Raw genomic sequence first — 143,777 nt, 5'->3', positions numbered from 1 at the left:
AAGGTGAAGTGGCCTGCTAACACCCTGTAAATAGGACAAGAAGGGGCTTATTGGGTTACAGATGGTTGTAATAAGCCATAAATCCAGTGTCTTTATTCAGACAACGATTTAGCAAAGTTATGAATTTAAACTCACAGGCTCATCTTTTGAAAGTGCACAAGATGCTCCAAAAACTCCTCTGTGGGTGAAACCAGACAGTCACTAGGCTCTTAAATGAATTCACACAAGAAAGAAATAAAAGGCAAACACCACATCGTCCGTGGGCAGGGCTGGATTAACTTTTTGTGGGCTCAGCGCCAAAGATATTTGTGGGCCCCCATTGGGGAAATAGGGTGTGTGATGGGGGGCAGTCTGCAGAGCGCGGGGCCGGTTGGGGGCAATGAGGCACAGCGCAGCGGGAGTGGCCCCACTCAGCCGAGCACAATGGCACTGTTTACAAACCTAAAACTGCTAGACGCACACTGGCCCGCCCAGCCCTGCGCTGCCAGTGTGCCCCTTCCACACGGTCCCCCTACCCAGTGCCCTGCCCTTATTCCCAGCACCCCCTCACTCAGAGACTTCCTCCACAGATCCCTATGCCCAATGCCCCCGGACCTGCTATGCCCAGCACCCCCTGCCCAGAGACCCCTCCCGCTGATCTGCGCACCATACCACCTGCCAAGCTCCCCCAGCCATAGATCCCCTACTGTCCAGCACCCCCTTCACAGTCCCATAGAATCATAGAATATCAGGGTTGGAAGGGACCTCAAGAGGTCATCTAGTCCAACCCCCTGCTCAAAGCAGGACCAATTCCCAGCAAAATCATCCCAGCCAGGGCTTTGTCAAGCCGGGCCTTAAAGACCTCCAAGGAAGGAGACTCCACCACCTCCCTAGGTAACGCATTCCAGTGTTTCACCACCCTCCTAGTGAAATAGTTTTTCCTGATATCCAACCTGGACCTCCCCCACTGCAACTTGAGACCATTGCTCCTTGTTCTGTCATCTGCCACCACTGAGAACAGCCGAGCTCCATCCTCTTTGGAACCCCCCTTCAGGAAGTTGAAGGCTGCTATCAAATCCCCCCTCATTCTTCTCTTCTGGAGACTAAACAATCCCAGTTCCCTCAGTCTCTCTTCATAAGTCATGTGCTCCAGACTCCTAATCATTTTTGTTGCCCTCCGCTGGATTCTTTCCAATTTTTCCACATCCTTCTTGTAGTGTGGGGACCAAAACTGGACACAGTATTCCAGATGAGGCCTCACCAATGTCGAATAAAGGGGGACGATCACGTTCCTCGATCTGCTGGCAATGCCCCTACTTATACAGCCCAAAATGCCGTTAGCCTTCTTGGCAACAAGAGCACACTGTTGACTCATATCCAGCTTCTCGTCCACTGTGACCCCTAGGTCCTTTTCTGTAGAACTGCTACCTAGCCATTCGGTCCCTAGTCTGTAGCAGTGCATGGGATTCTTCCGTCCTAAGTGCAGGACTCTGCACTTGTCCTTGTTGAACCTCATCAGCTTTCTTTTGGCCCAATCCTCTAATTTGTCTAGGTCCCTCTGTATCCAATCCCTACCCTCTAGTGTATCTACCACGCCTCCTAGTTTAGTGTCATCTGCAAACTTGCTGAGAGTGCAGTCCACACCATCCTCCAGATCATTAATAAAGATATTAAACAAAACCGGCCCCAGGACCGACCCTTGGGGCACTCCGCTTGAAACCGGCTGCCAACTAGACATGGAGCCATTGATCACTACCCGTTGATCCCGACGATCTAGCCAGCTTTCTATCCACCTTACAGTCCATTCATCCAGCCCATACTTCTTTAACTTGGCGGCAAGAATACTATGGGAGACCGTATCAAAAGCTTTGCTAAAGTCAAGGAATAACATTCACTGCTTTCCCCTCATCCACAGAGCCAGTTATCTCATCATAGAAGGCAATTAGGTTAGTCAGGCACGACTTCCCCTTGGTGAATCCATGCTGACTGTTCCTGATCACTTTCCTCTCCACTAAGTGTTTCATAATTGATTCCTTGAGGACCTGCTCCATGATTTTTCCAGGGACTGAGGTGAGGCTGACTGGCCTGTAGTTCCCCGGATCCTCCTCCTTCCCTTTTTTAAAGATGGGCACTACATTAGCCTTTTTCCAGTCATCTGGGACCTCCCCCAATCGCCATGAGTTTTCAAAAATAATGGCTAATGGCTCTGCAATCTTACCCGCCAACTCCTTTAGCACCCTCGGATGCAGCGCATCCGGCCCCATGGACTTGTGCACGTCCAGTTTTTCTAAATAGTCCCGAACCACTTCTTTCTCCACAGAGGGCTGGTCACCTTCTCCCCATGCTGTACTGCCCAGTGCAGCAGTCTGGGAGCTGACCTTGTGCGTGAAGACAGAGGCAAAAACATCATTGAGTACATTAGCTTTTTCCACATCCTCGGTCACTAGGTTGCCTCCCTCATTCAGTAAGGGGCCCACACTTTCCTTGGTTTTCTTCTTGTTGCTAACATACCTGAAGAAACCCTTCTTGCTACTCTTAACATCTCTTGCTAACTGCAACTCCAAGTGTGATTTGGCCTTCCTGATTTCACTCCTGCATGCCTGAGCAATATTTTTATACTCCTCCCTGGTCATTTGTCCAATCTTCCACTTCTTGTAAGCTTCTTTTTTGCGTTTAAGATCAGCAAGGATTTCACTGTTTAGCCAAGCTGGTCGCCTGCCCTATTTACTATTCTTTCTACACATCGGGATGGCTTGTTCCTGCAACCTCAATAAGGATTCTTTAAAATACAGCCAGCTCTCCTGGACCCCTTTGCCATCATCACAGCTGTACAGTGCCCCATATTCCTGAAGGAATCTGCATCAAATTCTGCGCATATTTTAAAATTCTGCAATTTTATTTTTTAAATAAATAAATGTGGAAGCTCCACCATGGCAGTGGGGAGCACTGGCCACATGGAGGTGGGAGAATACCCTGCAGACTCCCCTGTCCCCTTGAGACAGGGATTTGGCAGTGAGGCTGAACCTGACTACCACAGCACAAGGGGCATGCCTGCCACAGAAACACCCTGGGGCCCTGCCCCTTTTGCGCCAGGCACACCAGCTGTGGGCAGGGAGGCTCAGCATGGCAGCAGGACCCAAGTGCAGAGGGACTTAGTGTGGAGGGATCCATACGGGGGTAAGAGAGTTCTGTGTGGGGCAGTCTGGGTGCAGGCAGCTCAGTGGGGGATCTGGATGCACAGGGAGGTTCCAGGTGCAGGTGCAGGGCCAATGGGAGTCTGCAGGGGACACCACGTGAAAGTGGTTGGAGCTCAGCAGGGGGGGGGGGTGTGCAGGAGAGGTGGGGTTCATTTGGGTGGGGATCCAGGTATAGGTGGCTGGCGCTCAGTGGGGAGGGTGTCTGGGGCGCAGGGGCTCATCAGGGTGGTACAGATGCAGGGGAGGTAGGGCTTCTCAGGGTGAGGGTTTGATGAGCCTGCTTAAACAGGGGAGCCCTAGCTGCTGCCAAGGGGATCCGCATGCTTGGCCCCCACTTCCCCATCCCCTTCTCTTCCCCATCACACCCCCTTCCTTCCCCACTCCCTCTTTCCCCCTGCCCTGCCCTACCACAGGTAAAGTGAAATGAAGGATGGCTCCCAGCACACAGAAGGGATCTGAACCAGCACTAGGACCCAGAAGGTGGTGTCAGCTTCAAAGTCCAGGGAGCTGAGCAGCACCTTCTTTTTTCAGCCAGGCTGCGCAGCTCTGCGTTCACAGAAATGGCATGGAGTGCAGTGGCATGTGACCTTGCACCCTATGTGGCCCCCACCCCCTCACCTCTTTTGGGGGGCAGTGCCCCCAAACTATGCCATGAACATTTCCAATCACACTCCCCTGTTCCTCCTTCACTTTCTGCAGGGAAGCAAAGAATGCTGCAGGAGGGGGACCTGGGCTGTTTTCATTCCCCCTGGGGCCCAGGCGTACCCCACACAGACCCCCACTGCCCAGCGCCATCTCCAGAGACCCACTTCCCCCACCCTGCCTGCCCCCCAGCCACACTCATCAGCCCACTAGGCAGGGGCTATTTGCCTTGCCTGGGCTGAGCCAGCATCACATCTAGGCTGGTTGGGTCCAGGAGGTGGCGGGCAGAGCAAGACTGCCCGGAGCCAGAGCTGCACTGGGGACCAGAGCAGGCAGACCCCTGTGGGACGTGACCATCAAGAGCCCTCCAGCCCAGCCAGTGGAGGAGCGAGTGGGCGGAGGGGACAGGACTGGGATACCTGGGCTGCCAGACCGTCGAGAGGAGCATGGGGGAGAGGCTGGAGAGGAGAGGAGCCAGCCTGCAGTGGCCCCTTGGCTGACACCGCAAGTGAAGTGCAGCGCCTGGCCGGCTGACGGGCCCCTGTTGAGCATGGACCTGGCGCCATTGTAAACCCAGTACTGTCCGTGTGGGTGAATTCTTTTCACGAAGTGATCTCTTTATATCTGAAGTCTCAGTCCTCATCTGCAAAGGAAACCCGCACAACACTTTAAGAAAATGAGCCTGGAACCTTAAATTCATAACTTTGCTAGACACTAACAATCATGGACTGAACAGATACACTGGACTTGTGGCTTATTACAACAATCTGTAACCCGCAACCTCCACTTTTTGTCCTATGACTACAGGGGTGTTGATGGGCCACTTCACCTTGAATGGTCTCTTAGTTAGTTTAGAATAAGTAGCTAGCACATATTCTATCTGTTTGAGCTTGTATTTAGCTGGGACCGGAGCCAGCCCACAACATTTTGGCAGCTGAGGCGGGGAGCTCAAATGACGCCCCCATGGCCCCTTGCTTGGGCCAAAACTTTGAAAGGTCTCAATTCTGCCTACTTCCTGTTCTATTCCTCTCATGGTACTGCTCTGCTACCAACCCCAATAAAGGAGAACTAACTTAAAATGCCTTGTTCAAAACTTAAGTAACACTTAACTTTCAAACGCCTGAATAGCAAATGTAACTTTTCTTGTCTTCATAGTAAACACTGGCATTTTTATCTGTTTGAATAATCAAAGTGGTGCTTTCCGTGCCTCTTGGTTGCAAAGATTTTAACTGCTTCCTGAAGGTCCACAGTCTGGGCCAGCTCATGCTCTATTGAGACGGTTGCAAGGCCGACCAGCCTCTCCTGTGTCATTGTGGAGCGTAGATGTGTTTTTATTAACTTCAGCTTGGAGAAGCTGCGTTCTCCACTGGCAACTGTTACAGGAAGTGTTAGTAGTATGCACAGAGCCACAAAAGCATTTGGAAAGAGGGTGGTCATCTTATTTGTGCACATATATTCCAGAACAGCCTTTGGAGTTGATCCTGCTGAAACGTATCTTGAAAGGGCTTTCAGTTCATCACCTAAATCACTCGCACCAATATCATGCATATCATCATGTGTCACTGTCTCTAGTGCCCTGGATTACTGATGTAGAACTTCTTCAGGTATAGTGAGGAGTTTTGGAATATCATACAACATTCCAAATATACTGCTGTGTTCCTTGAGCTGCATGAAACGTTCAACTAACTGTATTGCACAACCTAGCACCTGGTTAAAGAATTCAACTTTGAATTGTTGGTTGGGGTCTCTTATGGGATTATCCCGTGCCTCGTAATCAAAATGTCTTCTTCTTCGGTGACTCTTATATTCTTGAATGGGTGGGAAAATAGTTTCAGTGTGAAGTTCCTCTGCCAACTTCTGTGCACTCTTTAGAATGTTTTGAAATCCCTCTTCTGACCGGTAAGACTGTAGGTATGATTTTGCTTTGTCCAGTTGTTCCATTGCTCCAGATATATCAAGATCAACACCTTGGAATTTCTTGCTTACAACATTTATTTCAAACAGTATGTCATGCCACAACACTAAACCACACCGAAATTTGAAGTTATGTATGTTTCTGGTGATTCCATTTCCCTCTGCCACTGTTCTCCCACGAACAGTTCCTGTCATAGCATTAGCCTCCATAATGGCAATTATGACATCATCTATCTTCCCAATTTGGTGTTTGATAGGCTTTATCGCCTCCAGTCAACTTTCCCATTGTATGGCACTCAGTGGTTTCAGTGTCAGAGAGGATGTTCCCAGATGTTGCTTCAAAACTTGCCATCGATGAGTTGATGCAGAGAAAAATACATAGATGCTTTGAATTACATTAAAAAAATTCAGCAGCCTCACTAGAAGCTGATGCTACATCACTGACCACCAAGTTCAATGAATGAGAACTGCATGGGACAAAAAAGCTTGAGGTTTTAACTCTCAGATCAGTGTCTGCACTCCTCTTTTCTTTCCTCTCATGTTGGCACCATTATTGTAGCCCTGACCTCTCATGTCGGCTAGCGCAATTCCCGTATCTTCCAGCTTTTTAAAAAGCACATTTGTCATACCAGCTCCTGTAGTATCAATGTCAATAAATTCTAGAAAATGCTCTCGAAAATGTCCCTGCAATGGTGACTGTCAACTAGGTTCTGTTGTTACAAAATGCACCATTAAAGACATTTGTTCCGTATGGCTGATGTCAGGTGTGCAGTCCAGAATAACAGAGTAATATCTTGCTGACTTCAGATCTGCCACAATCTTCTGTTTGACTTTTGTTGCCAGTAACTGTGTTTTTGAATAGTTTTTCCAAGGTAGTGGTGTGTGTACATTTCTTGGGTGGTGACTCTTCTTAGATGCTCCTGGAGTACAGCATCAAACTCCACAATGGAACTCCACAGCCATCAGCTCCACAATTTTAAGGAAGTTTCCATTGTTTGGCACATATAGCTGATCTGATGTGCCACGCAGTGCTAGATTTTGGGTAGTAAGCATTCTCACAATGGCAACGAGCCTTTTCAGAACATTTTGCCAGTAAAGAGACTCTGATGCAATCTTCTCTTGATGCTGATCATCTATGGTGGCCTTTAACCTTAATCTCATCTCAAGCTCTATGGAATGCTCTCTGGTGATTTGCTGCCTTCTCATGGTATGCCAGATTTCTAGCCAGATTTTTCCAGTCCTTTGTTCCTGTAGAACCCAATGTGACTGGAACATTAGACGGAAGAGTTTGCAACAAAAACAGTACACAGCATTCTGGGTTTTTGAGTACATAAGTCATGGCCTCTCCACTTTGTCACCATTGGGGATTTCACACCAGTAATGTGTGGGATGTAAACTTCTATTTTCATTGTCTTTGGGGAACATGAAGTTTTTCACCTGCTGTGGCCCATGCAGTACAAGGAAGTCCCTCGGGCTACTGCTCAAGTGGGTCCACAGTCCTGGATTATCTAGATTTAAAGAAACTAAACTCAGCAGCAGCTGTTTCTTGCGCCTCAACCACACTCTTCTCTGATCTACACTTTTCTTCAGGAATGTGCATGGTTACATCCATTTGAGATGGAAATATGGATGCTGCAGTAGCTGCCAGGTCACCTGCACTCTGACTAACTGGAAGATTAGGCATCTCCCCACCACTCACATCCTCACTGGGGCTGGAAGGCTCACCATGAACATTTGTGTCTGTATCTCAGGAGAGCTCCTTCCTGCTTAGATAGAAAGCAAAAGAAGCTTTTGTTTCTTTTTCTGAATGCTGCCCCACAAGGGCATTTTCTTCTTTCACTAGGACTGCTGTTCTGTGCCAGCTATAGTGGCTCTCAACACTCAATTGAAGGGGACAAATAAGCAGGCTGGTAGCAGGGCCTGAGTGAGGGAAGATATCAGCATCTTAAGGGCCTAACTGGCTCCTACTACTTCAGTTGACTCAAGTGGGTTCAGGGAAGCAGCAGGAAACAGGAAGCTCTCTGAGAAGCTGGTGTTAATCAATCCAGTCTCCTGGGGGTGCTAGAGAGGTACATAAGAGGCTCCTCTTCTTTTCTCCCTGCAGCTCCTGCTGCTTTCTGTTATTCCCTCTCACCTTTTCCTCCTGCCTGCCATGTCTCTTGTGCCCTCCTTCCTCCAGCACAGCACAGCACCGTCTCTGTGCATCTAGAGCAGAGAGATTACATATGCACTAGCAGCAGACACAATTTTCAACACTCTGGGTCCTAGTGGCGCACCCCCACAGTCTGGAACCTGAGGCCGCTGCCTCAGTTCACCTCATGGTAAGGCCAGCCCTCGCTGGGACACTCGGAGTACCTTTCCCAGACCTGAGGAAGAGCTCCAAGTAGCTCGAAAGCTTGTTTCTCTCACTAACAGAAATTGGTCCAATAGAAGATATTACCTCACCCAACTTCTCTCTCTAGTGAGTATAGACAGTTGTGGCCTTTCATGAAAATACAGTACATATTCAACTCATTTTTAGATGTGTAATAAAAACTTTCCTTCCCAAAATTTAGCACTAACAGGCAGTCATATAGACCTGGGCTCATCCAGTCTGGGCCACCCCTCAGTGAGCTGGGATATCAAATGGTTTTTCAGTGTGGTAGCGGTCTGTAACAAAATGGCCAATGTTGGTACAGTGGGTCCTGCACATTTCTTGGCAGCACAGGGAGGGGGGGGGGGGCTAGGCCACAACCCCTTGCCCCTGCTTTTGGGGCACAGAGGGCCCTGCTAGTGGCCCAGGAAGATGATAGAAGAGGGCTAGGTCTAAGCCACAGCCCCTTTCAACCAGGGCCGGCGCAACCCATTAGGCGACCTAGGCGGTCGCCTAGGGCACTGCAATTTGGGGGTTGGCAACCATGGCAGTATTTCAGCGGCAGTACCTTCCACCGCCTCTGTGGGGGGCGGCATTTCGGGGCAGAACCTTCCACTGCCTAGGGCAGCAGAAAAGCTGGCGGCGCTCCTGCTCTCAACCCCTGCAGGTTTCCTACCCTCTGTCCTTGACACTAGGAGAGGGTCTTCCTTCCTCCAGTTCTCTGGTCTTTCAATTCTCAGCAACACATCTCCAAACTCCACTCCACTTCTCTCTCTTTCTACACTCTACCCTGTCTGCGTGAAGCAGGGGGTTTTCATTAGGTTCCTGACAGGGCCTTAATTGGCTACAGGTGCTCCAATTCACCTGTAGTAACCATCCCTAGTCTACAGGGAACCATGCCTTAATTAGCCTAGGGTTTATATATTTCCCCTCTTGGACTACTCCTGGGCCTTACTGCATCACATATTCCCCAACTGCTGCAGGGCTGGCTTGCCTGCCTTCTTGGGCAGGTGTGGAGTTGCTGTGAGCAGGATGCCAGCTTGGTGCTGCTAAGATGGATCCAGCTTCCCTCTGGGCCAGACCCCCCTCTTGCTGGCCGGTTGTACTCCTCCCCCCCCACTTGCTGCTGTTGGTGCCCCTTGGGGGGCCCTGCTGGCCTGCTCCTCGGAGGGGGAGTGAGAGACCTCACCTCTGCTGCTGTAACTACCACCTGTGGAGTCCCTCCTGCCTGCTGGTTCTGCTGTTACAACTACCTGGAAGCCTGCTGCTGCCTCCAGGAGGAAGAGGCAGACCTTTGTTGTTGCTAGAAACAGGGCCGGCTCCCGGCACCAGATGAGAAAGCACGTGCCTGGGGAGGCACATTGTAAGGGGCGGCATTCCGGCCATTCTTGGGACGACACATTCCCGCCGCCCTGCTGTGGTTCTTTTTTTTTTTTTTTCTGCACTTTGGCAGCCCCCCGCCCCCGGCCGGCTCCCCGCACTCCGCCAGTCCCAGCCAAGCCCTGCAGGGGCACGGACCCTGGCCGGGGGGGCAGGAACTAGTGATCCCCGCTGCTCACCGTGCCGCCGGGCTCCCCGGACGTGCCACTCCCCGCCACCTGCACTGGCCTCCGCTCCCCCGCCGCTCTGAGCCCAGCCCGGCCCAGCCGCCTTTAAAGGAGCGGCTGACCCAGCACCTCCTGCAGCCCCCGGGGGCTCCGCCTGCCCGCCAGAGAGAGGCACCTCAAGGCCGGAGGGGGGAGCCCCTCTCGCCCGGCTGCAAGTGGGCTGCAGCGCCTGGCTGCCCACGGGCAGAGCAGGCAGGCGCTGCCCTTCACCCCCCTGCGAGCCGCCTCGACCGCTCTCCACGCGCTCCCTGTGGCTGCCATTTTGTTTGTTTGTTTGTTTTGCTTCGGCAGTCTGGTGGCCCCCCCCCCCATGTCCATCTGTCCCCCTCTCACCCCCATCAGTGATGCCCCCTCCACCCTCCAACCTACCATCTGCCTCTGCTCCTGGACTCAGCTGCTTGCTGTGCCATCACCTGGGACTATTACAGCAGCCAGCATAAAGTTGAGTGTGCAAGCACATGTGGGTGCACATGCCTTCCCCTTGGACTGCCCCCTCCCCCTGCTGTTTTTTGGCTAGTTGATTTCCCCACTCTCTGTTTTACCCACCAGGCTTCCTGCAGCAGTTTTGTGCCCTCTCCCCTTACCCTTTTTGCCTGTCCCACCCTGGCTTCTGGGTGTTTGCTGGTCTTCCTACCCTGCCCCGACCCTTGTAGTTAGTCTCCCTAGCTTTCCTGCCTGAGCCCTGGCCCATTTTTCCAGCCTGCCTTCCACTGATCCCCACCTTTTGTCCAGCCCCCTTGTTCCATGTGCCCATGTCCCCCTCCACCGTATGCTTGAGCTCTTTCCCCCTTTGTTAATCTCCCTTTATTCACTGCACCCCTTATGATATTGTAGCCCTCCCCTTCCCAATGCAGCTGGAGGAGCTGGTTTTCCCAACCTGTCAGGTGTTGCACCCCCTGATTAAAGCATCTTGGTGCCTGCTCCTCTCCTGCCTGCAGCCTAGCAGGGAGAAGAGGCTGGCCTCTCCCCTTCCCCCCCCCCCCCTTTTGCTGCTTGTCTCTGTCCCCTCTGAGTATGGTGGGGAAAATGGGGGGTGAGCCCCTCTGGGTCGACCCTGCCCCCCCGCCTGCTCGCCCCCCCATTCTGCAGCTATCCTCTCGACCACTGCTGCTGATCTGCCTGCCATCATGCCCACTGGGGCACCGGCAGCGCGCATAGGTGCAGACCCTGTTGCTGCCATGCCATCTGCTTCATCCGGTTCAGGTTATCCCCCCCGGCTGGTAGGAAAGGCTAGGGGTATAAGAAGGACAAAGTCCCTGCCAAGAAGGCTAAGCCCTCTGTGGTAGGGGCTGTCACTTCTGCTGTGGCCCCGCCATTGGCCGTGCCTCCCCACCCCTTCCCTTCCACCAGCTCGGGGGAATCCCTCCCTCAACCTCCAGAGCGTACACCCAGGTGGCTGCAGCCCCTCCACCTGCCATCTTGTCATCTCTCCTGGCCGCCGCTGCCTCCGGTTCCATCATGGTGGCTGGGGCCCCTTTCCCACTCTATCCAGGAAGCCTGGAGTCCTCTGTCTCCTGGTGCCTGCCTCACCCCATGCGGAGACCTAGGTGCGGGCGTTGGTGAGGGGTGTGTGGCCCACGACCGTGGTGGTGGCCTCTCCGATGTACCAGAAGGTGGTCTTCTTCCTGGAATCACAGGCTGCTGCCCAGGAGGTGGTGGAGAAGGGCCTGGTGGTGGTGGTGGTGGTGGTGGTGGGGGGCATGTATGTCGCCCTCATGTCCCTGGAGGACCTGCATGTATGGGTGGTTTTCACCTCCGTCCCACCTTTCCTTCACAATGCTGCCCTCCTGCCTTTCCTTCCCACCCTGGGGAAACCCCTGTTGGTGATAAGCCCTCTCCCATTAGGCACGGCTGGAGGGACTGCCCGCTGGCCTGGCAAGGAGGGATGCCTGGGACCTCCGAGACCTGGAAAGGTGCTGGCCCTGTTGCTGGTGACCCTGGTTGCCCGGCCCCTGCGGTCACAGGTCCTCCTCCCCAGTCTGCCATCGCCTCCGCTTGGGCCCCGGGGGCAGCCCCCTCGTGTGCCTAGGTGAGCAAGCAGGCCCCGCAACCATAGTGTGTGGTTTGGCAAAGCCCATGGAGGAGAGGGCGGTGGAGTCTTTGCTGAGTGAGGGAGAAGGCCTGTCCCAGGGGGATTTTTCCCTTCCCCTCGCTGCCCCTCCACTGCCTCCCTGACCCTCAATACCATTGCCTTTGTGTTCATGTGTCCCTTGAGGACTCTGTGTTTCAAAAACAGATCGCTAGATCCTACGCTAAGGACACTCCAGTGAAGCAGTATAATGGTTTTAGGAGACAGAGACACTTCCCTAGAGAGAGAGATGGCTCTAGGATACCGGGATAAAGCGGGAAAGTGGGGGTTGAGCTGATGCCAGAGAGGAACAGCTTTACCGGGCTAAGTGGCCTTTTCCTGTCTAGCAATTTCTCTCCCTTATATTATTTGCAGTTCTTCCTTTCTAGGTTTTGGGCTCTATGGACAAGTATTGAACATGTTCTATACCTCTCGGCTGCCAGGTGAAATTGATACATATTGCTTTTATTAAGCCCCAAACACACAAGGTCTAGGCTATATAGTTTTTCAATGTAACCATTCTTTTGTTGGACACACACTGGGCATACAACATTCTGCACTGAACTGACCACTGGGGAGAAGAGGAGGTGGGAAGGATTAGGAAGCAATTGTGCTTCCACTTATACCCCAGTCCATAGAACTAAAAATCCTTTGCATATTTGCCACTGTGAATCCTATGGTGCCTGCCAGTTTTTCAGGGATTCTGTCTCTGAAACACTCTCAACAGGCTCCAGAGGGATGCAGTCCAGCAGTGACCTATGACTGGAGTTCAGGGAGATCTGGGACTGGGCACAAGGCTATTCCCTGGGGAGCACCTCAAGCCCTCCCCCGCCCCCTCAGGTCATCAACCCCTCCAGTTTTTGGTTTTAATCTTTTTATATTGCATGTTTATGAAGTAATAAGAAATTCCAAGATAGCACAGATAACTATGGCTGGAGAATACATGTGAGAAACATACCAGCAGTGCAGCATAAACAGGAAGGCCAGAGGCCATCTAACATCATAGCCTGAACCAGTTTATATTCTGTATCGCAATCAAGGATTTGTACGTATTGAGTCTCTTCCTTTATTTTGATGTATCGTTCTTCTCAAACCCTGGGAACTTGCAATATGACTTAAAGTTTGCTCCATCTTGTTTTTTATTTGTTTTTCCAAATGACCCCTCAGGCTTCATACCATCACATGTCCCGTCTTTTACAGGACCAGGCTGGTCGTTCCTTTCTGTTTGTATAGAGAGAAAGCACCTACGTGCAAAAAACAGGTGCAACCTCAGTGTGTTATTTTTCAGTGGGTAGATCTGTTGCATGCATAATAAAAACATTCATCCCTTGTGTGTAAACGCAAACAGAATCTTTATTCGAAGCAAGAAATCTTGCCAGGGCCCTGGCAGAGACTAGCAGCTTCCTGATTATAGCCTGAACACTCACCTCTGAAAACTCCCATGACCAACCTCTCCCCTCCTCCTACTTAAAAGGGAGAAAGCATCATTAATCGCACATAAACTGTCAGACACAGCCTCTAGTGAAACAACGGATGGACCTCCCGATAGCTCTATGCCAGTGATTTTCTCATACATGGCAACATAGAATAGCAATAATTAATCATCAGTAATGAATTAATAGCCTTTCCTCTGACAGAGTGGGGCTTCATGTTGCTTCTGCTCCATCCATCAGAGGATATATATTTATATTATATTATATATTTATTTTATATGTATATATTGTATATGATTTATATATTTATATTATATTACAGGTTTCAAAATGACTATCTGTTAAAAAAAAAAAAAGCAGCAGACCTTTTTTTCAGTGAGAAGAGTGTATTTTTTGTTAGCCTGACATAATTCAAAAACAGTTGGAGGGATTTTGCTTAAACTTCCAGCAAAAAAACATCCCCTTTGGCTGAAACAAAAACATGAAGAATTTCAAACCCAAAGGAGATTTTTTGCAGAAAGTTAGGAACTAGTGAAAACAGGGGATTATAATTTAAATTGTTTTGCAATCTTTGGCCCTACTCCTCCAAACACTTTCACACATACTGAATTGAATGGGATTATCCACACATGTAAAATTAAGTACAGGCCTAAGTGCTTACAGGAATGGTGCTTTCACCATAGCATTTGCTACCAAGATCTCTATAACTGGAACATTAATTCTGAGATTCTTTAAGTCCAGAACAAACCAAGAAATTAAGGAATAAAGATTCCTAAAACAACCTTAATTTGCCCTCATGTGTGAATAGGATCTTTTGTTACGTGATCCCAGGCTTTGTGCAAGAGAACATACTTATTCAGCCGATATTAAAAACCACCTTAAAATAGCTTGAAACTATTTTATTAGAAGACGCTTTCAGGGTTTCTTTCCATTCTGAAGTATGGTGTCCAGCATGAGCCTTTAATACAAACAGACTGATTCAAGCTGAGAAATTTTGTTCGCTGGTAGAAAGCAACTGTTCCTGACCATTATGTCACAGGAAAACATTCTAACTGCCATGAAACAACACGCAGGGAGATTTTGAAACTGTAATAAATCAGCTCTCATTTTAACAAACATTTATCAGCTTGTTTTTATGTACTAGCTACACTGCCATTAAGATGATTCATATCTTGGCATTTCATGTTTATATACAAAGTGAGGTTTGCTAGCAATGGGGGGAGGGAGGGAAAGCTCAGCTCTCTTTAGATTCTTCATTACTTTTGGGTGAAACTAGTGACTGTCTCCTGCAGCACAGGCTTATTGTACCGGCCTGCAAATCTGCAGCTATCTGTGGCCCATGTTTGCAGATCACGGATCGGATTCGGGTACAAATGTTGTATCTGCACAGGGCTCTATATATTGGCTAGAATCCAGGCATAATGCAGGCAGAAACGATTGTGATATACCTAGGCTGACCTACTGCCCTCTTGTAATTCTGTGTGTTTGCACTCACACAGCTCTGCCCATGCCCCTCAATCCTGACCTGCAGCCTCCCCCCTCCCCCCCCCCCCCGCTACTGGAGTTCTGAGACATACACCCCTCCCAACTCAGTGCACTTGTCAGAGGACCTGCATCACCACAGGGCCAGTGTTTTAAGCGCAGAAATCTTGGAACCAGAATCTTATTTGCTCTAATGTTAATTTTATTTTTTTCCCTCCCCTTCCCTCCTGTCTCTTCCTCCTAAGTCCTTTTTCTCCCTGTATTGCTTTTCCCACTGTCATGTGACAATGGTAACAAATCAGAGAGAGTTACTATCTTCTAAAACTGAACCAGGAACTCTATTAAAATAAGGTAACTGGTATAATTCTAAGTCACTCTCTCTGCCAAGAACCTACCCTAGCCCCCATCCTGCTGGGCTGCCGGCTGCTAATTTAAAGAGCGGTGTACACTTCCTCACACTTATCCTGCTGTTTTTCTATGTGACATACATATCCTGGGTGAATCACTCATGAGACCTTGTATCTTGTACAGGCTCTTCTTTCAGATAGTGCACTCATGAAAGCGTCTCTGCTAGATTCTGCATCACTATATCACATCACGTGTGACATCAGCCAGCAGAGTTGAAGGATACTGACCCCTGCCATGTCAAAGGGGTGTAAACTTTTGTAACCCTGATTTATGTCATGTGACCGGGGCTAGGCAAGAAGACCAATCACATACCAGCATTCCGATGTGTCGCATCGTTATCACAACAGGCAGAGTTTTGAAAGGACTTTAATGGGTGCAGCTCAGCAGAGTCCCTAATGAAGGTAATGGGAGTTGGAGTGTGGGAATGAAAATTATTTGTGGGACCTTTCATCCTCCTCCATTTGGCATTCATGTTCCTGTCCTTCCTTTGCCTCTCCTCTCCTGTCTTTTATTGTCTCCTTGCCCTCTCTACCCTTTCCTCGCTCCCTGTTCTCCTTATCCTTCACACTGTTCTACTCTGCCCTATCAGAAGCAGCAAGGAGAGCCCAAATTAAAACCAGTCCATAGAGAAAGGACTGTCCAACCTAGGATCACCATCAATCCAGGATTTTGTAGCTAAGTCTTGATTTCCTTGGGGCAACCTTGTGTCTTACCACTTGCTGGAAATTCAAATGAATTAATCTTTGACATGTTGTGTTGCCTTATGATGCTGTTTTGACATACCATGATGATGTTGATGCAAGGCCATTATGTTATGTCATTGTGGGATGTTTTGGTGGGATGTGGTATTGTGCCAAATTGTTACCATCTGGTATCCCCCCTACAGTTCCTCATATCTCCTCGTCAATTGCCGGAAATGGGCCATTTTCATTACCACTACAAATAGTTCTTTTTCTCTCTTGCTGATAAAAGCTCACCTTAACTGATTACTCTCCTTATAGTGTGTATGGTAACACCCATTGTTTCATGTTCTCTGTGTGTATATATATATCCTCCTACTGTATTTTCCACTATATGCATCTGATGAAGTGGGCCGTAGCCCACGAAAGCTTATACTCAAATAAATTTGTTAGTCTCTAAGGTGCCACAAGTACTCCTGTTCTTTATACCGGAAGGTGACAATGGTAATTCAACTTCCTCTTCTTTTCTTTATAGATTACACCAACATAGGGCAAACCTGGTCTCCTAGGCCTGGGTTTATAAACTGGATAATGTCTCCCTTGATGCACCACGGTCTCTGCACTGGTTGAACTGCTGCAGTGCATCCTGGGAGATGTAGTACAGCCAGGGAGCCTGGCCCATAGAGGAGAATGGGGGCATGATGCACCCAAATTACAACTCCCATAAAGCACTACAGCAGCTCAAGCGGATGCAGAGATTAAAGGTGAGCCAACCCAAAAGCAACTATATTGACATTTCGGAATCATAATGTTTCAGAATTTATATTAAAAAAATTTACATATCTTCCCAATTGGGGACAAAAATATCAAAATATCAGAATTTCCCATAGGATGTAATGTCCAATTTTTGACCAGCTATGCAGGGACATCATATAGAAAACGGCAGGTGTGGTCTTTTTAACTCAACCATATTAGGATATTAGAACCTGGGTTTTCGTTCTGTCTTGTAAGAAGCAAATCCAGGCATACAGATGTGTGAAAAGGCAGAACACTGTTTTATTGGCAGAGCTGAAATAACAGCTTGTACAGTGTGTGATTCTACTAGCAGGTTACAACTGTACAGTGGTTTTAAAGATCATGCCAGTTTAGTCTCTAGAGGATAGAGGACAGTACAGTATATTAACTCAGCATCACCAAGCTCCTGCAAAAACAACAAGGAGTCTGGTGGCACCTTAAAGACTAACAGATTTATTTGGGCATAAGCTTTCGTGGAAGAAGTGAGGTTTTAACTCACGAAAGCTTATGCCCAAATAAATCTGTTAGTCTTTAAGGTGCCACCAGACTCCTTGTTGTTTTTGTAGATACAGACTAACACGGCTACCCCCTGATACTTGACACCATGCAAGCTCCTGCAAAATATCATGTATCTTATCCTGTGTGGAGTACCCTAAATAGAACTGTAATTGGGTTGCTGCCTCCTGAGCACCCCCTCATGGTCTGGGATGGCTCTAAGGCTCCCTGCCTCAGTTTCCCTTTCTCAGGGCTTCTACAGCCTGGTTTGGCTGCTTCAGTGACTTGGTCCTCCAGCTAAGTCATTTAACAAAAGTCCACCCCTTCCAGGGTATACCAATCCCAACCAGACAAATTAAAACCCAAAGTCTTCATACCTGGCTCAAACTGGGCCCAGCCCTTCCATCCAAAGGTTTGTCTGTTTCACGCAGTCTTCATAAAGTCTAGCCCTTCCCACGTTCTTTTCAGTCTCTCCCCTACTGGGATCCTTTGAAACGCTCCCTGCTTTTTTGCTGAGCAGCGACTCCCAGCAAGCAAGAGAGAGAGAGAACACTTGTAGGATCTCTTATCTTTCCCTAAGAGTCCTAGGACCTTGCTACTTCTCACCACCTAGAAAGATAAGCTAATTGTGTCCCAGGTGAGGCTGGGCCTGTCTCCCATAAAGAAGATAGCTACCCTGTGACAGTAACTACACCTCTACCTCGATATAACGCTGTCCTCAGGAGCCAAAAAATCTTACCGTGTTATAGGTGAAATTGCATTATATCAAACTTGCTTTGATTCACCGAGTGCGCAGCCCTGCCCCCACAGAGCACTGATTTACTGCGTTATATCCGAATTTGTGTTATATTGGGTCACGTTATATCAGGGTAGAAGCGTATCTAAATCTGCAGTCAATAGGCTGCAGGCAGCTTCTTCAGTGCCTGAAAGTGAAATGAGCACAATGTGACGGTGTGACCTCTTCTTGGCCAAACTAAGGGTTTCTTCTCCAGCCCCCTGCTTTCCACTGTGTGGGCAGGGCGGCCAGCAGTGTCCCCTCAATTCTCTTTTCTTCCTGGCCTCCATGGCTCAACGCCAGCTCTGCCTCCTACTGCGAACACCTCTTCTCTCTTGCTGCTCTCTCCACCCAGAACGCGACTCCATTCCCTGCTTTAAATACCTCCTGAAATCCTCCCACAATCCCTCACTGGTCTTCTCATTTAACAACCTTTACATATATTTTAAAGTAATTGTAAACAAACCCAAACCACAAACTAGGAACAGAAGTGATTGGTGCTGTACCTCCCACTCCAAGCAACCTCACAACCTTATTCTGTGTGGTCTTGCCTTTTGCCTGTCCCTTTTGTCATCTCCCACAAAGTCTGTGTTGTGGTCAGCATAGGCGCCGACTCTGTGGGTGCTCCAGGGCTGGAGCACCCAAGGGGAAAAAGGACATGGCGCGCTTGGGGGAGAGGGTGGAGCAGGGGCAGGAAGAGGTGGGCCAAGGATGGAGTGGGGGCAGGGCTAGGGCCTTGGGGGAAGCGGTGGAGTGAGGGTCGGGCCTGCGGCAGAGTCAGGTGTCGAGCCCCCCCCCCAGCACTTTGGAAAGTCTGCGCCTGTGGTGGTCGGTGTATATTATAAGCTCTTTGGGGAAGGGATCGTGTCTTTACTTATTATGTACAGTGTCACGCACACTGTGCTTTAGCCAAAAACAAGTTATTGGGCTCACTACAGGAGTAACTGGATGAAATTCTCTGGTCTGTGCTGCACAGGTCAGTCTAAATCTACTGGTCCCTTCTGGCCTTAATATCTAGGGCCCTGCAAGCCCTGCTTACTTGGCGAGGTATGCTGTCCTCTCATGGCGGCTAGGCCACCTAGAGAATGATGAGCCTGCTACAGTCTTGGCTAATAGACATGTCTTTTAGCACATGCATTTAGCTCCAGAGGTCCCAGATTTAATCCCCGTTACTGACGTCTGTGTGTGGGTCGGCGTTACAAATGGTGGCCACATGGAGATTACAAGCAATTCAACTGGGAAGTCTCTGAAGTTCAGGATGCACTTCCCTGCCCCGGGGGGGGAGTATGTGACCCCCTGCTTGCTGGGAGCGGCGCTCTGTTCCACACTGCCGCCAGTTAGCCCACCCCAGAAAGGGGGCTAACTCCTCTGGATTTCAGAGTTCTAAACACTTGCTTGCATGGGTGTGTTAGAAGCTGGGGACAGCACTCTGTTGGTCCAGTAAATTCATCCAGCTATGGAAAAAGGAGGCAGAACAATTCTAATTTGGGACCATCCCAAGCTGCACAACCCATCTGAAAACTGGAGTTGTTTTAACCAGATGTCAGCAGCCCTGGGCTCTGGTTCATTGAGAAGACCACTCTGCCTCTTCTCAGACAACCCCTTAAAGTCTCTTTGCTGCCCCCCTTCTCTTGCAAGCACTTTCCCAAACAAGGGGGTTAGCTACTCACACTGCCTTCCCTGCAGGCCCACCCCCATCAGCTCTTGGCACAGCAACAGCCTCTGCCGTGGCTCCAGGGAAGCCACCAAGCACCTCTGAGGCTCCCTGGTCAAAGCCCCAGCAGCCTAGCAGCAGCTTCTAGTATGGACAAAGCTCCACACAAGCAATCTCAGCTCCTCTCCAAAATGGAGTCCACAGCATACTCTCCCCAGGAGAGGAAGTCTCTCTCTCTCTTTCTCTCTCTCTCTATTCCCCAAGGCATTCTGGGAGTTGTAGTCTCCAAGGCTGGATTGCAATGCTCAGGATCTACCCAACTGGAACACTTCCAATTAAGTTCAGAGGCCCCAGCACAGTAAAGGGAGCCTACAGCACTGTACACAAATATAGACTAATAATAACCATGGACGCTGAAACTGGGTGGATTGTGTGGTTCACTGTCTCTTAGACAAGTGACAGTCCCAGGACAGGGAGTGGCTTCCCAGCACACCTGCCAGTAGCCTTCAGGGCAGTGGAAGCCTAGATAGCCCAATTCAGAACATAAGGTCTTGCACTTTGTTCACTTTGGCACACGTAAACCTAATCTGCATAAGCAACACAAATAAGCCGTGGGACCTCAGCAAAGACTAACCATTTTCTTGGCACCCCGCTATGATTGTTGACTCCTGTAATGCAAACACAGTCCATTCTGTTCAGAGAAGCAGGTCTGAATCACCTTTGCTGTCTAAACAGTAACAAGCAAGTGCACCTAACCAGTGCTGAGACATCTCCAGCCACACCCACATGTGTTTGAGAGCAGGTGTGTTTGTAATAGGGAGGGCAATGGGTGTCAGTCAGCCTTCTCTTAACAAGCAGCCGAAAACCAATCCCAAGCCCTCAGCAGTCCCAAGATCCCAATGTGCTTTGCAGAGAAGCTGGCCAAGATCAAAGTCTTCCTGCAGCTTTCGCCAGGAGGATGGATGCTGACTCTGCTGAGATCAAGGTGGAGGTTGTGAAATTCTAGGTGTGCTGTAGCAGGTGTGTGTGCAGAGCTGCCTGCCGAGGCAGGAGAGGAGCTGGAGTAAGGGAGAGCATGCTCAGAGAGTTGTCAGCAGTCTGTGCCTTCAGGCCTCTGCTGCAAAAGGGCTCGCCTCAGCCACATGTGCACGGAATGTTCCAAATTGCTCATAATTAGAAGAGAATCTGAACAGCAGCTTGCTGCTAAATCCCAGGCTCTATCTGTGGTAAACTTAACTTCCTGTCTATGGAGCCTTGTAAGCACATTTATGGCACATCATTGATCACATCCCCTTATGCACATTAATGGTCCTATTTCAATAGGTGAGATTACTCAGTGTGGATAACTGTTTGCAGGATTGGGGCCTAAACATGCAGCTAAAACAGACAGGGTTGACTATGCAAAAATGTCTGCAACATGTCCTAATAGCTACAAAAGAAAATAAGTAAAACAAGGCGATTATTTCATCTAATTTTCTCATTGTGGCTTATCCTCAGGTTGGAATTTTCTCAAAGACATTTATCTAAACTATTAGCTGCCTAAATTCTGCAGATCATTCTTACTCCCAAGTGTGTTCCTGAGCTGTTTGAGGAATTAATATTTTGCTTGGACACATCGGTTACATGCATGGTTCTGTCCCAATCAGAAGAGTGTACCTCTTCGGAGTCAGGTTCACAATGTGCACACGTGATTATAATCTAAAAATTCACTTTCTGAGAATATTTGGCAATATTTGCCACTGCTGCTGAGAACACTCCTGCTACTAAACTGGTGGCCAATTCAGTCACTGGTATATTCCTGGAAAGCAAACAGTCCTAGCAAAGGTGTTTAGAAACCTCTAATATTTGTGGGAATGTTTTAATTCATATGCCCACTAATAAATAACCAAATCTGAAGGATGCCCTAGGGTAAAACAAAGCCATAAAGGAGTTTGTGTGGTGTGGGTTTTCTGACAGCTCCTCTGATTCTAGTCAATAGACAGTTGTAATTTTCATGTAACTTCAGCGAGCTCTGAAGAAGACAGCCAGAGTTCTTGCTGCTTTTGAACATTCTCCCTTACTCTATGGCATGTATACACTAAGGAAACTAATATCTGAGATCACCCCGGTGCAGGCCCCACGGGATGGTGAAAGCGATGGTATAGACAGAGCTCAGGGGTAGAATCCCAGCTCCACAGAAGTCAATGACAAGGGCAAAACCCCACGGGGCCGGGATGTCACTTCAAGAATTTAACCCTGTCGTTGGGGCTTGATGGCTTAGTTGAAAAAATATTAAGGCCGCCCATGTTGGAGCAGCCCCAAGAGATTAATTGTGGCCTAGAACTGCCAGAACCAGTGTGTTTCATTCCTGCAATTTCCTTCTGTCCTTGATGTCAAGGCAACGGCTTGTTGTGGGGGTGTGCATGGAGGTGGATTTTGCTGGGTGTTTCAAGGAATCATTTACAGGCATCCTTCCTCAGGCAGTCTCCCAGCAGCAATCCCTTTCTTCTCCTGCCCCATGGGAGGCCAGCTGGCAAGACTACTCAGAAAGGTGATTTCCCCTCCCCCCCCCCCCTTGCGACAAGTCTATTGCCCAGCCGCCTGCTGCATTCGGGTCTTCCTCTTCAGCTAGTTTGGGTGAACAAAAAAGAGTCACAGGCCTCAGTCACCCCTTCTGCCCCTGACCAAAGCACTCTGCCTGCAGTGCTGTGTCTTACTTGCCCTTTACTCTGCGGCCCTGCAGAGGTCAAAGACAGCAGAAGGACATCCGAACCTACAGTCCTAAGCTTTCTGCCTTCCATGCCCACCTCCACAGGAGACTGAGGAGGTACACACTGGTAGGTCCATTGGCTACATCCTCACTCTACTCCCACCCTTCTTGTAGGCTCCCCAAATTCTGCCTGCCACCATGTGCACTCATGCTGTGAGCAGTGCAGCTGTCCTGATCTGTCGAATATGAGACAATGGCTGTGAAAATCTATTGCCCCAGATTTAGAAAGTGATTCTGGATGAGAGGTGCTTCCTGTCCACAGCTGGGGAACAGGAAGCACCGTCACTGAGGGCAAGTCTACACTACAAAATTAAGTTGACTTAAGTTACGTCACCATACAAGCCACGTCCTTGCGTCAGCGGTGCACGTCCTCACCAGGAGTGCTTGCACCGATTTAACAGCCAGTGTGGAGCATTGTGGGACAGTGTCTGAAAAGCAGCAATGGTCGAGGTGAGCAGCGCAGTGTCTACACTGACAGTGGGTTGACTTCACTACATCGACCTAAGTACTACGCCTCTCACGGAGGTGGAGTTATTAAGTAGTGAGTTACAGGGGTGGGAGCTACATTTTAGTGTAGATACTTCCAGAGTTAGGTAAAGGTAAACTGCCTTATGTCGATCCAACTCTGTAGTGTAAACCGGGTCTGAGACAAAGAAGTCACATGGGTGGAACATGCACAAATGCACTTTGACTTCTAATAAAAATTGTGTGTGTGTCTGTGATCTGAAACCCAATAGCTGAGGGTATCATACGGTGAGTGTCAGCAACTCAGTGTGGAAGCCTGCATGGGTCTAACTCCCATACATTAGTCACGATGACCCTTGCAGTCTGTGGTCATTTTCACATCATTGGCTTTCCTCTTGGAGTGCAGGATCTACCGGTAACACTGCAGAATGCTGCTGTGCAGCAGAGACTTTTGGGACAGAGGTGTGCTTCCCCCATCAGAGAGAGAGTGGATTATCCCTGGCTGCATGGGGAGAGCTGGTATGATCCAGTAGTCAATGTGCATAGAGGGTATTATCCTGGAAGAAGTTGAACACTTACTTTTGTGTGGTGCTGAGCACCTCAACTCCCACTGACTGACTTCAGTGGGAAGTAAGGGCACTTAGCACGAGAGAGTTCACAGTTAAGAGCTGATGTAAAGAGCAGCCAGAGGAAGTCATTTGCAGTGCACAGCATTGAGTCATCAGGAGCAGGGATTGAACCTCTAGATCCTAAAGCATGAACCTCTACAGTCTTGAGCAGAAAGGCTGTAACAGGCTCATCCAGCACTGTGTCTTAGAGGGGGACAGAGCACTGAGTGGGTGCCATTTACATCAACATCTATTGGTCCTGAAAACCCCCAGGAACTCTGCTGCATGTTCTTGACTGCTCCTACTGGCACCTCATTTATTAACTAACAAGGTGCATAGATGCGCAGAGCAAGCACTCTAATATTCAGCACATTGCAGGATTGAACCTAGACTGGTAAGTGTACAGTGCCAGGTATCATTGTTAAGTGTTTTTATTTATTATCTACTGGGTTATTGAATACGGCACTAACAAATAATAAACCAAATGACATTACAATCAGAAACAGTGAGGCTATAATGTTTGCGTCCAGAGTATGTTATAAAAAAGCCTCCATGAGGGGAGCCCTGCCTGCCCCTGCCATTCCAGGTTTCAGGCCTCCTCTGCCTCCCACTTCCTCTCCTTTGCTAGCTCCACTCTGCTCAAGGCTTTCCATCCTTCCCAACCAGGTTTCCCTCTGCCTCCATCCACCTCCATATTTAAGGAGTGCCACTCCGTAACTGGGCAACACGATGCCTTCTCTCCCCTACTGCACCAACACATGCTCGGCCCAGGCTGCGAACAAGTGACCAGCCAACAGTAGGAACCAACCTAACTCTAGGAACCAAACCCAGGTTTTCCTGCTTGGCAGCAAAGTGTGCTACAACTCGGTCTCATGTAGGTTGATTGGGAGGTAAAATCAAAGAGTCACAGCAAGGGCTGCAACTCATGTGACACAATTCTGTCACTTTCCCTTTTCGACTCACATTTGGGATTATGTGAAAACAATACGCCTTGGAGAGTGTTATGTAAGGGATAACGCACAACAGGGTGTGTGGTGGCTGTGAGATGTAACTACATGTCCCTCGTCTATAGTGATGGCACATGGCCAAAGCCTCCAGTGCCTGAAACCTGCTGTTATCCTGTGGCAATTGCTCTACCTCCTGTGAGTTATTCCACAAAGGAATATAGCTTTATTGTTTTAAACTAGAGTAAAGTAATATGGGCAACTGAAAACGATTTTAAAATACCCAATGGCCCAAATCAAGCCCTGGTGTAAGTGGGGTAACTCTGCAGCCCTCCCTGGAGATAAATTAAAAAAATATTTTTTTTTAAGTTAATGGAGATATCCTGTCTCCTAGAATGGACCTTGAAAGGTAATTGAGTCCAGCCCCCTCCCTTCACTAGCAGGACCAAGTACTGATTTTGCCCCAGATCCCTAAGTGGCCCCCTCAAGGAGGGAGCTCACAACCTTGGGTTTAGCAGGCCAGTGCTCAAACCACTGAGCTATCCCCACCCAGGACTGGAGCTAGGCTTATATGTTTTGGATTTTTATTTTGTATACCCAGTTGTGTACAGCACGTAAGTGAAAGGCCAATGGATTGCATTACATTGCAGCATCGGCTCCATGCATGAAATAAAGGCAGCAAGACCTGATTGGTCCAGAATGGAATGAAGAGCATGCGGGGTGTTAGCATGGTTAGTTCTCCCTGCGGGTACTTAGTTGGGGGGGGTCTCATTCTGACCTCTCTGGAACTTCCCTATGTCCCTCCCACTTTCTCCATATCTCTCCCTCTTGCTTGCCCTGCAAAATAGTTCTAGGAAGTGCCGGAGACTCTAGGGTGTAGCCTGGAAAATGAATGGCAAATTTATGTTTCAGGCTCATTTCTTTGCTAATCTGCTTCTCTACATTTCCCCTGTTTCAACTGGCTCTGGGATTCTCCCTCGCTGCCTGTCCTGACTTGGGGCTTGCTGCTGTCAGTCATTGCTCATGTAAATGAATCCTTTAACAAGCAGTCCTCATTAGCACAGTTCCACTGACTTCCCTAGGATCTATTGCTTGGGGAAGAGCTTGCAAGATCAGGTCTCTGTTGTTTAGTGTGGCTGCGCATTGACATTGGCTTCTGTGGCTGACCCCCCAAAAAGCTGTGATTTTGCTGTGAATGAAGTGACTCTAGTGTTCAGTTTATTGTAGGCACTTTTGCAATGGAAGACATGAATACGTTATTCACCTGCTAATGAAAGCACATGGTTTTTATACGGTATAACTTGAGGTGGAGCATGTATCTTTCATCAGGAAGCATTGACCTGATGTTTCCAGTGAGAAAAAAAATCAAGAATCCACTCCCACATTTTCCCTCCTCGTCCTGCTCCCTGCAGCACCTTCCTCGGCAGCCCTTAGCAGATTTGGAATTCTATCTACAGCTTCAAAACGAGCTGCTGGAGTATTTGTGCCCCTAGAAATTAGAGACATTGACAAGAACTGTAAGGCTACATACGTGACCTATTTTAACAGGTGTAATAAAAACAGCTTGTCTTTAACTGGGTGAAACCCTAACTCCTAATTATCCCAGTTTCACAAGAGAATCTAACCTCATTGCATATTGGAATCAGGGCTCAGCAGAGCTGTTCAACACAAGGCCCATAGCACAGGATGTATTCCATAAAGGGGCATTTCCTGCAATCCACAGACTTCTCCCCACTTAGGACTGCAAACTCTTTGGGGCAAGGACCCTGGCTGCTATTATGCTTGAAAGTGCCTGCTGCAGTGAAGGTGCTGCTAGAAACAAAGTGCTAACCACCAGCCAGAACTGTCTGTTCCGTGCCCAGCAGGATTACTAGCATTTGTAACCCCTTTGCTCTGGGTGGAAGAAAGCTGAGACTTTCCAGTGTCGAACAACATAAGGATAAAACCTAATGTGGAATTATTCCTCTGCTCTAGTCCTCAGCCATATAATACTTCAGGGTGAGATCTCACTCCATTTCAAGGTTGTAACCAGTTAGAACCTGGCCAAGACGCAAGCATTATTAACCTCCAATGAAAAGTGCCAGGGCATCTTTACTGACCACAAGGGGTCAGTCCATCAGTGTCACGTCTCTTCTGAAATATGGCACTCTCAGCTGCACAGCACCATTGTCACCAGGTGGGGGCACTCGTTCAGTAATGACTCAGAGGAACTAATGCCACCTATTGAATTACCAGCTTCATTGCTTGTACCACCCAGGTCTTCCTTGGCGTTTTCCCATCTAAGGAATGACCAGGTCTGCTGCTGCTGAGCTTGGGGTATGATGAGCTCTCAGCATAGATGGGGGGGAGGCTGCCAGGACCGTTATCACACAAACAGAGCTGAGCAGTCAACACTTCTGCCCTGAACAGTTCACGGTTTTCTTGAATTTATTTCATATTTGAAATCATTCACCCAGTGAGGTCAGTACTAACTCTTGGCCTGTGGGTTGCTCACCAGAAGTTCTAGCGAAGGCCCAAACTGTAGCTTTCCCGCTCAGTTATATCCCCAGAGGCCCAGCCCTGCCTTGGAGGTAGTGTGGAGCTGCACAAACCTTCCAGAGCTTTCAGACGCTCAGGACAATGGCACCCAGAGTGACCAAATATCCTGATTTTATAGAGACAGTCCCGATTTTTGGGTCTTTTTCTTATATAGGCTCCTATTACCCCCCACCCCCACCCCCATCCCGATTTTTCACATTTGCTGTCTGGTCACCCTAATGGCACCTGTTGGCCTCTCCCTTAGAGTAGTGCTGCACTAAGGTTGCCATCTTTCTAATGACTGGTAACCAGACCCCTGAGGCCCCGCCACCTGCCCTACCTCTTCTCCCTAAGGCCCTGCCCCCTGCTCCGCCTCTTCCCCCAAGATCTCATCTCTGCTCCACCTCTTCCCACTCAGATTAAAAAAAAACAGACATCAGGGCTTGTCAAATGGCATCTGAGCACATAAGCTGAAACCTGGACTGGCTGGATGAAAACCGGCCAGGTGGCACCCTAGTGGTGCTACATGTCCTCTCTCTGTGCAAAGCCAATGCACAGGGGAGGGGCTGTTGGCCTACCCTGCGCACGTTCCCTCTGGTGTGTCTTGCGCTCTCAGAGGCACTAATGGTCTTGTTTTTCAGAGGCACTCATCTTCATCAGGCTGTCTGAACACACTGTCGCTGCACTCGGGAGATGTCCGAGACCATGCCCAGCTGCTATGGGAGGCATGCACGGGCTAGAATGCTCACATCCACTGCCCTCTGAGGCACCAATGCAGGGTCAGGTACAATCTGGTTCAAAGCCACTTGCACGAGGTCACATAGCAGAGTGCATGGCATGGGGTAAACTGGCTGAATGGCCACTGAGGCCACCAGGTCTGATTAGGAGGTGGGAAAAACTGAGATTTAAAAAGAGGGGGGAGGGAAGGAGCAAATCTCTCAGCCCCACTGTGAGTAACCAAAGCGAAATCCCATTCAGCACACGGGCGAGCTGCTGTTGATTGATCTAACCAGCCCCACAACTCTCTGCAGGGACTCTGAGTCATGAGGGGCTGTCGTGCTTCCTGCAGAAGAATCTGTGGGCCTCTAGCGATGACTCAGCTTGAGTGAGATCACTGGGGTTACCAACCACCTGTGCTTTTCCCTGGAGTCTATTATCAGACCCTCAGTGGGGGGATCTGAACCGTCCGTGGTAGGGCCCTGGCTCGTGCTGGAACCCCAGGGGGACAGTGAGAGAGTCTTCATCTTTCTTTCTCCATAGTCAGTGTCTTGGGAAGATCTGTCCAATGGGATAGAGAAGGGGAATCATCTCTGTATCCTAACTAATGCACCAGATGGGCTTAAAGTAAATAGTGAAAACAGCGACTCACTGCCCTAGAGACTTGGGTACACCTGAGAGGGAAGTCGCTGGGCAGCTCCTGGAGGATTTTTCTTCCCAAGCATTTTTTCCTAATAGTAAGTACTGTACATAGAAGTGCTGCCCTCTGCTGGGGGAAGGCCTGAATTGCGTAACTCTGCAGAATGGATTCCCATTTTTAATTTTATTCTTATTTTTATTTCATTGTGTTATGGTAGTGCTTTGGAGCCCTTGTTATGGGCCCGGACCTCATTGCTCCAGGTGCGGTACAAACACAGGCCAGAAAGGCAGGTCTTGCCCCAAAGAGCTAACACACCCTCTGGGTAGAGGTAGAGGCTGCGGAAGGAAAGGAGCCCAGAGGCCACTTGATTAGAAATGAATCCAAGAAACCTTGCACTCCTTGTTTGCCATTAAGGAAGCCCCCAGCTTTATTTCCTATGGCCTGTCTTTAGCATCTGGACCGGCTTTGTGATCAACAGCCCCAACTGAGGCTGTGATTCTCAGGGAACTAGCTAATATTGGTCACTATTACCACATATTGTGGTTCTGCTGGGCTTCCAGGGAATTACTGAGGCGTGTGTGTTCATACAGCTACCTGTGCTAAGTGGGCAGCCGATGTAGCAGTGAGCGAGTCCCAGTCTGCCTGGGCTATCCTATCCTGCACCAGAAGGAGGGCTTTGGGCAGTCCGTACCACTCCTCTCTCCACGGGTAAGGGTGAGACTGCGCCCTAAGCAAGGTCTTGCCCAGTCCGTATTGGATAGGAGAAAACCCAGCTGGTGAAGGAAATGGTGCTAGCATCTCTGTAGGTGGTGCTTTTCCTGCTGAGTCAGTACTGAAGTAATGAAGGGGAGGTCTTTCAGAAGAGATGTAAAACTGAGGTACTGGTGGCTAGGGGCACTTTAGGTCTCAGGGTACTTTTAGCAGGAGTCAGAAGTTAACCCGCATGTCCTGGCCAAACTCCAGCATTGGTAATTACATTCTGCCTCCTTAAAATTTCCCCTGTAGCTTCTATTGGTTTCTGTATCCTTCATTTCCTGTCCTAAACGGTTCTGTACTGTTCCCATGCACTGTTAAAGAGTTGTTGCCTTCCATCCCAGAGCTGGCTGCATTTTGGTGGGAGGGGCATGTGAAGTGGTCTATTCCTGTCACAACGTGCTGGCATGCTGCTGGATAACTGAATTCTAATGTGCGTGCATTGTTCCTTGTGTTACTGAACTAATGATGCCGTTGTTCTAAGGATCCAGGCACAACTGCAGGGCTGACCTGCTTCCACCAGGCCAGCAAAAAGCCCAAGGAAAATTTGCATTACATTTATATAAGCAAATTTCATACAAAATTTACAGTGAACTCCACACCATGCAACCATCATTGCTCCCCAGATCCATTAATTATTCCTACACAAACACATCAGTTCCCTCACCTCTACCCTCCCTCAATTCTCCCCCTCTCCTCCCCTCCCCTTGCCTCCCCTCCATTTTCCACCTCCCCTGCTGGTTGTCTCTTTGGCGGAGAGGGAAGGAATTGGGGGCAGGGAGGCAGCATGATTGGCTAGCAGAGAAGGAGGTGGGGGTAATAATGTGAGCAACCTGCCTCGCTCCCTTTGGCAGCTGGCCAAACATCAAAGTCTCTGCAGGGATGGCTGGGAAGCTAGAGAAGGGGCCTGGAAGCTGGTGGCACCGGACAAAAGCCAGGCAGGGCTGCAGAAGTGTGGATAGCTGGCTGCTTTCCTCAGACATCTACTGTATTGAATGACGTAGACAGCACCTGGGCGTGTGTAGCGTTTCTGTCAAGAAAAATTGCTTCTGAGCTCGGAGAGAAAAGTTCCCCATGACGCTGGACTTAAGTGCTACCGTAGGGACCTACATCAAGGTTGTCCTTCGGGCTGAAAGGTGCTACGGGAACCTACATTCCCATTGTGACTTCTGACAGCAGTGGTGGGGGTGGCACTTGCAGAAGCCGTGTGCCACGGCAGCAGTGAGCCAGCCTTGCCATCCGCAGAATGGCTCTGCCATCCATGAACAGAATAGTGCAAATCCACTCACACGTGGAAATGGAGACGATGAAGGAACAACGTACAGAAAGCCCTGGGCTCTGGGCAGTTGTGGGGCATTTGTCTTTGAGATTCCCCACCCTCATCATGATAGGGATTCCTGCTCTAAGGGAGGGGAAAATCCCCAGGAGCCTTGACAATCTGCCCCAGGGGGGAGGGGGAATCCTTCCTGCTCCTAATCTGGTGACCAGTTTAATCCTGTGCATGTGACTAAGAGTCACAGCCGTGATGCATCTAATCCTGCGTAGATCCAGAGATACTACTAGGCTCACAGCAATTGCTCACCGCCTTATGTCAGGTCTTTGGTTGCAACTCTGGGCCCCGTGTCCCTACACCCTCTGGTCTCAGGGCTTTCAGTCACCTTTATCCCTTTCTCAGGGCCTCACGCCCTCTTCCCCCATGGCTGGTAAGGACCTCAGGCCCTCCCTCTCCACCAGGCTCCAGGCCAGGGACTCTACAGCCAGCAGCCACGGTCTGCTCTGTGAGACACCTTGCTGCTACCTGCCTGGACTGCTTCCTACCACAGCCTTTTTTTCAGGCCTTCCCCCCCACAGTTTTTCTACGTTCACCCTTCCTTCAGGGCCAAGACATGACACCCTCCCGGTGTTCCCCAACACAATCCCAAATCGAAAGTACAAACTGTCCCCCTCTGCTGTCCTCCTTAGACCTGAACTTCCATCCTCTGAGGTGGGCCTCACTCGGTTCCTCAGTGGAGCCCCCTCCCCCCCCAGGCTCTCTCTCATTGGAAGTCTAGATCCTGCCCTTTTATCAAGGCTCCTCACCACCTGAGCTTGCTCCAGCCCAGGAGCAGCTCCTTGTCTCTCCTGGCCTCCTCCCAGACTCATCTACCCAGGTGAGGATCCCAGGGCCAACTCTGGCTTCCTCCCTCACACTTCACCCTCTAGTACCAAGAGCAGAGTCCTTCCCTCTCCCTGCCACTTCCTTCTGCGCCAGACTCCTATAGAACCACCTCTCTCCTCCTCCACCAGGCCTGGGTGTAACCAGGGGGTTTAATTGGCCTCTGAGGCCTCCCTTAATTTTTCCCCACCTGTGTGACCATCGCAGCCCCTTTCTAGGATTACCGCCTGACATTTCTCACGAGGCAGACTGTAGTAACGAGACTCACGCTCCAGCCGAAGGGCCATTCACCTACACGTCAGCTGGATGTCAAAGGGGGCGGGGGCCAGTCTCACCCTGTCAGGCAGAACTGGTGCCTCTGATAGACGCACCCTGTGTCACATTTAGTCCTCGTGACAAAGGGGCTTGCTGGGTCGCCACAGTGTGCCTGTGATTACCTTAGTGTGCTCTTTTGGGACCAGATGGATGGGGGACCAGCCCTTTTGTTTTGCAAAGGCAGATTTCTGTGTCTGCAGCAGCTCATACTCTGCCTGTGATGAGCACCTGAACCTGCTCAGTATCATGGTGATGGGTGGAGAACAACTTCAGTGTGGCCTGCTTTTTGTGTGCTAACCACAGCCTCAAGAATAGTCAGACCTCTTCCCGCCCCCGCCCCCCGACTCCCAAGAGAGCTCAGAGGCACCGGTGAGTCTTATTCGAGGCACAGATGTGTTCACAGACTAAGTGCCTCTGTTTTTCATGCAGGGTGTGATCCTCCTCTTACACAGTGGGTATGTCTGCGCTTGCAGATGGGGCGGGGGCGAGTCCCAGCTCATGAAGACATACTCACGCTAGTTCTCATGGAGCTAACGTGCTAAAAATGCTAGTGTAGCCACAGTGCACAGGCAGCAGTGGTATGGGCTAGCAGCTGCTTCGAGTACAAACCTATCTGAACCCTGTGTGTTGAGGCATCAGGCAACAGTCAGGTAGCGGTCTATCCCTCTGGCGGGCAGAGCAGGGAGCAGACTTTTAGCCTAAGCCTCCTGGCTAAGGCAGCCCACAAACACACAGTCTGGGCCCACAGTCTCCTGGCTGGCGCAAGCCACAAACAAAGCACAGACCTTTTGGCTTAGGGGTGATAGGCTGCCACCCCAGGGGTGGGATTGGTGGCAGTGGGTAGGGTCCCAGCCCAGGGCCCTAACAGTGGCAGATGATTTCACCACTGGGTCAGTGGAGATCCCTCCAAAACATGCTGACTTGGGCTCTAGTAACAAAACCGGACTAAAGTCTGGTTTGCCTAGGGTTACCATACGTCCGGATTTTCCCGGACATGTCCGGCTTTTTGGTCCTCAAATCCCCGTCCAGGAGAAAATCCCAAAAAGCTGGACATGTCCGGGAAAATAGGGAGGGAGGGGTCATGGGGCTTGGGTCCGGGCTGGGGCCGGCGGTGCTCGGCCGGTGCCGGTGCCGGGCTGGAGCCACTCGGCTGGAGCCGGGGCCCGAGCTGAGCTGGGCTGGAGCCGCTGGGACCAGGGCCGGGGGTGCCCGAGCCGCTAGGGCCAGCAGTGCTCGGCCAGAGTTGCTTGGCCAGAACCGGAACCGGAGCCAACAGTGCCCGGGCCGTTGGGGCCAGCGGTGCTCGGCCAGGGCCGGTGCTGGAGTTGGGGCAGGGGCGGGGCCCCATGAAGTATCCTCCTTTTTTTAAATTAAAATATGGTAACCCTAGGTTTGCCTGGGCTACTTCCTACCACAGTCCAGGTTGAGGGTTCCGTAGTCCAAGAGTCCTCCATCTTCTTGGGGTACACTGTGGATGGCAGTCCCAGCAGCTCCTCTCCTGGGTTGCTCTCCTCTGGGGGCAGGGCGCTGCAGAGTTCTGCAGCAGTGGAAACATCTGTCTCCTTCCCTGGCTCCCGCTCAACTGAGTTGCAGGGCCCTCCTTTTTTACTTCCTGCCCTGCCCCATATTCCTGGCATGGGGGGCAGGGCTTGCCCAGCTCCACCCACCAGGAGAGTGTAATGGTCCCTTGAGCTCAGGCTCAGAGGGAGGCACTGTGCCTCACTACAGTACATACCCGGACAGCTAGCCTGTACCGCCACTCACTACTGCCTATGCAACTGCAACTACACCTACTATTTTTAGCACCCTAGTTTGATGTGAGCTAGCGTGAGTATGTCTACACAAGCTGGGAATCACACCCCTTGCTCCTTGTAGATGTAGCCGGATGTAGTAGATTAGGAAGAATCCACGTAAAATTGGGATAAGCGAGAGGACAACTAGGCCCCCAGTTTGGCGGCTAAATCTTTAGAACAATGTAGGACCAGCCAGGCTGGATCAGACCCGAGGGTCATCCACACCAGGAGCCTCTCTCCTACCACGGCCAGCATCAGAAGGTGCAAGAGCCCCGCAGTAGCAGATGTGAGATAATCTGTGACCCACCCCAGCTGTGTCTCAACATGGTCTCTGCTAGTTAGCGATTGACGTAAACCCTGCAGTGTGAGGCTTAATACCCCTTCCAGTATTTGTCATCGTTAATTACAATAACTGGATATTCATGGCCTGCATATAAATATCCAGTCCCCTTTACAATCTTGTTAAATTCTTGGTCTGAGTGACTTCCTGCGGCAGTGAGTACTACAGTGTAATCACATGTTGTGTGGGAAAAGTATTTCCTTTTCTGGAGTTTGAATTTCTCACCTTTTAATCTCCTGACTGTCCCCTTGCTCTTGCGTTAGAGGACAGGGAGAACAGAAGTTCCTCATCTCCCTTGTCTAGCCCATTCATTATTTCACAGATTTTTATGATGATTTGTCCCTTTTCTAAGGTAACAATCCCAGCCTTTCCAATCTCTCTTCATGAGAGGTTTTCCAGGCCCCTGGTCATTCTCATCGCCCTGCTCTGAACCCCTCTAGTTCTGCCCTGTCATGTGAGAGATGGGGTGACCAGTGCTGCACGAAGCCACGGCACTGATTGAAGGCATTTTCCATCCCATTCCTTATGCATCCTGATACCGTTAGCTGCTTTGATCGCAGCTGCACCACTGAGCAGAAGTTTCATTGAACTGCCTCCAGTGATGCCCATGGCCCTTCCTCTGCAGACTCTACAGCTCCCAGCAGTGTCCAGAGCAAACCTTAACGGGAAAAGTGTGGGTTGAATTTGTCCTTAAAGAATGCCTCTTATTCCTAACCGATAGGCCTGTACTGGAGTGGTACCAGGTGAGCCATGTCCTGCATGAGCCATTTTTTCTGTGAGGCCCCAAAAGGGAGAGGAGGCCTGGCAGTGGGTTATTGGGTGAGGGAGAGTGAGAAGATGACGGGGGAGCTCTCCCCTGGTGAGCGTGGGGCACTGTGCAGGCTGGATTGTGTTTAGGTGATATGCCCTTTTTAGCACATCCTGAGACGGTTGCAGGAGAGGTGATGCAGTAGAAGCTGAGTTTGGAGGAGTGCCTCACCCCTAATGCCAAGATGCTCCACTATGCCATGTGTGGGGAACTATGAAGAGTGCTCTCCCCTTCTCTATGGCTCGCTGGGAGGGCGTGGGTCCCCAAACGTTCTTCTTTTGTAACATGGGATCATGGTATGGGAAAGGCTGAAAGCTGGGCATTGTGATGCTTCACTATTCCACCATCATTTCCCCATCCAGCTTGGGCGCTGCTCCATGCTTTCTGCTAGCAGCATGCACATCAACCAGAGCCACCTGTGTGCATCTGAGGGCAACGTTTCACTTCCCTTTGGAACTCAGGGGCGCAATCTGGGATTTTCTCCTTCCCTCCCCAGGTTTTGTATAAGCACTGCTCTCCTGCATGGGGCTCAATCCTGCTCCCTTTGAAGCCAATTACAAAACTCCCATTGACTTCAATAGAAGCAAGCCCATGGTTTCAGCATCTCTGTGGAAAGGCAAACAAAGCAAATGTAGCCGTGGAATGTGTTTGAAAAATACTGATTTTATTAGACGGGTTGATGTACAGGACCAACAATTTTATCCAAATGCACATTATCATGAACACCTAATTGGGAATATATTACAGCATGTAATTCTTTATAATCTGTCTGTCCAGATTCCTGTTAAAAAAGAAGCACACAACAGTGGGTTTAGGGATGTTGGGTTTTTTAGCAAAATTAAAAGATCTTCAGGCTCCCTGTTTTCATTCCTGATGCATTTCCTGTAACTCAGAGACACATCGCTCATGTCACACTTTATATTTTGTTTCTAATCAAGTTCATTTTGTTTCATAAAACAGAGACAGTCAGATTGATGGTAGGAGCCTGCTGTGTCATCAGACTGTGCCAGATGAGATGGGCTTTGAACTACAGTCCTTCTTAGACTAACAATCATTTGCTGTGGCCATGCAAGTCATTTCAAGTGACAAGGGGTTTGGGAAGAAAGGCCATCAGAAATGTGTCCGATTCCCAACAAGGGCTGTGGTAGCCAACCAGAGCTAAGAGTGGGCCCAGCTTGATGTGCAGTTAACAAACAAATGCACTTCTTAGGTCCACTGTTTCTTAAGGGTCACCTGATGTCAGGACACGGGGGGGGTTAAACTTGGAGCGCCAGGAGTGCTTTTAAGAAGAGAATCCTAGTGTAAATTTTCAGATGGGAAGATGGTTATGATCAATGCATGAGCCTCTATGCTGGGCTTTTGAGCCAGTACTATGCTTTTGTCAGTCACATGTTAAAAGGTGAACTCATCTGATTACAGGAGATTTTCTTGAGTATATGCAGAGAACTTCGTTGTCAATGGATGCTTACCCAACAGGACGTCAACCAACAGGCCCAGTACTTGTAGACAACCGTGCTTTACAACCTCCATCCTCCTTAATGCTGCCAACGTTCCTTGGTCTATATTGTGTTGGTAACACCAGCCACACCACAATCATAACCTACACCAACACCCAAAAGGAGAGCAGTAGCTTTATGACCAGCAGGATGCTAGTGAGCTAGAGGGAACTAGGAAGGAAGGACCTGGGTATAGTGAAAAGAGGATGACAAGAAACGGAGGAAAGAAAAGGTAGGAGAAAGATTGAAGAAAAGGGGAAGAGAACATGAACAGGAGAAAGACAAAAAGAAGATGGCAGCACAGCGAAGAGAAATAAAAAGGCAAAGAACGAGCAGGAAGAATAAGGCACAGAGAATTAGAAAAGTTTAACAGACTTATTTGTTTATGGTGACAATAAAACATAATGTGATGGCAGAAGCAGTGGCAAAATTAGCACAGTTCTGACAGTGTTTCTTTTCCATTCGCTCCTAAGAAAACCATGCAAACTAGGCCAAGTGACAGGAGCAGCAGGTAAGCTTAATGGAGGACAATGAGAAGTGAGAAAGAGTGGATGACCAAGACAAAGAAGGATGAGGAGGAGGAATGGGGCAATGTAAAAGAAAGAGAGGAGAAGAAGAACAGAAGTGAATGGAGGAAGCAGCTCCAAAGCAGTCTGAGACCTCACTCAGTATTGACTCACCAGCATGTCACTTCTCTTTGTGCTATTTCAGATGCCAGTTTCTCTGACACCTCTTCTTGCCTTAATTAGCTGCCCCTGTTCCTTTCAGTGCTGTGCACAAAATCCCTCGGCATGTAACCTGCCCTCTTGCAGTACTCATCGATGTACTTGTTTCTTCTCCGGCACCCAGCCTTTGGGGTCTCATTACCCATCGGATGTGTCCTCCAGGGTGACACATTTGGATCAAGTCAAGCACCCATGAAAATGCCCACTAGAACTCACCTGGATTGCTTTAAAAGATCGTTTCTTTTAAACTCAAGGTTTCGGCACCAAGGAAGCTGAATCCCAGACCAATGCTAGATATGTTTGGTTCTCCTGTAGCCACAGCTCCATCTCTATTCACACATGTGGATCAGAGATGTGCTGCCTTTCAGACCCCATGCCATGCTCCCAACAGGCTCTGGTCAGCACCTTCCACTTTCTCATCTGCTCAAGTTTCTTCTTTAAAAAGCCAACATATGGCTTTCTTATTTCCTTTTGTCTTTCTATCTTTGCCTTGCTTTGCTTGGCATTTCATTGAATTCTTGACCCCGGGCAGATAAGGCCCACAGGTATGTTACAGTGAGTACTTCTACTCAGAAGGTTCTCTGAAGACCAGCCACAGCTCTGGTCCATTTGACAGGGAGAATAATGAAGAAAGGCTATTTAGCAGGTCTCGTACACCATTCAGGGCAACATCCACCTTCTTCTTCAGTTAGTGCTTAGCTCAACCACCAGCCATGCTGGGTCATTGCAACCAAACAATGCCTGCTTAGTGAAGAGGGCTCCCATACTTCCCCCATGCTTTAGTTGCCATCTACAATGAACTATGTCCACTGAGAGGCTGGCACTGGTTCCAATGGCATCATTTCCTGCAACTCACAATTTTGGGTGTTGGTGTGTTGGGGCAGGTGAACAACATGGCAATGCCAACAAAAAATATGACTGCTTGGCTCAGCCCAAATAAGATAGGGCCCAGACACCTTCGACTTCCTAACCTACAGCTAAAAGATTGGAAGAGAAAACAGGCAACAGCTGTGAAATGGAGGGTGTTCCTGTCTTCCTCCAAACCGCACAACAACGCAGGGATCTGACTCGGAGAAAACATGCAACACTGGCATAAACAAGGTCAAAATGCAAATTGATTAATCCTCTGAGCCTACCAAGGTTTGTGCTTGACTTGCCAACAACTGCATGACGCTAACAGCAAATGCATACACTAAGCTCCCTGCCTCTTCTCAGGCACAGGGACAGACCGATGCTTTTAAAGGCTTTCTTCTGAACTTCCTTGAGTTACAGCCACTGTCTCTCAAATGTAACTTAAGTGCCATTGCTCTTTCAGCTCCAGTCCATTTCTCCTTATGAGCCAGACTTCCAAATCCCACCTGGGACATGCATTTGGTGCTAACAATGCCATATGTTCCCAGAGATTGGACTGAATCCAGTCTAAACACAGACATGGGGTCTTTCTTTCCCTACCCCTGGGGACAGGAGAGGGCTAATACCTGGGTGAATGCTAAAGATTCTGAGTTACAGCTTCAACTGTCATCCAAATGGAGTTCACAAAGAACTGAACCTGATGGCCCACGAGTCTTGGAAAGAAAAAAAACAGATTATTATTTATTTATAGGCATTTCTGTGGTCCTCGTGCCTATATACAGCCACCAAAAGCTGACATTTACTCTGCTGGATCTCTCTCTCCCCAGGGGTGACCCTCTCCGGTTCTCCAGGTCAAGGCGTCGGAGCCTTCCTCCAGGCTATCTTTCCAGAGTCTGCGTTTCCTACTCCCTGTCTGCTTAGTGTATGCAAAGGTTGAACTTCTTGTTCCACACTCATGAACTTCAGTACCTGTGAAAAAGCAGCTAAAGCTTTAGTTCACCATTTGTTGCTTTTACTTACAGTTTAAACATTGCTTTCTATTTGAAATAACAAAGATAAAATGTCAGGAATTCACAGTTCTTTATTCTCTTTTCTATGCCCACCCCGCTTCCCCTGCCATTAATGTCAATGACTCAAAGTCCTTGTTGTACCGTAGCTCTTGCCAGTGTGGCACTCAAAGGGTTAATAAACCATGGCTTCTTGGACAGATAAGACATAAGCTCATTCACCAATAGGAACACATGAATGGTTATGTTAGTACATAGCATGTTATGGTTTCCTATAGCGGTTCCTTGGGGTTTCACCACAGCCAGTTGTGTCACAGGAGAGAACACTGGGCTTCTTCCCCAAGCCAATACTCCCCAAGAGATCAGGAAGCTCATGAGTAATGGCCCTTTCGATCTTCTCCAGGTAACATCCTCCCATGTAGGAGCACTGCTGAGCTAGCAGCTTGAAGCTGCTGATGGGATTGATGCCGAAGAAGTCCTTATAAGCCTCGCGGTTGGGGAGATCAAACTTGCTGACATTGGTCTTTGCCAGGATGGACTTGAAGATGTAGAACTTGTCAGGGTCTTCCACAATGTCCTTGAATACCAGCTCCCCGTCACTGAAGAAGGTCATTTTGTCCTTGTAGGTTTGCAGATAGCGGTCGACCAGGAGAGCGTGGATGCGAACCCGGATGGCATGTTGGCGGATGAAGGCAATCTTATTCTCCAGCCTGTTTTCAATCACCTGGTTAAGGTCTTCCAGGAGCGAGATCTCTTCTTTAAGGAATAGATCCTTGTGGGTTTCAGGGTGATATTCTGGGGGCCAGAAGGAACTGACATAGACCCTGGGAGGTTCAGTGACATTGATCAGAGGAGCCAAGCTCCAGAACAAGGCGCCATAGACTCTCATAAGCTCCTGGGTGGCGAGACTGTCCGCTTTGTTCAAGATTATTCTTATCTGAGACTCCCGGCCCTTCAGCTGGCGAAACAGCATCTCCAGCTCCAGCCCCACATCCAGCTTTGTAGGGTCAAAGACGACAAAGATGAGGTCAGCTCTGTCGATGAACCACTGGCACACGTCATTGAATGGGTAACCTTTGGGAGAGGAGAGAGAAAAATCAAACAGAAATGTCCAGCTCCCCACATCTAACACAGGACTGATCCATTCAATCACCAGCATAGATACGACACAAGCCCACCATGTCTCAGACCCCTTCAGACTTAGACTCATGCAGTGGGAAATCTCGTTTCTCAGCTACTAAAGCCATCGCAGAACATCTTGGCACCAATATCCACAATCGGTCTATATTCAGTTGGCACTAGTGCCTTAGCTGGCGTTCTCTGATAAAATCCTGGCCCCAGTAAAGTCAACGGGGGTTTTGCCATTGGGCCAGGATTTCCCCCTGGATTGAAGGTAGATATTGGGAGAGCGGAGGTGGGGATGCTGTGTAATTAATGCACTGATGAGCATATAGGTAAATAACAGATTTTAGTAGACAATTCAAACATTTTATTAATATGATGGTACTGCCTTCTGCCTCTAGGCCCACTCTGACGTACATTCTGCTGCCTCCTAGTGGTTGGGGGTGTGTTTTGCTTCTTCTGGAATTAAATTCCTTCCAAGTCACTTCCAAATTTTCCTTTTCTCTGTAGCCTGCTGTTGATTATCTGTGCTCTGATTGTTTTCTAAGGCCATGTTTTGGTCACTCCAATGCTGTCTAATGTATCTAGTATATGGGTTGACAAACCCCAGCAGTGCTACCCCAGTTGTGAGATACGTTATCCTGGAAATGCTGGTGTTCCAGCATTCCATCGTGTCCTGGTCTAGCACAGAGACTTGGGCAGGGGCCTGCATCAAAGAACATGATAGAAACATGATAGAAAATGATGGGCAAAGTGCAGCCCATAGGCTAAATACAGCCCAAAGGCCACAAACACCCCCATCTTGCTTAAGTCTCTGAACATTGCCCCTCCATATGAAAGAAGAAGTGTGCTGTATCTGCTCTATTTTATGAATATTGTGTGTGTCCCCGAGGTCCCTGCCAGGTGGCCATTACAAACACAGGTGGGCAAAATTTTGGTGCTTCTGCAATATAAAAATAAACACCCTGCAACACCTCCTCGCTGGCCCTTTGTTGTGTGTGACCTAATGAATACAGCACTCAACTGGGCCTCAGGAGATCTTGGTTCTCTTCCTGGATCAGCCACTGTCGCTTTTTTTTCCCATCTGTAAACAGGGCCGGCTCCAGCATTTCTGCCGCCCCAAGCGCAAAAAAAAAAAAAAAAAGCCACGATCAGCGGCGGCAGTTCAGCGGCAGGTCCTTTGCTCCTAGAGGGAGTGAGGGACCTGCTGCCCCCGAATTGCCGCAGGTGCTGCCCCTCTCCCTTGGCCGCCCCAAGTACCTGCTTGTTAAGCTGGTGCCTGGAGCTGGCCCTGTCTGTAAAACAGGGAAAATGCTACAGTGCTTTGAGATCTACTGATGAACAGCTTTGTAGAAGAGTAAGGGACTGTTATTATCTCACATTTATAATGCTCCTTCTTTTCTGGTCTCTCTTAAAATGAACAAAGCCGGTTACTACCTCGTTCCTGTTGCTTGCGGTTTTCAATGATGCCCGGTGTGTCTACAAAGGTGACCCGCTCTAAAAGCTTATGAGGCACCTCTATCCCGATCAGCTTCTCCAGGAAGTTCTGCCCAAACTTTTCGAGGGGTGAAAAGGAGCGTGCGCTGTCAGCAGCCATCACGATGCCCTCAATGGTCTTCAGCTTTGGGCCGTGCATGATGACCGTGAACTCAGAGGTGGTGGGTTCAGCCCCTGTCCAGTAACAAGAGAAGCAGAGCAGGTGAGCTGTAAAGTCTAAGCTGTCCTGCTGGAAATGAGTCAGACTCTGTGTCTGAGACTATCTGCAGAGGATACTGCTTACTCATGAATATACAGAGGGTGATCCAAAGCAACAGGTATGGTCAGAGAGCATCTTGCAATATCATGTACCTTATGCCTTGTAGAATGTCTTGAGGAAACGTAGGGCAAGTCTACATTACAAAATTAAGTCAACCTAAGTTAGTTCGATGTACAGCCACCATAGTAATTAAATTGCTTTGCATGTCCACACTACACTCCTTGTGTCAGCGGAGCGCATCTTCACCAGGACTGTCAGTGTGGAGCATTGTGGGACGGCATCTGAAAGGCAGCAAGTGTTGATGTAAGTGACGTAGTGTCTACAGTGACACTGCATCGACCTAACTACATCAACCTACGGGCTATGCCTCTCACGGAGGTGGAGTTATTAAGTTGGTGTAGTGGGCAGATTACACGGGTGGCAGCTACATTTTAGTGTAGACACTTACAGAGTTAGGTTGATATAGGCTGCCTTATGTCGACCTAACTCTGTAGTGTAGACCAGGTTGTAGCTATTCCATGGATGCACGAGTGCAGTTTTTCCTGCAGTGGTTAATCTACACTGAGATATCACGAATATGCAAAGCACTATAAAGGCCCAACTCCTGCTCTGCTTTCTAGTGCCTTGATTCTCCCTATGCCAGAGCTCAGTACAGTTTTTAATTCAGCAGTGCTACGCTCAGCTGTGTTCAGGGATAAAAGAGAGTGGGAGCTGAGAAGAGGAGATGGGAAATGTCACGCCTGTTGTTAAAGTAAATTAATTGGCTCCATGCATGGTGGGGAAGGATAGAAGAAAAGGGCAAGTTCCCCTTGTTAGAGGATTGTTACTCTGCTGGCCTGGAAGGTGACCTACAGTGCGATGCCCTATCGGGTTGGAAGATCTCAATCCTGAGTCTCTGGACTGCAGGAAGTGGGAATGCTGCGGAGGCAGATGCACAGCTTGATCCTGGGGGGTGAAGAGGGGAAGAGGAATCTCATCTGTCTCTCTCTGCACCAACTCCTCTGACTCTTACAGGTGCAGGGTTGCAAGGATTCAAGCCCTCCCTAACCAGAGAGATGGCTGTCACCTAACAGCCTGGGGGGTTGCAATGAATAAAAAGAGAGGTTCAAAGAGCAGCTGGGGACAATGTTTACCAGCCAAGCTCTGGCTGGAATTGACTCGAGAAGTGAATGTACGAGTGACAATGCCTGCTTGTACCCTTTGCACAGCACATTAAGCGGAAACAATGGGCAAGCCGGAGCGCACGTTACCTGTGTACAGCTGGTAGGGCGTGTCGTCCAGCCCTAGGAGGTAGTTTATCATGGTGGATTTGCCAACGCTCCATGGTCCCAAGAACAGCACCATTGGCTTGGACGTAATCTCCCCGTCTGCAGAGAGGAAATAACAAAAGGAAGTGAACAAGCACTAGAATTTGAGCTCCCCGCCGTAACGAATGTCCCAGCTGAAGAGTGAGCAAGAGCTGCCCTGTCCCACACCATTAGCTAAATGTTCCGAGTTCAGGGAAATGTTCTAAAGTTCCTTCAGCCGTTTGCAAGAGCAGGGCATAGCGACCGACTTGCGCGGGGCCAGGGTCATGGATACGTGGGTGCACACATGCTACTTATGCTGCTAGGGTTGTGCTTAGCCTTCAGAACCCCTGGTACTGGGACTGAATATGTGGAACAAAACAGTCGGGTCTGTGACTGACCCAGGTGCCCAATGTTAGCTAAGGCTGTGCTGGTGCTAGATAGTCAGGAGACTCCCTCAGTCTGATCATTCGTCTGTGAGATGGAAGAAATGATATGAACTTGATTGCTGCCCTCCTGACTATATCCAGAGTGGAACAAGCCTCACCCTTTGGCTGCCTGATGATGTACAGCCTTACGGCTGGACCTCTGTCCACATGGTGCAGTGGGCAACCCCACCAAATGTGCACTGCTTGTGGCGCACAATAGGGTTAAAGTCCTGATCCAACTTCCACCGAAGTCAATGGAAAGACGCCCATTGACTACAATAGGAGCTGGGGCAGACCTCACTCAACAGTGGTTCTGTAGGAGCTTCACACCCGGATGACCACACATGTCCCAGTGGTTACTGTGCTTTAGAATTCTATTAATTGGAGATGGACAAATTTGAGGTAATTCTAGGATCTCCTAGTACCTCAAATTCAAAGCACCACCCAGCCGTAGGTATTTAACCAATTCCACCCCTCCTGGCCATCTTGGATTATTGCATAAAAGTCCCCTCAGGCTGACCCTACCCAAATTATGAAAGGTCTTGAAAGGAATGTTTTTCTACTCTGTTTTGAAGACGTATTTGCTTAGTGAATTTTGAGTTAGTTTTTGCAGGCGTCCCAAAAATGTGCATGCCCCCCGCAAAAACCTGCCCTCGTGCATGCCAAGCAGGCCATTGTGACTGCAATTATTTCTTTTATGGAAGCAAATTGGCAATTTGTGTGGACATGGGCAAGTTTTTGCACATGGAACAGATGTGCATGCATTTTTGCAGGTGCCCCTTTTACAGCTTCTTTTAGAACACAAATCAATTGGAGATTTTGCCATGGGCAAGCCGAGAGGTGCAAGGCCAGGCTCAGGGGCTGGCAGCCGGGGAACATTACATGCCCCAGCTGGTAGGGGCCAGTAGGAAACTCATCAAGGGCCTGATCGTGCACCATTACAATCAATGGGAGTTTTGCTGTGGACTTTCATGGGATCAGGGCATAAGGGCCTGATCCTGCAGTCCTTACTCAAGTGAGGAGTACTTCAAGTGAGGCTACTCATGTAACTAGCCCTACTGAAGTCAATGGCAAGGATTACTGAGGTGAGGTTCTGCAGGATCAAACCTGGAGCCATCTGCTGAGAACCATGGACAACTAACATCCCCAAGGGGCCACAGGGAGTTGCTGTGTTCAGCACATCCCAGGATTCAGACCTGATCCACCTTGCACTTAGAAAGAGACAAGCAAAGGAGGACTGCAGAGTATGCTGCAGAGGACGCTGCGCAAAGAGCCCATGAAGAGACCCCTGGAGAGTGACAACCACAGGACAACCACAGTGAGCGAAAGAGATGTGTGGGAGACATCTCCGCACCAGCGATCAGGCACACGGCCAGCGTAACCCACTCAGTGCACTACTCTGTCACCCTCCAGTGGTGGTTGGGCCACAGACACACAAAGGTTGATGAGCCTACCACAGTTTGGTCCCTCATTGCTGTGTCTCGACTGCCAGAAGCTGGGACTCAACAACAGGAGATGGATCACCTGATGATTGCCCTGTTCTGTTCATTCCCTCTCAGGCATCTGGCACCGCCACTGTCAGAAAACGGGAGACTGGGCTAGATGGACCATTGGCCTGACCCAATATGGCTGTTCTTATGTTAGCTCGGGCATGTTTTGAGAGCTACCCGTCCCAAGTTCAGTCGTGGCTCCTGATGAGCTGCTCAGGGGCGCAGTGTAACACTAACATTTAAAGAATTGTTTCCATGTTCTAAAACTGAAACCATTGCATAGGACGGGAAAGGGAGGGAATAGGCTGAAAACAACCATGTATTTTATCGCATTTACTCTGCATAATAATTTATTATACCTATCACTTTACACTGAGTAACTTAAATCCTATATTATACACTGTATAATAAATTATAGAAACAAAGTAAAACGTATAATTGATACAAACATTTAATACAGGCAGTACGTTCATATGGAAATAATATATTATTGTATCTACAAATAATGTATTATCCATATATAAAGCAAAACATATCGCCAGCAATATGGGTTATACTTTTGCACTAGGGTTACAAATAAGAATGAATTAATCCCTGCAATCTCTCTGGCTCCGATTTAGGGCAACACTTACACGTCTGCTTAAAATCAGTGGGGCTTAGAGCTGGGTAGGAAGATATCTGAGTTTTTCTCATTCTAGGAAGATATCTGAGATTTTTTAAAAAATGGTTTGGATCAACTGAAACATTTTGCTTCAATTTCAACTATTTTTTAATTTTAAAAGTTGGGGGTTTGTTTTTTTACTATAATGAGCTCAAATTTTGAAATTAACATTTGTTTCAAACTGGGAAACCAGAATTTTTGGTTTCAAAAATGTCAAAATGGGACATTTTGACAATTTCAAAACTTGTTTTTCAACATTTCTTCGAGTCGAGAATTTTGGCCAAACTGACCCTTTCCTGTTTTGATTTTGATTAATCAACATTTTCAACAAGAAAACAGTTACCAAGAAATTCCTGACCAGCTCGAGTGGGATTTAAGCAGGTGCTTCAGTACTTTCCTGGGTAGGACCCTTGTGAGGTAGGGAAATATTCTTATAGATGGGGAAACTGAGGCACAGGGAAGGTACGAGAATGGCACAAGGTTACGTAGAGACTCTGAAGCAGATTCAGGAAGGCAATCCAGATCAACCAGCTCCCAACCCATGGCCTTACCCCCACTATGAGCTGAGAATTCCTATGGCTTCAGTCTGTACAAGACAGCTGAATATTGTATAAAATGGTGCCAACTGGATAATATTTCAAACATACTTTGCATGAGGAAATGGTGTTTGACAGAAATGGGGGGGGGGGTCTGGGTGGGCTTTGTGTGTGCTGCCAAGAGCCGCAGGGATTTCTGCCATGGTGGGAGAGGCAACTTTACATCACAGCCCCGTCAGGAATCACGTTTTCTCTTTGGCACCACCCCTGAATTGCCTCAGAGGTCCTTTCCCCTGATATTTCCTCTTTTGGCCCCATCCCCCTTTCCAGCTGCTCACCCCTTTCTGAACTCTAGAGGTGAAATCATGCCCCATTGAACTCAATGGGAGCTTTGCCCTTGACTTCAGTGGGGCCATGATTTCACTTAGGTGGCCTTCACCCCCTTTTGCACAACCTGTGAACTCAATATTGGTGCAATTTCAGGCCCTTAGCCATGGAGCTCTGATTCCTAGCATCCCATGTGCAGCATTCACCGAGGCCTGTGATGTTGAGTCTACGGTGTTCCTTGAAGTCAGTTGGAAGGGATGCTGGTGAGCAAAATGAGGAGCTTCTTTCTCTCCCTCCAGCCCTGATGCTGAGCTCTCTGCCTGCACAGTGGTCCCAGCTCAGGGAGTGAGAGGTCAGAAATGGCATATGGTCACCAATCACCAGGGGAAAGTTGTCAGTCCTCAGCATTGTCCCTGTGCTTCCCTCTCCCCCTCTCTGCCCTCAAACCCTCACCTCTCCCTGCATGGGAGCTCAAACAAGAGCTTTAATCTGGAGTGGAGCTTTTCTCTCCTGGGGTTGTCAAAGAGGAAAGAAAACAGCTCTGGTGACAGTGAACATAAGAACAGCCATAATGAGTCAGACAGTATCATCAAACAGCCATCGAGTCCAGTATCCTGTCTTCCGACAGTGGTCAATGCCAAGTGCCCCAGAGGAATGAACAGAACAGGTAATCACCCATTTATCCATCCCCTGTCTCCCATTCCCAGCTTCTGGCAAACAGACGCTAGGGCAGTGGTCACCAACCCGTCAATCATGATTGACTGGTTGATCCTGGAGCCTCTGCCAGTCGATTGCGATCTCCGGGCCACTAAAAGTCCGGTGGTACAGCGGGGCTCAGGCAGGTTGCCTGCATACCCTGGCCCCACGCTGCTCCCGGAAACGGCTGGCTGCTGGCACGTCTCTGCGGCCCCGGGGGTGGGTGGGTGAGGTGTCTCCGCATGCTGCCCCCATCCCCAGCACCGTCCCCACAGCTCCCATTGGCCAGTTTCCGGCCAATGGGAGCTGCGGGGGCAGTGTTTGTGGGCAGCACATGGAGACCAGCTGCCCCCCTTCTCCGCAAGGGCTGCAGAAACATGCCAGCAGATAGCCGCTTCCGGGAATGGCATGGGGCCAGGACAGGCAGGCAGCCTACCTGAGCCCTGCTGTGCCGCCGACCGGGAGCTGCCTGTGGTAAGCGCCTCCGGTCGGAGCCTGCGCCTTGCCCTCCCTCCCGCACGTCAACCCCCTACCCCAGTCCAGAGCCACCTCCTGCATCCAAACTTCCTCCCAGACCGTTCACCTCCACCTGCACCCCAATCCGCTGCACCAGCCTGGAGCCACCTCCTGCACCAAACTCCCTCCCAGAGCCCGCACACCTCACCCCCTCCTCCAGTACCAGGTTTACAATGGCACCAATGGCACCATGGAGCCAGGCCCATGCTCAGAAGGGGCCACGGCCTGCTCTGCTTGCACTGCGCCCCAAGATTTTGCCAGCCCACTGGCTCCTCCCTCCCATCACTTGCTCCTCTCGGCCCCTGGGCCCCACCTGCCGTCTCCTCTCTGCCCCCTGGCCGGACCCCAGTGCACCTCCAGCTCCAGACAGTCTCTGCTTCCCACCACCTGTGGGGCCCCACCTGTCTCCCTGGAGTTGAGCTGCCTGGGACTGGTGCAGAAGCCTGGCCAGTCTTGGCCAGCTGGGGCAGGGGACAGTATGGGGGGCTAGGCTGGGTCCCTCCAGGCAAGTGGGTTTTGAGGGAGCCCGAGGGGGCAGGGTGTGGCCTGGCTGATCACGCCACTCCCAAGGGGCCCTGCTGGCTCAGCCCGGCAGACACAGTCACCTCCCAGCAGGGCCGGTGAGTGCGGCCGGGAGACAGGGCATGGGGGAGTGGGTCTCTGGGAGGTCGGAGGGGGGGTGCTGGGCTGTGAGGGGGCAGGGAAGATCTGTGTGTTTTGGGGCACTAGGGAGTGGGGGTTCTGTGTGGGGTGCTGGGCAGTTGTTGTGGGGCTGTGGGCAGGGGATACTGGGCAGGGGTGGTGTTGTGCAGGACACTGTGCATTTGTGGGAGTTCTGGGGGGGCGATAGGCATAGCAGGTCTGTGGGGGGGGCACTGGGCATCGGGATTCGGGGTGGTATTGCAGAGATGCTGACTTTCTGATTTCCCGGGGGTGCTTGACCCTGCTCTGCCCCATGCCCCACCCCCACTCCCACTCCACCCTTTCTCCCAAGGCCCCATCCCCACGTCACCTCTTCCTGCCCCCGCTCCACCCCTGCCCCACCTCTTCCTGCCCCATTCCACACTCTCCTCCGAGTGCCCCCAGGCCTCCCTCTAGGGACTGACCTCCCTGCGCCATGCTCCATTGCCTCCATGGGGGCCCACAAATATGTTTGGCCCCAGACCCACAAAAGATTACTCTGGCCCTGCCTCCTGTACCCCAATCCCCTGCCAGAGCCCGCACCTGCACCCAAACTTCCTCCCAAAGCCCACACCCCCTCCTGCACCCCAACCCCCTGTCCCAGCTGGGAGCCCCCTCCTGCACCAAACTCTCTCCCAGAGCTTGCACCCCTCACTCCTGGACCCCAACCCCCTGCCCCAGGCTCAGCCAATGCACACCCCACAGTTGAGAATGTTACACTCATTTGTGACAATCCCTGAAGGATTTTGGATCTATAAACCACAAATGACACTAATAAAAAGTAAAACTCATGAACTGTCCAGTGGATTCTATGAGGTTAGGTGCAGTGTGACCATATGACCCCTGCACCCAAACTCCCTCCCAGAGCTTGCATCCCTGACTCCTGCCCCTCAACCCCCTGCCCCAGGCTCAGCCCAGAGCCCCCTCCTACACTCCAAACCCTGCAGCCCCAGCCCAAAGCCTGCACCCCCTCCTGTACCCCAACTGCCTGCCCCAGCCCGGTGAAAGTGAGTGAGAGTGGAGGAGAGCAAGCGATGGAGAGAGGGGGGATGGAGTGAGTGGGGAGGGGCCTCAGGGAAGGGGCAAGGTAGATCTTGGATTGATCTTAAATTCAAAAAGCGATCTTGTGCATAAAAAAGTTGGAGACCACTGGGCTAGGGACACCATCCCTGCCCATCCTGGCTAATAGCCATTGATGGACCTATCCTCCATGAACTTACCTAGTTCTTTTTGAACCCTGTTATAGTCTTGGCCTTCACAACATCTTCTGGCAAGGAGTTCCACAGGTTGACTGTGCGTTGTGTGAAAAAATACTTCCTTTTGCTTGTTTTAAACTTGCTGCCTATTAATTTCATTTGGTGACTGCTAGTTCTTGTGTTATGAGAAAGAATAAATAAAACTTCCTTATTTACTTTCTTCACACCAGTCATGATTTTGTAGACCTATCATATCTCCCCTTAGTCATCTCTTTTCCAAGCTGAAAAGTCCCAGTTTTATTAATCTCTCCTCATATGGCAGCCATTCCCTACATCTAATCATTTTTGTTGCCCATTTCTGAATCTGTTCCAATTCCAATATTTCTTTTTTGAGATGGGGCAACCACATCTGCACACAGTATTCAAGATGTGGGTGTACCATGGATTTATATAGAGGCAATGTGATATTTTCTGTTTTTATTTTCTATCCCTTTCTTAATAATTCCCAACATTCTGTTCGCTTTTTTGACTGCTGCTGCACATGGAGTGGATGTTTTCAGAGAACTATCCACAATGACGCCAAGATTTCTTTCTTGAGTGGAAACAGCTAATTTAGACTCCATCACTTTGTATGTATAGTTTGGATTATGTTTTCCCAATGTGCATTACTTTGCATTTATCAACATTGAATTTCATCTGCCATTTTGTTGTCCAGTCACCCAGTTCTGAGAGATCCTTTTATAGCTCTTCGCAGTCTGCCTGGGACTTAACTATCTTGAGCAATTTTGTATCATCTGCAAATTTTGCCACCTCACTGTTTGCCCCTTTTTCCAGATCATTTATGAATATATTGAATAGGACTGGGTCCAGTACAGACCCCTAAGGGACACCACTATTTACCTCTCTCCTTCTGAAAACTGACCATTTATTCCTATCATTTGTTTCTTATTTTTAACCAGTTACCAATCCATGAGAGGACCTGCCCTCTTATCCCATGACAGCTTACTTTGCTTAAGAACCTTTGGTGAGGGACCTTGTCAAAGGCTTTCTGAACACTATATCCACTGGATTCCCCTTGTCCACATGCTTGTTGACCCCCTCAAAGAATTCTCGTAGATTGGTGAGGCATGATTTCCCTTTACAAAAACCATGTTGACTCTTCCCCAACAAATCGTGTTCATCTAGGCTTCTGACAATTTTGTTTCAACCAGTTTACCCGGTCCTGAAGTCAGGCTTACTGGCCTGTAATAGCTAGGATCACCTCTGGAACCCTTTTTAAAAATTGGCATCACATTAGCTATCCTCCAGTCATTTGGTGACTGGTGTGCGGACAATGCACACGTGACAACGAGGAACCTTTAAACAGCAGATCTGCGGCTCCAGCACCAAGGGAGGGATCTTGTCCTTAACCCATTGCCACTAGGTTACAGGGAAACAACATTTCTCATGTCAAGGTGCCCAGCCAGGACATCTGTGAGAGTGCTCAGCTGGCGCTCCAGACCTGCTACTGCCCACCTGCAATTAGCACAGCAGGTGCACCCTGGGCCATCCGTGGCACCATGGGATTGCAGCTGGACAGACATTTTAGGCTTGGTTTTCAGAAGTGCGAGTACCTGCAGCTCCATCTGAAGGCACGGGCGCCTCAGAACATCGGGCATTAAAACTCTCCTGCTTCCCAGTCTTACCTTTCTGCACTCCCTTCTCCATCTCCTAGCACAGCACCTTCCCCCCCGCCTCTCTCTCACTGATCTCTTTCCCTTTCCCCTTCCTTAGGGGATGTCTACACTGCCTCCCGGGGTGCGATTTGCAGTTTGTATAGTATCAGAGGGGTAGCCGTGTTAGTCTGAATCTGTAAAAAGCAACAGAGGGTCCTGTGGCACTTTATATCGAAAACCCACCGACCGCTACACCTACCTTCATGCCTCCAGCTTCCACCCCGGACACACCACATGATCCATCATCTACAGCCAAGCGCTGAGGTACAACCGCATCTGCTCCAACCCCTCAGACAGAGACCAACACCTACAAGATCTTCACCAAGCATTCTCAAAACTACGATACCCACACAAGGAAATAAAGAAACAAATCAACAGAGCCAGACGTGTACCCAGAAGCCTCCTGCTACAAGACAGGCTCCAAAAAGAAACCAACAGAACTCCACTGGCCATCACCTACAGTCCTCAGCTTAAACCTCTCCAACGCATCATCAGTGATCTACACCCCATCCTGGACAATGATCCCTCACTTTCAAAGACCTTGGGAGGCAGGCCAGTCCTTGCCCACAGACAACCCGCCAATCTTAAGCATATTCTCACCAGCAACCACGCACCACACCATAACAACTCTAACTCAGGAACCAACCCAAGCAACAAACCTCGATGCCAACTCTGCCCACATATCTACACCAGCAACACCATCACAGGACCTAACCAGATCAGCTACAACATCACCGGCTCATTCACCTGCACGTCCACCAATGTTATATATGCCATCGTGTGCCAGCAATGCCTCTCTGCTATGTACATTGGCCAAACTGGACAGTCACTACGCAAGAGGATAAATGGACACAAGTCAGATATCAGGAATGGCAATATACAAAAACCTGTAGGAGAACACTTCAACCTCCCTGGCCACACAATAGCAGATGTAAAGGTAGCCATCTTACAGCAAAAAAACTTCAGGACCAGAATCCAAAGAGAAACTGCTGAGCTCCAGTTCATTTGCAAATTTGACACCATCAGATCAGGATTAAACAAAGACTGTGAATGGCTATCCAACTACAGAAGCAGTTTCTGCTCCCTTGGTGTTCACACCTCAACTGTTAGCAGAGCACCTCACCCTCCCTGATTGAACTAACCTCGTTATCTCCATACTGATTTATACCTGCCTCTGGAAATTTCCATTACTTGCGTCTGATGAAGTGGGCATTCACCCACGAAAGCTTATGCTCCAATACTTCCGTTAGTCTTAAAGTTGCCACAGGACCCTCTGTTGCTTTTTACAGTTCGTATAGACATTCCTGCACTCCAGCTAGCTCATTACAAAGAGCAGTGAGGACACTGCAGTGCTGGTGTCGGCATTGGCTGTAGAACGTACCGGGGGGTCAGGTGGGCTTGTGAAACCCATGCTGAAGCCCGCACGGCTGCCTTGTCACTGCTAGGTTTAGTGCAGGTACGTCTGCACCAGCGGCCAGTCACACCCTGCCCGCAGTGGAGACACGAGGAAGTGAGAAAAACAGCCAGTGTCACTCAAATATTCGGTGTCCTCTACTTGAGTAGCTGTGAATTCCTAGAAGACACCAGCCACACGTGGGGATTTTTACTCTTCACTAAACACAGCTGGTTAAACAAATTTTAGCAAACAAAGAGAACATTTGCAGTTTACAAGCCCCCGGAGCTGGTTCTCTGCTGATCACCATGTAGAGTTCAGGGTAACTTGTTTGGGGTCTGGCATTTCCTCTCTCTATTGCCATGTTTTTGTGCTGTGGGCCTACCAAAGCTAGAGGTTTTCACAAGATGAACAGGTCACTAGAGCGTTGCTATTTTCTCTTCTCTTGCCAAGATTTAACATAGCTAAACCTAAAGAATACAACAGTGGGATTCAGAGCCTTTCCAGTTACAGGTCTGATGTCAGCGAGCAAGAGAAATGAACCCTATCCAGCCAGAAGCAGGAACAGCAGGGGAGCAGACAGACCAATGGGTGCTCATAAGCAAAAATTACCCACTTTTCCCCAGCAGAGCAATAAGACTTTTCAATTCAACCAAAAACCCTTTTCAAAAGTGCAGCATCACCAATCAGGAGTCCCCTGGTGTTTCATTTAGTTCAGTGCTGTAAATGTGCGACACTCCAGCTAGTCTCTGTGCTGGCTTGTGCCATCGGAGCTTCATCTGAAAGGCTTAGACATTGGAGCGTTATGGTTCCCAGTGAATAACAATTTATGGGAAGGGGCAGGGCCGGCTGGCCACAGATGACCTATATTGCATGCATGTGAGAGAAATCTTTTAGCCCTGGGTGACTCTGATTGGTGGACACTGAACTTTGGAGGCTGAGCCCTTGCCAACAAGAGGGATGTTGCATCTTATGAGAGAAAAGGTTCATTCCAGACTGAAGCGGCATTCATGAGCAACTGCACAGCGCAGGCCCTGAGACCTGTTCACTGCCCTCACACCTCGCCAGAGGGCAGGGCGGACCCGAGGCTTAAAGGGACCAGCAGGTGCAGGGTGTGATGTATGTTGTTTTAGTAATTGTCGTGTTTGCATGGAGGAGGAGTGAAACGAGAGTGCTCATTTCCAGATCAGAAGGAGGAGGGTGACTGAAGTGAGAACTTTGCTGGAGAAGGGAGAATGGGATTTTCTATGGTCATACCTTCTCATATGCAAAGGGGCAGCATTTCTCCCCCACCCTGTGGAGAGACCATAAGTGCTGCAGAAGCGTCTCCCACAGCAGCATTCTTTGCGATGTTCTAGGACGTGGGAAGGCGAGATCATACAAATGGAGGGTAACATGATTGTGTGATGGCAGCCAGATAGTCCTGCTCACTGCTTTCCTTACAGCCTCCCTAGCTTGGTGTCTTTCCTTACTTAAGAGATCCAGGTTAACAGTCAGGGTCTCAGGCCACGTCTCCCAGTCCAGCTGAGATATAAGTGTTTAAACACACAGGTGTTGGTGTCACTAGGCATCACCCTAGGTAACTCGAAGGGTTGAACACCCAAGAGTCGATAAAGCGCCCCCCGCTCTAGGCCAAAGTGAATCAAAGCCCCTGCATGTTAAACTTTACTAACCTCACAGGCCAGCAGCTGGGAAGCAGTAGTGATAAGGGAAACCTCTTAAAAACAAATACGTATGAGGCCCTGAAGGTTTGCTTTGCCCAAAAGTTTAACCTCTCTAACTGCTGGGTATGCTCTCAAATCCCGCACCACGCGGCAGGGTTACCTTGGAGGGTAGTCCCCCAAAATTGGTCAAATATCTGTTGGAAATGGTTCAGTAGGGGAAAAAATATCTCGGGTACCCCCTTGTCGCAAAACTGCACCATAAAAGCCCCCTTTAGCCTGCTAGAAAATAACACCTGGAGGCCATTTAATAATGCTACCACCATTCCACAAGCACATCCTGTCCTCTAAACAGGCCTTCAATCAGTGGAAGGCCCAGGAACAGAAACCCACTCTATTTAATACCCTCTGGAGCTGGCTCCCTAGCCTAGGGGGCTTGGGAGGTGGTATTGTCCGCCTCCTGCTTACTGGTCTCGTACTTTGTTTCCACACCCTAGCTCTCTTCTCATGCCTAAAATGTTTAATGGTTAAAGTATGTACCACTTCTAGAAGTCAAGACACCTCCTTTTTCCCTTTAATCAATAATCCTAAAACCATGGCCTTAAATCATATCTTGTCCACAAAATATAAGAAAATTCAGCCAAAAACTTGTTGAGTATTCTCAAAGGAGGGAGTTGTTGGTGTCACTAGGCATCACCCTAGGTAACTCGAAGGGTTGAAAGACCCGAGAGTCGATAAAGCCCCTCCGCTCTAGGCCAAAGTGAATCAAAGCTCCTGCATGTTAAACTTTTTACTAACCTGACAGGCCAGCAGCTAGAAAGCAGTAGTAATAAAAAAAAACCTACATGCTTCCAGCTAAAAAACAAAATTGCAAAAACAGTAAAAACAAGCTGCACAGCCAAGGTCGTGTAATGTAGCCAAAGGAAAAAAGGGGAAAAGGTGGGAATAAAGAAGGGGGGATAAAAAAGGACGGGGAAAAAAAAAGGCTTAGTTACAAACTATATAAAAAACAAAAGCTGCTTATGTTGGTGTGCTTAATTTAAAACGTGCCTGTCTCTTTGCACCACTTTAAAATCTCAAATAAACTTTGTTTGCTTCTCCACCCTGGTGTGTTCATTGGCGCGAAGCACACCGGGCAACGGACCCCGCTGTTGCTGTCCTCAGGCACTCTGTGCTGGCAACACAGGCCAAGTTCTAGGATCCCACCACATGCTCATCTGAGGTTAGAATTTGGCCCTTGGATTAGAGCCTTGAAATGGGAATTTTAAAGAAGGGGGCACATAAGAAGATAAGAACGGCTGTAGTAGGCCAGATCAATGGTTCATCTAGCCCAGTATCTTGTCTTCTGACAGTGGCCAGTGACTGAAACTTCAGGTGGAGTGTAGAGAACAGGGCAATTTTGAGTGATTGTCCATAGTTGTCTACTCCCAGCTTCTGGCAGTTGGAGGTTTAGGGACACCCAAGCATGGGGTTGCATCCTGGACCATCTGGGCTAATAGCCATTGATGGATCTATCCATCAATAACTTAGTTAATTCTTTTTTGAACCCAATTATACTTTTGGCCTTCACAACATCCCCTGCCAATGAATTCCACAGGTTGACAGTGTGTTGTGTAAACAAATACTTCCTTTTGTTTGTTTTAAACCTGCCGCCTATAAAGTTAATTGGGTGACCTATAGTTCTTGTATTATGTGAAGGGTAAATAACACTTCCCTATTCACTTTCTCCAGACCATTCATGATTTCATTGACCTCTGTCATAACCTGCCCCCAATCTTAGTCATCTCGTTTCAAAATTGAACAGTCCCAGTCTTTTTAATCTCTCCTCAGATGGAGAGATGTTCCATCCCCCTAATCATTTTTGTGCCCTTCTCTGTACTTTTTCCAATTCTCATGTATTTTTTTGAGATAGGGTGACCAGAACTACACGCAATATTCAAGGTGTGGGCATGCCATGGGTTTATATAGAGGCGTTATGATATTTTCTGTTTTATTATCTGTCCCTTTCCTAATGCTTGCTAACATTCTTAGCCTTTTTTTTTTTTTGACTGCTGCTGCACGTTGAGTGGACGTTTTCAGAGAACTATCTATGATGACTCCACACAAATGAAGTAGGTTCACTATCTGTCACTAGCAGCTCCCTTCCACAGACAGAAACAAACACCCACAATAACCCACACCAAAGGTAACTCAGCTCTGTAGGTAGTTCATCCCTGGAGCTTGGGTGAGACCCAAATTCATGTCCTGTAAGTGTCTCCTCACCCACACAGATCACGTGGCAAGAGTCTGGCCATCTCCAGGGTAATCTCTCCACCCTTAGCATCTCAGGATGGGTCTCCTGGGGATTTAAGGCATGTGGTTATGATCTGAAACGTGGCAAGAAGATACTGTGCCTGCTGCTGTTTCTCTCAGCCCATGAGATGTATTCACTGAGCTTACTGGTAAAATACAATTTTATTCCTGCCAGCCCTGCAGTGCCAATAAAGCTGTGGGAGAGCAAAGTGTGTTCCATTCTGCTCTGTCCCATGCATCATCAGCAGAACCAAAAGCTCAGTCCCAAAAATTTCGGCTGAGAATTTGGCTTTGAACAGGCATTTGGTGCTGAACTACAGCCACAAGTCTCATACTTGGGTTTGTCCAAATAGTTGTTTAAGTTGCTGCTTGAAGCTAAATAGCTCAAAGGAGACTGCAGCTCCCACATGATGGTGCCTGCAGCATGGCTAGTTTGCAGCCTTCTCATCCTCAAGGCCTGTGCTGATCATGGCTCAGAATGGACCAGCAGACAGGAGAGAAGTGGAGGGTTTGAAGAGGTTCCATTGTATTCTGGTGGCTTCCTACAGCACTGGCTGCTTCTTGTCCTCTTATTATATCAGATCCTGTCTCTGCTGATCTTTCCATCTCCACCTGCTTGGGCATGAATTCAAAACCCTGTCAGGATGCTGGTTTGAGGGCTGGAGAGAAGGGCTGTAGAGCTGGTAAAAAAAAAATCCCCCCGCACAGATGCCTTTTGGATGGAAATTCAAAATCCAAAAATTTTTGGCCAAAACTGACACAAAGAAAAAAAAAAAGTTTGGAAATGCTGCAGCGCTTCATGGGAGTTGCAGTATGGGTGCCTCATGCTCCCATTCTCCTCTATAGGCTATGTTCCCTGGTCTGATTATATCCTCCATGATGCACCACACTCTTCCTGCTTGGTGAGGGGAGGCGGTGCATTGTGGGAGTATCTTGCTGTGGTGGATCATGGGAGATGTAGTCTGGGCATGGAGACTGGCCCATAAAGGAGAATGGGGACTTGAGGTAACTGAACTACAAATCCCAGGAGCCACCACAGGAGCATTTCCAAATTGAAATATTTTGATTTTCAAGTGTTTGGTTTTTTCAATGAAAAATTTAAATTTTCCATGGAAAGCAGACACTTCTCATAAAAGAATCCATTGAGTCAAAATACATTTCCATCAAAAAGCCATTTCTGTGAGGAATTTTTGTGCAGTGCTAGTTTATATTGTGTAGGGAAGCATTTGTCTCATTTCTCACTTATGAAATCTCAGCCAAATCCTCTGCTGGTATAACTCTACAGCCCTCTTGACTTAAACTGAGCTTAGCCAATTTACACTAGTCATAGATCTGACCCCATATTTTTAAAACAACCATTTTGTCACTATTATCTGCCGCCTACGCAAAGATTGCTATTACTTTGAACTCTCTACCTAGTCAATAATATAAGCAAGAAGCATTCACAGTAAGGTCTTTAACTGTTAACGAGTGTATCAGTCCCATTTATTTATTTATTTGAAACAAATTAATAAATCTCTTTTGAAAATAAGTTAAAACAATTGTTTCCAGGATAGATTATTGCTAAAATGTCTTCCTAGAAAAAGAGACATCTCCACCTTTAAAAATGATCAGCACTGGAATTCCTGTATAGTAACTTTACAAGGGGTTATGGTGACAATAGCAAGTTATTAAAACATATAATCTGAAGAGTGTTCTATTCTAATGTGTTCTGGTTTTGTGGGGCTAAGCGTTTGATTAGCCAATGGTATTGGTTCTTATTCATAGCAATAAATGCTCACATATAATACATGCAAATAGAGTGGGTTGGAAAATTTCAAACAAAACATTTTCCCACTGGAAAATATGATTTTGTGTCAATTTCCTAGGAGAAAATATGGATTTTGGTGTATTTTCCATCAAGAAAATAAAAATGAAATGTTTCATTTTGAATGGGGTTGACATTGCTCTCTGCATCTGCCTGAGCCACCATGATGTCTCATGGGCATTGTAGTTCCGGCTTCTCCACAACCCCATTCTCTCCTATGGGCCCTAAACTGCATCTAACAGTCTCTCTATGTGGCTGACCTGCCACAGTGGCTCATAGAAGCTGTAGCCCGGCCAGTTTTGTTCCATAAAAAGTTTTGATATTTTGATTTTTTATCCCAACTTGGGATAAAAACAAATATTGAAATATTGGTATTTCCTGCAGGACAGAAGTTCTGGTTTTTGATCAGCTCTGCATACAACTGCTTCATCTAGTGATCTATTCACTTTCAATCTGATTTTGTATTAATATTATTTCTAATTATTTAGTATTTGACTGAATCTACATATTAGATACTCAATAGTTTTGAGACCAGAATATTGATGAGGATGGCGAAAGAATAAGCAGCTTGACTCTCAAATCCCACTTGCAGAGCTGGCAACTGGGAAAAAAAATCTGTACACTGAGTGCATTAGAGCTAGACATTAGAGAGGGACAATGAACATGGAAGGGTAGAGAATCTCTTTTCTAACCATAACTGCTTTCTGAGCTATAAGATAAGGCCTGAGTTTCTAGCAGTCAGAAGTCTCATTAGGTGGAAGGTGAGAACAGGGTTGCCACCCAACCCAAATTTTCCAGGCTTGCTTCTGGCTTTGTGGGTCCTTCTTCTGGCCTGCAAAACCAGTTAACAAATAGCCTGAATGTCCAGGCATAATCATGACCCCACCTGACAAGGTCACCAAGTTGCCATGCAATGAAGACTGACTCTCTTTTGTCCATTAGGAGCCTTTCCCAAAGATGACAGCCCTAGCCATCCGAGTAACTTCATCCTTCCTACATAAATTCTCCCTGGGGTTTCAATAGTGTATAATTTACTTCTTCACTTCCTGTCCTAAACTACTGAGTAGTGTTACTGCGCATTAATACACTGACATGTTCCACTCCAGAAGTGGCCATTTAATAGCAGGGCCCAAAATGATCCCTGTAGCTCTAGAGTTCATAAAGCACTTTGGGATTTTGTCAGGATGACAAGGGCCATATTTACTTCCAGTTACAGTCTCTGACTGTGTCATGTGACAGTGGGGAGCATTCGCATTTCCTTGCTCCCAGCTTCAGGGTCTCTGCAGACAAAGTCACTGCCTACGGCTCTCAAGGGGAGCCCTGCTCTTTGGCTCCAGAGTGTGTTTTGCTACACCAGTCTCTCTCTGCTATCTAGCTCTTCCCTCGCTCTGGGGAGCAGCGGGACTGGCACCTCAGGGCCAGGACAGAACACCCAGGGCAGCAGGACCCTCATTGGTTCTTCATTAAGCAGGCTATTTTGCTTCTCTTGGGTGTTTCAGGAGGCCCATCTCACAGATTATGACTCTATCCAGGAGGCCCCATGCACAAGTCCTTACATCTGTAGCCAGTGCAAGCTATGCATTCACCAGGTAATCTACCTGACCCTGCAGGTATACTGAGCGCTATCCTGGGCTTCTCTAGCTTCGGGTGAGGGCCTGTCTCCTTAAAAGCCTCTTTGCAAACTGCAGTCATCTCTGCCCGCTGTCTGAATCTGACCCTATTGCCAATGCTGAGATCAGCACTCCCCAATTGTGGCTAACACTGCTTGGCTCTCGCTTGAGCCCTGGGGCTATCACAGACTTGCCCCCAACATCCTTCCTCCTTACATTTCCTGCATGGGCTTCCAGACGCAGCAGACCTCAGCGGCTCAGTGTTCTCCTATGCCGCATCTGTAGAGCCCTACCAAATTTACAGCCATGAAAAAAACGCATCATGGACCATGAAGTCTGGTCTCCTCCCATGAAATCAGGTCTTTTGTGGGCTATTACCCTATACTATACAGATTTCACAGGGAGGACCAGCATTTCTCAAATTGGAGGTCCTGACCCAAAAGGGAGTTGCAGGGGGGCTACAAGGTTATTTTAGGGGGGGTTGCAGTATTGCCACCCTTACTTCTGTGCTGCCTTCAGAGCTGGGTGGCTGGAATGTGGTGGCTGCTGACTGAGGGCCCAGCTCTGCAAGCAGCAGCGCAGAAGTAAGGGTGGCAATACCATACCATGCCATCTTTACTTCTGCGCTGCTGCTGGAGGGGGCTCTGCTTTAGAGCTGGGATCCCGGCCAGCAGCCCCGGCTCTCTGGCTGCCCAGCTCTGAAGGCAGCACCATCGCCAGCGGCAGCACAGAAGTAAGGGTAGCAGAACCATCACCCCCCTACAATAACCTTGCGACCACCCCACAGCTCCCGTTTGGTTCAGGACCCCTACAATTATAACACCATGAAATTTCAGATTTAAATAGCTGAAATAATGAAATTTATTATTTTTAAATTCCTATGGCTGTGAAATTGACCAAAATGGACAGTGCATTTGGTAGGGCCCTACTCATCTGCCACATTTCTGCCCAGAGAACCCCAGGTTCCTAAGAGGGATTTTAATGGGGCTTCCCTGTTCTGCAGGGGATCTCCTTTACTGGTTCTTGCTCCAGCTCCCTTGCTGGGTGATTTCCATTTCCATAGGTTCACTGTGTTGCTTGCCCCTTGTGTTCCAGGGATGAAGCGATTATTCAGCAGTACCTTACTCTGGGTGTAGCCCATGTGTGGGGTAAGGCACTATGTAGCATGCGTAAGGATGGCGGAGTGTGGCTCTTTGGCAACAGCATGCCCACGTGCGTGTTGCATCCCTGTTTGCGATGAAATGCTCATCAGACACCACGGTTATCTGCTTCCTCTTCATGGCAAATGATTTATAAAGGTTTTCAGCTTTGCTCCCCACTGCAGGACTGTGCTGACCTGTCTTCGCGGCTGGCTGTGTGACGGTTCATTGCTGTTCAGCACCTGGGGAGGGGGGTCCTTCCACTCAGCCACCCTATGCCTCAGCAAGCTGAAAGGCTGCACTCTGGCACTTTCCTTGCCTCTTATTTCTGTGGGCTCAGAATGCGTCCACACCTGATGCCATGTGACAGTGGCAGCACCTCACAGAGAGAGTCACTTTCTTCTAGCCCTGCTCCAGAGACTTTTCTCCAGGCAGGGAAGCCGGGCTATCCCTACATTCCCTCCGTCCTCAGAGCAGAGCGTCTGGCTAGGACCTTCCTCCGGTCCCCCCCGGCTTGGCTTCTTGCTACAGATTTAAAGCAGCAGAGGTGAAGTAACTTGCCCAAGGTCATCCAGCAGGCCAGTAGCAGAGCTGGGAATAGACCCCCAGGTTTCCTGAGTGCTAGTTCAGTGCCCTAACCACTAGGCTACACTGCCTCCTGAAGTATGTTTGTTTGCATTGTGTTGCATGGCGGGACTTATACATACACCTATCAAAACGGGCAGCAAGCTGAAAAATATCTTATGCTGTCATGCTGTGGAGCACACTTAGGCTGTAGTTTGGCAACAAGGTCTCAGCCTGCAACAGGGCCGTTGCCATGTGGCAGGATTCTAAGGATATATTAATGGGCATGCTCACCCAGAGAGGTGCCCTTGTTGCAGTGGGTTAACATGGGCAGTGCCATTTTGCTTCTAACGTCAAAGCTCTCCTTAGAGGTTGCTTATTTCCGGAGCTCACTCTAGCCGTTGGGTAGAGATGTTTGTGGTTAGGTCCATGGTGTATATGGTACATGCCAGGCCTGCCCCACAGCCGTTTGGTCTCCATTAATTTGAGACAAAAATTGCTTTAAAGAGCAACAGAGGGTCCTGTGGCACCTTTGAGACTAACAGAAGTATTGGGAGCATAAGCGTTCGTGGGTCAGAACTTCACTTCTTCAGATGCAAGACAGTGAGGTTCTGACCCACGAACGCTTATGCTCCCAGTACTTCTGTTAGTCTCAAAGGTGCCACAGGACCCTCTGTTGCTTTTTACAGATTCAGACTAATACAGCTACCCCTCTAAAAATTGCTTTGTTCAGTATTTGAGTTCAAAAAGTGACTGTCTCCAAAACATACATTACAACCCGAGGAGTGGGGGTAACAGCACAGCAAAGAACACAGACTGACTGTAATGGGGTGCACTCACCTCTTGCAAGTGACCCCTGTCTCAGTGCATGTGCCTGTTCTCTCTCTCTCTCTCTCGGTTTGTGGTGGGGCCTGGTGACTCAGCCCTCTGGTTGAGTCACACACTGTCAGTATGTGAAATAAAAACAAAGCAAACACTTTAGGGTACAAATCCAACAAGAGCCTCTCTCAGGGCCCTATGTATCCTTTCTCATAAGCTGTCCCTGCTCTGGTATAGAGCGGTGCCCTAGGGCTCTCTCCCTAGCGGCAATGTCTGCCCTCTCAGGGCCTTTCTGGCTACAGCTCTCCAGCTATATATCTAAAGCTATATGCACTATATATGCATACATACACACATTTGTGTTATATATATATAATTTATACATAGATGTTTATAGATCTAGATATGTAAACATACACATTTATACAGATGGTGTATCTATATATATAGACACACCATCTGTATAAATGTGTATGTTTACAGATCTAGGGGCTCTGTAATATATATAGAGGGGCTGTGTTTATAGATAAATACATGTAGCTATAGGTAACTCTATCTATCTGCATATGTATACAGCTATCTCCCCAGTCTCCAGAGGGTTAAATAAAATTCAATTGGAAAGCCAGAGTGTGTCTGGCAGGTATATTAGTGTAAGGGGGGGTTGAGGTGCACAGCACACTGGTGCTATGATGTCCTTGTGACTCTGGAAGGACGGCTGCTCTTCCAGCAGCAGCCCCCCGTGCTTTGGGTGTGTTGCGAGGGACAGGCTTAAAGGAACGGCAGCAATTTTTAAACATTTTGCTGGCTGATCATGTGGCTGTGACCTTGCCAATGGCACCAACCCAGCCACCACTGCTGCTACCTGTATGGCTCTCTCACCCGTACTTGTATGGCTGACCGGCTGGGAGAGACTCAGGAACCTTCAAGCACCAGGATTTCCTGCCAACCCAACTGGGAGCATGCTGTACTGGGTAGCCACGCCCTTTACCTTTCTCCAGGGCACCATCCTGGAGGGGCCCTATTTCAATTTAATTCCCATCACCCAAATATGGTCCTCATGGGAGTGACACAGGTACCTTGGCAACACCATTCTAAGTAGAATACATTAGGGCTAGAGCCGGTTCTGCCTCCTGAAGGGGCCAAGGGCACGCTGTGTTCCTGGGAAGGTGCTGCTGGGCACTGGAGGGGACAATACCCACCCGTCCCCATCAAAGGGGGTGGAATTGTAGCCTCCGTCACTCACACTGCTGCACCCTCAGATTTCATCCAAACGGGCAGCCTTGCAATGTTCACTCTGCAGGCCTGGGCAAGGTGGGGGACTGCCGACATCTGTGACTGACCGGGACCGATTCTCTTGTCGCACAGGCTATGCCTTTGCTGCAAAGCGGTGCTGTGATTGTAGCATAGGCACCGACTCCGTGAGTGCTCCAGGCAGGGGTGGAGTCAGGGCGGGGCCGGGGGCAGAGGGGGGTCGAGCACCCACCGGCACGAGCAGAAGTCGGCGCCTATGTATGTAGTATGGGTATGCTAGCGTTAACCTAGCACAGGTACCAACAGCAGTGACGACGTGGTGGCCCAGGCTAGTCATTGGGCTAGTGCCTGAGTACAAGCCAACTGTGGACCTTGGGTATGGAGTGGTAGTTGTTACCCATTCTAGTTATATTGACCCCAGTGCAGAAATGCCTACCCATGCTGCAATCGAGCCTTCACTTGCAGTGACGATGTACCTGGAGACTACAGTGTCCATTTTATGAAGATGTTTATTTGAGGATGCCATGAATGTGTGGCCTGCTGCACAAAGCCAGCCACTGCAAAATAATAAAGACAACTGTGTATATAACTAGCACTGGCTAGTGCACAGGGACACTGGGCGAAAGGCTGTGGCTAGTGAACGGTGGGACTGGGCGTATTTCTCTTGGTAGTGCACAGGGGCCCTGGGGGTATGGCTGTGGCTAGTGCAGGGGGGCACTGGGCGTGTAGCTGTGGCTAGTGCACAGGGGGCCCTGGGAGTATGGCTGTGGCTAGTGCCCAGGGGGCCCTGGGCATGTGGATCTGGCTAGTGCACAGGGGCCCTGGGGGTATGGCTGTGGCTAGTGCAGGGGGGCACTGGGCGTGTGGCTGTGGCTAGTGCACAGGAGCACTGGGCGTGTGACTATGGCTAGTGCACAGGGGCACTGGGTGTGTGGCTTTGGCTAGTACACGTGTGGCACTGGGTGTGTGGCTGTGGCTAGTGCATGGAGGGCACTGGGTGTGTGGCTTTGGCTAGTACACGGGTGGCACTGGGTGTGTGGCTGTGGCTAGTGCATGGAGGGCACTGGGTGTGTGGCTGTGGCTAGTGCAGGGGGGCACTGGGCGTGTGGCTATGGCTAGTGCACAGGGGCACTGGGAGTATTGCTGTGACTAGTGCCCAGCAGGCACTGGGAGTATTGTTCTGGCTAGTTGCTGTCTGGAAAGAGGAAAAATGCTGGGATTTTCAGTGCCTTTGACCAATGATAGTTGAGAGGCAGTGAAGAGGTTATCTGGCTGCTAGTAGCATGCAAATGGCAGGCAGCAATACCAACCTGTGGCTGAGGAGCCCAGGGTACGTCCGTGGTAAGCTGTTAGCAGGGAGAGGGCAGGGGGAGAGAGAAAAGGCAACATGAGTAGAAGGAAGGAAAGGAGGTGATTGGTCTGGTAGGACCCACAGAGAGAGCGAGAGAGCTGATGGTCAGTTCAGCTTTCTCTGAGACAGAGAGCAGAACCAATGAGCAATGCAAACACTCCAGGAAGAATGACACAATGAATGACCTGCAGGAATAGAGGGCGCATGCTCTAAGAGATTTATAATGACTGGTCTTAGATTAAAATCCCATTCGCTGGTCTCCAAGACTGTGGACCTGGATTGGACGCAAGGACCAGTCTTTTGGGAGTGGCCCAAGGACAGGTTTCCTCCTTCACTGACATCCTTCTGAGATACCTTCTGTGCCCCCAGGATACCGGAATTCGGCTCCAGCAGCAGGTCCAGTGAGGGCCAGCTGGGAGCCCCATTGAATAGTAACAACTTCACACTAAGGAATTGCTTTCTCCTACAGAGCGAATGAGTCGGCTGAATTGTCTGTAACAAGCCATAACTAGGGTCTGTTCAGTTGAACTGCAGGAACAGTTATAAACGCAATGTCCCATACCCCTTCCATTGGGCTATGGTTACTTGTTTCCCCTCCTATAATGCCAGATTGTGGAAGATACTTTGGTTAGGAGCAAGGCAGTCCCCGATGCAGGCATGTTAGTCTGCATGTACACATACATGGTTTAGGGTTGCCAGCATGTACCGCAATTTGGTGTGACATCTCTTCAGACCCCTGTCGTTGGACCAGGACATTCCCCAACCGGGCAGAAGTTCTTCTGAGGATGGAACCAGGAGAACAATCCCAGCATGCTAGAGAGAAAACTGGCACCCCTAACTTAGAGAGAGTGCACACGTATACCATGGACATATACACACCCACATGCATGGAGACATCGATTGGTCTGCAGCCTGCATGCCTCCGTATGGGATGTGTAAACACAGTGTCTTTGTGTACACACCGGAGAGGTGTCCAGCATGGAGATGGCACAGCTCATACTGAAACATGAGCACATTTTAAAGAGAGGGTTTCTATCTGCAAACACATTCCAGAGAAGTTGAACACACCGCAGATAAAGAGCCTCCAGACATTTTAGAAAGAGACTCCAGGCCGGCCAGTTGTAAATAAAATCTGCTATGTGCCAGGAGTTGCTGAGTGACCTAGGATCCTGGTGAGCTACAGCAGAGAGCACTAATAATACTACAGAATCCAAATGACTCTAGCATTGGTACTAGGCACAGCAATGCAGCTCAGCTCTCCTATCAATGTACATGGGCGCAAGCTGCAGCCATGTAACCGAGGGCAGAACTGGTCCCATGGATACAAAACCCCCGGAGGGCTGCTGTATAATGGAGAGGGAAAGAAGCGGATTGCTAGGAACAGAAAGAGAACTTACCATTGCATATTGGTTTGACCCTTGGAACATAACCCCTGTTTCTTGATACTCCTGTTCCACATTTTCCCTAACTTGTATGATCCATCACGAGTCCTGTCAGACTGGGGCCCTGCCTGGGCCTGCTATTGAGCTAATGACCACCAGGGGGGTCAGAGACAACTCCATATATCCTCCCCACCCCTTTCTAGAGAAGAGCCATTTTGGCATTCAGGACACACCGGGGACGCATTCAGACCTTCCCTGCTCAGCGAAGTCACCATCAGGTTATTAATGTGGCAGAGGGAAAGGGAACCAGCCGATGCAGCCTGTACTGTCCACAGCCGCAGCAGCAGCAGCTTGCCATGCAGAGAGACTCTGGCAGTGAAGCCAAAGGAAGTCGAAGGCAGTTGTGACCACTCACTCAACACTGCAGTGTGCTCACCTGGGCTGCTGAGTTACGGGGGCTCCCTAGCACATGGTGCAAACTCCTTGCTGGGCTACACAGTCATCACCACCCCTCTAACTACTTGACAGATTGCTCTATTTACTCTTCCACTGGGCTTCCAGTGGGCATGATGGGAGATGCCTTTGCTACAGGTATTCCGGGCAAACATCACCCATTCTGCTCAGTCCAAGAACGTGGAGGTGCACGGCGGAAGGAGCATTTGGCATCAGGTGTATTGGTTTAAGTGCTGGCATTGCTGAGTCAGGCATAGGAGAGAGCCGGCGGTCTGAGAAGTGGTGGCAGGTGGCAGCACTGGAGCCCGAGCAGTGACTGCAAAGCAGCTACAGAAATGGCACTTTACCATGTGCCGTAGAAAAGGCAATGGTGGAGATGCTATTTTCCAAACGGAACGGGGTGTGGCCCTGGACACATGACTCGGGAGACAGTGGTGCCAAATGGAACACTGAGATGATCCGTCTTCAGTGCCGAGCCCTCCTGGGAATGAGGACTGTGTGCACAAGGCACCAGCTATCTGTTACGGCCCAGGCTATCAATGGAAGAGCGCATGAAATCGTGGCACCAAGAACCAAGAGTGAGGTGGATAAACTGTGATTTTGACTGAGCGTGTCTGAACTGCCTGGATATCTAAAAAGCATGGGCTACACTCCCAGAGCCCTGACCCAGCATGCACTGGGGTCGGTGTAAAACCTGGGTTGGTGTCTCTGGTCGTTTCAGCTGTTCTATAGTCCAGACTAGGAACTTGGAGGGGCTGTCTCCAGGACATTACATCATCCACAAAGAAGTCCGTGAAGGGATGCCCTGATGCCAAGGTGAGCATTGAGGTTGGTTCCTGGGAAGCCATGTGGCTCCTATCCCCACCCTCCATGTCAGTGCCTGGGGGTGCCATTGCTCCATCGCTCTAGGACTATCACACACTCTGGCTAATAACCTCCATAGGGGTCACTGCCATGGCATTGGCTTGGCTGGGGGGAGAAGGCCTCTGCAGAGACTGGTGAAAGGTGCAGGGTGAGCATTTCACCGTTCTCCTTGGCAATATCAATTCCGTGGGTTCACGCACATGAGGCCAGAATGCTACCCAGTGGTGTAGTCTGGACAGCAACCCCACAGGATGGAAAATGGTAACGCTCACGGGACCAGCCCCCGATCCACTCCAGCCAGGTCAGGCCCTGGTTCAGGTAACGCGCATTGCGGTCAGCCAGGTGGCGGGCTCGGCACTCCCCTCGGAAGAGAGAGGAGAAGAGGTAGGGATGGATTTCTGAGGCCCACCTGCGATGGGTCTGCCTGGGGAGGGATTAGCTGTGTGTTTGGGAGGCAGGGGAGGGCGAAATCCCTGTTTGGCGAGTCTGAGGCCTAGTCTATGCCTAAAATGTAGGTTGATCTAGCTATGTGACTCAGGGCTGTGAATAATTCCAGGCCCTGTGTGATCCGCCCCCACCCCGCCACTGTAGATGCAGCTATGTTGACAGAAGAACTCTTCTGTCGACGTAACTGCTGCCTCTCAAGGGGTGTAAAAATCCCCTCTGTTGCTGCACCACGTGTCTACACTACAGTGCCCAGCAGCTTAGCTGTGTAGACATTCCCTGAACAACACCCTCCACCCAACTTTGCTGTTCTGTGGCTCTTTTGGAATTTGTGTTAAATTTTCTGGCTTGGAAATGAAAGCCTGATAGTGTCAATAACAAAGAGACTTGTCTGTGCATAATTGAGCATGTGCCTCTACCTGCTAAACTGGAATTCCACTTCCCGCTCCCCTGGGCCCCAGCTCCAGGCAATCCCAAAGTGAGGATCACATCGCTGTCACAAGCATCCTGCAATGCTGCGTGCCTTTCTACACCTTGTAAAGGACTGGCGTGCACAAGACTGCAGCACCCACACATGGGCGTGCGCACACTCACACGCATGCACACAGAGGCGAGGTGAAAAGACAGAGAACAAAGGCTGGGAATTATTAAAGTTCAGGCGATCTCAGAGCAAACCATCTGCAATGCCCAAATATTAATCAGAGCCGAGCGCAAGCACCGGCTTATGCAGCACTTGCAAAAGGAAGCAGCTTTGGAGGAGCTGAAATGGTGTCACTGATTGGAGGCACCATGCTTCAGGGGTAGGAGTGGAGGAGGAATGGGGCATGGATGCAGGGAGTTCCTAGTATGTGGTTATGATGGGTAGAAGTGTGACTTTCTGCTACAGCCCACGGAGCACTGAGTATGCACTGAAGTGTTTTGTGGTTGGTCGTTTTTGCACTGGTGGTTTTGAAATATCAAAGATCCAACTGAGACTACCTCAAAGAGCATAAAAAGGAGATGCTGCCAAGCGGCTCTGCGTGTGTGTGTAAGTGTGAGGTTAAATATGGGAACCTGAATGCTTGCCATGGGTTTTAGCGTGGGTCATAATCCCCTACAAGCCAGCCAGCCCACCCAAATAAATAGGATGGGAATCAGAGCCTACGTGAGCCACGGACGATCCTGACCAGGAGACGTGGCCCTGTTTGGAGGCAGGAGCTCTGGAAGGACCTGCTGGATGACGACCCTTTTCATCGCTTCGCAAAATAGAGTTATACAAAAATAATGTTGCAGATACAAGGTGCTGAGCTTGGTGTAGAGTCCTACCAGGCCCGTAAAGCTGTAGCTTCTGAGAGAACCGGCAGGTCTGACTGGATCTCTACAGGCAAAATATGGCTCATGGGCTATTTAAATTGCTGGGCTATAGTAGCTCAGCTGAGAACAGCTGCGATGGCAGATATGTGTGGGATGCAGAGTAATGCTGAACCAAGTGAGGGGAGGGTAGCACCAGGAGGAGGGGCAGATGTACCATAGTAACGGGGGAACCTGCAATGTGGTGAATGGAAATTGCATCTTGAGTGGGATTGAGGGCGTGCATGAGTGGAACTGTGGGGAGCAGAGATGGGAAGGCAGGGAGGGTGTAAGCCACAGATCAGCTCCTTGCAATAAGGATAAACTCCAGGACTCTGCTATGGAGTAATCCCCCCATCCCCGGAGGCTAATCATCTTTTTTGTAGCATGAGTAAAAAGCCCTGAGGGCAGGTGTAGCATGGGCAGCAGCAGGGCAAGCATCGCCGGCCCACCCCAACTGATGTGCCTCACCCCAATCTAGTACGGCCGGCTCTAGAGCAGAGAGGAGCATTTCGTCTCCACGGTTCCGTCCAGGCCCCAGTTCAGCAAGGTACTCGTGCCTAACTTTGAGCATGTGAGTTTTCCCATTGAATTGGGACCTCAGGCCTTGGCTGCTCTGCTGAGGCTGCCAACAGGGTTTTGTGATGTTGACCCTAATACATTAGAAATGGGGCCATGTGGCTGCTGTGTCACACAGATTGCAAGGGCCTCGCATAGTCTACAAGCTCCTTAGAGCAGCGGCCGTTCTTACCTCCTTTGGAGTGGACCAAGCACACCATTAGGGCTTAGCAATTACTAGCGGGCTCTGGCACAGCCATCGGGGGACCAACCTTTGATCACGACTGGCCTAGGCCGAATTTCCATTGCTAATGACCTGGAGCTAAAAAGCTCCATGTTCCATCACGCCCCCTGAGTCATCCACTCCCCTGGAAAGAGAAGTTAGGCCAAAATCTTGCACCCAGAAGAAGAGCTGCAGGAGAAGCAGCTCATCCATCCGTGTCTGGTACTTAACAGGACGGAGTGTTACAGAATTATTACTCCTTAGAGGGTTCAGACACCCTAAGTCTAAGCCTCCTTGTGAGCCAGCTGTCCTGTGCCTTCTTGAGGGCTGGTTCTTTGGGCCTTGTGCAGTGATTCCCACCCATGCGGCGTGGGCAGAAAGCACCCCTGTCAGGGTGAGTGGAGGGTTCTAATCTGGCAGCGTTTCACATGCACATGGCACAGGGGCCCCTGACTGCGCACGGTGCTGGCAGTGGAGGGCCGGGCCCTTGAGGCTCATCAGCTCAGTGCACTGACGCACTCCCCCAGGGAAAAGGAGGAATTGTTCTCGCTGATTGAGGTGATGTTATGCAGGGACCTAAAAAGCCAACGTGCATACACAGAATTCCCACACACTGAAACCCGCTGCCCTGGGCTGCATGGGACCCAGGTAACAACACTCTCTGGATCTCTTTGTCTGCTGCAAAGGAAGATTCAAGGTCTTCCACGGATCCAGTGTCTGTACTCTGAACCTACGCACAGCAGAACTCTAACTGTGCCCGATGCATCCCTACTGCCCCTCAGCTTTACCTGTGATCTCATGCTGCCTGAGCTCGTTGTATCTGTAGGACTGCTCCAGGGGTTTGATGGAGGAGTGGTAGATCTTCCTCAACCGCTGCAGTGTTGCTACAGGTTGAAGGGGTGATAAAATAGTAACAAATCAAACTCAAAGCTACTCCCAGATGCCTCTGGTGTCCTGACCATCTTCTTTACCTCCCTGGATCTCTTTCATGTACACACACAGAGGCAGTGCAGATAAACAAGCAAACAAATCTCCATTTGGCTGTTGGAATGGGAGGCCTCTCATTGTGGGTAGAGATTTCTGGTTGGGACAGGTATTAAGAATGGGCATGAAATCTCATGATAGCAGGGGACTGAGTCAATGACCAGGGAGGTGCCCTACAGTCCTATGTTCCCATCTTTAGAAAATAAGGTACCACAGAATAAAACCCTTTGAGATGCTCTGGATTAAGCACTGTAGTTAGAGAAGGGATGGCAGATTCCAGGCCTGTCCCATGAGCTGTGCCGGTGGCATTAACCTCTGTTCACTGGGAGGTAGCTGCTGCCTGGCTGTAGCCGTTGTTCAGTTTTGATTTGCTTCTGTGGAATCACCCATAAAAGACACAGAAGAAGCAATCCTGTGGTTCTGGCGTGATTCCACTCCCACCTCCCACCCCTCTTAAGCCTTAGAACTTTCTCTAGTTTTCCATCAGTGATGAGAGAACGTCAATAGCTTTAAACGGCTGATTCAAATAAGTACCCAAAATTTCAGGGGTGAAATCCTGGCCCCATTAATCTCTTTGGCAAAAGTCTCATTGGTATCATTATGGCCAGGATTTCACTCCAGATGCTTTCCCCAGCCTTCTCCAAACCTGCAAATGTATCGGTACATTGGGTAAGAAATCACAAGATTCATTACTATTTAATATTTGATACACAAATTCCTAAAGGGCCCTTCATTGTAGTGCCTGGGTGCCAGTGAGAACAGGCTTTCTATGACATGCCCAGTACATCTTCATTTCTGAAGGCCAGAAGAGTGTCAGGAACAGCTCTTCCCACAGTATTTTGGTGCTTCTTCATCTAGTCCCAGTGGACACAGGGGAGAGCAGCAGCAAATGATAAGTTTCAAAAATGAAAAATAAAACTTTAAAAGTTGCTCAAAACTCTTTTGCTCCTCAATAAATGTTCAGGGCTGGGCTGGATTGGGTTGGCTTTGAGGGGAGCTTATGTCTGTTCTTATTTTTGTGGCTCTCCAGACTTATCTGAACTTCCTTCTTATGCACACCATGTGTACATCTTAGCACTATCGGAACTATGGCAATCCAGGGGAAAGGTAAGCATTTAAGAGGCAAGAAACTCAAGGAGAATGTGAAAAGTTACCAGCTTTGTAAGAAACAAGATTTAAGACCAAAAAAAAAAAAAAAGACATTGACACTAGTGCTTTTTGTTTAACTGCATGATTCTGTCTTTCAGAGGTGGGAGTATGGGCTCTTCTCCTCTTGTTATGCATGTGTAACAAGCCTGCACTTAGAGGCTACTCAATAAAGGCCATCTCCCACGGCCTGGCCCCAGAAGCCACAGAATCTCCCCAAATCCCAGTCTTTATGTCTGCAATAGATTGGGGCCCCCACTGCACCCAACCACCTACTTGCTTCCTGAGTGTATTTCCTACCCCGCCCCCTTTTTGCACGCCCGTTGCCACACTCCTACCTGAGTAGTCATCTGCAGGTTTAGCCTCACTCAGTTTAAGGGTGCTCTCTATATGGGAACGGTCCCTCTTGGCAGTCTCCCCAACATCTTCTGTCTCTTCTGGAGAAAAAGGAAAACAGCCCGTGAGGCATGTCTGAAAACAAGACTAGGAAGAGCACGCAAACCACAACACGACATGGTGAGTGACTTCCTGGCCACAGAGGGGGCTGAGAAGCATCTGTAACCCCCTTGCCAGGGAAGAATCTTTGAATGGCTAAGTCATTAAGAGCTCACTGCTCTGTTTTTATTGCAGACACTCCTTTCCCCCTCCCTCCCCCCTCCCTCGCAAAACTTTGCTGAGGCTCCCAACAGAGGTGTCTGTTGGTGCCAATTATGATTACGGCTTTGCAATGTGGTGATCTTTCTATTTGGTTCTGGAGAGAGACCAGCAACTGACCCACTTAGTCCTGTTGGCATGTTCCTCATGATTTAGAAAGTTACAGATTAACAGATTCCAAGGTCAGAAAGGACCATTCTGATCATCTCGTCTGTATCACACCTGCCCATAGAACTTTCCCAGAATAACTCCCTCTGAACTACAGCACATCTTTAAAAACCATCCATTCTTGATATAAAAATGGCCAGTGATGGAGACTCCACCATGCCCCTGGGCAAACTAAGAAATAAGAGCTTGACATCAATACTATGAATGCAAAATATTCATCTGAAAGGGATGCTTGATAATAAAGAAAACCATTAAGCAATATGTTCAACTTGCACATGCCAGCTTGCTGGATAGCAGTCCCTGCCCTGGCACTGATATGGGCAGAAAGATTTCAATATGTCTTCACCTGCAGCTGGTCAGACCCGAACTACAACTCTTTCATAGCAATAGTGCTAATGCCTTGCTTTAGTCTGGCTACCCCCTCTGTCTCTCCACCCAGGCATCTATCTGCAGAAGAGTTAAACGTCCACTCTTTACAAACCAAAAGTGAAAATGAAATGTGCTGATATTGACGACGGAGGGCGCTGGATGAGGCAACGTGGCCCTGCCGGACAGCCCTGGCCTGCCACTCGCCACACACGGGTTCAACTCCCAGCTGTGCCACAGAATCCGTGGGTGACCTCGGACAAGTCACTTCACATCATTGGGCCTCAGTTTCTCCATCTCTCAAATGGGGAGAATAATCTTTCCCTTCCCCTATCGTTTGTCTGTTTTGGCCCTTTAGACTATCAGCTCATTGGGAAAGGGTCTGGCCCTTCCTATGTGTTTGTACAGCACCTGGCATAATGGGGGCACTGCTTTTGGTTGAAGCCTCTAGCTGCTACTGTAATAATAATAACACTACATCAGCCTGGGGAGAGGACTTGGAACAGAATAGGGCTATGTATCTAGATCTCTACTTAATGTCCATATGAATATTAGTGCTCAAAGTGTATGCAGCAGGATGTATCACACAGGGGTGTGTGTCTGGCCTTGTAGGTATGTTGACCTCTATAGATGCATTAGCTCCTATTAATGTCAATGGCAAAGCTCCCTCTGAAAGCAGCAAGTGCAGGATTGGGCCCTAGGCTCAAGAATGGTTTGCAAACAGCTCTGTGACCAAACATCTTCCCAGCCCATCCTGTTGGGTTGGGAATAGAGCCACCACTCACCACATGGGCGGCTCTCGTTCTCACGCTCCTCACTAGCCTGAGAATCTGAACTGAAGCGCACACACATCATGCAAAGAAAGGTCTTTTGGATTTGCCAAAAAAGCCACAGAGACTCAGCTCTGGTTACATCTGGGCACCAGCAGCCGCTCAGTAGGTCCGTATGTGACAGCGCAGCACTAAGCAAGGGGAGGGCAGTGGGGGGTGGGGTTTCTCCTTGTCATGTAAGCTAATCAGTGACAAAGGCTGAAAAATTTATGAGACAGATTTCATGAGTAGGTCCAAAGAAAATATGGGACGGATAATTATTCATTGTTCACCCACAAACTCACCTGTGACTGACTGGAGCGTGCGGTCTGTGCAATTTGGAAATTTACCAGCTTTCTGCCGGCTTCCTGGGAAAATCTAGGGCCCCGATCCTGCACTATGTAGCGTGAGAGCGGGCGGCAGTGACCACACCAAGCGCCACTGAAGTCAATGGGGTTCTGCCCGGGTTTGCATTCTGCCCATGAGCTGCACATTGCAGGAGCAGGACCTAGGCCTCCTTTTTTCATGATCTGGCATTAATCTGAATGCCCAGTTCATCCACCCACCTTTCCCCTCCCAGCGCTCTGGGGAAAACAATCCCAGCACTGCTCAGAGAGTTCTGAAACAATAATGCAATCTGGGGACTGTGTTAAAACTTATCTAGGACTTCCCTTGGAATTCACATCTTTGGAAGGGATTATCACTAAGGGGGAGCATGAGTGACTCCCAAGTGAAGTATCAGGGGGTAGCCGTGTTAGTCTGTATCCACAAAAACAACAAGGAGTCCGGTGGCACCTTAAAGACTAGCAGATCTGAAGAAGTGGTTTTTTACCCACGAAAGCTTATGCCCAAATAAATCTGTTAGTCTTTAAGGTGCCACCGGACTCCTTGTTGTTTTCCCAAGCGAAGGCTCAGGGTTCTAACCTGCTATTCCCAGGATAGCTCATTCCCCTTAGTTTGCAAACTGGTGTACGCTGGACACTTCACCCAGTCTAGATCCAATTCTCTTGTGTTGTCTGTGCTGACTCTTAAATTGCCAGGTTGTGTGAAAGGTGTGGTGTATTTCAAAGTGTTTGTATTCCTTGGACCTGGCTCTCTGCTGTCTCAGGGCCTGTGTAATCATCTACGCCAGTGTAAAGCACTGGTGCATTAGGACCAGATTGCAGCAGAACGGTGTCCTGGTCCATTTGCTGCATGGAGCATGCCATTTTGTTCTGTGAGATCACACTGGCAGGGGCATTCTGGTAGATGTCCATTCAGGACTACCCCACTGGTACAAAATGGTGTCAATCACTATCACAGCAGAATGTTAGCACTCACTTTGCACTGGTATCAATGACTGCACAAAGCACGGAGCTGTGAAGAACCAGGTTCCTTTGCCTTTAGAAGTATTAGGACATGAATTCAATGCTGGTGAAAGGGCCATGTTGGCTCCTGGACATGGATGTCTGTTTTTATCCGCAGAACAGATCCAGGCCAACCTTTGCCCAGTTCACCCCCTGCCAATGTGCCCCATCCTGGAGGGGCCACCTGTAGTGCTGAGAGCGGAGTTCAGTTGCCATGGCCCATGGAGTCCTTGGCATCTCTATTGAGGCTCCCAACAGGTGCTAACTGGGGTGGAGCTGGACAACCCGTTCCTGGGAAATGGGGAGGGAACATAACACTTCATTTCATGCAGGCCATGGCAGAGGTGTCAGATGGCAATGGATAGTCACTGTTGACCTTGTACTAATTCAGCCTAATGCCCAAGGGGTGAAAGCCTTCATCTCCCATTACCAAGTACCAACCGCAGCCCAGGACCACCCCATATCACCAATGCCACCCCTCCTGGCTTTGGCAGGACAGGGATCTCCGGTCTGAGCAGTTGGTTAGGGTCACACACTGAAAGCACAAGCGTTAGAACAAGGGCCGTGCACTGGGTGCATTTTAATGTCTGCCAAGCTCAGCGGCGCTCTGGGTTTGATAGTGGTTCACTAACCAATGCCCTTTGCTGTTAGGCTATTACTACTGGCACGCCTAGTAACAAAAAAGTCAGACCTATTTGCCTGGGGTCAGGCACAGCACCAGCAGGAGGACGGTTGTTGCCAGGTGGGCTGTCTGTTTCTGCCACTAACTGCGCATCCACAGAAAGGCTTCCTGCTACAGCTGGGTTACTATTGTGAGAATGATCTTTGTCCTGCTCCATGTCTCTGCGGGGTGCATTCTCCTGGCCTGCAGAATCAGACTCAGCTTCCACTTCACTGATCTCTTCCTCTTTGACATGGCCATGGTCTTCCATGTCACTAGCAGCCTCTCGGACATCTGGGGCAATGACTTCCTCAGCCTCTTCCTCTGACTGTGCCAGGCCAGCCCCCTCTGCCTCTGCCGGATCACCATCCTCTTCCTCTGCCAGGCCAGCCCCCTCTGCCTCTGCCGGATCACTACCCTCTTCCTCTGCCAGGCCAGCCCCCTCTGCCTCTGCCGGATCACCACCCTCTTCCTCTGCCTCTGCCGGATCACCACCCTCTTCCTCTGCCAGGCCAGCCCCCTCTTTCTCTGCCGGATCACCATCCTCTTCCTCTGCCAGACCAGCCCCCTCTTCCTCTGCCGGATCACCACCCTCTTCCTCTGCCAGGCCAGCCCCCTCTTCCTCTGCCGGATCACCACCCTCTTCCTCTGCCTCTGCCGGATCACCACCCTCTTCCTCTGCCAGGCCAGCCCCCTCTTTCTCTGCCGGATCACCACCCTCTTCCTCTGCCAGACCAGCCCCCTCTTCCTCTGCCGGATCACTACCCTCTTCCTCTGCCAGGCCAGCCCCCTCTGCCGGATCACCATCCTCTTCCTCTGCCAGGCCAGCCCTCTCTTTCTCTTTCTCTGCCGAGTCATCACCCTCTTCCTCTGCTGAGTCATCACCCTCTTCCTCTGCTGAATCATCACCCTCTTCCTCAGACTCTTCCTGGTCATCATCCTCTTCCTCTGAACTTTCTTCAGACTTTTCTGCTTCCAAGTTAGGGTTTTTTCCCACTCCCTCAGCCGAGGCAGTGCCTGGTTCCTCTCGGTCCCTTTCCGCTGGCTGGCCATCAGTGGCGGTCTCCCCCTCAGGACTGTCACCAGTTCTGTTGCCTGAATCAGGTTCCTTCTCTTTTACAGCTAGTCCATTGCCCCCGAGAGGGTCCCCAGAGACATGACTGGTCTCTGAGCTAGAGACTTCTTTGTCTTGCTTGTTTGCATGATTCCTACCTTGCACATGAGATTCGGCACCTTGGCTGGCATGTGGAATACGGCTCTTGTCTTCTTTAGAGCCTTCTTCCGGCTGTGTCCCCTCTTCCTCAAGAGTTCCTAGCTCTGCTAGAGCAGGTTCAGCGCTATGTGCATCTCCCTGAGGGGGCGATTCCCCGCTGGCCGGTGAGGGCGGCGTGCTCCTCTGGAAGGCCTCGCTGACTTCGCTTTCCTTTTCAGCAGCATCTTTGCCATCATCAGGCCCTGAGTGGTGTTCTGCTGCTGCTACCTCCTCTCTAGCCAGAGCCTTTGTACCATGCTGGGAAACCTGCCTCTCCTCTGCAGGCAGGCAGGTGCTCTCTTCAAAACTCCCTGCTGTGGCGGGAGGAGAGTTTTTCCTGTCCTCTTCACTCCCAGCCTCTTCCAGCCTGATCTCCACCCCTGCCACATCGAGCTCCCCCTCCTCCTTGCTCTCCTTTGCAGCTTCGCTCCTGCTGCCTCCAGGCTGTTCTTTGGCCAGCAGCTCTTCCGTGTCTTCCCCTGGGAGAGGAGTCCCTTCTGCTGGCTCTGGCTCTCTCGCCACAATCTCACCTCCCTCAGCATTGCTGCCTGTGGCAGTGTGACATTCTGAAACCGACGAAGAAGCATTAGCAACGTTCACGTCATTGTCCTCCTCTTGGCTCTCATTGTTCGAGCCATCAACAGGGATATTTATATCAGCACCTGTCTTGGAACCACAGTCATGTGGCATTCCGCTCCTTTCCTGGGCTGCTGCCTCATTGCTGTCTGCAGGCTGGAGGAGAACAGTCTTCTCAGGAGGTACAGAGTCTGGGCAAAGTACCCCTTCATTCCCCTCTAGGCTCCGGTCTCCAGCTGATAAGTGATTCTCAACAAAGTTGGCAACATCTTCAGTGCCCCCCGAGGCAGAAACTTGCAATTCTAAATGATTAGAACATTAGCAGTCAGTTTTATCTGAGTCTGAGTCTGTTCTTCTCCTCAAAAGAGCCAACATGTGCCTACACAATATGTGTGTGCGCTTACACTCACACCTGCTTATGTGTGTGTGATGTGGAGTAAAACTCAGTTGCTTACTAATACGATGCTGCATATGGAGTCCCAGCATGTTACAAAATCTCTATTTTGAGGCTATTATAAATGAATTTTAATGCTATCCCTGTTGATCCATGGGCAGCAAAAACCATCTTTGGTGCCATCTTGCTTTTAATGCTCCTATCAATAAATCGTATGCAAACAGGTTTTTGTTGGAGAGAATATCTTATATTACATGGACAGTATTTAGGAGATTACTGTCAAGTAGCTCTTAGCCCCAGTAAGTCATACCAGCAATTGTTCCCTCTGGGTCTTGCCTTTTGCTATAACCCTTCTGCCCCCTGTGGTTCACCCCAGCAGAAGCAGTGTTTGGAACAGATGTGAACAGTATAAAATTCTCAAGGAAAGTGACCTTTTATAAATATATTGGCTGGGGTGGGGGTGGGGGGGGAGCTTAGCCCAGAACATTTATATTTGAAAAGCCACTTGCGTGTGGCAAATCATAAAGGGTCATTTCCATGTTCAGTTTCTTGCATAGCAATTGGAGTTTAGCTGGTGTGTGTCTGCTGGGTCAATAATAGAGGTGAGGGTGAGAGTTGAAGGAAGGGGGATGCAGAATGTACTGGCCACAAGAAGAGCGGACCCGTGTGAATAGATTTGAAGGTGCAGCCTGACCCAGGGTCCATGCTAGAGTGCTATTTATTGTGAGTGGCCTTTTATTAGGAAAACATTTGCTGCTCTTTGAAACTGACTGGAATGCAATGAATTCATTCTGCATTCCGGGAGATGTCACCTGCGTTTTCCATGGGCCCCCCTCTGTAATTCAACATTAGTCAACAGATACTTAAAATAAAGCATTACTGGCTATAGCGTCTCTGTCACAAACAGTTGCTACTAGTCTGAATAATCCCCTGAAAAGTCTAATGTCCACATACCAGGGACGCATTTCAAAAGGGAATAATTCCTTTGTACTCCAGCTGACAAGCAGATGCCAACCAGAAAGTACCATCCTCACTCAAGCCAAAGGGAGGAAAAATGGGTAGCACTGTCAGGCTCTCTCAGATAGCAACCAGAGCTTGACATGGGCCATTCCTTTAGTCTTCTCCCATGACCCTTTGATGGTCTTCCCACTGTCCATGTTCCTAAATGCTGTATTGGAGAAAGTGTGGGAAGTGCCCCACTGCCCTCCAGCCCAGCAGTGTCCAGTCTCACCCGGCACAGTGCTTCGCACCACTATGAACAGCAGTGCTTGGCATGCTAGCACTTTGTATCCAAGGATCTCAAAGCACTGCCCTGCCCAGCCAGTCAGCCATACACAGAGCTCAGCTCAGCCCAGCCCAGCAGACCTCATCCTGCAGACCCTAGCACCTGCACTTAGGGGAGCACAGTCTCTGTTCATACTACTACCGGAGAGAGAAGCATGGTCAAACCTAGGACCTGAACACTCCTGGCCTTTGTGATCATTCGGACCCAGATCCTGCACTGTGAGACTTGACCCTGTCAGATCAGTTTCTTTCCCCAGGCCTCCTTGTTCAGGGGCCATGCTGCAGCTTTCCCTGAGCAGTAGGGATGGTTGCTTGGTGAGTGATTCCCTGTACACCAAACCCTTGTAACTGGCTCTCGGAGCAGCCAGGTGCTAGATTAGGAAAGCAAAGCACCAGAAAAAACAACCTGCTTTTAAAAGATTCCAATCACTGCGTTTGGTTTGGCCTGTAGTGTAAATAACAGCAAGGGAGAGCCAGTCCTGCAACACTCCAGCACACGGACTCGAGCAGCAGTGAGCTGGTCGTATCAACAGGGCAGAACAGCCGCAGAGGGTCTGTCCACACTGCAGCGGGGAGATGCAGTTTCCAGCTCAGGTGGACGTACACACACTAGCTTGGATCACTGCAATATGATAAAAATAGCAGTGTAACCATGGTAGCATGGGCAGTAGCTCAGGCTAGCTGCCCTCGTACAATCCCATCTGCGTCCCTAAGTCCTCAGGTGGCTAGCCTGTGCTGCCCTGGGTGTGCTGCTATTTTTAGCGTGCTAGCTCAACCAAAGCTAGCCCGTGTATGTCTACCCAAACTGGGAATTACACCTCCTGCTGCAGTACAGACATATCCAAAGATGTCAGACAGCATGCGAGTCTGCAGGGTCTCTGCAGGAGGGGTGTGGTGGGCTAGTGCCTCTGCTGTGGCTTGCTTTGGCCACCTTCAGTGGCTCACCAAAGTCAGTCCGTGGGGAGAGCCATGGTATCCACCCTCTCACTCCTGCATGGGGTTTCAATTCAGAAGTGGGAAGGCTATGAAGTGGGATGTGGCTGAGGGGGATCCGGTGCAGAATGCACGCAGACAGGGCCGGCTCCAGGCACCAGCCCTCCAAGCATGTGCTTGGGGCGGCACCTGGAGGGGGGCGGCACTCACCCAGGGAGAGCGGGGCCGCAGCCGGGCTTGTCACCCTCCTCCCAGTGCTCTGGCGAGAGCGGGACCCCAGCCGGGCTCACCACCCTCCCTCCGGCGCTCCAGCCGATCGGGGAGAGCAGGGCCCCGGCCGGGCTCGCCGCCCTCCCTGCGGCGCTCCGGCCGGCCGGGGAGAGCGGGGCCACGGCCGGGCTCGGCGCCCTCCCCTGCTGCGCTCCTCGGCGGGGGGCGGCGGGAGGCTTTTTTGCCTGGGGCGGCAAAAAAGCCAGAGCCGGCCCTGCACGCAGAGCAATGGAGATGGGAAGTGGGGAGTGGCACAGGAGAGCTGGGAAGTTGGCGAGGAGAGATGGGACAGGGCCCTGCAGATGGAACAGGTGGAGAAGAGCAGAGCTGTGAGAGGGACGGCGGTGGGAGAGAAGGACCAAGAGAAACAGGCCAGAGGGAGTCAGAGCAGTGGGACAGAGAGTCCAAGGCCAAAAGGGGCCATTTTGACCATCTAGTCTGACCTCTTGTAGAACACAGACTATAGGACTTCCCCAAAATAATTCCCCAGAGTAGCTCTTTTAGACAAACATGCAGCCTTGATTTAAAAATGGCCAGTGATGGAGAATCCACCACGACCCTTGGTCAGTTGTTCCAATGATTAATGTCGCTCACCGTTAAACATTTGCATCTTATTTCCAGGCTGAATTTTTCTAGTTTCAACTTCCAGCCATTGGGTCGTGTTAGACCTTTCTCTGCTAGATTGAAGAGCCCATCAAATATTCCCCATGTAGGTACTTACTGTAATCAAGTCACCACTTAACCTTCTCTTTGTTAAGCTAAATAGATTGAGCTCCTTAAGTCTGTCACTGTAAGGAAGGTTTTCTAATCCTTTAATCATTCTTGTGGCTCTTCTTGGACCCCTCTCCAATTTATCAACATCCCTCTTGAGTTGAGAACACCAGAACTAAACACAGTAGTCCAGCAGCAGTCACACCAGTGCCAAATACAGAGGCAAAATAATCTCTCTGCTCTTACTCGATATTCCCCTGTTAATGCACCCAGGATCACATTAGCCCTTTTGGCCAGAGTCGCACTAGGAGCTCATGTTCAGCTTGTGACAGGTTGAATCACAGAAACCCCCTTGGAAGCTGCCACCTAATGTACCAAGACTACCTCTGCTCCTGTTTTCCCTGCCAGCTCAGGAGTCCAGCACCCTGTCTTACTTAGTCAGACACTCCCGTCTGCTCCAACAAAGACCCAGGGTCTGAATTACTTGTCCCAAAGCTGCAGGTTTACCTGAAAACAGCTCACAGAAGTGTGCTTGTCTTTAGCACTCAGATGCCCAACTCCCAATGGGGTCTAAACCCAAATAAATCCATTTTACCCTGTATAAAGCTTATGCAGGGCAAACTCATAAATTGTTCGCCCTCTATAACACTGATAGAGAGAGATGCACAATTGTTTGCTCCCCCGGGTATTAATACATACTCTGAGTTAATTAATAAGAAAAAAGTGATTTTATTAAATACGGAAAGTAGGATTTAAGTGGTTTCAAGTAGTAACCGAAAGAACAAAGTAAGTCACCAAGCAAAATAAAATAAAATGCGCAAATCTATGTCCAATCAAACTGAATACAGATAATCTCACCCTCTGAGATGCTTCAGTAAGTTTTTTCTCAGACTGGACACCTTCCAGGCCTGGGCACAATTCTTTCCCCTGGTACAGCTCTTGTTCCAGATCAGGTAGTAGCTAGGGGATTCTTCATGATGGCTCTTCTCTCTCCTCTTTGTTCTGTTCCACCCCTTTATATATCTTTTGCATAAGGCGGGAACCCTTTGTCCCTCTGGTTTCCACCCCCCCTCACTGAAAAAGCACCAGGTTAAGGATGGATTCCAGTTCAGGTGACATGATCACATGTCACTGCAAGACTTCATTACCCACTTGCCAGCACACACATATACAGGAAGACTCACAGGTAAACACAGCCATCTGCAGACAATGGTCCTGGTTAATGGGAGTCATCAAGATTCCAAACCACCATTAATGGCCCACACTTTGCATAATTACAATAGGCCCTCAGAGTTATATTTCATATTTCTAGTTTTAGATATGAGAGTGGTACATTTATACAAATAGGATGATCACACTCAATAGATTATAAGCTTTGTAATGATACCTTACAAGAGACCTTTTGCATGAAGCATATTCCAGTTACATTATATTCACTTATTATTATATTTTTATAAAACCATATAGACTGCACAACGTCACACAGCTGATTATACACTGTGACCCCCAAATCTTTTTCAGTCACTGCTTCCCAGGAGTTCCCCATCCTGTAAGTACGGCCTACATTCCCCCCCCCCCCCCCCCGAGATGTATATATTTACATTTAGCCATATTAAAATGCACATTATTTGCATGACCTCAGGTTACAAAACAATCCAGCTTGCTTGTATCAATGACCTGTCTTCTTCGGTATTTACCATCATTCCCCCAATTTTTGTGTCTGCACTCTGCATCAGTGGTGATTTTATGTTTTTTTCCAGGTCATTAATAAAAATGTTAATTAGCATAGGGGCCAAGAACCGATCCCACTAGAAACAGACCAGTTTGATAATGATTCCCCATTTACAGTTACATTTTGAGAAATATCAGTTAGCCAGTTTTTAATCCATTTAATGGGTACCATGCTAATTTTATATCTTTCTAGGTTTTTTTTAATCAAAATGTCATATGCTATTAAGTCAAATGCCTTACAGAAGTCTAAGTACCTTAGAGTAACACTATTATCTTTTGTGACCCTGAGAACCCCACACTGCACACCATACCATAACTCACATCAGGCCTTCTACACTCATCGCCCCAACACCGTGTTGTCATAATCTGTATCTAACAGGTGTCATCTAAAGAATCATATGCAAACTGGTAACATGTTGGTCATTAATACTATAGTGTGAGGTATGTAAGGAGTCAGGGCAGTGGGCAGAGGTGGGAGAGAGTCGGGGCAGTGGATGGGAGGCAGGGTATCAGGGCAGGGAGTTGGGGCAGTGGGTGGGTGGGAGGAGGGAGGGAGGGTGTCGGGCTGCAGGGCAGAGATGGGAGGGAGTTGGGGTCGGGGGAGGAGGCAAGAGGGCAGTGGGCGGAGGTGGGAGGGAGGCGGGAGGGCGTCAGGGCTGCACAGCAGTGGCAGGAGGGACTCAGGGCCATGGGTCAGAGGTAGGTGGGGAGGAGGAGGAGGGCTAGGGGAGGAGATGCAGCAGGGGAGCAAGGCTGAGCAGCCTAGTGGTGAGAGCCAGGAGGAGGGAGGGAAGGCTCAGGCTCGTGGGGGAACCCAGCTGGATGCCGTGTGGGTGGGTGAGCCACGAGGGAGCTGAGCCTGGTCACTGGGGTATGCTGCAGTGGCTGGCAGGCGGTGCAGGGAGGAGCGCGTAGAGCTGCCAGCCAGCGAGCGTGGAGGGGGGATGAGGCGAGGGAGGGGTTGGCGCTGGTCCCCGGTGGTTCAGGGGTTCAGTGTTGCTGGGAGTCTTATTGCTCTTTGATCTCAGAGCTCGCCTGGGGACACTGGGGCTTGAGCAAAGGGGTCAGTCACACAAACTGAGCATGAAGTTCATAGCGCCACCGACCCAGGAGCTGGGGCCTGCCCTCCAAGAGCCCCTTCCCCTTTCACAGCAATTCCCAGACATTCCTGACTGAAGCTCAAAGCCTCCCTCTAATGGGGACACAGCAGAGACAAGCCATTGCCCTGCATTCACACAGCCAGTCAGTGGGACCTGGGAACGGCAACCTGCCGCCCTGACTCCAAATCTCCTGCTCTCCACCACCTGGCTCCCAGCTATGGAGCTGGTCCTGTCCCAACACCTAGGCCTGCCATTCAGGATTGCTCCTGCAGCATAGTCCAGTCCCCTCTAAAATGCCCTTTTCTTGGGGAGGGTGTTTCATGGTCTAACAGATCTCACCCTCAGAGGATTTCTTCTGCGAGCCACCCTGACTGCTCAGTTCCACCTCATTGCTTCTAGTTATACTTGTTTGCACCACCCAAAACATCCCCACCCATCCCTCCTCAGCCTTCACACCCTCCGATCATGGCACACAGTCACTGCATCCCCAGGGACCCTCCGTCCTGACACTACAGAGCAGACTAGAAGGCTGAAAGGTAAGTTTGCCCCAGTCTGTCCCCCAGCCCTGCCTCCCCTGAGCAAAGCCCCAACCAAGCGGCTGCATGTCAGGGCAGAACGTCCCATGGGAGCCATGCTGCTCGCCTTGAGACAAGTGAGCACAGAGACCCAGGGAAGAAGACTGACATGGCAGCCTGAGTGAATTGCAAGAGAACTACTCTGCAGAGTTGACCTGTGTCTCAATGTGGATTCTCACCCACTGGCCAGCGTGTTGCTAGCAGCCAGCCCTCCCAGCACATCAGCTCTGAGTACAGCCCACAGGGCACCTAAGAGAGCGCAACTCGCCCACGCAGGGGCTAGAAACACTTGTAGGAGAGAAGTAACTACCAGGGTAAAGCAGCCTCCACCCTCCTGCAGCTCATGCTTCTTCGCACCAGCTGAGCCACCCTGACCCTCCCATCCACATCAGGGAGTGATGTAAGCAGGCCTAAGGGAGCCTAATGTAAAGTGACACATAACCTCTAAAGGCAGGTGCTGCATGGACTGAGCGTCTGGTGGGAGCTGAACGTGCTGCTTCTGACCCACACAGCCCTAAATGGCCTGGAGCCAGCCTACCTGAGAGAGGCCCCAGCGCACAATACTGCTGCTGTTGAGATCAGTGCAGCTTCTCGGAGTTCCTGGCAGCATGCTCTCCAGGACACCAGAACTTGGGAATTCATCCCCCCTTTTGGTCCAAAATAGCCGGGATCTAGCAACCTCAGCTTCAGGGCATGCTGTGAAGCTTGTCTCTTCTGCCAGGCATTTGAGGAGTGCTACAGTGTGCGGGGAGGGGTAATTGGGCTGAAGGGCACATAGTGTGTTTTCGAGATGGTCTGGGCACCGTGGGACCTGCTGCTGCTTCTCTTTTGTGTTTAATGCTTTGTCATGGCACCTGGAGCCTGCGCTTGTTGATTTTAATACTAAATAAGCATGCAACATAAAGACCTGTAAGCCAGTAACGTGCTACAGCTGCTTGAAATGTTGGGTGGCATTGGACCAGCTCATCCCAAAAGGTAGAGCCTAAAAAATTACTTGATCAGATCAAATCAGCCTCCATGCTTTGGACTCTTCTGCTGCTGTTTCAGACGTGTACATGATTTCCCATGACCTTTGGGGTGTTATGTAAGGTTCCTGCGGTCCACCCCATCTCCTTCTCCCTTTCCCCCCCTCCATGTTCTTTAAATACATCGAGTGTAAATTGTGCTGATCTGCAGATGGCCAACTGATGATCACTTGGAAGCCAAAGGGGCCAAGGTTATGGGTTTAGCGCCCTCCTAAGGCTAAAAATATGTCCAGCAACTGGATGGTGGAAACTGAAGAAGTGGCTCCTTCAAACTCAAAAAAGAAAAGGAACTACCCGGGAAGATACTACCCAACCGACTACCGTGTGTCTCCCTACCAAAGGCCACAATTTCAATTATAAAATGTAACCAATGTGGGACATCAGATGCGGGAAGAGTCCACCTCCTCCAGGTGGATGAGGTGGGGGGAGGAAGGGACAGAGAGGGGAACAAGTAAAACCATTTATCAAACATGTCCTATAAGTGCATTGTAAAATGACACTCGGTACTGCCCAGGACTTGGAGCCCTGTGCTGTAGGTACCAGGCCGAGACAGCTGAGTTCAGTTACAGCAGTGGAAAGTTATGTAAGACAATATACCTTGCTCAGGGCGCCTTGGGGACTGGATTACAGCAGAAAGGAACTGGTGCCAGAGCACCATTATAGTTTCCACCCACGTCATCGGGCTATTCCCCAGGACCACAGCAGAGCCTTGGGCATTCCTCATCTCAGCATAGCTTTGGGCTCCAGGTCAGGGCTCCTCTTACACAGTTACCTTCCTCTTCGAGTGTGGAGGAGGGTCAGGGCCCTGTTCATTAGTATCTGTCTAATCTCTCAGCATTTATACTTCACTCATCAGCATGATAGCTGAGCCCCTTGCCACATCACAGCCACACAGAAGTTAGATGGGGGTCATCTGACTTTTCCACAACCACCACAAAAACCATCAGGCATGACAGTCGCTATGGCAGACATTCCGCAGGGCACACTGGGAAATCAGAGTGGGAATTAGCTCGGAGGCTAGGCAGTAGGGGGACAGCTCTTTGTCCTCACTCCCAGGGATGGAGGGGGGGGGGTCTCTTTCCACAGGTCTGTCTCACCGGAGGGGGCTGGCCCAGCGTGGTGTCTCAGTGACAATGGCTGAGTGGCCTGTCATCTGCGTCTAATTTCTAGAGCAGGTTGGGAATTTTCTACCTACCTATTTTTCCAGTGGGAAATGGGGTCTCTGCAAAATGGAAAATGTCCTGAGGAAAACGACAATTTTGCTGAAATTTTTCAATATTTTGTCAGAAAAATCATAATGTTTCGGATAGTGTCCAGTAATCTCTGTGTCTGCCTGATCTGCTGCGGTGCCTCATGGGAGTTGTAGTTCAGGTGCCTCAGACTCCTAATTTCCCCTATGGACTCCACCTCCACTGACACACTGCTGTCATTACTCCATGCCTCAGTTTCCCCATCCATAAAGTGGGGAGAATGATACTTGTCTATGGTAGTTTGCAGAGGGCTTTACCTCCTACAGCAACAGTACAGTGTGGAGATTATTTCTCCTTCTCTGGTGGTGGAAGAACACCATTCTCACAACAGATCATGCCAAACAGAGGATCTAGCCCTTGCAGCACATAGACCCTAAAACCAGAGCAAGTAACCCTGCCATCTACATATTTATTTCTAATGCCAATAGCTTTAAGGCTAGAGAGGGAGTTTTCCTTCAGATCCCATCTTCAGCTTGAAAGCACTGAGGAAGGAGGGGGCACAATGGGACAGACTGGAACAGGTGGCTGGGCTGGAGAGGCCCCACCACCAACAGAAATAGAAGCACAGAGCATAGGGCAGGGGATACACAGCAGAGAAGAGACAAAGGCTTTTGTGCCCTGCTTTGCTCGGCAGCAAACCGGGTGCCCTCGCTGCGACCAGAGAGATATTCCTGTCAGCGGCAGCTGATTTAGGGATCAGCATTCCTGCAGTGCGTTGTCACCGGCACAAAATACCAGGGTGAGGAAGAAACTGTTATTTAATGTTGATAAAGGCATTAACAGAGGCAGTACTGCGGTGGCTGGGCCAAACCACGCTGCTTGCTTCCTATGCCTAAGGAAAGGAAAGCTCTAGCAGGCTGCAAGCAGGGGTAGGCTGCAGGGAACCTGCCTTTGCTCCCACAAAACTTCATCAACTGGGTTTAGTTTGGCAAACCCAAATCCAGGGTTGGGTCAGCGGTGAGGCCCATTGCATTTGACCTCCCAGAGCTAGGGCATTGGAGAGTTGGCACCAGTTTACATCTGTTTTTAGCTAGGGGCTATTATATTTCCCAATACTCATAAAGCAGCTGCAATTTGTTGTGGATTAAGGGAAGCAAACAAGAAAGAACAAAAGTCAAGTCTCGACGAGGGAGAGCAGCGTGTGTGTATCCCCTCTGCCATCGCACACCCAGCTACACCCAAAAGAACTGCCACCAGAGACCTTAGAAATTTAAAGGTCCAGGACACAGAAAATTAAATGGACGGAAAGGAGGCTTAAAATGACTAATCTACATCTGCCTTAAGGTGACTTTCCACTGCCAACCCTCGCCTATGCTAAGAACACTGCAATGAAAAACAGTGTCTCAATTTGAGGTTTGCTCAAGTCCTGCTGTAGGGATACAGGCCAATCAGTGATGCCCCCTAAACACAAGAGGAAGCCTAGGACTAATTCAGAGAGCAGCACAGAAGTCATGGAGCAGAGATTAGCAAGACAAGAAGACAATATGAAAGAGACTGAGACAATGATGGTGGAATTGGCTTGGTTTACAAAAACACCTGCAGGCCAGATTGCTGTGCTGGTTACACAGAAATGCAGAGGCAGGGGAGAAGGCAAAAGAGTGAGTTTCAGGAGTGCTCACTGGAATGGAGATTCCCCAGTCAGTCGCTATGGTGGAGAAGAAACTGCTCCAGCATTAGAGCCTACAGGCCAGATTCTGATCTGTTATATGCAGGACCGGCTCCAGGATTTTGGCCACCCCAAGCAGCCAAAAAAAAAAGCCGCGATCGCGATCTGCGGCGACAATTCGGCGGGAGGTCCTTCGCTCCGAGCTGGAGTGAGGTACCATCCGCCGAATTGCCGCCGAATAGCTGAACGTGACGCCCCTCTCCAGAGTGGCCACCCCAAGCACCTGCTTGCCAGGCTGATGCCTGGAGCTGGCCCTGGTTACATGACTGTAAATATGCAAAATTGAGCCATTCTGGATTTACACTGGTATAAACTGGCCATTCAAACAGAGAAGACCTTGCCACAAAGAACATGCCTCAAGTACTCCCACCTGCTGGGCGGGTCTGTGAGAATGCCGTTGTAGTACGGACAGGCCAGTGAGATAGGAAAGCAGTACTTTATGCAGATCTCTAACCTATCGTGTCACATGTAGTCACCCCAGCATCCTCAGGTCGCCATCTCTGCTCCTGGCAGCCCAACAAAGAAGAATAAATCGCAGGCCTGTTTAATCTGCTTTCATTGACCAAAATGTATCTCAGTCTGAGTCCCAGGGAGCTTGTGGGATACGTATCAAGATACCTCTTAAACAGGTTAGATCTCTGGGCTGCTCTAGTGGCACATAACATGGGTGCAGCAAGGACATTTTTACCGCCGTTTGCTTGATTTGTTAGAGCCAAGTTTAACACAAGCTGTCTGGAGCTGTTCAAAGCAAAATGAAAGTAATGCTGATGGGAAGGGAGCATGCACTCTGGATGCCAGCAATTCCCCTTTTTCCGTTATTTTAGTTGCACCTGCTGGAAACAGACATCAAAGAAGGCAGACTGGCCTGAGGATCCTTTTGCAAATGTGCCAGGACCTGAACTGGTGCTTTGCAGCTAACCTTGCTTGATCTTGTCTTCCCCTGTTTGTAACGTGGCATTGAGCCCTCTGGCACTGTATAAACAATTGATAAGAGCTTGTGCTTGTTGCTTCTGTGCTGAGAAATGTTGTTGACAAAAATAATACCAATTCGGCTTTTGATGATAATTTAGGGTGGGGTTTTCTTGTTTCAATCCCCCTTGCTGCCTCCTGAGCTTGTGTTAGAATAATAACTGCCTCATTTTCTTTCATATTAACCATTCTCTGGGTAACGCAAAATCCCTCCCACCCACCCACACACTACCCGAGGATGGCGAAACATAAAAACCGCACTTATCATTAATCCTGACTTTCACAGCAACCTTGCCAAGCAGTTAGAAGCGCATGCTCGTCATTAAATATAAGGAGCAGGTTTTAAAATGGACGATTTTAGAAAGAAATAACTTCTCCTAAGGGAGTTTAGTTTTGTAAATTATTAAAATAATGGGGTGAATCTACCCCAAAATGGCTGGCTATGTTTTCTGTCTCTTATTTATAAGGGACTGTGTGTCCCTGTCTGTGTGTTGTATATGTGGACAGTGCCTAATATATCGTGGGAGCTACTATATTACAAATATACTCATGAAGAAATAATAGAATAGAGATTGTGAATGATTCATAACACTGCAATCACAGCTCAATCTAGAGGAAATGACTGCCCCCTGACCTTTGATCCCTAAGTACACCTCTACCCCGATATAACACAAATTTGGATATAATGCGGTAAAGCAGTACTCCGGGGGGCGAGGGGGGAGGGCTGCGGACTCCGGTGGATCAAAGCAAGTTCGATATAACACGATTTCACCTATAACGCAGTAAGATTTTTTGGCTCCCGAGGACAGCGTTATATCAAGGTAGAGGTGTATCTCAGATGTGCTCAAGGCTCATGCAGTTTCGCCCATGAGACTACATATGTGATATTGGTTTACTGAATGTTTAAACTGCTGGATATGTGCAAGCTATTGCTTCTCTCTCATACACTAATGCCGTGAGACATTCAGCAGTCTTTATTTGCAAGGATCCATGCAAATTTTGAGTCTAGTTTCACTCAACTCAGATTCACATCCCCTAGTTTCACTTGGGTTCAAAGAAACCCAAGAATTCAGGGTGAAAACCAAGCAGCACTGGAGACTGGCCTCGTTTGATGGTGAAACGATTGGATGTTACATAGCTTTGCAAAATCATAGATCAACTGAAGCTCACTGGAAACTTGTCCCTCGATTGCTTGGACAATTGGCTCTGGGCTCATTGAGAAGATCACAAACTCCACTGAACTTTCCAGCAACCATGTTTCAAAACTGGACTAGAGAAAAGTCTTGAGAACAGGTGCCCGGGTAGAGAAGTTTCTGGATGATTGGCCCAGATCCTTTCTGGCAATAATAATAATTTCTAATGCTTCATTGAATGGGATCCAAGCCTGCCCTCTTGGTACAGGGAAGCTGTTTCAGCTGACTCGTAGAGCTTAGTGACTCAGATTTACAAGGACTCAAGGAACACAAGGCCAAATCCCAGTTTGTCAGCAACAATGTATTAATTATTACTAGTATTTAGAACTGGTCAAAATGTTTTTTCATAGATTCTAGGACTGGAAGGGACCTCGAGAGGTCATCGAGTCCAGTCCCCTGCCCGCATGGCAGGACCAAATACTGTCTAGACCATCCCTGATAGACATTTATCTAACCTACTCTTAAATATCTCCAGAGATGGAGATTCCACAACCTCCCTAGGCAATTTATTCCAGTGTTTAACCACCCTGACAGTTAGGAACTTTTTCCTAATGTCCAACCTAGACCTCCCTTGCTGCAGTTTAAACCCATTGCTTCTGGTTCTATCCTTAGAGGCTAAGGTGAACAAGTTTTCTCCCTCCTCCTTATGACACCCTTTTAAATACCTGAAAACTGCGATCATGTCCCCTCTCAGTCTTCTCTTTTCCAAACTAAACAAACCCAATTCTTTCAGCCTTCCTTCATAGGTCATGTTCTCAAGACCTTTAATCATTCTTGTTGCTCTTCTCTGGACCCTTTCCAATTTCTCCACATCTTTTTTAAAATGCGGTGCCCAGAACTGGACACAATACTCCAGCTGAGGCCTAATCAGAGCAGAGTAGAGCGGAAGAATGACTTCTCGTGTCTTGCTCACAACACACCTGTTAATACATCCCAGAATCATGTTTGCTTTTTTTGCAACAGCATCACACTGTTGACTCATATTTAGCTTGTGGTCCACTATAACCCCTAGATCCCTTTCTAGGGTACTCCTTTCTAGACAGTCTCTTCCCATTCTATATGTGTGAAACTGATTTTTCCTTCCTAAGTGGAGCACTTTGCATTTGTCTTTGTTAAACTTCATCCTGTTTAACTCAGACCATTTCTCCAATTTGTCCAGATCATTTTGAATTATGACCCTGTCCTCCAAAGCAGTTGCAATCCCTCCCTCCTTTTAATCAAAAAGGTTTTTGTTATGAAAAATATCTGACATGCATTTGAAATTTTTCTGCAAAAATATTCATTTTTCATCAAAACAAAATGTATCAAAACTAAATATTTTCTGTTTTCGCTTTTTACAGTTTTTCTCTCCCCTCCTCCCCCTCTATTTTTGAAGAAGGGGGAAGGGAAGAACCACGGAATGAAGTCAAATTTTTTCTTTGCGTTTTGACAAAAAAATAAACAAACAACAACAAAACCTCAAGATGTTTAAGAATTTTTTTTTTAAATTAACATGTTTCATTTTTTCCCTAGATTTTTCATGGAAAAGTTTCAGTTCATTTTTTCAACATTCTAATTTATTTTTATTATTATTAGAAGAAGAATCAGGTACAGCTCATTACTCCGAACTGGGATCCCTTCCTAGGCCGCTTACTGTGTGCCTACCTGAGACTGAGTGATCAGGGGAAGGCAATTTATATCCTACAGGTGGTTCCCAGCCTGCCTAGTTCTTAAGGGGACAGCACTTCATCCGAGAGCTCCTATTTGTTTATTATGTTGTATGGGAATGTCTCTTCCTCTCACCTTTGGGTACTTTTAATCCTAGATCTTATAACTACATTCCAGTATAATGCTACACGGTCATTGGATGTTCGGGTAGGAATCAAATATCCACAGCAGGAGCTGAGGAAGGTGGGCAATGGTCATGCCTATGGAATAAGCCCATGCCCAGATGGGCACCACCTCAGCCTCTCTCTTTGGAAGAGAGAGGTCCTGGCCCAATGCACTCTGACTCCAGGCAAGAGGAAGGTCCCTGAACTATTCTTCTGGCACCTGTTGCAACCACCCTTCCATTGCACCTGGCTTCCCATGCTCCTGCTGATCATCAGAGCAACCTGGAGAGCTGACTTAAATCCCACAAGTCACCAGGTTTTTGATGCACCAGTCTATCCACACTCTGGTCTTGAGGCAGTCAGCAGCTCAGAGAGGTGGAGATGCTGAATAAGCATCTCATGCTAGTGTAACCCACTGGTCAGTGTGAGCTAAAAGTCCCCCTCAGTGACCAACCCACCAAGATTATGGATGCAGCACAGCTCTTAGCTACAGAACCTGGCCCTTTAGCTCCAGCTGTAGAGATCCATGCTTTCAGGTCTCCTGGGCCCCAGATCAAGCCCTGCTGTCAGCCAAGATGGCAGCCATCACACCAGGTCTCCACTTCCTTCTCTCCCCATCCTTCAAAGGCCCCATCCCCAGCCTGCCACCTCAAGATCCATCCCAGTCCTGGGGCTGCTCCTCCTCCGAGACCTAGAGCCCTGCTGGAACAATGTGTTTTAAATGCACCAGGAGACCCTGGGTGAGAGGGTTGGGGGCAGAGGAATTGTTGGGTGCCTGTGAGCAAAGGCTTCCCCAGGGGCTGAAGAGCTGGTCAGTTTCATTCACAGGGCTCACAAGACAAGGAGGTTGGGGGGAAAAATTCGCAGATGCAGCCAGGAGCTCCTGGCCCAGAATACACAGCACCCTTATGTTACACAGATGGGGTAAAGGGGTCACTTGAGTAAAAGGAAGGTGACTGCCCAATGGTAGGTGGCTGAAAGGCAAAGAGATTTAGCAAAATCCATCTTGGCTAATAGCCTGGTTCAGTCATACCATGGGTTGGTTTTGGTTTGGCATCTGCAAGGAGTTTTTTACCAGGTCTCCTCCCTTCAGGGTTAGCTGGAGACACTTGCCTCTATTCTAACCGAGCTCCCTATAGTTCGCTTTTGGTTCTGCTTGGGCTCTAAGCTGGAGGCCCAAACATGGCTTGCTGTGCTATGCATGCCAGCGAGGCTATTTTACTGGCTGTAGATTACAATAATCCAGGCTGCGGCCAGCCATCAATCTGGCTGTTGGAAAAAGTCAGTCAAGGAGGATTAGTCTTATGTTCCTGACCTTTCTGGAATATTGTAACTGTTCCCAGCAGGTCCTCTGGGGAGCGGGTGTCATGAGCTGGCACGTGAAGATGGGTGGTGGGGAGAGCACAGAAGGTGGAGTGGAGATGCGCCAGTCACACCTCAGTCAGCTGTGTGCTATGGAGCATCTCGGCATTGTTATGCCACTCAGAACACCGCAACTTTCCTTGGGCAGCAGCACCCCTCCAGGGCCCCCCCAACACTGTCCAGGGACAATAGGGAAATACTAGTTGAGGCAGAAGCAAATGCAAGGTTTGAAGGATCCGTGGGGTGGGGAACAAGGGAAGGCTATTCTAAGACAGCCAACACGGTGAGCTAGTGAGCAGGGACTGAGCAGAGGCCAGGGTTGGGATAGCAGAATGGAGCAGGAGACCTGGGGAGTGGGCTGGAGCAAGCCCACAGGAGGTTGGAAAGAGGAGGGAGGTTTTGAACTGAAAGGCATGGAGAACTAGTGAAGTTGTGAGCAGGGGGGGCTCTGTTTCCCGGAGCAGTGCATGTGAAGAACTAGTGCATGTGCAGATGGTGAGACATGTGCACGATGCGGGTGGGCAGGGCTGCACCACAGAACAGGCGAGCTGTTTGCAGGTGCAGGGTGATATGCTGGCCCCACTGAAGTCAACCGCAGTTCTGCCATTCACTTCAGGGGAGCCAGGATCACACCCTTAGGCCTTCGCCAGGGAGAGGGGATGCTGTTTCTCACTGTTAGTCCTACGAGTGACCCCTCCAGCAGCTGGTGCTCCACAGAATGACACCTCAGCCACAATAACATCATTGCAGGAAGCCTGGCCTCTGAGTAGTTTGAGGATACCCCATGTGCATAGCTCCCTTCTAAGGGTACCCCTCAAGTCGGAGCCAGAGTGTGGGGGACAGGGAAGGTGCACAGCACAGATCTCACCTTCACGCAGAACAAAGCCACAGCTCTGCTGGCACAGAGAGCAAGGAAAGAATCCCCCAGTGACCTTTCTAATGCTGGCAAGAATATCTGCAGCAATTACAGCTGGACATTGTGTTTCGGTGCCTGTAACCCTCCTCTGCACTTGAGCATGTGACAGGTGATATAAACCACCCAGGCTATCTCTGCGAGGTGAACTGAACTCACTTCAGCTGCGTGTCTGGAATGGGAGGACGTGCAGTCTGCAGTGAACAATCCAGGACATTTGTACTAGATAAAGTGCTTCAATCCACTTTAGCTGCCATTATGTGTCAGGATTGTATTTGTCTTGCAATAGGGAGAGGCCAGCACTCAGACAGATGCATGGAGACATTTGTCTAGTTTCCCTCCTGGCTTCTGCAAGCACCGCTCTAGCCAGGGCCGGCTCCAGGCACCAGCCCTCCAAGCATGTGCTTGGGGCGGCACCTGGAGGGGGGCGGCGCTCACCCGGGGAAAGCGGGTCTGCGGCTGGGCTTGCCGCCCTCCCCCGGCGCTCCGGCCGGCCGGGGAGAGCGGGGCCGCAGCAGGCTCGCCGCCCTCCCCCCAGCGCTCCAGCCGGTCGGGGAGAGCGGGGCCCCAGCCGGGCTCGCCGCCCTCCCCCTGGCGCTCTGGCCACCGGGGATAGTGGACCACAGCGGGCTCGCCGCCCTCCCCCGGTGCTCCAGCCGGCCGGGGAGAGCGGCCAATAATGTCACTCATGCCGCCCAGAACCCTCCCCACAAAACTCCACCCTCCACCTGCCTAAGGCTCTGGGAGGGAGTTTGGGTGGGGGAGGAGGTCTGGGGTAGGGGATTGGGGTGCAGGCTCTGGGATGGAGTTTGGGTGCTGGGTGCAGGCTCTGGGCTGGGACAGGGGGTGGGGGTGCAGGAGGAGGGGGTGGGGTTGCAGGCTCTGGGAGGGCATTGGGGAGTGTGGCACCTACCTGGGGCTCCAAGGCGGGGCGGGTTGGGCTGGGGGGCCTCCATGTACTGCTTCCCCCAGGCACCGCCCCCGCAGCTTCCCATTGGCCGCAGGGTTTCTGGGGGCAGGGGTAGCATGCAGAAGCACAGCCCCACCCCAGGGCCGCAGGGAGGGGCTGGTGGCCACATGGAGCAAGCAGGCAGACACCACTCAGCCCGCTGAGCTGCCGGGGCCCGGGGCCATTGCAAATCATGCCAAGGGAGAGATCCGGCCCCAGAACTGCTGGAGTCCCACAGGCCACATTGTTGGAGGTTCACGGGCCACAGATGGCCCACGGGCTGGGAGTTTGAGACCCCTGTGCTAGGCAAAGGGCTGGCTCTCAGGCACAGGAGAGGGTGACAGGAGATCAGGGATCTCTTTCCAGTTCCGCCATTGCCTTCCTGTGACTCCTCTGGCAACTTTCACCATGCATTAGTTTCCTCCTCTGTACAATCATTATGATGCACAAAAATGAGGAAGTGAGATAAACAGAAATTAAAAGGTATAACGCAAAAGTGAAATCCCTGCAAGCTGCATGGAAACGTTTTACAGACACCATAATAGAGGCTCAATTTAAATGTATACCCCAAATTAAAAAAAATAGTAAGAGGATCAAAAAAGTGCCACCAGGGCCAAACAAAGTCAAAAAAGCAGCTAGAGATAAAAAGGCATCCTTTAAAAAGTGGAAGCTAAATCCTATTGAGGAAAATAGAAAGGAGCGTAAACTCTGGCAAGTCAAGTGTAAAAATATAATTAGGCAGGCCAAAAAAGAATTTGAAGAACAGCTAGACAAAGTCACAAAATAGCAAAATTGGTTTTAAATACATCAGAAGCAAGAAGCCTGCTAACCAACCAGTGGGGCCACTGGACAATCAAGATGCTAAAGGAGCACTCAAGGATGATAAGGCCATTGTGGAGAAACTAAATGAATTATTTGCATCAGTCATCACAGCTGAGGATATGAGGGAGATTCCCACACCTGAGCCATTCTTTTTAATCTGAGGAACTGTCCCAGATTGAGGTGTCAATAGAGGAGGTTTTGGAACAAATTGATAAATTAAACAGTAATAAGTCACCAGGACAGATGGCATTCACCCAAGAGCTCTGAAGGGACTCAAATGTGAAATTGCAGAACTATTAACTGTGGTGCGTAACCTATCACTTAAATCAGCTTCTGTACCAAATGACTGGAGGATAGCTAATGTGATGCCAATTTTTAAAAAAGGCTCCAGAGGCGATCCCGGCAATTACAGGCTGGCAAGCCTAACTTCAGTACTGGGCAAATTGGTTGAACCTATACAGGGCTGGCCTTACCATGAGGCGAACTGAGGCGGCTGCCTCAGGTGCCAGACTGGGGGGTGGGGAGCGGGACACCACTAGGACCCAGAGTGTAGAAAATTGTGTCTGCTGCTGGTGCATACGTATTCTCTCTGCTCTAGATGCACAGGGATGGTGGAGTGCTGTGCTCGAGGAAGAAGGGCACAAGAGACATAATAGGCAGGCAGGAGAAAAGGTGAGAGGGAATAACAGAAAGCAGCAGGCACTGCAGGGAGAGAGAGGAGGAGGAGCCTCTTATGTACCTCTCTAGCACCCCCAGGAGCCTGGACTGATTAACATCAGCTTCTCAGAGAGCTTCCTGTTTCCTGCTGCTTCCATGAACCCACTTGAGGAGAACAGGCAGTCAACTGAAGCAGTAGGAGCCATTTAGGCCCTTAAGATGCTGATATCTTCCCTCACTCAGGCCCTACTACCAGCCTGCTTATTTGTCCCCTTCAACTGAGTGTTGAGAGCCACTATAGCTGGCACAGAACAGGAGTCATGAGTGAAAGAAGAAAACGCCCCTCTGGGGCAGCATTCAGAAAAAGAAAGCAAACAAAGGAAGCTTTTCTATCTAAGCAGGAAGGAGCTCTCCTGAGATACATAGATACAAATGTTCACTGTGAGCCTTCCGGCCCCAGTGAGGATGTGAGTGGTGAGGAGATGCCTAATCTTCCAGTTAGTCAGAGTGCAGGTGACCTGGCAGCAACTGCAGCATCCATATCTCCATCTCAAATGGATGTAACCATGCACATTCCTGAAGAAAAGTGTAGATCAGAGAAGAGTGTGGTTGAGGTGCAAGAAACAGCTGCTGCTGAGTTTAGTTCCTTAAGTCTAGATGATCCAGGACTGTGGACTCACTTGAGCAGTAGCCTGAGGGATTTCCTTGTACTGCATGAGCCACAGCAAGTGAAAAACTTCATGTTCCCCAAAGACAATGAAAATAGAAGTTTCCTTCCAATACATTACTGGTGTGAAATCCCCAATGGTGACAAAGTGGAGAGGCCATGGCTTATGTACTCAAAAACCCAGAATGCTGCGTACTGTTTTTGTTGCAAACTCTTACGTCTAATGTTCCAGCCACATTGGGTTCTACAGGAACAAAGGACTGGAAAAATCTGGCGAAAAATCTGGCATGCCATGAGATGGCAGCAAATCACCAGAGAGCATTCCATAGGTGGAAAGAGCTTGAGATGAGACTAAGGTTAAAGGCCACCATAGATGATTAGCATCAAGAGAAGATAGCATCAGAGTCTCTTTACTGGCAAAATGTTCTGAAAAGGCTCGTTGCCATTGTGAGAATGCTTGCTACCTAAAACCTAGCACTGCATGGCACTTCAGATCAGCTGTATGTGCCAAACAATGGAAATTTCCTTAAAACTGTGGAGCTGATGGCTGAGTTTGATGCTGTACTCCACGAGTATCTAAGAAGAGTCGCCACCCAAGAAATGTACACATACTACTACCCTGGAAAAACAATTCAAAATGAGATCACACAGTTACTGGCAACAAAAGTCAAACAGAAGATTGTGGCAGATCTGAAGTCAGCAAGATATTACTCTGTTATTCTGGACTGCACACCTGACATCAACCACACGGAACAAGTTACTTTAATGGTGCGTTTTGTAACAGAACCTAGTGAAAAATGTCCCTGCAATGGTGACTGTCAGAGAGCATTTTCTAGACTTCATTGACATTGATGATACTACAGGAGCTGGTATGACAAATGTGCTTTTTAAAAAGCTGGAAGATACGGGAATTGCGATAGCTGACATGAGAGGTCAGGGCTATGATAATGGTGCCAACATGAGAGGAAAGAACAGAGGAGTGCAGACACGGATCTGAGAGTTAAAACCTCGAGCTTTTTTTGTTCCGTGCAGTTCTCATTCATTGAACTTGGTGGTCAGTGATGCAGCATCAGCTTCTAGTGAGGCTGCTGAATTTTTTAATGTAATTCAAGGAATCTATGTATTTTTCTCTTCATCAACTTATCGATGGCAAATTTTGAAGCAACATCTGGGAACATCCTCTCTGACACTGAAACCACTGAGTGCCATACAATGGGAAAGTCGAGTGGAGGCGATAAAGCCCATCAAACACCAAATTGGAAAGATAGATGATGCCATAGTTGCCATCAGGGCCGGCCTTAGCAAGAGCGGGGCCCGATTCCCAGGAATCGGGCCACGCTCCGGCCGGGGTCGCGGGGTTTGGGTCTGGGCTGGAGCCGCTGGGGCTGGGGGTGCTCGGCCGGCACCCCTCGGCCAGGGCTGGGCCGGAGTCGCTCAGCCAGGGACGGGGAAGGTGCCCCGGGGCCCGAGCCAGAGCAGCCGGGGCCAGGGCCGGAGTCGCTCGGGTCGGGGGTGCTCAGCCAGGGCCAGAGCCGCTCGGGCCGGAGCCAGAGCCGGGGGTGCTCGGCCGGAGCCGGGCCAGCGACCCAGGGCCAGAGTCGGGCCGGAGCCAGAGCCGCTCGGGCTGAGGCCGGAGGTGCTCGGCCAGGGCCGGGCCGGAGCCGCCGGGCCGGGCCGGGCTGGAGCCAGAGCCGCTGGGGCCGGGGACAGTGGTGCTCGGCCGGGGCCAGACTGGGCCGTGCTGCGCCTCCCTGGAGCCCTCCTCGCGCCCCCCCCACCCCAACTTACATGCTGCTGCCCACCTGCCCCTGCCTCTTTTCAGACTTCCCGCGAACATCTGATTCGCGGGAAGCAGGGGAGGGGGAGGAGCAGGGGGGCGGAGCGTTCAGGGGAGGGGAGGATGGGGAAGTGAGCTGGGGGCGGGGGCGGGGTGGACAGTTGCGGGGCCCTCTTAGGCGCGGGGCCGATTCAGCCGAATCTGGCCCTGGTTGCCATTGTAGAGGCTAATGCTATGACAGGAACTGTTTGTGGGAGAACAGTGGCAGAGGGAAATGGAATCACCAGAAACATACATAACTTCAAATTTCTGTGTGGCTTAGTGTTGTGGCATGACATACTGTTTGAAATAAATGTTGTAAGCAAGAGACTCCAAGGTATTGACCTTGAAATATCTGGAGCAATGGAACAACTGGACAAAGCAAAGTCATACATACAGTCTTACCGGTCAGATGAGGGATTTCAAAATGTTCTGAAGAGTGCACAGAAGTTGGCAGAGGAACTTCACACTGAAGCTATTTTCCCACCCATTCAAGAATACAAGAGTCACTGAAGAAGAAGACATTTTAGTTACGAGGCATGGGATAATCCCATAAGAGACCCCAGAGAACAATTCAAAGTTGAATTCTTTAACCAGGTGCTAGATTGTGCAATACAGTCAGCTGAAGAACGTTTCATGCAGCTCAAGGAACACAGCAGTATATTGGGATGTTGTATGATATTCCAAAACTCCTCAGTATACCCGAAGAAGACCTACACCAGCAATGCAGGGCACTAGAGACAGTGTTGACATATGATGACATGTGCGATATTGATGTGAGTGATTTAGGTGATGAACTGAAAGCCCTTTCAAGATACATTTCATCAGGATCAATTCCAAAGGCTGTTCTGGAATATGTGTGTACAAATAAGATGACCACTCTCTTTCCAAATGCTTTTGTGGCTCTGTGCATACTACTAACACTTCCTGTAACAGTTGCCAGTGGAGAACGCAGCTTCTCCAAGCTGAAGTTAATAAAAACACATCTACGCTCCACAATGACACAGGAGAGGCTGGTCGGCCTTGCAACCGTCTCAATAGAGCATGAGCTGGCCCAGACTGTGGACCTTCAGGAAGCAGTTCAAATCTTTGCAACCAAGAGGCACGGAAAGCACCACTTTGATTATTCAAACAGATAAAAATGCCAATGTTTACTATGCAGACAAGAAAAGTTACATTTGCTGTTCAGGTGTTTGAAAGTTAAGTGTTAAAATTTTTGAACAAGGCATTTTAAGTTGTTAGTTCTCCTTTATTGGGGTAGGTAGAAGAGCAGTAAGTACCATGAGAGGAGTAGAACAGGAAGAAGGCAGAATTGAGACCTTTCAAAGTTTTGGCCCAAGCAAGGAGGCATGGGGGCGTCATTTGAGCTCCCCACCTCAGGTGCCAAAACGTTGTGGGCCGGCCCTGAACCTATAGTAAAGAACAGAATTATCAGACACATAGATGAACATGATTTGTTGCCCACCCTCCCCTGGAGCAGCCCCTCAGAAAATTCTGTTTCCACCCTCATCAGTGTTCACTGACTGTTTTCATTCCTCTCTCCCATCTGATCCACAGGCTTTTTATACCTACAAGGATAGCTAACCACCCTGACCCAACACCCCATTTGGAGCAAGTTACCTGCACCCACACGCTGCAAGGGAAAGTGAGAAAACCCCAGGTCACTACCAACCTAGCCTGGGGGGAAATTCCTTCCCAACTCCACATATGTGATCAGTTAGTGATACCAGTCAGCTCTGTGTTTTTGGGGAACTAGGGCGCAGTGTCTGGCCTGTCTCACTTATGAGGGACACACACCCACATACCCCGTTGATCTCTGCTTGAACCAAGACAGATCAGAGAAAAGGCTTGCAGAGAGCAGTGAAGGGCGTTGGGAGACACACCTAGACCCGTCCTGACAAGGGTGACAAGATTAAGACATCTCCATTTGCATACAGAATGGAGAGCAGAGATAACTCCCCTAGCCTCATCTGCATGAAAGATGGGACAGGGATTAGCATACAGAATGAAGAACAAAGAACCGCACTGAACTCTGGGACCAGAAAAGCAGGGAAGCACTGCATCATGGGAATCTCTGCTCCAGATGTTAATGAACCTAGGCCTGCCCACACCCAGCTCAGCAGTTATCAGACCAACTCTAGTAATGAATCCTTGATTGATATCCAAAACACTGAAGCAGCCTAGTTGCATTGTGAGCTCCCTGGAAGAAACCACCACCCATAGCCAAGAGTGATCAGCTCCTATTGTCTAGCCTAAAGAAAACCCTTGAGTCATCAGTTTACCCATAAACAAATCTAGTGTTCTCTCTTGAACCATTGTTGTTTCTCTACAAAAACCCCTACCTATGTTCAAGTAAATGTTCTACTGCATACACCCAAAACTCTGCATCAGTTCTGCTGGGACTCCATCTTCTCCTGATTGATCATGCTGGGGGCTCTGCCTGTCTCCAGCACTCAGCACCCTGAGCTATCATCACCACCTGGGAACCCCGACGAGTTTAAGCCTCATGGAGTGGGTGAGATCCCCCTCTTTCTCTCTCTCTGTTTTCCTTTCTACCTTAGGTATTAACCTTTAATAATGTATGTTATGTTGGTTTAGCCCTCCTTGTGTCGTTATCACTATTATTCAATAAATAACTTTTATGGTTAAGCTGGTCACTTCTCTCTCTCTTGCTGAACTTTACTCTTTTGTGGTTTTGCTTCCCCATTTACTCTGCAGCAACGCTTCTTTTACCTAAGCTAAAGATCCCTGCAGCACCCAAAATACTGTGGGGTTTGCTCATCAAATAGGTTACTACCAGTTGAATTGTGATGTGAGAGTGGGGATAGGGACATGCTGAATCTGGGACGCATAAGGGTGGCAGCTTGAAAGTGCTGCTTGACCCGGTCCACTCAGACTTGCTCTGTTAATGTGTGTGTGTGTGTGTGTGTGTGTGTGTGTGTGTGTGTTTTCATCTGGCTCTGGGGCTGGAGGAACCAAGCCCTAGAGAACCTAGGTCCTGCAGGATAGTTCCATTGGGAGGGGACTTGCATAAGGGAGAAGTAGAGCTCCATATGATAACACATGTGACACAAGCAGTACATTGATAGAATTACAGAATGCCTCCCCTCCCCCAGAAGAGTAACCCGAATAAATGAGCATACCCCGAAGTAACGGGCAGATCTGGTAACATTAGACCTTGAACATATGAGCAAGAACCAGCTAGCCACGTACCTGAGAGAGAGAGAGAATGCTCAGTGTCACCACAGAGCCCTGCCCCCACCCATCCAGTGTCCCATCTCCAGCCGAAGGCATCCCTGATGCTTCAGAGGAAGGAGATTAAAAAAGACCCTCCCAGAAGACATTGAAGGTGGATGGTGGGAATCCCTTCCTGACCCCTGCCAGTGGCCTGCTGAAACGCTGGAGCATGAGCTTCAGGAATATAGAACATAAGCTGGAAGTGAGTGCCAGGGCTGCTGAGTCCTGCTCCCCCCGCCTCCCCCAATCAAAACAACCCCATCATACAACTGCATGCATCAGTTTGTCCAGATCTATCTCAAAGCTAAGTTATTTCCCCCACAACTCCTGTTGGGAGGCTGCTCCAGAACCTTGCCCAGCTGGTGGTTAGAAACCCTCTAATTTCCAGCCTGAATTTGTTCATGGCTAGTTTATATCCATTTGTTCTTGTGCCAACACTGTCCTTTAGCTTAAATAGGAATTCACCCTGATATTTACCTCCTAGTGTATTTATAGAGAGCACTCATATCCCCTCTCAGCCTTCTGTTTGCTAGACTAAACAAGCCAAGTTCTTCTAGTCTCCTCTCATAAGATAGGCCCTCCATTCCCCTGATCAGCCTAGTAGCTCCCTCTGCACTGGTTCCAGTTTAAGTTAATCTTTCTTGCACATGGGTGACCAGAATTGCACACAGCATTCCAAAAGAGGTCTTACCAGTGTCTTGTACAATGGCATTACTACATCTCTATCTCTACTGGAAATGCCTTGCCTGATACATCCTAGGATTGCGTTTGCCTTTTTCCCAGTCAAATCACATCGGTGGCTCGGAGTCATCTTGTGATCGACACACACATCCAAGTCTCTTTCCTCCTCTATTGCTTTCAACTGAGGACCCCTCCAACTTTCAGCAGAAATTCTTGTTACTAGATTCTAAGTGCCTGACCTTGACTTTGTACTACTGAATGTCATCTCATTTCTGTCACTCCCGTCGGCACAGCCATCCACGTCTTCCTGTGTCGTGTTCCGATCCTCCTCTGTATCGATGAGACCTTCCAGCTTTGTATCACCAGCAAATTTCATGAGCACGGTCCCACTGTTTGTAGGAAGGTCATTACTAACAATATTGAATAAGATGGGTCCCAAGTCTTTGAGGAACTCCACTAGTTACTTCCCTCCAGTCTGATAATTCACCTTTCAGCACAACCCATTGCCTGCTCCCCTTTAGCCAATTCTTTATCCACCTTACCATAGGCGCTGACTTTCTAATGTACCAGGGGGTGCTGGACCCCTGCTCTGCCCCAGGCCCTGCTCCCACTCCACCCCTTTCCCCAAGGCCCCAGCCCACCTCTTCCCAACCCTGCCCTTCCCACTCTTACCCCGGCCCTCCACCCCATTCTGCCCCCTCCCCTGAGTGCGTCCCACCCTCTCTCCTCCCCCGCCCCCCAGCACCTCCTGCACATCATGGAACAGCTGAATGCAGCAGGCGGGAAGAGGGAGGCGCTGATCAGTGGGCCCACCGGCCGGTGGGAGGTGCTGGGGGAAGAGGGAGGAGCTGATTTGGGGGGCTGCTGGTGACCATTTTTTTCCCCATGGGTGCTCCAGCCCTGGAGCACCCTCAGCGTCAGCGCCTATGCACCCTACAATGCTTGTACTGATCACCATCTTCTCTAATGTAACTAATACTTGCCCATGTGGCACTGTATTAAATGCTTTGCTAAAGTCCAAGTAAGATCTACTGCACCTCCCTTATCTAAAAAAAGAGCAGTTATTTTCCCAAAGAAGGAAATCAGGTTAATCTGGCATGATGTCTTTGGGAAACCCATGCTGCATTGCATCCCCTTTACCTCTATTCATTTAATTATTCTTTCCTTCCTTTTGTTCTAAAACCTTACATACTATTGAGGTCAGACTAGCAGGTCTGTAATTCCCCGGGTCACTTTCCCCCACCCTCTTTCTTAAATATAAATACATCATTAGCTATTCTCCACTCATATGGTACTACCCCCGAATGGAGTGCTCATTAAGTAGCAAAGATTTTTAATAAATCAATCTCATGTGCCAATTCTTTCAATATTCTGGGGTGGAAGTTATCCAGTCCCCCTGATTTGAGCACATTAAGAGCTTTAAGTTTTAATTCCACCACAGATTTGGTAATTTCCATTTCTAGACAATCATTCCCATCAGCTACACTGCCTTCATGTACATTTTCTATATTATCATCGTAACTGAAAACCAAGGCAAACTATTCATTTAGTTTTGGGGCCATACCTAGATTAACTTTAATCTCCTTCCCATCCACTGCACAGCCCAACCTCATCCTTCCTTACTCTTTTTATTATATCACTTAAAATAAATAATAAGAGGTTTTTTATTTCCTTGGCAAGAGCTAATTCAGCTTGACTTAACAAATCTCACTTTATTTGTACATTTTATAACCACCACAATGTAGGGGTTTTTTTTTGTTTTGCTGATCACCCCCTTTTCCAACTCTCTGTAGGCTTTCTGCTTACTCCTATTAACCTTTTTGAGGTTGTTATTCATCCTGCTGGGTCTGGAACCTTTCCTTACAAGTTTCCCCCTGCCCCCATTACTTGGGGTGCAAATTTCAGATAGATTGTACCGTTGATTTGAAGAAATTCCAAGCCTCCACCACATTTAAGTCCTTGAGCTTTTCAGTCCAGCTGATTTTTGTAACTAATTCCCTTAATTTCCCAAAGTCTTCCCTTTTGAAATAAAAATCATAGTTGATGACCTGGTTTTATTTATCCTTCTATTTAATTTAATCGGAATCAATTCATGTAAGCAAGTATTGTAAGCAAGATGAGAAGTAATTCTTCCACTCTACTCCGCACTGATTAGGCCTCAACTGGAGTATTATGTCCAATTCTGGGTGACACATTTCAGGAAAGATGTGGACACATTGGAGAAAGTTCAGAAAAGAGCAACAAAAATGATTAAAAGTCTAGAAAACAGGGCCTATGAAGGAAGATTGAAAAAATTGGGTTTGTTTAGTCTGGAGAAGAGAAGACTGAGAGGGGACATGATAATAGGTTTCAAGTACACAATAGATTGTTACAAGGAAGAGGGGAAAAAATTGTTCTTCTTAACCTCTAAGGATAAGACAAGAAGCAATGGTCTTAAATCGCAGCAAGGGCGGTTTAGGTTGGACATTAGAAAAAACTTCCTAACTGTCAGAGTGGTTAAGCACTGGAATAAATTGCCTAAGGAGGTTTTGGAATCTCCATCATTGGTGATTGTTAAGAGCAGGTTGGACAGGGATTGTCTATAATACTTAGTCCTGCCTTGAGTGTTGGGGACTGGACTAGATGACCTCTCGAGGTCCCTTCCAGTTCTATGATCACTCGATCCAAGGTAATTTCCTACGACCAGTTCTTCTGTGATGTCCTCACTAGTTAGTAAAACCAAGTCTAAAATTGCATCACCTCTTGTTGGTTCAGTGATGATTTGATGAAGAAAACTGTCATTTATCACTGTCAGAAATAACTGGGCCCTACCAGTACTGGTAGCATTTATTCTCCAATCTATAGTCAGGAAGTTAAAGTCTCCCATTATGACACAGTTCCCAAAAGTGTTTCTCTCTAACAATATTAAAGAGATTACTGCCCATAACAGGGCTGCTAAAATCATCCTAACAGAACCCCTTTTACAACCCTTCCCCAAAGTGATTTTGACCCACCTATGCTTCAATACCTGTATTCCAGCTATAAGTGCTATTCCACCACAGTTCTGTACTCCCTATAATGGCTGGTTTAACTTCCCACACCAGTAGCTCCATTTCATCGCCCAGACTCCTTGCATTAGTGTACAAGCATTTCTTTTTTTCCCCCCTTGGCCCTTATCCAGTTTTCTAGCTTGTGGTGTTCCATTATCCCTTACTGTAGTTTCCTTTAGGTGCTTTCCTGCTCCTGGTTATTGAAGCCAAGCAATACAGCTGCCTTTGGGTGCAAACAAATGAGTTTCCCACGAGTCTCTTTCCCCTGGGGGTTCCTTCCTGCAAGACAATCTCTCATTATTTATTATTACTGAACTTGTGAGGCTGCCCTGCTGTCCCAAGGACATTGTGAGGCAGTTCACAAGTTCCTCAGAGCTAGATTCATTACAGCACTAGCTGCTCATGACAACACCCTTGTGGTTAATCACTGTATTGCCTTTGCAGCTTCTGGCTAACGCGAAGGTCTGGGGAGTAGAGGTTGTGGTTCTATTCCTGGCTCTGCACCAGACTCACTGTATGACTAAGGGCAATACAGCCACCTTTTTAAAGGTGGCTACTGATTTGGGGTATCATGCTTTTTAGGTATTCAACTCAGTCCCTTGGGGTTGAGGTGCTAAGCCCCCAAATCCCAGTGACTCCAGTAGGAGTTTCAGGCCCTCTGCAAATTAGACCCAGCAAGACTCAGTTTGGGAATCCAAACACCGCGGTACCCAATCACAGCGGCCATTTTTTGAGATGGGGGTCTTCACTTCGCCCTGCCTCAGCTCCCATTTGCACACAGGGCTGAGTCTTCCCTAGGGGCTGTGAGGCTCCGTTCATTCACCTTGATACTATAGGAGGACAGCCAGGAGCAAAAGGGCTGGAGAAGTGCAAAGTGCCAGTACTGAGCAGCGTCGCTATGGAAACAAGCTGGTACATCACAATCCGTGCCAAAGGGAACAGCACGAAGCAGACTCAGGGAGAAGGACTGCACAGCACAACTCCTGTGGGGAAACAGCCAGTTCTGCCTCAAGACACTGGGATAGGCCTGCGGCTCCCCCTCCACTGCATGGGACCCCCAGTGACACTCATACAGTCCCCACCCTTGACACACATGCAATGCCGCTCCCCCACCCATGTAATCAGTGACATGCGTGCAGTGTAGCTCCTCTCCCCATCCCCAGTGACATATAAGCAGTCTCCCAGGCCATCAGTGACATGCACACAGTGCTGCCCCCACGCCCCGACACACACACCACTTCCTCCCGTCTCTCAGGGGCACTGACGTGGTTGGGTTTACTTTGAGAGGGGGCGGCGAGGGTACTCCCTAGAGGATTCCCATCCCTTTGTTTATTTCCCCTCCATCTCAGCAACCTTCCTTTGGCAAAGAGAACCAAACCCTGCCCTTCTCTCTGCTGCCTGCCTCCGTCACCTCTCCTCTTGGCAGTGCCCACTGGGTGCTGCAGGCAGAGAGATTCCCAGGTACAGTTTCAACAAACTAAAACAGTTTTGACTGGACAAAGGTCAACAGTGTTGCCTGAGCCAGGCAGAGCGTGGAGGGAACCACAGTACAAATCTCCAGCCTCACCCCTGCCAGCCCCTGAACCTCCGGACCCCTTAACGCTGCCAGTTCATTTGCTGACTCATTTTAGCAGAGGCTTAAGACAACCCGCCACCCTAGTCAAAACTGCAGCATGTGCCTCTCCCCGGCCCACCTACAAACACGCCCAACACCCTGGAGTGCACCAGACCGCAACGCCACCCACTCCAACTCCCTTGTGGCAGATACGCTGAGTGGAAAGAAAGCCAGTTTGAATCAGGATACATAAAACACAGTACTCCTAACAGGAGACTGAATTGGTAAGAAGTGGTCAAATGGATATTTTCATTCACTGGGTCTGCTGGAACAGATGTTGCTGAATCACTCATTTTAATGGCCTCAATCCATCCCATTTAAGACCCCAATATTACATTGATAATCATCTATGTTTTCTTGCACTGCTTAGCTTACTTTTAACTAACTTCTAAACCTTTACAAAATATATACTCCACACACAGCAAAATGGGCACAGCCACTAACAGATACATAGTTGGAATCTGTCTAGCTCGCTTGTGGGTTAACGTTGATAAAACAGGTATTAGAATTCTAAGTGTTCAGACTCCATTGAATGCTTCGGAGTTGCTGCATGAACTGATCTCACTTATAACATCTGCATTCCAAATTGTACTGTAAGAACTGAACGGGTGCATTGCGAGCCTCTGACTGTACGAATCACCATGCAGGAGAGGGACATTAATTAGTGTGACGAGCTGCTCCTCTACAGACATTGTTCTGCCCCTGCCCCGAAAGAGGGGACCTGCCGATACCAGATGGGTGAGGGTTGGATCTTACAACTGGAAACTCGCTACATCAGGATTGAGAAACTGTCAGCAAAAGGACTAAAGATCCTTACTGTTGTTCTGCTCTTCTCCCAGTGAGGATGAGTCATGAAAGTGGATAAAAACCTCAAACCAAAGGAACTAAGGATCTCTATGCTGTTCAGGAGAGGGTGAGATGGGACAAGGTGTTCTAGGCATAAGCAAGAGATCCCCAGCTGCTTAGCCTGGGTTAGCCCTAAAGGTCAAATAGAGCTTGCTGAGTATAGAAGCCTATGTTACCTTTTGAAACCTAATACTGTAACTTATTTATGTGACTATTTGCTTTAACCTTGTAAATCTCTCTCTAATTTCTTTTTCCTATTTAATACATTTTCATACAGTTTATTATAGGACTGGCTACAAGTGATGTCCTTAGTGTGAGACCTAAGGCGCAACTGACCTGGGGTGAGTGACTGGTTCTTTGGAACTAGGAGCAACCTGAATATTGCTTTGATTCTTGGTGTAAGGGGCCATCTACAAAAGAGATACGCTCACCTGGGTGGCAAGACAGACCAGAGTACCCAAGGGAACTGTCTGACTCTGTTTAAGGCTGTTAATGTGCCTGAGGAGTTTGCACTTGGTGCAGTTTGTTGGTGAAATCTAAGTTTAGAAGGCACAACCTGTTTGGGGTTTGTGCCTTGGTTTTCAGTAGTCTGCCCTGAGGCTAGTACTCACGCTTTTGCGTCACTATTGGGAGCATCACAAGACCTGCCTATTCTGCTGCCAAACAGCTGTGCATATTGAAAAGGATTCAATTAAACTTTACTCTGAACATAGATAATTGATCCAGTGTGGGGAATGATGTCACTGGTAGGTTAATCTTTTTTACCATTTAAAATAAAATCACTCCATTAGAAAAACTTGAAATATAAACCTGACATATAAATTGTTCTGGAAACTTTGTTTACTTGTTTTATCCCGCCAAGCCTGGAGGGGTTGCAAGCACTTTGGAGGACAGGATTAGAAGTCAACACTACCATGATAAATTAGAGCATTAGTCTGAAATCAATAACATGAAATTCAATAAAGACAAGTGCAAAGTACTTCACTTAGGAAGGAAAAATCAAATGCACAACTACAAAATGGGGAATCACTGACTAGGCAGTAGTACTGCTGAAAAGGATCTGGGAGCTATAAGGGATCATAAATTGGATAGGAGTCAACAATGTGATGCTGTTGTAAAAAAGACTAAAATCATTCTGGGACATATTAACTAGGGTTACCATATTTCAACAAGCAAAAAAGAGGACGGGAGGAGCCCCGCCCTAGCCCCGCCTCTGCCCCTCCCACTTCCCGCCCCCCAGAACCCCCAACCCTCCCCCCGTTCCTTGTCCCCTGACTGCCCCCTCCTGGGACCCCTGCCCCTAACTGCCCCCCAGGACTCCACTCCCTATCTAAGCCTCCTTGCCTCTTGTCCCCTGACTGCCCCAACCCTTATCCACACCCCCACCCCCAGACAGACCCCTGGGACTCCCACGCCCCATCCAACCACTCCCCACCCCCTGACAGCCCCCCCCAGAACTCCCAACCCATCTAAACCCCTCTGCTCCCTGTCCCCTGACTGCTGCGATCCCTCTCCCCACTTCTACCCCCTGACAGCTCCCCCCCAGAACTCCCAGCCCCCCACTCCCCGCTCCTTGTCCCCTGACTGCCCCCTCCTGGGACCCCTGCTCCTAACTGTCCTCCAGAACCCCACCCCCTACCTAAGACTCCCTGTTCCTTGTCCCCTAACTGCCCCCTCCTAAGACTCCCCCCAACTGCCCCCCAGGACCCTACCCCCTACCTGTACCCTGACTGCCCAAAACTTTTTCCACTCCCCCCAAAAAGCCCCCCCCCCGTTTCTTGACTGCCCCCTCCAGAACCTCACTGGCCCCCTTACCCTGCTGCTCAGAACAGGGTGTTGGGCTCTGTGCCAGCCGGACACATGGCTGAGCTCCCCAGCACAACAAAACCCGGTCCCTGGCCCTGCACAATGCTGCCGGACCGGGCTGCAGGAGGAGGAGCTGCCAGCCGGCTCAGAATGCAGGGAGGAGGAAGCTGCTCCGGAGTCCAGCCCGGGACTTTCCTGCAGCCCTCCCAGCTCTGCTCTGCCGGGGGAGGGGGGAAATCCCGGACATTTTGAGTGCTTTACAAATTCCCCCCGGACGCTATTTTTAGCACGAAAAGGAGGACATGTCCGGGTAAATCCGGACGAATGGTAACCCTATATTAACAGGAATGTTGTATGTAAGACATGGGAGGTAATTGTACGCCTGTACTTGGCACTGGTGAGGCCTCAGCTGGAGTATGGTGTCCAATTCTGGGTGCCAAGATGTGGATTAATTGGAGCGAGTCCAGAGGAAAGCAACAAAAAGAATAAAAGGTTTAGAAAACCTGACCCAGGGCCGTCCGTAGGCTGCGTAGGGCACCCAAAAATGTGGGACACCCCGGGTCTTAGTGTCCATCCTTCCTCCTCTTCCTATCCCTGTTCTGACCCTTCCTGCAGGCTTCCGCAGCTAGCTGCTGCAGCCTGGTAAGTCTTCCTCCAGATGGGATCTAGTAACTTAAAAGTGAAAAAGCCTCCAGCCTGCCAGACCTTTTAGCACAACATTGAAACTGTTAAAGAGCCATTCAAGGGATAATGAAGCCATTTAACAGGCATTTGCCAACCCCCAGGTATATACTGTCAGTTTCTGAATTTACTGACAAAAACAGTTGTGTAATAGGGACGGGCGCGACATTGCTTCACTGTGGTCCCGTACTTGCAACGCCACGCGTCGCCTGGGGAAGTACATCGGCTGCCGCTGGGAGTGGTGCGAGGAGCGCCAGGAGCTGGGAATCCGGGTGCCGCAGATCGGGTCTGATGACAACACCGTTGTTACCCCGACGGCCAGGGGCTGTACGTGGAAACCCTGAAGCGTAAACCAGACCAGGGTAAAGCCTTTGAGTTGACCAGCAAGTGGGACGCCAGCAGCCACTTCCTCGACGGGGGCGGCTTCACCCATTTCGCCAACTGGCGGTTCATCCACCGTGCCCAGCTCAACTGCGTCCCGCTCAATGGAGCCGTCCACCACGGGAACCGAGACAAGCGTTGCAGGAAGTGCGGCTACCCCAACAAGACCCTGCCCCACGTCCTGTGCAGCTGCAAACCCCACTCCAGAGCCTGGCAGCTGCGCCACAACGCCATCCAGAACCGCCTGGTGAAAGCCATCGCGCCACACCTGGGGGAGATCTCCGTGAACTGCACCATCGCCGGTACTGACAGCCAGCTACGACCTGACGTGGTAGTCACCGACGAGGCCCAGAAAAAGATCATCCTCGTCGACGTCACGGTCTCCTTTGAGTACAGGACCCCGGCATTTCGCAAAGCCCGAGCTCATAAGCTGGAAAAGTACGCCCTCCTGGCTGACATCCTGAGAGCGAAGGGCTATGAGGTGCAGATGGACGCCCTGATTGTCGGAGCCCTGGGTGCCTGGGACCCCTGCAACGAGCGTGGGCTGCAGACCTGCAGGATTGGTCGACGCTACGCACGTCTCATGTGGCGCCTCATGGTCTCAGACGCCATCCGATGGTCCACAGACATCTACATCGAGCACATCACCGGCCACCGACAGTACCAGGAGGCGTGAGCCAGAGCGACATCGTTCTCCCACTACGAGAAAGGGACCAAGTGACCTTCTCTGTTGGATCATATGAACTGGAACCATAAACTCCCTGAACATTAAATCTTACCAAATGAGGGTCAATCCATCATCATCACATCCACTCATTATAATCCACACCCGAACATAGCCACTTTATGAACTTCATACCCTCATATCTTAATGTCTGTACTTTGACCCATCATCCTTTTACTCCCAATTGGGGATATTGCAGATTATGTATTCCTCATGCCACTTTATCTTAAACCAAATTTTGCACCCTCGATAATCTGTATGTTATTCCCTGATAACAGAGTTTGAGCATAGAAGTTTCTGGTTCACTATTTTTTTTTACCATCATCTTAATAAAATTTATTCAGAACATGTTAGTCTACAGGACCTTCGTTTAAAATTTGCTTTAAAAATATTTCATTAGTGTGTTGCTGAAGATTATAAAAATCACATCTCTAAAAAATCCTTGCATAGATTTTTAGATGCACAATCTGTGTTCATCTTTAGCCTTAAATGCTTGGATCTTCAGACATAGTTTTTTAAATAAATCCTTCAAAAGACCACCCTTATCTAAAATACACATTTTAATTTAAATTACTATAGTACAAAAAAAAAATCCCTTACTTCCAAAGTCTTCCTGTCCATCCCTTTCTCCCTTCACCCCCCTGTTGAAGAGAGACTTAAAGGGACAACACCCTTTTCCTTCCAGATAGCTGGACAAATGAATTTCCCTTTCTTTACTTCTGACTATTTGATGAACTAGTTTTAAGAGAACCCTCCAGCTAAATCAGTAGCTTAGTAAGATATAAAATCCTTAGTTATGCCTAAAATCTTTGGAAACATTTTTTAAAATTGGTGAAATTTCATAAACATGTCTATTGTTATGGAGATCACACAAAGTAAATTAGTGTTCCCTTTTTCTAAAAGCAATTAAAATTGTTATGAACACTAAACCTCTATGACTGATTATTTTAAAATAATGTCTTTATTTCAGTGAGTTAAATATGTAGTAATCTGGAATGATTACTTTATGAAGGCTTAAGAGTACATTTAAAATATAAAATCAGCTTAGAAATACTGATTAAGAAAATGTAAAACAGAGAAGAGCTACATCATGCATTCCATAATATTTAATGTTGTATTCAGCAGGACAGCTGACTTGCCCTTACTACAAAGTTTTTGCAAATAAATCTCTGACAAACTGCAGGGTATATCAAAAAACCTGTGACGGACATTTTTTATTCCCAAGTTTAGTGCTTTTAATTAGATACCTTCTGCATGTCCAGTTTTCACCATCTGGCATGCAGTGGAAAACATGCTCCATTTTTTTAAAGCCTTGTCTACACTGCCACTTTACAGTGCTGCAACTTTCTCACTCAGGGGTGTGAAAAAACACCCCCCTGAGCACTGCAAGTTTCAGCACTATAAAGTGGCAGTGTAGACAGTGCTCCCAGCGCTGGTAGCCGTGACTGTGGCAGCACTTTAACATTGTTAGTGAAGACCTGCCCTTAGAAAGAAATTGCAGAAGAGTGGTTTTTTCAACTGTCATTTGCTTAATTTGGGTTCAGGGATTTGGCTGGAAGGGGGTGAGCACTGTCTAGAGCACTGACCACGTGGGACTGCTTTGCAGACAAATAGGAGGTCCCTGATCTGAAAAGCTTATCGACTGACCCACAGCCCTACTGGTACATCGGACATCCACTACTGATTTCAGTGGGAGTTTGGGATGTGCCAAAGAAGCATGTTCAGGCCACTGATCCAGAGTATTGAAGACAAAACCGCAATATCTTGCCAAATTTGCACCGCCCTGGTGGTGGCCAACAGAAATTATTAGTTTCTCCATAACACCACAATGTAAATTCTGACATTGCCTGTGTAGTGTGACGGGGCTCCACTCACCACGCTGGCAACTCCTGTTGGTCAGCTTGGGGATTAGCTCCGCAGGTGGGTACACTCATTCCCACTCGCCCACCATCACTTATGCTCCCGGACCACATCACTCCAAAGAACGTGGCATTCTCTTCATGACACAGCCCTCTGGCCATGCCATAATCTGCACTCCCCCCTTCCAGAAGCCAGTGCTGCAGTCCAATTGTCCAGCCACTTCCTCAGTGGCAACTGCAGCCAATTGTTCAGCCACTTCCCCAGCACCCTCTTTGCCCTTCCCTCAGCCCGCAAATCCCAGCAGCCAGCCAGAAGCTCTTCTCTATCTCTATCTAAGCTCTGGCCTTGGCTACACTTGGGGATTCACAGCGCTGCCGCGGCAGCACTGTGAAGCGCGAGTGTAGTCGCGCCGCCAGCGCTGCGAGAGAGCGCTGCAAGTAGTCCACCTCTCCGAGGGGAATAGCTTGCAGAGCTGCGAGAGAGCATGAAGCGCTGCAGGTGCTGATTACACTGGTGCTTTACAGCACTGCACTCGCTGCACTCAGGGGGGTGTTTTTTCTTCTCCAACCAACCACCCAGCCCACCTCCAGACAGGATGCCCCTCCACACAGACAAGCACTCCACAGCCAGAGGCTGCAGGATGGCTCACATTGCGAAGAGGCGCGTCCATGAGACACTGGGAAAGGAGACCCACAGTGGATTGGGAGGGATGAGGGTGAAGGATTGATGGGTCGGAGGGAAGAATAGGGAACTGATCAGGGGGAGGCAGAGTGTATCACTATCAGTGTCATTGATACAATTATAGCTGCACGGTGAGTAACTGCAACTTCCCCAGTGCAGCACCTGATGGGGAACACCCACCCCCTCCGCCCAAATGCCCTGCTGGGGGCTTTGCTTAATGCTTCCTCTGCACAGCATGCCAGAGCTATGTACAAACACGGGCAGACCAATCAGGTACTGATAGCTTGTGCTTGTTGGTGGTAGCCGGAGCCACAGTGCTGGGTCCCCCCCACCTGACTTTCATGCTGCTGAAAGGTGCCAGAGTGAGAGACCTTGCCTGCCAACGTCTGCTGACTATCACCAAGACTGGCACATTGGCCGATTACCACCAAGACTACTCCCCCATGGCACACCTCAGTGCTGGGTGGGAAGGGCAAGCTGCAGCCAGGAGAGGGGGGGCCTCCAGTGGCTTCTTTGGCCTTTCTGCTGAGACTGCCAGGGAAGTGGCCAGTTAAGGTAGTGTTCTGCAATGTGGTCCCCTAGCCAAAAGGAACAGAATGGAGGCAATCAACTCAGTTCACATGGGCCCCCAAAGTGAGATGTAGATGGCCCGATGCAGTCAACACTATCTGGGCTGGATCTGAACCAGTGACACGAGCACAAAAAATGCTGTAGCACAACAGCCCTTGAGATACCCAGCCCTAGGTCACAGCTGTTTCACGCCATAAAAGCCTTCTTGGTGCATCTTGCAATGAGAAGCGATGAAGAAAAGTGCAGCGGGAAGGAGGCACTTCCCAAGCCACTGGCAATGCCTCCTCTGCCCCGCTAAAGAGTGACACTGAGATACACGCTTAGGAAGCCTGACCCCATTCAAGCTAGTGGGAGTTTTGCTGTTGATGTCAATAGGGCCAGGCTTTCACCCACAGCCTGCAGTTCACTGCTCAGTGAAGAGTTATTTTCTTCCTCCCTTAGACGGTGTCATGCTCCTGTATCAGATATGGACTGTCTACAGAGCATACTTCTGAACAAGATACACACCAGATGTGTTCATTATAAGAGCCTTTAAATGCTCTGCCAGGTATGGCTCAAGTTAGCTTAAAATAAAAGTTATGTCATACACCTAGTGGCTCAACAGTAGACTATAGTTTAGCATCCATTACATCTCCCCATTTAAGTTCTACATTCCTACCATCTATAAAATATACACTATCACAGAAATCTTTGAAGTTCAGTACATATCAGTGTTAATTGTCTCTGAATCATACTGGTTTTCTAATTACACAACCAAAACACATAACAGCTTGGTCATCTGGCAGTCCATTAGTTGCAACATCTGGCTGTGGTCAGTCTAGAATTATTGATTATTGTTATTCTCCTCATTGTTCTGCATCCACCATCTGTAAAGTTTGCTCTGTTGGTTGTTCTTCCTGAGGAACAAACTGTAGATGTCAACTGTTGAACTCTCCACTGTCAGTCTCAATCACATATGATCTGGGCACTGAATTTTTTCAGTATGACAGCTGGAGTTGTCCATCTTTTTTCTCCCTCCAAGTTGACATGAACTTGGTCACCAGGTTCTAGATGTGGCAGTTTTCTAACTGAGTGACATCTGTTGTAAAAAAAGTATTCATAAGCTCTTTTAGCCTTTTTATACCTGGAAAAATAATCCACTACAAACAGGTACACCTCTACCTTGATATAACGCTGTCCTCGGGAGCCAAAAAATCTTACCACGTTATAGGTGAAACCACGTTATATTGAACTTGCTTTGATCTACCGGAGTGTGCAGCCCCGCCCACCTGGAGCACTGCTTTATCACGTTATATCCAAATTCGTGTTATATCGGGTGGCGTTATATTGAGGTAGTGGTGTAATGATGTCCTCAGAATGCACACTGTATGATTCAACATTGTCTCTAAGTTGATTTGTAGTGGAGCTCCTTTCAAAAGTCCAAAAACATCAAATCCTCCATTAAGTTCTTCCACCTTTCTCACTAGACCCATCATGGCTGCCACACTGCAAATGAGAAAACTATTGGTCTGTGGTCCTTTGATCACATGCACTCTGAATGCACAGCTTTTGTCTTTGTAAGTTGTTTCTGTGGTGAACGGGCCCATATAGTTCTGGATATCTCCAGGCTAGTCAATGCTGTTTCAGGCAACTTCAGCTCTGCGAGGGGTTTACGGTGATTGTAAGTCCCATCTGAGATGACTGTGACATTATCTCCTGAGTCTATTTTAAAGTCAGTCTTGCTATGAATGTTCAATTTCACTCTCCAGTCAGGTTCTGTGTTGTCACAAATGATAGATCCCTGAAACAATGGTTCTTGATTGTCTGTGATATAAGTCAACTCCCTGACTGCTTTGGTGCAGCAATCAGCTGCAAAATGTCCATATTTTGTGCATTTATTACACTTTTTTCCTCTGGCTGGTCATGCATTATCTTTTGGGATGTGACTTTTTCCACACCATGTGCATGTAGGCTGGAATTTGTCCCTCTTCGCCTCAGGGGTCTTATGATAATGATTTTTATCAGACATGCTAAGTCTATTTACTGCTTCTAAGCTACTGTCTTGGTTTTCAAGGTGCTCTTAGTTTTGCTGTCTCGCCAGTTCAGACTTCTTTGCAGTCTGAATAGCCATGGGTAGACTTAAATCTGTTTTTAGTTGTAGCTGCTGTGAAAGGTATTTATCAGTCTCTGATATTTTCATGTTCCAAGATCCCAGTTTTCAGCCCATGGATGCAGAGCTCTTATAAAACATTCAATATTTCCCCTTGGTTCTTGAATTCCTGATGGAAACAGGCTCTTTCATAAGTCACATTTCTCTGAGGTATAAAGTTATACATCAAGAAAGAACCCTTTCATAATCATCTTTCTGACTGTCTTCAGCAAAGTCAAAGGATTTAAAGATGTGCTCTGCTTGCTTCCCCACAGCATAAAATTAAAGAAGATACCTGTATATCTCCAGTTTCTTGGTGGACCTTATTGTGCTCTTTGAAATCTTGAAAAATACTGCTTCCAGTCTGTCCATTGTGAAGGTTTGTCAAAGCTGAAGTTCTCTAGGGCATTGAAGAGCAACAAGTTGATGAGATCTTGCAACCTTTATCTCTTTTTCCTTCCATCTGCAACCTTTGTTGTTATTTTCCTGCTGTTTCTGTTCTTCTTTGGCACTAGTTTACTTCTGACATCATGTCATGCTCCTGTATCAGATATAGACTGGCTACAGAGCTACTTCTGAGCAAGATACACACCAGATGTGTTCCTCATAAAATTCTTTAATGCATTGCCAGGTATTGCTGTTAGCTTAAATAAAGGTATTTTATACACAGGGGCTGAACAGTGTAATAGAGTTTAGCATTCCGTTACAGACACCAATATGAGAAAAAACCCATGCTCTAAACACTATTGCTAGGGGGCAGAATAAAAGCAGAGCTCCCTCACCCATGGAGCAGGAATATCTCATACAAGGAGGTTACACTTCAGAAATTGAGTTCTACTAGATTGGAGTTTATTCTTGTAATTTAATATAATTTTAGCTTAGCTACCCAAATGTCATACATGTGTTTGCCTGAATATTACCACACTGGAGTCGGGGCATTGGAGCCTCTTGAAAGCAAGGTCAGCCTGGAGGTCAAATAGAAGACTTTGTGACAAAACTACAGGAAATTATCTTTCCAGCAGTAGACGGCCAGATCTGCTGCTCTCAATAGTTCAGAGGAGTTCAACTCCAATCATTCATTCAGAGCACTTATTTACAAGATACTACTAAAGCAGAGCCAGTCAGAAAATGGGATTCCCCCTACCCCCACAGAATATTTCATTGAAAATTGAAACAATTTATTTTTGTTGAACCACTCAGCACAGAATATTGAGTTTTCATTGAAAACCCAAAACTCTTTGAGCCAAAAACTGAAAAAAATTGGGGTTTTCAGACAAGGGAAAAAAATCAAAAAGTTTCAAGGGATGCAGACACTTTCTAAGAAAGTTTTCATTCAGTCTAGAACCCAATTTTCCATCAAAAAAAGTTTTGATGGAAAAATTTCGACCAGTCCTAGTGCTAAGGTACCTCCCAAAGACTTATTCGGCACTTTATAAAATTCACATCGAAAAATGCAATTGGCCACCAATGAAATGCATCCATCTCTGCAGTGAAAAACTCTGGGAACTACGTTCCAGCCTAATAGGATATGACAAACATCATAGACTCTGCACCTTAGTGAAAGTTCTTCCTGTGGTTAAATATATGGCTGGAGTGGATGACAGGGATGCATCAGCTGGATTGTCATATGGAAGATCTGGCTCCCAATCCAGCTAAGATACAATGTTATGTGAATTGGACCTGGAGGTACCAGACAACACAAAACGACCATCCAACTTGGCACTTGCAAACTGTGCTTGGTTGAAAAAGGGGGCTGCAAGTCAGAGGTGAGATGCCTTGGCAGAACTGACAGGTTTCAGAGTAGCAGCCGTGTTAGTCTGTATCCGCAAAAAGAAGAACAGGAGTACTTGTGGCACCTTAGAGACTAACAAATTTATTAGAGCATAAGCTTTCGTGGACTACAGCCCACTTCTTCGGATGCAACTGTAGTCCACGAAAGCTTATGCTCTAATAAATTTGTTAGTCTCTAAGGTGCCACAAGTACTCCTGTTCTTCTTCTTGGCAGAACTGTGGGAGCTTGTGACTGATTGTGACGAACTGGGACTGTTCTTACTGTGGTCTGTGAATGCTGACAGGGGAGTGTGGCTGGGATAGTCTGCATTGCGGGATGGGAGTCTGCCCGAAGGCGCATACCTGAGTGTGTAACATGAGAACCCAGGAAGGGGTTGAAGGCCAGGTGATACCTTGGCCCGGGAAACTGAACAAAGGCTGTGGGAGGGGTCGCTGAAGGCAGAGTCTTGGAAGCTGGGTGGTGAGATGGTGGGGAGGCAGAGATTGCTCTGACCCCCCAAGGGGGGCTGGGATGCCCTGGGACCCCAAGATGGACCTAACTGAGGGGGTCCCTGTTGTCTGTGCCTGCAAGACCTGTCTTGGACTGTATTCCTGTCATCCAAATAAACCTTCTGCTTTACTGGCTGGCTGAGAGTCATGGTGAATCGCAGGAAGCCGGGGGTGCAGGGCCCTGAGTCCCCCAATACTCCGTGACAACTGGTGGCAGTGGTGGGATCTACTGCACCCCGTGGACGGCGCTTCCTGCAGTAAGTGACTGGGGAGCAGTAAAACGAAGGGGGATTGACGGGGACCAGGCGTGCTGAAGAGTGAGAGAGAGACGGTTATTACCCCTGGGAGTGTGTGACCAGCGAGAAGGACTTTTGCAGTAACAGGGTCCCCCGGGGGGATCGCAGCGAGTGGTCCCAGGGGCGGAGGAGTCTGCAGCTCGACCCTGGCAGAGAGGCGGTGACCTCGAGAAGGGCTGGCACACTAGGGGTCTCCCTGGGAACTGTGGGGAGCTGTGAGCACACAGGCCGGTGAGTGGCCAGCAGGAAGATGTATGCCAAGCGGCTTAAGAGCGACCTGGTGGAGCTGTGCAAGCAGAGGGGGCTGCGCATTGGGAGGCTCACCAAAGAACAGCTCATTGCCCGGCTGGAGGCGGAAGATCGTGCGAATGAACTGATCCCTGTGTCTCAGGGAAGCAGCCTGGCAAATGCAGCGCAGGCACCAGAGTCTGTCCCAGCTGGGAGTGGTCAGCCGGCTGCTGAGGGCTTCCCGAGACCCCTCCTTCCTATGCCTAGGGGAAGGGTGGGGAGGAGCCCAGCAAATACCGAGGGCGCCGTGACCCCCCCGGCCAGCAGGGGATCCTCCCGGCGAAGCTCGCCGGCCAGCAGAGGATCCTCCCGGCGACGTTCGGCATCCGTGGAGCGGAATTGGCTGGAATGGGAGAAAGAGCTAAAACTGAGAGAGCTGGGGGATCGTGAACAAGAGAGACAGCGTCAGCATGAACGGGAGGAGAAAGAGAGACAGAGACAGCATGAAGAGAGACAGAGACAGCATGAACGGGAGGAGAAAGAGAGACAGAGACAGCATGAACTGGAACTGGCAAGATTGAAGGGCAGCGAACCCCCGGCTGCGGTGAGTGAGGGGGGACCCAGGACTGCACGGAGCTTTGATAAGTGCATCCTGGCCCCACACAAGGAGGGGGAGGACATGGATGACTTCCTGGAGGCCTTTGAGACGGCCTGCGAGCTGCACCGGGTTGATCCCGCGGACAGACTCCGGGTCCTTACCCCCTTACTGGACCCCAAAGCCGTGGCATTGTACCTCCAACTGGAAGAGGCAGAGAAAGGGGACTACGAACTATTCAAAAAGGCCCTGCTACGAGAGTTTGGGCTGACTCCTGAGATGTACCGGGAGAGGTTCCGGAGTCAGGATAAAACCCCTGAGATCTCATATCTGCAACTAGCCGTCCGCATGGAAAGATACGCCAGCAAGTGGGCTGATGAGGCCCAGACGAAGGAGGACCTGATTAAACTGCTGGTACTGGAGCAACTGTATGAGCGGTGCCCATCCGACCTGAGGCTGTGGTTGGTGGACAGAAAGCCAGAGAACCCGCGACACGCAGGGCGGCTGGCCGATGAGTTTGTAAAGAGCCGGTCAGGGGGTGGCAGGGAGGAGCCCCAAAGGAACAGGCCCGCCGCGATGCAGAGAGAGAGTCACCCTGGGACCTCTAAAAGGGGGAATATGGGGAATCCCCTCCCACGGGGAATGCCCAGCGTCAGGGACAACCGACCGGCTCGAGGGGACCCACGGGACATGAGCTGCTATTACTGCGGCCGAAGAGGCCACGTTCGGGCCTAGTGCCCCAAGCTCAAGGACGGACTGAACAGACCGAACCCGCACCGGGTTAACTTGGTAGAGGCCCAGACGGACGAGGGGCAGGCTTCTCACGCAAGAGGGGCTGGCAGCTTATCAACTGCTCAAGAGAGAGAAGGGCCCCAGGCCAGCTCCTCTAGGGGGCTGGATGCTCCAGACTCAGGGTTTTTGGTTTATACGGTGGACGCGGGGCTGTCCCTCCGGAGAGAGTACCTTGTTCCCGTGGAGGTGGATGGGAGGAAGGTCAATGGATACTGGGATACGGGCGCAGAGGTGACGCTGGCCCGGCCCGAGGTGGTGGCCCCAGATCAGGTGGTGCCCAACACCTACCTGACCCTGACGGGGGTGGGCGGAACACCAGTCAAAGTGCCCGTGGCAAGGGTACACCTGAAGTGGGGGGCCAAGGAGGGCCCCAAGGATGTGGGGGTACACCCGTATTTGCCCACTGAGGTATTGATGGGGGGGACCTGGAGAACTGGCCAAGCAACCCCCAAAGGGCACTGGTTGTGACCCGCAGTCAGAGCCGGCGAGGGGCACTGCGCCCTGACCTTGGGGGGGGTGCCTTGCCTGAGGCGCAGGACCCTAACCTGGTGGGGAGGGAACACCCAGGGACACGGCTCAGGGAGGCTGCAGCTTCAGACCCAGCAGGCGAGAAAGAGCAGGTGGCCATCCCTGTCCCAGCTGCTGAGTTCCAGGCCGAGTTGCAGAGAGATCCCTCCTTGCGGAAGATAAGGGACCTGGCCGACCTCAATGCGGTACAGACCATGGGACGAGGTGGCCGGAAAAGGTTCCTGTGGGAGAAGGGGTTCCTGTACCGAGAATGGGCTCCCCCAGGGAAAATGGAGTCAGGGGGGATCAGGAGGCAGCTGGTGGTACCCCAGAAGTATCGCCGCCAGCTGCTGTGCCGGGCCCATGACATTCCCCTCTCAGGGCACCAGGGAACCTGGCGTACCCAGCAGAGGCTGCTGCGGAGCTTTTACTGGCCTGGGGTCTTTGTTACTGTCCGACAGTACTGCGGATCCTGTGACCCCTGTCAGAGGGGGAGGAAGGCCCGGGACAAGGGGAAAACAGCTTTAGGACCCTTGCCCAGCATAAAGGATCCTTTCTGGAGGGTGGCCAAGGTTAAAAGGGCGGCTCTAAACCAAGAGAGCCCAAAGCACAGACCTCCAGACTGGAGCGCTGGGAGAAGACCACAGCCCAGTTGGAGCCCCAGAGGTATGGGGGTGGGGAAAGGGCATGGGCCGCATAAACCTTCCCACATGCGAACTGCGAGTGCCATCAAGCACCCCCGACCTAAGGGGGGGCGTGAAACTGGAGGGGCCTGGTGTAATTCTCACCAAGGAATGAGAGGGATGCGGGGGCATCCATGGGAACGGGGGTAGGTTCGAACTTCCCCGGGTCACTGGCTAAAGTGACCCTGCTCAGTTCGGTCTCGAAGGGGGGAGATGTGATGAACTGGGACTGTTCTTACTGTGGTCTGTGAATGCTGACAGGGGAGTGTGGCTGGGATAGTCTGCATTGCGGGATGGGAGTCTGCCCGAAGGCGCATAACTGAGTGTGTAACATGAGAACCCAGGAAGGGGTTGAAGGCCAGGTGATACCTTGGCCCGGGAAACTGAACAAAGGCTGTGGGAGGGGTCGCTGAAGGCAGAGTCTTGGAAGCTGGGTGGTGAGATGGTGGGGAGGCAGAGATTGCTCTGACCTCCCAAGGGGGGCTGGGATGCCCTGGGACCCCAAGATGGACCTAACTGAGGGGGTCCCTGTTGTCTGTGCCTGCAAGACCTGTCTTGGACTGTATTCCTGTCATCCAAATAAACCTTCTGCTTTACTGGCTGGCTGAGAGTCATGGTGAATCGCAGGAAGCCGGGGGTGCAGGGCCCTGAGTCCCCCAATGCTCCGTGACACTGATATAGGAGGGGGAGCTGCTGATCAGGCCTGAAATGCACTGGCTGAGAATGGAGTAGGACAGTGGTACAATGAAGCACAGGGCAGACTGGATATGGGCCGGAGTTGTGGGAGGTTCCATTTCAATGAATATGCTCTCGTGGTGACTAAAGCAGGCGGTTACAAACACAGATCTGTTCTGGAAGGAAAGATCAGGTGGAAGGTGTTGAGCTGGTGGGAATTTTACCTCATGCTGAGCGGAGAAGGGGGAAATAGAACAAAACAAAAATTCCTATGGCCATGTCTTCACTAGACACCCTGCAGCTGTACTACTGTACGCTTCAGTGTAGACACTCACTACAGCGAGGCGAGGGATTCTCCTGTCGCTAGAATTAATCCACAAGAGCTAGGAGCTAGATTGATGAAAAAATTCTAGTGCTGTCTACTCCAAGGGTTACGTCAGTTTAACAATGTCACTCAAGGGTGTGGATTTTTCACACCCCTGAGCGACGTAGCTGCGTCGATCCAGCTTTTTAGTGTAGACCTGGCCTCAGGCGCATTTGCCTCTCCGCTCTCAGCACTGCTTTGGGGAGGGGTGACAGCTTCCTTCCCTTGTGCCTCTAAGATGAATGTAGGAAAGCACATGAAAAATCAGAGTCCGTTCTTATTAAACTCTGCCCTCCACGAGCCATGACAGCAGGGCAGTCAGTGAACTACAGGGATGCAGCGAGCCCCGGGAAAGGTACCATCTGCATCCTGCTGCTGCTGCAATGCTCCTTTCTAGCTAATCCATCTTTATAGCTCAACAACATCTGCAAAGATCCTATCAGCACAGTATCCTGGTGCTGTACCATCAGGTTCTGAGCCCTCTCTGCCCACTCCCCAACGGAGGTGAGCCATGATGCACAAGGCTGAAGGCAGACAGAGCAAAGCTTCCAGGGCTGGAGGGGTCCAAGCTAAGGTCTCATCAGATGCACTGGGAATTAGCAGATTCCAACTTAAATAAACCATCCGCTCCTCTTATCTGTCAGTGGCAGTGACGCTCTGCATAGTGATCAGAATGACAAACTCCCTCTCCAGAGCCAGAGCTCTACAAAAGTCCTGTGCTCCACACCCAGTGCTCCCCAAACTGTGGGACTTCCCCACTAGGGGAGCACAGAGGAATGTTTTGGGGTGGTGTGGGGAGCTTGGCAGGGCCAGGGCCAGTCCCCACAGAGGGGTGGGGAGGGAGCGCCACCCAGCTCTGCTCCACCCCCAGCTCAGCTCCACCCCCAGCTCAGCTCCGCCTTCAGCCTTGGCTGTGCAGTAATTGAGGAAGCCACAGATTCCATACTGGTAAGGGACAGGTGTGACAGGAGAAATTTGGGCACCACTGTCCTCGACTAACTGCCAGAGCAGTGAGAGCTCAGGGATTTGGAGTCACAGACATACCAAGAATTCATGGAAAGCATTCACTAACAGTGTCTGCATGAGATTGGACGGGGAGGGAGCTCCCTTGGGCTGGGGTCCTGGAGCCTGTGCTGGGGTCAGATGGGGAGCAGCTCCCTCGGGCTGGGCAATCGTCTGCACTAGTACCCATTGGGAGAAGGCTCTGACAGTCTGCAAACATGGCTTGAATTTGAGGAGGCGCATATGCAGTCTCAGGCTTTCCTGAACTCTCTGCTGTCCAGGCTCCAGTTCGGAGGCGGATCAGGTGCTCAGGAGCATTCCTTCCCATCAGAATTCGCGATGCTTTCTCCAGTTAATACGAGTGTCAAGCTTAAGCCCTTTTGACTGATGGTGCCAAGTGACACAGCTGGGAGCTGCCCTCCAGCCAGCTGAGCCCCAATGTTCCATTCATCGCATCAAGGGGGGCTGCAGCTGGCCCTGACACACCCACAGGCGCCAGCAGCAAGTAAGGGGTTAAAATAAGGAGTGTAGAAGCAGAGAGCCCTTGTGTGTGTCCCCTTGCTGTCGTTTCCTGCCCTGCCTCGGGGAGGGGCCTGTCCAGGTGGCCAGCGGACTGGAAGGTGTGAATGATTTAATGCTGGGCCCATCTCCCCAAAATAGCTCTCCATGCAGGCGTGAGGTTTGGGCGGTGACAGCTCCATTTCGTGGCCTTGCTCAAGGCCAATTATACCCCCTCTCCCCCATGCAGAGCATGGATCCCAGCTGGCAGCCAAATGGAGCCAGGAAACTCGGTGGCTAGGGCAAGTTCAGCACTTCAGACCCACCCGCCCACCCTGCTGCTGATGCAGTCACTGGGGCTCTCCTCAAGCAGGGGCTTTCCCTGACTGACAAGCAAACCCGTTCTCCTCCACGGGGTCAGTGGGGTGTCCTACATGCCCAGAGCTGAGCTTGGGGGCAAAGCCCAATTGGCTCCCTGCACAAGGGGCCGTGCCACGGCTGGGGTAGTGAGCACAGATGGCCCAGCTCCCTGCTGCCCTCGCCGCAGGGCGTAGCTGGCGGAAGCACAGGGGACAGTTCAGCGACGAGGTGCAGGCAGAGCATTCCATGCAGGTGCAGAGAGGGGCTGGGGCAGACTGTGGGGGAGGGAGCCGGGGTCTGGTTGGGGGCAGGAGGAGGACAGGAAAGTCTGAAGCAGCCAGGGGAGAGGCAGGGCTGGATCAGCCTCCACCATTCTGCCCTGGCTTCCCATTTGCCTCCCTCCGCCTGCTCCCCCCTGCAATCCCTTGCCCCCAGCCAGCTGCTGCTGCCGCCTCCTGCACCCAGGCTGGGCACCAGCAGGGGGAGCTGTGAGAGCGGAGGCTGGCAGCCTCCCTGCACTCACTGCAAGGGATTCCCTGCTCCATCCCTGCAGCCCAGCTAGAGCTGGGGGTGTCCTCGCTCCCAGAAGCCCTGGAGATGAGCCACCCTACAGGAGCCCATGTGCCACATTTGCCCTGCAGAGTGCAGGAAGGCAGCCCCACTGCAGGCACCGCACTCTAGGAAGGGCTCCTCCTCCCGTCCAGGCCCCAAAGCCAGACTGCAGTCGGCCCACTCAGTATGGCCATTAACATTTCCCCTCCCCCACGACGCCCCAGCTAGAGTGCCCACAGCTTGCTGTGCAGGAGCAAGCTGCCGCCCCCCAGCCCAGAGGCAGCTGCACTGGGGCGGAGGATTTTCCTATGCGGAATATTTTCAGCACGGCAGCAGGCAGACGCGAACTGCTGCCTCTTGAATCTTGGTTTCCTATTTCTCTGGTGTGAAAGACAAGTGCAAAGTACTTCACTTAGGAAGGAAAAATCAAAGGCACAGCTGCAAAATGGGGAATCACTAGCTAGGTGGTAGCACTGCTGAAAAGGATCTCAGGGTTATAGTGGATCATAAGCGGAATATGAATCAGCAGTGTGATGCAGATGCAAAAGGCTAATAGCAGTCTGGGGTGTATTAATAGTGTTGTATGTAAGACACGGGAGGTAATTGTCCTGCTGTACTCAGCATTGGCGAGGCCTCAGCTGGAGTCCTGTGTCCTGTTCTGGGCACCACACTTTAGGAAAGATGTGAACAGATTGGAGACAGTCCACAGGAGAGCAACAAAAATTATCAAAGGTTTTGAAAACCTGACCTATGAGGAAATGTTATAAAAAAAACTGAGCATGTTTATTCTTGAGACAAAAAAAAAGACTGAGCGGGATGTGACAGGGCAGCACTCACCTCTTGAGCGCCTCCTAGTGGGTGGTTGTAGTGCTGCAGTCTTTTTCCTGCTCCCGGCACTTCCTATAGCAGTAGTTCTCAAACTTTTATACTGGTGACCCCTTTCACATAGCAAGCCTCTGAGTGCAACCCCCCTTATAAATTAAAAACACTTTTTTAATATATTTAACACCATTATAAATGGTGGATGCAAAGCGGGGTTTGGGGAGGAGGCTGACAGCTTGCAACCCCCCATGTAATAACCTCATGACCCCCTGAGGCATCTCAACCCCCAGTTTGAGAACCCTGGTCCTATAGGTTGCTGACCTCACCAATGGCTCAGCCCTCTGGCCAAATCACACAATCAAAAATGGAGCCCTTCCAAGGTAGCAGAAGTCCAGGAAATCTGTTGGCCCTCACTTGGTCTTCAGCCCCATCTTGGCCCCTTTAAATCCAGCCCTTTGCTCGGGCTTCTAAACAAGCCTTGTCCCTTTCTCAGGGCTTAGGCCACTTTGTCAGTGGGCATGGGGAACTCAGCCCACCAGCCACAGTGGGTGCCAACCCAGTGACCCTACACACAGCAGCCACGCACCGCTCACTGCAATCCTCTGCTGCTACCGCCCTGAGCCTCTTCCCACCCGGTCCCTTTATCTTCCCCTTACCTTAGGGTTACAGTTCTCCAGTCCCCTTTCTCCCAGTTTAAGTAAACACAACACGTCCAGCTCCTGCAGCCAGCCAGCCAGCCAGCCAGCCAGCCAGGAGCCCCCTTCCTCACCCCTCTGGTCCCAGCCAGGGACTGATCTGCACAGACCCTGCAGTTCCTTTTATCTGAGCCTGCTAGGCTCTGATTGGCTGCTTCCCCAAGGCCTGTCTAGTCTAGGCAAGCCTGGAGGACCTACCTCCACTGTTCCTTCCTGAGCCGGGAGTGTGGTAGGACTGCAGAGCCTCCAACAGGGGGCCTCGAAAAGCCAGGTGCATTCTGTCACCTGGGTCCAGATAACTGTCCACAAATATGTTAAGGGCTGTTATAAAAAAGGCAGTGATCAATTGTTCTCCATGTCCTCTAAAAGTAGGACAAGATGTAATGGGCTTAATCTGCAGCAAAGGAGGTTTAGGTTAGATGTTATGAAAAACTTTCTATCCATAAGGGTAGTTAAGCTCTGGAACAGGCTTCCAAGGGAGGTTGCAGAATCCCCATCACAGGAGGTTTCTGAGACCAGGTTGGACAAACACCTGTCAGGGATGGTCCAGGTTTACTTGGCCCTGCCTCCGCCCAAGGGACTCGACTTGATGACTTTTTGAGGTCCCTTCCAGCCCGACCTTGCTATCATTCTGTGAACTACTAGCTAGCACATCATTACCATCAGTTCCCCACATGGATCCTGCACTAAGGCAAGGCTTCCCACCTATCTAACAAATACCCCCCTAGTCCAGTAGATCGCTAATTTATGGCACACGCCCTTTCTGAAGCATTCCGTTCTCAGTCAGCAGGCCTGCAGGCTTTAGTCCTTCACATGCAATGGCTTTCAGCAGTGTGTCCGGGGCTACTGGCGAACCACTGTCTTCACACCTGGGCACCCCCCCCCCATCTTGCACCAAGCAACGGTTCTGAGAAAAGCCAGTTCTCAGTCTCAACTTAGCACATGGCTGGGAGGTGCAGAGAATCACAGCAGAGAGGAGGGAGGTCAGGAGACGTCCTCCCTGCAATCTACTTCTCCTCATCTTTCAATGGTGTATCTACCACAGAAAACGATTTCACTTCTGAGGGAAGGGGAGCATGGTCAGTGAAAGCTGTTTGGAAGCTTGCCCATCACTAGCGCTTGTCTGGGATATGGGATGGGGGGTCAGTTCAGCAAAGCCCACCACCTCCTACTGGGCGCCTTTTCTGACAGAAGTAACTTGGAGCAAACCGGTTTTGAAAAGCCAAAGCTTGGGGCCCTGTTCTCATTTTCTTTGCCTGTGTCACAAAGCCAGCCGCATTGACACTTGTACATTACACTTCTGCCCCCGGGTATGAACTACTGTCCTAACGTTGGGTTTCAGCTGGTGAGGAACTTTGCAACTCTCTCCTCCTGCCTTGGTTACACAGCTGTCAGCATTTTCCATTGGGGGTTTGGAAGAGGCTGGCTGCACTGTGTGAATTAATTAATTACTTTGTGCGCTCATGGCACTAAAAACAGTCACGATTTCAGAGTGACTTTCCAGCAAGCCAATCCATACCTTAAACAAGCAGAATGCCAATGATGAAACACAGTCGATCCTGTCTGTGCCATAGGCTGGGAAGGGAGTGCATAGGTGTGACCAGGCTAGCAGCAAGCCCTGCTTTTTAGCACCGGCGTTGTGTTTGCCCTACTTCGCCCTCATTCTGTCACCTCTCAGTGCAAAAGCACATAAGCTACAATCCCACACAGGGATCCTTCAGATGCTCCAAAGTTTGTTATTTCTCTCTTCAGACCTGTCCTCATCAGACTTTGAAGCATCTGAAGCGTCCAAATTCAGCCATTTTTGAATCATCTAAGCATAAAAAAGCGTCTGGACAATGTAATTGGGGGGTGGGGGTGGGAAATGTGCTGTCACGCTTACCTGCCTCAAAACGGCCAAGCAAACGGCCACCAAAAATCACCTTTCTGCTAATAACGAGCCAGTGACATTTTAGCCCAAAGGATTGTTTTTCTGCAGCACCAGAAACTATGAGAACTTAACTCCAATGTAGAAATGGCACTTCTGCCATTGGGTGCCCATATGACAGTCCACCCAACATTACCAAACACGTCTGTTTGAAACACTGCCACTCTCCTGTTCAGCAGGTAGGTATGGACCGGGGGAAGAGGGGGGGCGAGCAAGCTATGCCTTTGTGAAGCTGCTGGAAGCCCACCAAGACACCTACTTTGTGCTTTGAATGGCTGGTCAGTAGGGGACCTGGCCCCTTTTCTGAAGGCCCCACACCCAGCTCCTGCCCAGACAGACTCTTCTTCCCATCAGCAACTTACTTCCCCAGTGGACATTCCACTAGGTTCCACAATAGTCATCGCCATAGAGGTCAAAGCCAGAAGAGACCACCAGATCCTCTAGTCTGACCTGCTGCATGGAGGTGGCTGCGTGGAGTTGAAACACTTAATGATCTTGACTGCAATTTCAGCTGGAGTGTCCATTAAGGCCTTGCTGTGCTCCCGCCGTGCCAGCTCCCCACTAGCATGCCATGGCTGAGTCGTGCCACCTCTTCCATGCACTGACAGCCTAGAAAAGCCATGGTTCTCCGTTCAGCTGCTGGCGTGGTGCAGCAGAGACAGCAGGCAACACCCCACCCATCTGATCAGTTCTGACAGAGAGGAACAGCCCCATCAGTGAGTGGGTATGTAGGTCCTTGACTTCTCTGCCGCTGGAATAACTAATGAGAGGCCCCTGGTGAGATGGAGACCTGTACGTTAGGAGCTGGACTCACAATTACCCTGTTTGCATTCTGGCCTGGCCTCTCCTTCAACCACCCACAGCTCTTTGGGCCATATCATTCCTGTGTCTACAGCACAAGTGTTATGCTTATAGGTACCTGTCTCATCTTTAGAGTTGTCAATTTGCCCTCTTCTGACATTTCAACAGGGGCGTGTTGCAACCTCCTGGCAATCTTGCATCTGTTTTCAGTTCCTCTCTAGAACATTTGGTTCAGTGATGGCCTTCACACTTATCTCTTAACACACATTCCTTATTCACACACAACACAGAATTGATATACACAGAACATTTGAACAGAAACATCAAATTGCAACGCAAGAGAAAAACAACCATTGCATTCTTTTACTTATTTTAAAATGCTAAACCTACAACTAAGTGGTGACCCTAAAAGGTCTGTCACTGCCTTGAATTCAGCACAGACACAGATTCTGGCTGATGCATCTCTACCAATGGCCCATTAGGCCATTCCTTTCTGCTTTCTGAAAGGGTGGCTGGCAGAATATGGTCAAATCATACACCAACACATTTAATACATGCTATATTATTATTCTTTATCCTTCATTTTAAATTATACAAAATACAAACATAAAACCCTACTACTACACAAGTACAGACCACATTAGGCACAAAACACCCAGAAAAGCTGAGAGAGGTGGCCTCACACCCAAGGAGATCCCAAGAACCGAGCCCAGCAGCACCTGTGATCACAGCCACAGACAGGCCCGGCCCATGTATGGATTTGCATACTGTAGTGTTACTGTGTGATGTAATCTCATACCTGTTGGTCTATCCCAAGGAGATAAAATTGCAACAGCTGCTGCACAATGATATCAGATCTGAACACGTGATTCTTAGGGATTATTAGCTGATGAATTTCATGTGTAGGGGGAGTAGGAGAGAGCGGGGTTCTTTCCTGTTTGGGAACTGTGAACGAGCGCCTTACAATTTTCCAGTATCCATTTCCTCTGGAATCCCCCGCACCCCCACCTCGGGTGAATAATTCTTGCTCCGTTGGATGTGAGCAGCTCTTTTGCCAGTACTCCAGCATTCAACATTTGAGTTCATTTTGATTGCACACGTAGGTCACATGGTATTATTTCCTTACCCTGATTGGATGAGGAGCATAACCCTTGGAATCAGGTGTCTGGCACAAATACTCCCATTTACACCTTTGAAAGTTGATCTCTGGGAATATTCTCTAAAAGTCACTGTTGCCCTGAGTTTTCCTGCCTGTGAGCCCGTTCATTGAAAGACAGCACTACAGGGGTGCACAGCAGCTCCAATATGAAAGTATTTTCTCAGCTATAATATGGAGTGTTTCATCACAAGGTTTGGATACCAGTGGAGCTGTGGCTTTCAACCCTTTTTCACTTGCGGACGCCTAAAAAATTTCTAATGGAGGTGTGGAACCTTTGGCAATCTTAAACATAGTCTGCGGAGCCCCAGGGGTCTGTGGACCACAGGTTGAAAACCACTGCAGTACAGTAACCCACTCAAAAATGAAGCGGCTCTGTCCCCCTCTAGTGGCAAGACCATATAGAGAAGTCTATGAGTCTGCTCCTGCCTCTGAACTAATGTACCTGGTACTTCAGCTCAAGTAAAAGACGCTCAGGTTTTAGATCCAGTTAATTCATCGCAGATTCTCACTAGGTTTTCCAACAAAGCTCTACAGGTACCCAGTTCAGACTGCAACATGCATCAGCCAATACACCTCTATCCCGATATAACGCGACCTGATATAACACGAATTCGGATATAACGCAGTAAAGCAGTGTTCTGGGGGGCGGGGGGTGCTGCACACTCCGGTGGAGCAAAGAAAGTTCGATATAACGCGGTTTCACCTATAACACGGTAAGATTTTTTGGCTCCCGAGAACAGCGTTATATCGGGGTAGAGGTGTATTTTACATGGTGTAAAATGTGACTTATGTTCTATAAATGTCTCCAGTCTTATGAATCAACAATCCATCTGTTCACTGAAGAATCAGACAACTGATTCTAATTTTAAAACACTAATAGTCTACTGCTGCCCACACCCAGGCAATCTCGTTGGCATTAATGGGGCTGCAGGGGAGTATCTGAGAGAAGAATTGGCTCTCAGCATTCTTAGTTTGACATCTGTCACAACGACATGGCATGTAATTGCAGTTTAATCAGAGACTCACAGAAGAAAAGACCATTTTGGTCATACGTGAATTGTACAGAATTTTCTCTCTTGCTTGCTAACACCTTCTTCAGCCTGCTCTTAAACACTACCAGTGAAAGTGTCTCAACCCTTTTCCTTTGAGAGCAAAGCTGATGATAAAATAAAATAATATTAATTAATAATAAATAAAAAATTGAAAAACAAAGTTGACATTTTGACATTCTTTCCATTTTGCAGGGTTCAAACATGACCCATTTTTCCTGATTTTTTTTTGCAAATTCTTTTAAATTGAATGTTTCATCAAAAAGGTTCTCAAAATGGAGACTGAAATGTTTCTGTTACTGACAAGTCAGTTTTTGGAAAAATAAAAACTAGCAATAAAAAATTCAGTGAAAATTCAGTGAAAAATAGCACTTTTTTTTTTCTTTTTTTTTTTTTTGCAAATCAGTGGAGATTTTTGAAAAAACCAACCAACCACACATGCAAACATTTCTGGGGGGGAAAAACCAGCATTTTTCACAAACTCCCCTGTACCTCTTTGTATAAAAAGATTGTTACTATCTTTATTTGTTGTCTGGGCCTTGCTATTAAAAACCCTATTCCTGGTTTGTACCCTAGTTGTACTCTTCCTTAGATTCAAGTCATAGCTTCTTATGCTGCCATTGGTCAAGTCTGAACAATTCTCTTCTTTCATTTATACTGTTACCTCAATGGTGTTTATTTTTAATCATAAATTATGTTGTTCCTTAAATGCTTCATTACATGGTAAAAATCACAGGGAATAATCTTCCCTGGAAGCCAAAATACATAAAAAATATACAGTCGGCGATGTGATAGCAAGGAGAATATATTTCTACTATAGACCATCAAATATAGACCTAAAACCTGGAGAATTAGACAAAATTCCCATAAACTAAAATTAGAAAAAGAAAGAAAACTAGAAAAACGTGATGTGAAAGACACCCCATTAATACAGGCTGAAAAGTGAATGCCTCTCTGATGGCGAAAGCACCATGAAGACACCTATGTAACCTCTCTGTTACTAGGTCCATCATCAACTCCTAACTGGACATGACCTGAACATAGGTTCATAGATTCGAAGGCCAGAAGAGACCATTTTGATCATCTAGTGTGACCTCCTTTAGAACATGGAATAGGGAACATCCCCAAAATAATTCCTAGAGCAGATCTTTTAGAAAAACATCCAGTCTTGATTTTAAAATTGTCACTGATAGAGAATCCACCCTCCTCCCTTGGTAACTTGTTCCAATAGTTTGTGGTGGATTCTGATCTTACTTCCACCCGTGTAAATAAGGAGTAGCTGCACTGCACTCAGCAGGTCATACCACCGCCAGTGAGGCCAAAGGCAGAGCCAGAGAGCTTTTGCAATAAGTTATGTAAATGGCCCCACAGCATAATTCTCAGGTTGTGCTGCAATATCTAGGTATTTTTATAGGCTGCAACCCTGTGTCCCCTGAGCCTTCTTCTTTCCAGACTATATATTTTTAGCTGCCTTGCTCATTCCTCCTCATACATCTGATCTTCCATTCCTGCAGGACACCAGCTTCTGGGTGGAGGTCATGTGAGAACACACCGTCTCCTGGGATGTCACGGTTTTCTCTTGCTGCCAGCAGGGGATGCATGTTTCTTTAAATCTATAGCAGGAACCTGACGGGGCTGGAGAGGGTTTGAGGCAGCAGCTCTGCAGAGGGGGTTCAGGAATGACAGTGTTTCCTGTAGTCCATTAAAGTTCCTTGTTCGCGCAAGAAGAAAGTGGCTCTCTCTTGTGATTCGTTACCACTGTCACATGACACAAAGCAAAACGAGGAAGTGCACAAAAGAGCAGCACAGAAATAGGCAGGGAAGAGGGGAAACCTATGCTGTAGCTCCACAAAGGCACTGGCTGGAGCAGGCCCTATTTTATCCTAGCCCATCCATGCCCCCCAGCAAGAGATGCTGCCCAGGTCTAGTCCCTGGCATCACAATGGCTAAGTCCTGTATATGCTACATGTACCTGGGAACCCTAAAAACAATGCATAGCCATGGAAAACCAGCAACAATGCCACCTGGGGCCCCTGATAAAAACTCTTATCACTGCAGAACAAGGGACAATTTCCAGCTGTGATAGTGAGACGCACATATAAGGGATGATACAATCTATAGTGACAGGACTGCAAAAGGCATTGATCTGATTATGGGCATTGACTGGTATGGGAAGGGTTTGCAGAGAGCGCACAAGACGTCTTATGCAGCGTCTCTGTGACTTCCCCAGGGTATCACAGAGACGTGCCACACACACAGCTAGAGCGATGTGACGGGCAACCAGCAAGGAACTCAGAGTTGGACAGGTGCATGCTGCACAGCAGGGGTGTATATGTGTATGTGCATGGGAGGGTGGGGGAGTCATTTATTTAAAAGGGGAAAACGGAATTGCTTTTTAAAAATGGGTAAGGCAGATTATTTGAGGCCCCACGTGTGCAGAAGAAAGTAACTCCTCTCTTGCATAGCTGCTACAGTCACTAACACAAAGCAGAAGTGCCGCTCCTGTTTGAGGGGTTGGTGGGCTCAGCAGTAGCTGCCGGAAAAACCAGCTGTCTTTCTAGATACTTGTGTGACTCCAGTGAGGGGAGCATCTGAGTGTCTCCTAAGTACATAAAAATAGAAATGCTAATCTCTCCACTTCCCTCCCAGCCCATCGGAGAAACCCTTCCCTGCAACTGTCGCTGTTAGGAGGAAGGGGAAGAGCAAAACACGCATCCCTGACCTCAAGTCTTGGTAGGTGCCACTGCTTTCCCATCCCTCTGTAAAGGCTACGGCCCAGGTGGCATGAGGGCAAACCTCCCCTGACTGACATTCGATGTAGACTTTAATTCACGATTGTGACATCATAATGATGAAACTAATAGGATTCCAGTATGCAAATGACTCAAATGGGACTGACCGTGTGTGTTGCGCGGCACATTACCTGGCGATGGGAAATGGGCAAGGCATGAGGAGGCAGGTAGCTGGTGCAGTGGCAGTGGCTGGCCAAGGACGGGAGCTAGGGACAGAGCTGAGCAGACTTGGCAGGGTAGAGGGAGGGCGTGGGAAGAGACAGGTGAATTTATGCGGGCCGCAGCAGGGGATGGGTTCCAGGTGTCACCATGTTGGAGTGTGAGGGAGGGCTGCCACCCAGCAGTCTGAGTGGAGGAAGTGGCACATGCAGGGTGGTACCTGCACATGCAGTGTGTGGCAGAGTGAGGTACACAGGAGAGCTGGGCTCTGGGACAGCTCTGAGGTTATGGACCAGAGAAGCAGATGGGAGGTCAGAGCTGAGAAAGGATCCAGGATGTGTCTGACAGTTCCCAGACAGCTCCCTGCCAGCCCCCTTGGGGTGCCACTTGTGCCCTCCCATGGATTGTGAGGCAGTGGAACGCTGTGCTCTGTGCGTCCCACCATGACATGGTCCCAGTTTCTCTCTGGGCACCCATGCTGAGAATCTGGGGGACTCCTGCCATTCTGGCTCGGGCTCTGATAGGCCCTGCCAGCGACGGTGTCACATGGCCTGGGCATGCCCAAGCAGGTGCTGATGGCACCAAATCCTGCCCAGATGGTCCATATAGACGCAGCCTCCGGAAGGACCTTGACTGTCCGAATGCTCCTCTCCACTCCAGAGTGCAATGCAGCCAAGTTGATGTGATTCAGGACACCAGAAGCCCGTGCAGGGCTCCACCCCTCCTGAGCGTCAATGGGCACAGGGGAGGGGCTGATGGATGCCCCAGCACATGGCTCCACGGGCCATTCTTCTTGCCCCAGCCCTGAGGCTGCAGTAGCAGCTATCGAACCATTCCACAGCCAAGGAGGGCTGAATCCTCTCCTGGCCCTCCCGGTGCCAAGCTGTTCCACATTCATGCTCAGCTTGGGGAATAACCTTCGGAGCCCAGGACACACTGGAGGGAGAGCTGGGATCTGTCAGCCACTCTCCCCTCTTGTTCTTGTGAATGATAAAGGATGTCCTTAAAAGGATAAAACTCCTGCTGCCAGTCCCCTGTGTGACAATGCTAGAAGGCAGCAGCTGGGCATGGCCATGGTGGGAGAGGCTGGGGAAGCGGAGGGGAAGGAGGGGCGGGAGGGCTGTGGGGAGCTCGGCGTCCAGTTACAAGGCTGTTTCCATACTTAGCCACCTTGCAGCCGCCTGGGATATGCAGCCCCAGCCCATGTAGCAAAGAGAGACCAAATTAACTCAAGGGCAAGCAAGGGTAATGCTGATTTGCTTGCCCCATTCCTCCGACAGCAACCCAAAGGAGAGAAGCCTGCAGGAAGCAGCCACACACAGCCCAGGAATCCTTGGAGCTGGGACCCATGGTGGCATGGGGTCACTGCCCTGCATGCATGGGGGAGAAAGTGGGGGGCCGAGGGGAGGTCCTGGGAATGTGACTCAAAATACCGAACTGCACCTACATTTTGCCTGGCATATCTGCAACATCAGGGCAAGGAAACGGAGAGGAACCCCTGCACACACACCACCACAGCACAGCGCCCCACGGTAAAATGCAGCCCAGCCTACCCCAGTGCAGCACAGAAAAAAAATCAGGCATTGGATAGTTGCCGTGTTCCTGCGCTGCCTCCCACGGCTGGGACATTCACGGAGTCCCCGACTCCGGAGTGACTCCAGCGCACGGGCAGGCCCAACATAATGCCCAGCCGCAGCGCAGAAATAACCCACCCGCTGCATCAAAGTCTGCCCTTCACATGCAACATGGACACAGCAAAAGAACACCTCCCCACATGCCTGCCTGCTGCAGGACAGCCTCACTGCATCATGGCAGCTGCCCCCAAAAAGCATGGGGGGCTGCCCGGGTCAATTCAAGCCAAGATACCCCCCGGGGGCCTCCGAGCTCGACAGCTCCCTACAGGGTTCTACTCATGCCACACCCAGTGCTTTCTAGGCACCCCCTTTAGACCTGTGTGGCTTGCACACCCCAGCTGCGGGCTGGGGGTACAGTCACTGCCCTGGAGCAGGGGACAGGCCAGACAATCCCCCTGTTGTACCCACACAGAACAGGGGAGCTGGCAGAGAGGGGCACAGCTGAGGCAAGGGAAGGGCCCCGGAACCTCAGCACACACAATGCACAACCCCTGACAGTGTCCGGGGGCCCCAGCCCCCTAGGCAGTGGGGAGCAGAGCTGGGCCTTACCTGCAGCCCCGAGGAGCAGGAGAGACGCCACGCAGCAACACAGCAGCCTCAGTCCCTGCATGGTGGCTGCCAGGAGCTCTCTGCTGCTCGGCACCTCTATTTATACAGCAGCTGGGAGAAGGGGACAGACCACAGTCACTAGGGGAACTGGGCGGCAGCACAGCCCTGCACAGATAGAGTCTGCCCGATATGCCCCCTCCCTAGTGTGGGTCTCGGGCCCTGCCCCCCATCCCCGCCTCGAGTGTGCTGGAGGATTTTCACAGGGTTACACTCAGCTCTAACTGTCACAAACACCATGAAACAAGGGCTCCTGGCGGTGACAGCACAACTGCAGAGAGAGTGCAGAGAGAGGGTTATGCCGGGGGGCGGGGGGGGGGCGCCTGGAGGACACTACTCTGTTCCGTACAGCTCCTTATACCGTGCCCATCACTGTAATATCTGAGCCCCTTCAGCAGTGCATTAAACAGGGGAGCGGGGCATCCCCAGGGTGAGAGCACAGCTGGGGGGGGGGGCGCTGGGAGGCATCCCTGGGGCAAGAGCATGGCCGGGGTGTGTACGGGGAGTTCCAGGAGCGAGAGCACGGCCGGGGTGTGTGGGGGGCATTCCCGGGGCGAGAGCACAGCTGAGGTGGGGAGGGGGCGTTCCCATGGCGAGTGCACGGCCGGGGTGTGTGTGGGGCGTCCCTGGGGCGACAGCACAGTTGGGGGTGGGGAATGCAGGGTGTCCCCAGGGTGAGAGAATGGCCAGGGGGTGGGGGGCTGCCAGGCGGGGTGTTCCCGGGGGTGACAGCACGGCCAGGGATGTAGTGCATTAGTGATCATTCCTCCCCCTCTGGTTCAGTGGGAGGCCACTTCACCTCACTACGGCACTGGGGCACCAACCAGTCTCAGGGAATTAGCGCCAGAACTCCAGGCCCCTTTGGCAGGGAAGGGCGGAGTCCCACAGCAGGTGAACACAGGCCATTTGGCCTACGTTGGGGAGACTGCCATCACAGGGGTGGAGTTGGCAGCAGGGGGACCAAAGTCTGGTTTCCTTGGGACTGCTTCTTACCACCGTCTGGCCAAAGGGTTCCATAGCCCAAGGGTCCTCTGTCTCATTGGGGTATTGGGCCGCCAGCAATCCTCGTCGCTCCGCTCCACTCTCAGCTTCCTCTGGGGGCAGGGTGCTCCATGGCTCGATGCAGAGCCCAGGGCCTGCAGCAGGTTTGGGATATCCATCTCCTTCCCTGGCTCAGGCTCAACTGGGCTAGAGGCCCCACCTCTTATACTTCCCGTACCGCCCCTCAGCTTCCAGCGTGTGGGGCAAGCCTGGCCTGGCTCTACCCACCAGGGAGCTCAGTGATCCCTACCCCTCTGGCTCAGTGGGAGGCCCCTCCGCCCCACTACAGGGGGCTATAGGGCAGGGGGCAGTGTGTTACTGGGGTCAGTGCACAGCAGAGGGGCTCATAGGTTGGGGGTGGGGTGTGTTTCTGGGGTGGTAGCACAGCAGGGGTTGGTTATAGGGCAGGGGTGGGGTATTACTGGGGTCAGCACACAGCACAGGGGGTTATAGGTTGCGGGGGCGAGATGTTACTGGAGTAAGCACAACAGTGGAGCTATAGGGTGCGGTTGATGATATCACAGTATTAGGGTTACCATTCGTCCGGATTCCCCCGGACATGTCCGGATTTTTGAACTAAAAATAGCGTCCGGGGGGAATTTGTTAATGTCCGGACTTCCCCTCCCCCCCTCCCCCATGCAGAGCACGCGCGGCTAACAGGGCAGCCGGATGGTGCCACTTACATGGGGCTCCGACAGCGAGAGAGAGTCCCTCCTCCCCCCTGCAGCATAGCTCACTCACTCCCTCCCTCCCTGCATTCGCCTCCGGCAGTCTGGAGCTCCTCCCCAACTGCTGCCCAGCGTGCCGGGAGAACGGCTCAGGCCGTTCCTGAACAAGCTCCCAGAGAGACCTTAGGCGAACCAAAGGCCAACGACAAGGAGGCCAGGGGGTCGGAGAAGGGGCAGGGAGGTTCTGGAGGGGGCAGTCAAGAGACGGGGGGGGTCGGGAGTTCGGGGGGGGCTTTCTGGGAGGTGTGTGGAGAAGGTTTTGGGCAGTCAGGGTACGGGTAGGGGGTAGGGTCCTGGGGGGCAGTTTGGGGGGGGTCTTAGGAGGGGGCAGTTAGGGGATAAGGAACAGGGAGGCTTAGGTAGGGAGTAAAGTCCTGGGGGGCAGTTAGGGGCAGGGGTCCCAGGAGGAGGCAGTCAGGGGACAAGGAGCGGGGGGGAGGGTTGGGGGTTCTGAGGAGGGTGGGAAGTGGGTGGGGCAGGGGCGGGGCTAGGGCAGGACAGGGGCGGGGCTCCTCCCGTCCTCTTTTTTGCTTGCTGAAATATGGTAACCCTACACAGTATGTGGGGTGAAGGAACAGCTGAAGCTGCTGACATTGCCAGAAGAGGGGGAGGTTTGTCAAGGGGACAGTGTGTGGGGATCTCGGGGAGGGAGCTCTGGGAATGGTGACAGGGGGCCCATGAACAGGTGGCTCGAGTGTCAGCCAGGAGGTCTGGCTGGCGTTGCCTGGAGAGCAGGATGATTGAGGAAGGACTGTAGAGCCATAAGGAGGGAGGCTGAAGAGAGCTCAGCTTGGTGTCCCCAACTTCAGGAGCTCCCCACATCAGCAGATCGTGGTGGGCTTGGGAGGGGAGAGATTTCTCAGTGTCTCCCAAAGGCATCCCAGCAGCAGGAGATGACATCAGACAGACAGGTCACTGCACAATATGTAGGTATATCTGTAAATAATTACAAAGCTCAAGGCAGACTGACAGAAGGGGAAGATGTTTCGGTGCATACAACAATTTCTTTAATGCTTCCAGTTCCATGTTAGATCAGATTTGTTTTCAGAGTAAGAAATAAAATACATTATTTTAATTAACTCTAAGACTAAGCCTGATATGTGCCACTAAGTTATTTAGACACTGGAACATTCCCCGGGGTACAATCTGGGCTGATGGATGGTATGTCCCCTGAATTCTCCAAATTAGGATGCCTTTTACACTGCTTCACTGTGAGAGCAACAACTCCTGGTCTGCTCAGACACAGCCTCTAGCATGTAAATGACTCCCAGCTTTATGTGTGAGTGCTTAGCCAGGCACCCATGAATTACATTGCAGGACCACACCAGCAAACTCCCAATCCCAGACTTGTCCCCAGAAATGTGTGGCTTGTTCTGCGAAGCTCTCTCCTGGACAATACAAACTCATAGAAAGTCTGACATTTTATTAATAGAAGATGATGTGCACAAACCCTGCTATCTCAAATGGGAGTTCCCAAACACACTGGTTTAGATAAAACAATAAAAACCAGAATACTAACTATAGAAAGATAGATTTTAAATAATTACAAGTAATGAGGCATAAAAGTCAGAATTGGTTACAAAGAAATAAAAGTTAAAACGCAAACTAATACCTAACTTAACAAGCTAAGTGAACTTAAAGCAAAAGGGTCTCTCTCACCACATATTCTTCTGCAGACTGGCTGGATCTTTCAGCCAGGATCTCTTCCCAGTCTAATGATGCTTCCTTTGCCTTTCAAGAGTTGTCAGTGCCATGAGTAGAGATGAAGAGAGAGATGATTTGTGTTCCTCATTTTTATATCTTTTCCTGCTCTTTCAGAATCATTTCCAGCTGGGGTTCAGGAGACAGCAAGTCTGTGAGACAGGAACTTCCAGCTGTTCCTTTGCCAACATGTAACTTTCTTGCTCACACCTTTGTTCCTGCCAAAGAACGGCGGCTTAATCAGGTGATAGTTCATTTGATTATGCTGACACCTGGCTGAGGTGCTGCCTAGCCTTTTATTTCTGGAGAATTGGTTTGAAACTGTTTCCCAAAACTTGGAACATGTCTTACAAAGTAGAATTTTATAACATCACATATGATGTTGCCACACATATTTTATCAGGACAATAATGTTCATCACATTACAAGTTTTCAAATGATACCTCACAAGACATACTTAGTACAAAAATAATCATAGTCTTGTAAAAAGGGTGAACATAAGGATACAGGCTGTTACAGACACCTGATTGCCACTTCTCAAAGTGACACCACATAATAATTACCACAAGCAAGTGTGTACTCGGTGCATTTGCTACTTTCACCTCCCTCTCCTCCTGGTGATATGGAAACAAAGTTCTTTGTTAATCTCAATCCTAGAGGGAGTCAGAAATTTGTCATCAAAACTGTTTCTCATTGAAAAACAGTTTTCATCACAATGTTTTGAGAAACATGTGACTTTCGATGAAATTTCATTTGGGGGAAAACGGCCAAAATTGGAACAGAGTGTTTTGATTATATTGAAATGAAATGTTTTAACCCAAAATAGATTTTTTTTTCTTTTTGGAATTTTGTTTCGGGAGAAATTTTTGAATTTTTTTTTGTTTTGGTTCCATTTCAGAATGGAAAAAAAAATCAAAATTGTGGAATTTCCCATCAACTGAAAAATCCCGGTCATGCCTAGCTCTAGTCAATACATTTGTAAAGGGTGATATTCTACAACTGATTGATTTGTGACATTGAAAATAAACTAGCACAAAGAATCTCCAAACAGATCCTGGAGCACAAGGACCACAGCTAGTGTGTACAAAATGATTAGCACCCACCCAATCTGAATGTCAAAGATACTTTCAAGAGCACATAGGAGGTGCTGGAAGAGGCGTGTGAAGTAAACATGGCTCAAGTACTACCCAGGTTTGAAAGGAAGGGCTTGTCAACATTACAGAGCCTTTGCTGGTATAGCGATAAAGGCAAAGCCCCCTAGTGGAGATGCAGGGTATGCCCACGAAAGAAGTTCCACCAGCATAGCTACACTGTCTCCCCAAATGACAATAAATATGCTGATAAAAGTACTAGGTGGATGATCAACTGAAAATGCCCAGCCACCTCCAAGCATAAAAACATATTGGCTCAACGGAGATAAAATTGTTTCAAATGATGGGCTTCTGTACAAAGGACATGGCAGCTAATGGATGAGCCCATGGTTTGGGCAATAACCTTGTCCTCAGGAGATCTGGGTTCAAATCCCCACTCTGTGTGCCCCTGGGCAAGTTCCTTAGCCTCTCTGGTCCTGAGTTTCCCATCTATAAAATGGGGATAAAAGCACTGCCCTGCATTAG

The 143,777-nt window shown here is 49.5% G+C and overlaps 1 protein-coding gene across 7 annotated transcripts; it reads right to left on the bottom strand.

Annotated features, from left to right (window-relative positions):
• Positions 1-34,929: 34,929 nt before the first annotated feature.
• SRL (sarcalumenin) lies at positions 34,930-138,836 on the bottom strand. Of its 7 annotated transcripts, XR_010591133.1 has the most exons (11): positions 138,635-138,831; positions 76,081-78,180; positions 72,385-72,483; positions 70,705-70,800; positions 65,370-65,442; positions 64,623-64,658; positions 63,749-63,869; positions 56,026-56,168; positions 42,495-42,611; positions 40,926-41,159; positions 34,930-39,440 (listed from the first exon to the last, which is right to left on the bottom strand). XR_010591133.1 is itself a non-coding variant. In XM_065559832.1 (10 exons), exons 1-10 carry the CDS (start codon positions 138,693-138,695, stop codon positions 38,629-38,631), a joined length of 3,213 nt encoding a protein of 1,070 aa, XP_065415904.1. In that variant the 5' UTR covers positions 138,696-138,798; the 3' UTR covers positions 34,930-38,628. The 7 variants fall into 7 exon arrangements, 6 of the variants coding, with proteins under 6 accessions (XP_065415904.1, XP_065415903.1, XP_008160752.2 ...); XM_065559832.1 differs by lacking the exons at positions 56,026-56,168; positions 63,749-63,869; positions 65,370-65,442 and having other exon boundaries at positions 76,081-76,387; positions 76,658-76,679; positions 76,752-78,180; positions 138,635-138,798; XM_065559831.1 differs by lacking the exons at positions 56,026-56,168; positions 63,749-63,869; positions 65,370-65,442 and having other exon boundaries at positions 76,081-77,868; positions 77,965-78,180; positions 138,635-138,800.
• Between the last annotated feature and the right edge of the window lie 4,941 nt (positions 138,837-143,777).

This window comes from Chrysemys picta, chromosome 10, assembly GCF_011386835.1.
Source record: "Chrysemys picta bellii isolate R12L10 chromosome 10, ASM1138683v2, whole genome shotgun sequence".
Taxonomy (NCBI): domain Eukaryota; kingdom Metazoa; phylum Chordata; order Testudines; family Emydidae; genus Chrysemys; species Chrysemys picta.
This window is presented reverse-complemented; position numbering and strand designations above follow the sequence as displayed.

Coding starts and splice junctions, on each gene's coding strand:
- SRL (XM_008162530.4), bottom strand. CDS start 138,695: ATGCAGGGACTGAGGCTGCTGTGTTGCTGCGTGGCGTCTCTCCTGCTC. Junction 78,181..138,634: donor CCTGCTCCTCGGGGCTGCAG/GTAAGGCCCAGC, acceptor CTAATCATTTAG/AATTGCAAGTTTCTGCCTCG. Junction 41,160..42,494: donor GCCCTACCAGCTGTACACAG/GTAACGTGCGCT, acceptor GTTACTGGACAG/GGGCTGAACCCACCACCTCT.